This window comes from Amphiprion ocellaris, chromosome 23 (assembly GCF_022539595.1).
Source record: "Amphiprion ocellaris isolate individual 3 ecotype Okinawa chromosome 23, ASM2253959v1, whole genome shotgun sequence".
NCBI lineage: Eukaryota > Metazoa > Chordata > Actinopteri > Pomacentridae > Amphiprion > Amphiprion ocellaris.
In genome coordinates, this window is record NC_072788.1 from 13993031 (window position 1) to 14136606 (window position 143576).

The following is a 143576-nucleotide window of genomic DNA, read 5'->3' on the forward strand; positions in this document are numbered from 1 at the left end:
GTTGTCTCCCACCTGAACAGAGCGCTGGATGCGCAATGGGTCCACTGATTTGGGGGGAAGAAGTAATTAGAGGATACCTTTAAATCCTATAAACAAATCTCCCATGGTAACATTATAATGCTTATATGATGACGTTAACTTATTATTACAAGAGTTAATTGCGGGTTATAATAATATATTTCATTTTAAAGTAAATTTTTGTCATCTTTTATGGTTTATAATGATGCGCTCTTCCTTTTTGGAGTCTTTTAACTTCATAGGTGCGTAAAGTTTGGGCACAGTAGTCCTTTAAATATTATTTAAAGATTATTTCAAGGGAAACGCCCTCTTTTATAATTCCCATAATGTCAAAAGTGGTCTCTGAGATGTTTTTTTTCTAGTGGCATTATGTGCTTTGGATTGGTGTGAGTGCGTGAGTGTCAGAGTCCTGGAGGCGGGAGGGGGGCACCCACAGTGTCTCTGCTGTGACTGTGTATCACTTCAGATGCTCAGACAGAATTAAAAAATGCGCTCCTCCGCCTTGTCACCAGTGTTGTGCGCATTTTCTTGACAAGCCCCGCGTTGCCACAGCATGGTGCTCGGACTCAGACGCACAGCACCGTCTTCATCCACGACCACCGAACTCTCCCGGACGCATTATTAGAGCAGCAGAGCGCGTACAGCACCTGTTCCCACCTTCACACAGAAGAGGTAAGTTCTTTTTTCGGTGTTTTTTGCATTGCGTAAAACAAAGGCAAGGTCGACCGGTTGCCATGCTTTAAAAAAAAAAAAAAAAAAAAAAAGATCCAGTGAAGTGTGAAAATAAATGCTGCGGGAGTTCCTGGAGAGTTGGCACATGCAGGATGGCTGCAGGCTACAAGATCTGTAATAATATTTTCTCCTCCCTTTGAAGGTCTTTCTTCTCTCAAGTTCAAAGCGCGTTGGCGTTTGTTGTTTAACGTAGTTTCCGGTCAGCAGGGGACGTCTTGGTAAACAATGCAGCTCTGATTCATGCCTGAACGTCCCCTTGACATTCAAGCTGTGCCAATTAATCAATTAGTGGCCAGGACGGTGGTAAAGCTGGAAGAAAGAGGTGTGAGAGTCAGTGCAGCCTCCAAACTCCAAGCAGTGATTTCATTTCATTAACTGGGAAGTTTTCAGTCTGTAGAGGAAGAACAAAAAAGATGCATATTCAAATTCTTTTACACTCATGAGACTAAGTGTAGGTGTGTTTTTAAAAAGCTGATTACTGCCAGCTGCAGGTTAGTATTCAGGTTGTCAGAGGAGCATTTGTTCTCAGTGTGTGGACTGACAGCTGGATTTCTGTCGACTTTATTCATCAGAGAACTGTGTTGCAGCAGCCAAAAGAAAAACTTTAAAATTGCAATTATTTGCATGGACAAGCAGAAGTTGGGCTTAGTTTCCCCGCTGCACCCAGGAGGAATAGTTCAAATCCGCTCCACAGGTGAACCGGTGATCATTTCATCCACTTGCTTTTGGCTGAGCTGTGCCTTTATGAGCCAGGATTGTGTTCAATTAGCCACTCAGACTTTGGTTTTTGGAGTATCTTGATCTCTTGTCTCCCCTCTGAGGGCAAAGTGAATGTAATCTCACACCATTGGACTGTTACATAACTTTAAAACTGAAGTGCCATCCTGGCTGCGTAGGAGTGGATGTGATGTTCCCACTTCCTTGCTGTTGTTTTGCTCGTTAATTCTGAGAGGCACATTACTGTAAGTGGCGTTTTGTGACTTTACATGGCTGTTGATTTTTTTTTTTTTTTTTTTTTTTTTTAAATTTATTTTTCATGCAGATGAGGCTCGGAGCAGGACTGATTGCTTTACAAGTCCATCCTGTGATTATGCAGCCTACCTACATGGAGTCTGTGATTGTTGAGCGAGGACTGACATGTTCATTTTTTGAAGGTGGCATGACCAAATGTGTGTATATATTAATGTGTGTGTGTGTGTAGGGGGCCTGCATTCTGCCCTGTGGTGTGTAGGAGGAGTGCGATCGCAGAGTGCCCAGGCATGACGCTCAGAGGGCTTGGACAGAGTTCAGTCCTTTGCTGAGCAGTCTGTCCTCTGTGCTGGAAGTGCTGTGCAGACAGACACATTACAGTAACCTGACTCATGTATATGGCAGGCTTCCCCCAGCTCTGCTACGGAATTGTGTCATCATCATACAGCAAAACACAGAAACCAAAAAATCTGTTTTGTTCCCAAAGCAAATGTCCACCATTTTGCAGAATCTGGCAGATATAATGATGGCCGGAGTACAAGAGAAACTCATTACTGGGAGTGTTTCGGACTTTTCACTTAGAGGCTATTTTGGGCAGCGAGTCAAATTGTTGTTGGAGAAATAAACAGTTTTTAAAAATCAACCAGCACCAGCAACAGTTTCCACAAGCACAGTTAAGTAATATTATGTTAGCTGTACCTGCTTTATCCTGCAGAAAGGAATGCAACAGGTTCTAAAGAAATTATGTTCAGCCAACAAACTACATTGAGTTAATGTAATTAATCTTTCCTTTACAATCAAAATATACAAAATAGCATTTTAAATAAGCAATTATCTAATAATTGGTAGCATAAATACAAGTTTTTGAGTTTTTAGTACCTGAAATCTTGAACTCCAGATGGAGAAAAATGGAGCTATCAAGCCAGTTTTCTTAACTTACTACAACTTGAATTTAATTTTAAATTAACTTGTGCAGAAAATGCATCAGAACAATGTTTGCAATTGCAATAATGACATTATTTTCATCTTGCATTTAGTTAAGTCTGTATATTCCAGCTGACTTTGGGCGAAAGGTGGGCTTGCTGGTCCATTACAGGGTGAACCCACGCATACATACCACCGTGCACGCTCTCACACCTACCACACATGTCTTTGGACAGTGGGTGGAAGATTCAAGATGCAAAACCTTTATTTATCACAAACACAATTATACAAGGTATAATGTGCAGTGAAATACATTGAGGATGGATTAATATGAATAAAGAAGATAGATAGATAGATAGATAGATAGATAGATAGATAGATAGATAGATAGATAGATAGATAGATAGATAGATAGATAGATAGTAGAAATAACCAAAAAATATATAAATTGAATTGTCAAATAGTGCAATGCATATATATATATATATATATATATATATATATATATATATATATATAAAAATATATAAATTTAATTGTCAAATAGTGCAATGCATATACACACACACACACACACACACACACACACACACACACAAGCCAAAGAGTAAACAGTATAGATTGGACAGGATTTGCAAGTTGATTGTCTATTGAGTCTATTATTTCAGGTTCAGCAGGTGGACAGCCTGTGGGAAGAAGCTCCTCCTCATCCTCTCTGTGTTTACCTTCATGCAGCAGTATCGCCGCCCTGATGGCAGCAGAGAGAACAGTCTGTGGCTGGGGTGGCTGGGTTCACTCGTCATCTTCCTGGCCTTTAACCTGCATCGTTTGTTGTAAATGTCCTGCAGGTTGGGGAGGGTGGTTCTGATGGTGCCTTCAGCTGAGTGGACCACCCTCCTCAGGGCCAAGAAGTCCTGCTGGGTGCTGCTGCCCATCCAGGTGGTGATACTTCCAGCCAAAACACTCTCAGCGATGCAGGTGTAGAAGTTCCTGAGCACCTTGAGAGGGAGCTTCAAGTCTCTCAGGCGTCTGAGGTGTTGGAGACGCTGTGGAGCTTTCTTCACCAGGGTGTTGATGTGACAGGACCACATCAGGTCCTGCATGATGTTAACACCCAGGTACTTAAAGCTCTCCACTCTCTCCACCTCTGTCCAGCTGATCCTGAGTGGGTAGTATGCCCTCTGCTGCTTCTTGCTGTAATCCACAATCAGTTCCTTGGTCTTGCTGATGTTCAGGAGGAGGCTGCTGTCTCTGCACCAGTCCTCCACAACTCCTACAGAAACATGGTGGACATGCAAAGGAAAGCCCCAGTCAACTAAGTAGCACCTAAACCTAAACCAGAACCTTCTTATTATTTGGTAACAGTGCAAACCACTGCAACACTGTGCTGTCTGAGCACTTAGTCAGCTTATTCAAATTTCATTTAAGATGTGACCACAGGGTAGTACTTTACTTTTTACAGGTATTTACAAAAAAATAAATCCTGAGTAGTGCAGCATGTGACCTGGCTGAAGAAGGTTGTGTAATTTATTAGCACAAAAAATGGGAAATAGGGGACATTGTTCAGTTGGTATATACTCTAGAAGAGAGGACTTGGAGATGCTAATGTGCACACAAAACTTATAAATCTAGAATGTGTTTGTAAATTGCAGAGGACACACTAAGAATTGTAAATCCAAGTTTTTTAAACAGCACATTTATTTGTTAAAAGGTGGGAGAATTTAAATTTTTAAGTAATTTAACTTCTAATAAACCCAAATAATAAGTAAGAAGTTGCACAATTGAAACACTTTCCCCATTTTTAGTACAAAATTTCATGGCCTTTTCTGTGAAATTGTAAAATTTCACATATTGTTGTGGTTCAGATTGTATTCCGTGCTGTTAAAAGGTGGACTCTGATTCTGGAGGGAGATTGTAGTATACACGCTGGTATAATAGCGTTGTGTAGATCAGTCCGAGCAACTTTGTTCTCTATTTATAGAGCCAGAGCTTTGTTTGAACGCCAGAGTTTTTGTCAGTGTGCACACAGAATGGGCAGCTACCACACCGTGAGGAGATATTAACTCCATCTGACAAAAACTGTAATGAATCACAATCACATACTCCACTTTTAATAACCCCATTTTTATCTATTTCTCACTTTTATCCCCATTGCTCATTTAGAATCTGGTAAGTCACACATGTAGAAGAGAGAGAAGTGGTCTCATTGGACCACAATGTATAAATACATGTTGTGCACTAGATAAGAAAACATGAAGGCGTGTCATATAAAATGAAGGGTTCCTGTAAAATATAACATTACAGACATTTCATTTCTGCACTGATGTGAAGCCTTGAAACAGAATTTATTTTTTTTTATTATCTGAAAATTGCTTCCAGGTGCACAGACTCTGCAGTTAAAGAGGTCACGGCACAACAGAAAATAATACAGAGCACTGATGCATAAATAACTGTTTCTGCAGGTATCAGGCAAACACCTCCATCATACTCCACACCTCCATACAACACACCTCCACCTCTCTAAGCAGGTAAATATAAAACTCTGAAAATAAACCTCAACTTCAATATAGATAAGAGATTATATCACTATTAGATGGAAACATTTTGCTGCCTCACCTCCTCATTAACCCTCGTGTCATCCTGCGGGTCAAAATTGACCCGTTTTAAAGTTTGAAAATGTGGGAATAAAAATCTATTTTCACAGTGAAACTTCTGATGTCCACATTTTCAACATTTTTGGGAAATCTTTGAACATTTTTTGGTGGAAAAAAATGTTAAAAATGTTTCTTAAGAACATTCACAAAAAATCAACCAAAATCCAGAGAAATTCGCTGGATTTTGGTTGATTTTGAAATATTAGAAGTTTTACTGATATATATGTAATCACTTTAGATATTTTTAGGATTTTTTTGGAAGGTTTTTACTCATTTTTTTGGAAAATATTTACAAGAATTTTCTTGCCAAATTTGGGGGAATTTTTTCAAAATAAAACTTTTTAGGGAAACTTTCAAGGAATTATTGGAATTTTCTTCCTGAAGGTTTTGCAAATTTTCAGAAATTTGGGGAATTTTTTTGCAGAATTTTTGAATTTTTTTCAGACAAGTAAACCATGTTTTTTGCTGCCCGTAAATAAGGACACCAGGAGGGTTGAGCCCATTGTCCCCACAATAAGACGCTCCACACCACTGATGAAGTGATGTCCATTTAGTTAACAGCATCTTTAAAATGTGCGCAGGATGTTCTTAAGTGTTCTTACTGATTCCACCTGTTTTGAGTGCAGTGATTAAATCAGGAAGTGTGTCTTTATAGTCAGAACTTAGGTGTGTTTTTTCAAAAACCCGAGTGGCATTTTGGTGGATAAATGCTTCAGTGTCATTGTGGCTTCAAGCTGAGACATTAAGAGTGTAGCTACAGTGATTCAACCAAACCACAGGAAATCCAGCATAATAGTTTGGTTTCAGCTTTAAAGAGGAAGCCCTCACTCCTCAACAGAATAGCACCATAAATGGGAACTATTATGGTTATTTCCAGCGCTATATTTTTATTCTGGGACTCCGCTGGAGTAGCTTATTATTTATTTATCTTTTACTGGCCCCTTTATGCAGTCAGTCCCTCAGCTCATCTTCTGTCTCAAACAAGCCATTTTAGCTCCTGGGCAGCACCCAGTGCTTGTGAGCTGTGCTGCAGATAGAAAAACACACAGGAAATCTTGTATTTAAAGCAGCCTGATGCCTGAGATTTTGGTGCACAGGGATGAATTTTACATATTTATCTTTTTTTTTTTCGGGAACTTTTGTGAGGTTCAATATAAACATGCATGACAGAAAGTCAGAAAAAGCATCATATGTTCTCTTTTAATGAGTCAAAAATTACACATCTGATTAAAAGTTATGCTTTAGTTTGACCAGGACTGTGATTAGAGGAAGAAAAGTTTCAAGAAACATTGAAAAGAGGTTGCTTGGTGGAGCATAGCTTAAAAAGGAAGGCATCTAACTTGACACGTTCCCTCTCCTGTTGCTTCAGAGAGCACAGTATTAATGTAGGCTTTTGTCCTCTTGTGGTCACTCTAACACAATCTGAAAATGGAGGATGAAAGTCATTCCTCATTGTCATTGTCAAGCCAGCGCTTCGAAGATTCAAGCCAAGCTGTAGAAACCATTGAAAAGCTGAACGCAGGAGCACACAGCAGCACAAAATGTCATGTAAAATACGATATGGGAAATATGTTTTGTCTTAATTTATGAGATGTGTGATGATCACCTAGTTGGGCTTTTTTTTTTTTTTTTTTTTTTTGGAAGAATCATACTTTTTTTTTTTTTTTTTTTTTTTTTTTTTTTTTTTTTAAGTGTCCTGATCTGATTGACTGGAAAATCCTAGACCTTTGAATTTTCTGAACAAGGTCTTGAAAAGCTGCTTAACTTGAATTTACCACAACATCAGAGATCAGTGTTGCTCCTTATTTTCTAAAACATCCACTTAAAACATCCCCAACAAAGACAAGTTTTACCAAATATTATTCATCCTTGCTTATCAAAAAACCTCTGACATTACCTAACAGTCCTGTACAAAAATAACACTTTGCGTGAAGTGCTCCTTATGCGTCATTAGTCACACCGTGAATCACAGCCATCCAGAGGTCCAAGCGGATCGGGAAAGGCAGCCTGTGCGATGTTAAAAAGCCTTTTTAAGTGCATGGATCCTATTGTTTGTTGGGATTTTAGATTACAGAATGCAGCTCTAACTGGACAGAAGTGTTTACACTGATCTGGCACTTTTTATCTACAAAAAATGCGAACAGTGCAAAGCAATTAAGGCTCATATTCAGTCTTGTTTGTATTGGAAATGGTGTGAAACAAATCTGACAGTGGGATGAGATTACTGCAGTTGTTTTGTGTGTTTTAGTGACAAGTGACAAGTGACAGCATCTTGGAAAAAGTTGTTTGTCAGTTTTTGGTGGTTAGATTGGAACTAGATTGTTATTCTGGCAAGTTTTCGCCGCTTATTATGCAAAAATTTTGATTTTAAAACTCAGTGACCCTTTCAGATGGACAAATTTGGCACTGCAGCTCAAGTACAGCTTTTCCAAGCTCCGAAACATGGTGAGAAAAAAAAGGACTCAGTGAATAAGATTCATAAGTCTCTGGTTAATTCTAATCATCTCTCAATGTCAGTCAAAACTTTATTCAGTCATCGATCAAAACACAGTCACTACACACTCCACAGGAGTTTTAACTTATGCTGCCTCATCAGACCTTTTCTCAGGACCAGTCTGCTCCACTCTCCTTTTAGGCGGCAGATACACGGGTAGTTTTTAAAACGGCTTTTTTACTCCCACATAAAAAACACAATTGAAGCAGTGTGAAAAGCACACAAACCCAACAGATGTACCCCTAAACCTATCGGCATGCTGTCCAACCAGAAGTCTGAAAGGAGCTATTACTGGTTCTGACAGGCTACCAACAATGTCGCTTTGTGGAAAATAGTGGGAGATTAACTGCAAATGTATGTATGAACTTAGGGAAAAGTCCTGCTAGGAAGGACAAAACTGAGTTATCCATGTCTGTGTGAGAGTTTTGCTACAGCTCTGGTTTCAGTGAGCTAAAACAAGACAAAAATTCTAAAATGCACCAACAAAGTCTACATTTTAACAAATGTTTGTGTTTGTATGACTCATACTACGGGAGTTTCTGGCCTATTTACCCTTGTTTCCTCCTCCTGACAATAGAGGAGAATTCTTGTCTGGGCTCCTTGTCTGAACTGATATCTGGCCTGGATTATCTGATTTGCAGATCCGATGTTTTGAAAAATTAGGATGGATATAGGTTCCATGCACGGACGCTGTTGCCAATGCTACCTAGCTCACCTGGTGAGAGTGTGTGCCGTGCACCACAGTATCCCCAGCACACGCCTCTGGCTGCACGCTACTCCCCCCTCAACCATCCCCACCATAAATACATTAAAGCACAAAAAATAATCTTTACATTGTTCGAATCTCACCTCCAGTTCTTGCAGAAGAATAGACAACCTGTGCTGACACATCTTCCCAACCATCCAGATTGCTTTAGCCATCTGCCTTTGTTTATTTTCTCACTGCGAAGTATTATTAGCATTAGAGCCAGTTGTTGCACCACAGTCTCCATTTTGTCTGCACCTGCTTCCTCATGAGATCACGTGGGGTGGTGCACTCTGGCACAATAATAATAATATAATTATGGCCTGTAGACCATAATGCACCATTATTTTCAAATTTGTGTGCAAGTTTTTGATTCAAGAGAAGAATATCTGTGAAGTTTCTCCTAATGTGTGCGATTCAACCCAGATTCAGTTTTCAATTTCTGTCTGGATTTTAAAGCTTGTGTGTGAACCTCAGTTTTGTTGCATGTGTTCAGGTGGGACATATTACACCGTCATCATTCTTAGCAGTTCACAGAGGTTGATGTACTAATGTGATTTACAGAATCCACCCAGCATCCGTCTGAAAGAGGCCTCATGAACCAGAGGAATTTCAAACACCTGCTTAAGTTTTGAAAAAGCAGCAGTTACCATTTTTGTGTTCTTAACATAAAACACATTCACAACGTGTCCAATTTAAATATTAAGGTACTTAAGGTAACGGCAATCCTGACAAGAAATAAAATATATTTAGTAAGCTCACATTGCTTTAAAAGATTAATTAAAAAACTGAATATTATGACTTTCTTATAAGTAGGACTGTTGTATTTTAGTTCTAGTTTACCCCTGGTGGAGTGTATTTTCATCATAAGGAAAGTTGAGTGTATTTTATAGTCAACATAAACTGACTTTTGACCATTTGGTGGTACCAAAGCTACATTGTAATATAATACTGACAAGTAAGTTGCTGAAGTTAACATGTAAAATGTGTAGTCCATACCCTCTGGCCTCATTTTTCAAAATGCAAGCAAGTCTGAGCCACTTATAAAAGTCCATGAGACTGTAGACAAATGTTCTCAGCTGATGTCCTCACTTCTTTTCAGGTGTTATAAGTTTGCCTTTGTGGCTAATGTTGTAAGAGGGGGTGACTTAACCCACACTGTGATCTTTTTCTAACCTTTGCCGAGTATTTTTGTGCCTAGACTCAACCAAACAGCGATGAGATTTATGTCACTAAATAAAATGTCCGATAACTTCCCCTCTAAATCCCTTCATCAAACGTCCTCATGAGGCTCTTTTAGACTAGAAATACCACAAACTGGATACATTGTGGGTATTTTTGCCAGCAGAATATGATGGTCTGGAAATAAAACCTATTCTATTTACACATCCAGCAGATACAGAGCAACACGAGGATCCATTAGGTGTCACTTTTTGCTCTGATTTGGGTCACTACCAACTGCTGTGGGACATATTTGATTCTTTAGCTGCAAAATGAAGTAAATGTAAATTTAAAAAGTGAAAAGCATGTGAAATGATTCTAAAAGTACTCCACTGGTTTTAATATCAGTCTGCTTTGGTTCATATTCAAATACACTAGAACATATAGATTTATAGATTGAATTTTACCGGTGTTTATGTTTAAATCATACCACTATAATGATTTTTTATGAGAGTTTATGTACATTTACCAAAGAGGGATGTATATCAAATCTGAAATTGATAAAAGCGTCATTTTTATGGTGATGATTTCAATCCTGTTTGCTTATTTTGGTATCAAACCGCTTGTTACTAAAGTCAGAGCATCTCTTATTTAAACATTCACTTGAGAAATTTAAATATTACAGGTAATATCCTACAATATTATGTAAAATAAAAGCTATCAGACTAGGTTTACAGTTTTAGGTTTACGGCTTCACAGAGTCAAAGCACTTTTTCCTCAAAGTGTCGGTTTGGTTCAGACAAAAAAAAAAAAGAGAGAAAAAGACACTGTGGAGCTTTCATGTAAATGATTATGTGACATCATAATTAATAGTCAGTAGCTTTTCTATTTTTTAGACTTTTATACACACACAACAACCCCCTCTGGTGTGACATGACTATTTGTGATAAATCTCCTTCTGATTCATTGCACCAGTTAACCGATACGCTTCTAAAATTATGGATGTTCGCAGTTATGCTAACAGTCCTTCTTCTCTCCTACAGCCCGAGTGTTTCTTCTGACTCATGCTAATGCTTTGTACAACTTCGTCACACACACACGTCCATACTAAAACACACACAGCTCTCACTTCCTTGTCTCTGAACCGGAGTGCTATCGCCACGGCGCTTTTTCAGCTGGCATCCAAACGGACACCTGTCATCAGTCAGCAGGCCCCCGTGCCCACTGTTGCCCCCTGTGGATACTTATAGCCCACTGCAATTATGTTGTTCCATTAGTCATCCTACGCATGCAGTGATGGGCTGCTGGCTATACTTAGCCACCATCATGGTCACTGCTTTTACAGACTGATGCTTGTGGCTGGCGTCAAACACGATGAATAGAGATGAACATTAAGTAGCCTACACAGTTGTTGTTTTGACTTGTGCTTTTAAAAAAGTTTGTGAGCAAGCGACCTCTGCTTGTCACTTTAGAGAACTTTCCCTCATGAGGTTGAAGGTGCCCGATGGTAAAAGTAACTTTTACTGTGTTTTGACTGTCGTAAAAACTTGGAGGTGTAAAATAAATGCCCTCAGTTTATGATGACACTCGCCACTGCTATTCATCTAGCTTCCCCGTCAGAGAAGCCTCCCAGTATTGCAAGATAGTCAGAATTTCATGTAGTTTCTGCATAGAAACTGAGGAACTAATAATCATCAGCTTAAACATTTGCAGAATCACGTCGTCTGGCTACCTGTTGGTTTCAGCTGAGCCATTCCGAAAGACTGGAGTCCGCCAGGTTTCTTTACTTTCTAGAGCTGCCTCTATTAAAACGTCTCAGCCACAAGCGAAGCACACCAGTTGATTTACTGTTTGCTGCAAGAGTGAACACAAGAGTCTTCATGCACTGTCAGCATCTGAGGAGCTGAGAATTCAGTGGATTACTTTATCTTTTGTTGGCAATGGCACCACAACAATAGGAAAATCCTTGGTGTCAGCACATGCACAGCAAATGTGGCTAACGTTACTTATAGCTTTGTATAATAGCACTAACACAGCCCACTAGGAATGCATGTTAACCAGCAGTCACTTCAGAGTCACGTTCAAATTAGTGCTTTGCACTGCCAAAATACTTATTTTTTTACTCCAACTTTGTCTAACAAACTCACCAAACCTATAATCTAAAGAAAATGTCTGTGCTGTGCTATATTTACATTTGAAATCACTCAGAGAGAAAGTTGACAGTAACAGTTTGTGCTGGTCTCACACACTCATTACTCCGCCAAGGAATGCAGTAGAGTTATGTGTTATGTCGGCGTACGTTTGTCCATCTGTTTGTCTGTCTGTCTGTTTGTCTGTCTGTTCACAACATTACTCAAAAACGGACTAATGGATTTGGATGAAACTTTCAGGGAAGGTCAGAAACAACACAAAGACTAAGTGATTAGATTTTGGCAGTGATGCGGCTTATAGTCTGGATTCACGGTTTTGTTGAAGATTTCTGTATCATTGTGAGATAGCGGCACAGCGTCACTGTAGCCATGACAACAAGTGAACACTACATCAGGTGCCTGCTGATGATCACATGATTGCGATCCTACTACAGATCGACCTCTGTGGACTTAAACGTTGGAAATGATACAAGGAATTGGAAAACAATGGAAACATTTGATTAAATTGTGGGGGAGTCCCATTAATTCCCGCCACCTGCTACATATTTAGGTCATGCGATTTGGTATCTGTACATAACATACACATGCATAGCATACACCTGTGCTCAACGCAAGGTCATTTTGTTTATGGGTACATCTATATTAAATGGCCACATTCTATAGTGCTGTGATTTCTGACCATCAATAACTAATAAACAAATGCTGCATTTCTAAAAATAAATTGCTGAATTTCAAACAATGCCATGTGAGGGAACGAACAGCCTTGGAGGAGTACTGTACTGTCTGAGTGCTTTTCTAGTTGAGATCTGTGTCAAGTGACGTGCATTCAATAGTTTTGCTCTGTGCTGTCAATCACAGATACAAAGAGAGTCTTTTTCCTGATATGGGACCTTTAGAGCTGGTGTATGTAGTGCACAGACATAAACATGTGGACACTCCCTGGTCCCTGCTGTTAACTGCAGCGATGTATCACTGCAGCCATCATATTTATACAGGGAAACTGCACCTCCTAACACACTACAACCAGCTCCTGCTGTTTGGTTTGTTACAAATGCCAGATATGTATCAGTGACACATGTCACATTTAATATATACTTAGCCTATGTAATTATTTATACTCACATATTTAGACTCATGTCTGTATCCTATCTTGGGTTTGTTGAATAATATGTAAAGTTCCTCTTTTACCATGCTGTACATGCTTAATCTGTGCGAAAAATTGAATGTTTTGTTCTCGGCTCACTCAAGAAACACAAGAAATCTACAAATATGTTATTATACCTGGTTAGATGCATTAAAGTACCTCTCTAGTTGCTGATTTGTTCTCTAAAAAGTCATCTCTGTTTTTCAAGGTTACAAATTTCGAATTATTTTTCCATAACAGTAACTTCTTCCTCCACTGTTACCCCTTTAAAATGCACAGGTCTAGCCCTGGTCTCTCTCCATATGCATTTCTTCAGAAGACGTCTTTAAAAGTCCCTCAGTCAGTAAACTTGCTTATTTTTCTATGTTAGTGGCAGCTAATACAGGCGGCCGGACTTCTATGCTGGACACATTTTACTGTGGTTGGAGTTTTTGCACGCCTGCTACTTAAAAGTGCTGATCAGCTTTCTTTGCTTGGACCTCTTCTGGTTGGCATTGCATAAGCTCAGAAGTGCCTTTCAAGTTTTGTTAACTGAAAACAAGCACGACGCTTCTGCTCCAACTTTGCTCATAAATTCATAAGTCATTTCAGTAGCCTGTCAGTACTGACGGTTAAAGACTCTTGTGTTGACAGTGTGCATGGACGCTTTATTTTATCAGTCGGTTGCAAAAGTATAAGTAAAGTTTGGTGTCCACTTTCAGCCTGGTGTGGCTGTAAGAGCTCTCAGTGGGAGGTGATATGTATGTATATGAGTGTATTGTAGTCTTGAAATGTAATGGTTTTTGGAAAAAGGTTAAAAAAAATTCAGAGCTCACATGTTATGCAATATATTTTAAAAATCCTAAAATCTATAAAATATTACGTGAAATGAATTTCCAGTGGCTGTATATATGCGAGCTGCCTGCTTATCAGAATCTCCAGATGGAAATACCGTATGTAGGATGTGACAACGAACAAAGTGCACAACATCGCTGTCTGTTTTCAGTATCACTATCATTGCGTGTTTGCTGGCTGGAGGTTACGTTTGCGAAGACTCTGTGCCGGATGATGAGGCAGAGGCTGGAGATGGTGTGTGGCTGCATCAGCTCAGCGCCGAGAGGGTGGGAGAAGTTGCCGAGAATTCGGTTTCTTCCTCGTCCTTCCTCTGCTGCCGTCTCAGGAGCCTCTCTAACTGTCTCTGGACTGATTTGGTTTTGCTCTGTGTTGTTTCTTTTTTTTTCCTGTGGATAGCTGTCAAAATGTGAGGCACTGTAGATGATTTCTAATCTTCTTTGCACTACGATTTGACTTTGTGAGATGGCATCGTGATAAACATGGACCAAAGATCAGCAGTAAAGTAGAAATTTAGGAATACACTATGCACATTTTTATAATTCAGTGTCAAATCATGGGTAATTTGCTTTAGTTGGGTCATTTTCCAAAGAATTACATGCATTTTAACTAATCTACAAAGACTTGGAACATAAAGACAGGTTGAGATTACAGTTTACAAATGGCTAAACTAATATTTAGCTTTGAAAATAGGCTGGATACTCAACCTGAGCAGCCAAAAATAAACATGCAATTTGGTCATTTTTTTGGTGTCTTATATAATAGCAACAACACCAGTTAAAGAAAAAAATAATTCCTGTTTGTTTCTGCACTACCACAAAGTGTTGTAAAGTATTTGCTGAACAGCAGGCTAAATGTTTTCTTTGATTGATTACCTGCTGCGACCCAGACAGGTTTCATGTGTCTGCAAGTGGATTTTATTTCCTCCTTTCTGAAACAGATGGATGACATCGTGGGCCTGGAGGGTGGAAAGAAAATTAAATACTCGTGGTTCGCTTTGAAAAATGGAACTGCAGCTATGAAAAATGTGCACAATGTTAAACTGATCATCTAAAACGTGATAAAGCCAAACTCCAATGAAAAAATCAAGTTCCTGAAACGTCCACTTGAGGGAGACTCCAAAAGTAAGTCATTACCTACAGACCCCCATGTTAAAATGCCTGACTTTTACAGCAGAAATAAACATGATTACAGCATGGTGCAAAAATGGTTTTGGTCGCTATGGATCATTTCCCTGTGACAATTGTGTGGAGGGTGAATTTTTACATGATTGGCCTGTTTAAATTGTATTAAACCTCAAAGTTATGCAGAATTTAAAAGCATGATCACTTTGAATCACAGCCAGGACAGTTCATGGCCAAAGAGACATTTGCGTGGGTCGCCACAGGTCCACACAAACTTCCCCACTTTGCTCATATTTGTAGGAATTAAGGGTAGTCAGGCACTGCCAAAATGGTTAGCCTCAAAACCAATAGGTGGCGTCACAGAGGGTTCTCCTATCTTTATATGTGGTCTACATTTTATGCTATACTATACTCCACTTGTGCTGTGGGACTTTCCATATCATTATTCTGCCAAATCTGTTTCTGGTTATATATATAATAATACATATATATATATATATATATATATATATATATATATATATATATATATATATATATATATATATATATATATATATTATTTTTATTTTATTTATTTTTTTTTTCTCAGTGAAACTTCTGATGTCCACATTTTCAACATTTTTGAGAAATATCTGAACTTTTTTTGTGGAAAAAAGAAATATTAAAAATGTTTTTAAAGAACATTCACAAAAAAAATCAACCAAAATCCAGTGAAATTTGCTGGATTTTGATTGATTTTTTGGTCAATATTCTTAAAGAAGATATTACAAGTTTTACTGATATGTATGTAATCTCTTTAGATATTTTTAGGATTTTTTGGAGGATTTTTACTCATTTTTTAAAAAAGGTTTACAAGAATTTTCTTGCCAAATTTGGGGGATTTTTTAAAATAAACTTTTAAGGGAAACTTTCAAGGAATTATTGGAATTTTCTTCCTGAAGGTTTTGCAAATTTTCAGAAATTTGGGGAATTTTTTTTGCAGAATTTTTGGATTTTTTTCAGATAAGGAAGCAATATTAGTTTCCTACAGTCTGTGTGAAAGGGAGATCCAACATAGCGGAACACTCCACACCGATGCCGTTGTGCTACACTGTCATGCTTCTGATTCTGGATCGAAGTCATGTTACATGACGGCTTGAGCGGCATTACACTGACCTTTGCGTCAAAGGGAATAATTTAATCCAACAAAAACTTCTAAATATCTAATTTTGTTGATCAGAGATGAGCTTTTGGTTGCCTGTTGAAAATCTGATAATGTGTTCTCCACCACTGAGAGCATATTGAAAATTTGCTGTGTGCACTTAGTCAGTTATGTCTCTTCCACCCCCTTATAAAGTAAAAAAAAAACAAAAAAACTCCAGCTAATACCAAGAACAACTTTGCCAGATTGGCCAGAAGAACTTTTATTAAAGTTTAGTTCAGCATGATGGAAAAAAATTAAAACCACTCGTCTATATTTAAAACATTTAAGGCCCTGCATACACTTGGCAAGTAAGTAAGTGAAGCTGAGCTAGAACTGAACTTTATTCGTCATCCCACTCAGGATGGTTCCAGTTTATTCTGTGCTTCACTGGAAATCTTTTGTAAGCTACTTCCACTTGCAGACATCCCATATATTCATTAGCTTTACTCATCCTGTAGAGAGCTGAGAGGAGCTAAAGCCTGTTCTAGCTAACATCAGGTGAGAGGTGAGGTACAACCTGGACATTGTAGAGGAAACACAAAGAGACAGACACTCATGACGCTCTCTCTCTCTCTCTCTCACACACACACACACACACACACACACACAAACACACACACCTACTGCCAATTTAAAATTATGCATCTTTGGAATGTGGGAGGAGAAAAACCCAAAACATTGAGAACATGCAAATTCCACAGAGAATAGCCAGCAGTTTTGAACCCAGAACCTGTGAGCATTGCACTGGAAAAAATGCGTCTCTCAAAACAAGAAAAAAAAACTTGTTTCAAGGAACTTTTACCTTGAAATAAGTGAAAAAAATCTGCCAATAGAACAAGTGAAAAATGGCTTTCTTAAAATAAGATAGGATATTTAGAATATTGAGATCTTAAAATTAGCTGGGAAAACTTATTTTAAGCTATATTTTACCAGGATTGTCAGGCTTTGATGTCTTAAAATAAACCAGACATGCTAAAAAAAAAAAAAAAAAAAAAAAAAGCAGTTTTTCACTCAAAAATAGATTTTCGCTTTCATGTAACCTCCTAATTTGAGATGTATTAACCCTCCTGTTGTCTACATTTACGGGCACCAAAAATATTGTTTCCTTTTCTGAAAAAAATCCAAAAAATCAGCAAAAAATTCCCCAAAGTTCTGAAAATTTGCAAAACCTTCAGGAAGAAAATTCCAATAATTCCTTAAAAGTTTCCCTTACAAGTTTTATTTTAAAAAGTCCCCCAAATATGGCAAGAAAATTCTTGTAAATATTTTCAAAAAAAATGAGTAAAAATCTTCCAAAAAAATCCTAAAAATATCCAAAGTAATATCAGTAAAACTCCTAATATTTCCTTTAAGAACATTCACAGAAAAATCAACCAAAATCCAGCAGAATTCGCTGAATTTTGTTTGATTTTTTGTGAATGTTCTTAAGAAACATTTTTAACATTTCTTTTTTCCACCAAAAAAATGTTCAAAGATTTCCCAAAAATGTTGAAAATGTGGACATCAGAAGTTTCACTGTGAAAGTATTTTTTTCCCCACATTTTCAAACTTTAAAACGGGTTAATTTGACCAGCAGGACGACACAAGGGTTAAACTTATTTTGAGTTTTCTTGTAAAATACAACTCAAAACAAGATAATTTCAAGATTGTTTGACTTAACAAGATATTTTTGATGTGTTTGTCTTAAAACAAGTCCTTCCATCTTGCTGAAATGTCACTTGTTAAGTGAATTTATCTTAAATCAACTGGGACGAGACATTTTGACTAAAAACGAGACAAATAGACTTGGTAAGATTTTGAGTTTTTGCAGTGTGATGCAGAGCTTATGGAGTCTTCCAGCACGGTTGATCCCTTGGGGGCGCCACTGTGCTTCCCCTGCCGCCTGAGGGGACTCTGCTCCGGAGGCGGACAAAACTGCGTCCTGCAAATCTGGACACCATGATGTTGTCCATCTGCATGAGGATGAGCCTCTTGCTGAGCAGCTGATCACTGTCAGTGATCGTTTTCATCCTACACTGTTCTCCTGAAAATGTCAAACTCTGCCTCTTTGTTATCCTTTTTTTCCCCATTTACATCCTGTATAACTTGAACTGTATTTTTGTCTTGAGTCCCATCTGACCAAATTGTGCACATATTAGCTGATACTTGGTGTCTGATGAGTGACTATCTCAGCTCATCAGATGTACATAATCAATGATGTACCAATGCCACTGAAATCTAAACAAGACTGGATGCAGTTCAACATTTGTACCTACACCTGCTGTGTTTTCTCCGATCTGTTAAAAAATTCTTTTGTAAGTGTTTGAGTCACTCCATCAGTCCGTCATCACTCGCTCATCCAGCAAGTCAGCCAGTCAGTCCTTCTGTCCAGTGTTGCAGTCATGTTCATGTTTTCTTTCCAAATTTCTCATCTCGTCTCCAAAAGGTGTAAAGCAGTCAGGTCATCTCGAGCAGTCAGTCAACATTTGCACAATAAGATGTGGTGTTTTCTTTCCAGAATGCCCATTAACATCCAGCTGGTTTCTGGCTCTGTAACACTCTCTCCAGTTTTGACTGTGCAAACTCATTGTCTGCTCTACTGAGCCTGTCTTGCCGACACAATTTAGGGTTCCCTGAAACTCCTCTACAACTCCCCACAGACTCCCACCACTGAGCTCAGCACTCCTTTTCCTCCCACTCCTCCCCTCCCGCCCCCTTCAGACTAGTCTTGCCCTAACTCTCTCTTCATCTGCTTCTTGTTAAGTGTGTTCAGCAGCATCAGACTTTCTGGGTTCCTGCTGCTGCTGCCCTCAGGTGCAACAACACCTTGTTAGATATACAGTCAGTGTGCATCTCCTTCTGCTTATTACGTTCCAGTCTGCCGGCTTGAACTACACCGCTGCAGGCCTACTGAAGTTGAGATTTCCTTATCCATCTTTAATTTTTCAGTCCCGGCTTTTCTCTTCGCTTTTCATCATTTTTATCTTTTATCTCTCTCTTCTGTTTCTCCAGCTCTGTGTCTCTCTTTCTCTGAGGGAATTACATAAGTCTTACTGTGTGTGTGGGCAGCATTGCATTTTATGTAAGGCGGACCTGGAAATGGCTAGCGAAACACTTGGGTCTAGCTCTGTTTTTTGTCTCTCTCTCTCTGCTTGTCTTGCAGCCTTGTGTGGTTGTGTGTGTGTGGTTGGGTCATCGGACTGAGGATCTGCGTGGTGGTTGGCTCCAGATATACAATGAGGTGACTCTGCAAGCCCACTCAGAGTCACACACATACACTCGCAGCGTTCTTTTTTTTTTAAAAGCACACCTTGAAATGAGAAGTGTTGACTTGTAATTTAAAGATGACGATGCTTGTTGACTTGTGATGCACATGTGAAGTGTGTCTGTTTTGAAGGTAAATGGATCTCTGACGGACGAAACAGTCTTCTTCCGCTTTTATTTATTGGAAATTCACTGTTGCTAGGTTTCTGTTCAAGCACAACACGGATGCACTTTATAAAGATGGTAGCCAGTTTTTCTGAAACAATGGGATTTCAAAGTAAACAAAAGCAAGCTTTTCATTTCAAGCTGACAACCTTGGATTTAGATGATTTAAATTTATTGCAGCGGTTTGACGTACAGGAAAAGCAGAGGTGTGTTCATGACGTCCAAACACTGTCGTGGTTTATGGGGGCCCTTGACAGAAATGAGGATCAATGAAAACATCTCCACAAGTTTCAAAAGAATGCTTTCATTGAATAACAGCAAAAGTTTGCGGTTCAAAGACAATCAGAAACTGTTCCAGCCATAAGGAACTAGCAATCTGGTGGCATAATGCACATGAACAGGAACCTTTTAAAAAACAAATTCTTTGGGTTTTGGGAAGAGTATAGTTTCAAAGATTGTTGCAAGAAATGTTGCTTATTGTAAAAGAAATTAAATTACTTATTTGGAGCGTAAAAATAGGCCTTTTCAGAGCTGTAAATGTATATTTTACCCCCAAAAAGTACAATTTTTTCTGCATCTTCATATGCAACCTGTAAGTATAGATCATTGTGAGAATGAAACACTTTAAGAATTCTTATTCTAGGATTTTACCCATGCTATTTTAATAAGAATATTTTTAAGTATTCTCAATGTGTATTGAAAATAGTCATTCAGTGGAATATTTTGGTGTTTTAAACCTCCCTATGTTATGTGGACTATGTTCATTGATGGCAGAGTCAGAGCCAGTCCCTATTCAAGATGGCTTCTCTCTTTGTGTTAAACTATTTTAATGCTAAAATCTCACACCAAAATCTTATGCTGGTAATGTATCATTGCAAGTTTAATTTAAGCTTTTGTCCCACACCTTAAACATTTTCAGTTGCATGTGTGTATATCTGAGGCCTCCCTTAATGGAACCGAGTTAATGAGGTTACTTGCAGCTGTGCTTTTCACACTATGTCAAGGCAAAATGTAACTACAGCCAGCTAGCATAAGCTAATGCTGGAAACTAAATTTCTAATTTATTTCCAGGTGACTCACTTTAAGCTCAAGCTAGAGGTTTCTTGGTACTTTCAAATGGGCCTGTGTTTCCCATGTTCACAGGAAGAGTCCACATGAAAGTCCCACTATTCACAACTTCGTACGTGGAAACTTTGTTAAACCTCATGGTTCACGAGTTGTGACAGTTCTGTCAACCTTTTTAGAAACAGTGAGGGCCTTAAACTTAAATTTTTTGTGAATTCTACATTAATATATTATGGTTTTGGTTGTATAGAGTTTTCCTCATAATTTTATAATGCCTCAGGAAAATGTTGATATTCCCAACAGGCCTATGTATTTCCTGTTTTACGCTACCAGCTAATTAGCTTGCTAACTGGTTAGCCATGGTTGTCCGTGTAGAAAGCATAAAAATAGCTCCATTTTGTGTATATCGGAGTAGTTATTATAGTAATGTATTATAAATAAATACAAAATCATAATGATGAAGGCATTTTGCTTAATTTGTAAGAATAAAAAAGATTAAAGAAGTTTAGCTAATGTTATGTAGCATAATTTTGCTAGTGGTGGATTGCAAGTACATACTCACCTTTACTGATACTTTCTAATCCTGCTTCACTATGATTTGGATAAGAACAAACAAACATACTTTGCACTCATTGCATTTATTTTAAAGCTTTAGTTAATTAAGTTAATTTGCTGATTTATAGTCTTCCAATCAAATATAAATCAACTAATGAATTCTGCTATAAAATATGGATAAAGGGATCCAAGAGTCATATATGGGTAAGTAAAGTTAGCTCCAGCTGCATATTAAAGTGATGTACATATTCATGAATCAGAATACATATAATTCTGAAATGCACTATTTTCAATAGTGAGCACTTTTGCTTAGGTAACGGAATATTTTTATACTCTAATATTACTACTCACCTCAGTAAAGGATCTAAATACTTCCTGTAGATAGTAAAGTCAGTTTGGAGCACTAACGTTTGCAGTAAACAAGAAGACAAAAAAAAACAACCTTACAGTTTAATTCACTCCTTCGGTGTTTGCTCTTGCATTTTTGGATTTGGAAACCAAAAGAAAAGAAGATACCATCCTTCAGATTCTCTCCTCTTATGTGGAGAAAGTAAAACCTGCCAGGCATGCCTTGTGCTGCTGATAAAACACTCTTTGGGGGGCGAGGTTTCACGAACTATTGATTCTTCTTATTGAAAACTTCTTCCAGATTTTTTTGGCTCAAGTCTTGCAGCTGTCAGCACAAACCTGTGATTATTATATAATGCCGACCCCCTCATCTGATTGATATCTACTGTACTTGAACCTCTCCAGTGCTGTTTACTGTTAATGGTCCCTACAGAGTACAGATTGGCACACGGATAAAACAGTTTTCCCCAAGAGCAGGGGAGGGGTTATGTAACAGGTGACAGGAGGTGATGAAATTGTGAAAAATTGTAATGTGTTATTGAATGGAGACAATATTCATAATGCTTTTTCTAATACCACGGAGACTGGTTGCTGCGTTTGAGCTCTGCTTATAAGGGAGGAAGCAGAAAACACTGATTATTAATGGCATCATTTTATTGTTTTCTGAGAAAAAAAAGTGAAGTCACTGTAAAAAAAAAAACAAAAAAAAAAAAACTTCCTAGAAATAAAAACACCTCTGCACCACGGAAAACCTGTCACCCTTTGGCAAAATGTGTGTGCAACAGTGCATGCGTATTTGTGTGTGTGTGTGTGCATACTGTATAAATCCCTTTGTGTGTGTTCGCATGTTCGTGCAGCCACGCGCATCTTCAACTTGTGAGAGATGGGGTGTTTCACTGAGTGGGAATGCCTGGTAGGATGTGTAGGCCCAGGTTACCATGGCAACCATCTGCTGCTACGCTCGCAAGCGTTCGCCGGCAGCCCACACAGTGTGACATCCAGCAGCAAGCCAATCTGAGAGAGAGAGAGAGAGAGTATATCTGTGATTAAATGCTAACGTTAAGGAGCCATAAATAAGCAAAAATGCACAGCACTAACTGAATCATTGTCATTTTACGTATAATAAAGGTGCGTTTGTGCAGAAAGTGTGAGTTCAACAAATTCTTTTGAAATATGTTGTTGTAGTGATGACAGAAGGAGGAGAGGTGTACCGCATCCGAAGCACAGAACAACACTTTGGCAGATTATGGAATGAACAGAAGGATGTAAAGCCACTTTAGATATTTAGGAACTTTGAGCTGAAGTTGGGTGAAAAATAAGTTAAAGACAATTTTAGACAGCAAGTAAAAGTTGCTTCTATTTGGAATTTGGTTAAGAAGCTTCCTGCAAATCACAGTATTGTAGCTTTAAATCTGGCCAGAATCCATCATAACATCTCTCCACAGTCTTTAGGTGGCTTTCCACTGTGGGAACTCGGGACAGACATAAGTTGTTGTGAACATTTACAGGAACTTTCAGTCTTCCCGTTTCTGTTGCTGTGTAGGATCCAACAGCATCAACTGTGCACCAAAACAAACCAGGAGTAGCTGCTGGACATAACTCCAGTTTTATGAGCACCAAGGAAACAGAATAATGGAGCTTTTTAATGTTAACCTGCATGGTGAATTTTATGTTGCTGAGGGCAGAAAATTGGTGCTCATTGACTCAGGCAATGGGTCTGGTGGTAGAGGGGTTGCCCACTAATTGTAAGGTTGGCGATTTGATCCTAGGCCCCTCTATGTGCCGAAATGTCTTTGGACAAAACAGTTAACCCCAAGTTGCTCCCAGTGGGTGCACCTTGCATGGCAGCTCCTCCACTATTAATGTGTGTATGAATAGGTAAGTAGGAAACACATTCTAAAGTGCTTTGTAGAATTTAGCTCAGATAAAAAGGCGCTATATAAGTATGGATCTTTTGCCATCTTCTCCAAGTCTAACCAACCAGCAACAAGCCCCACTTAGCAGCTTTTTAGGACCATTCAGAAGTAACTACACCATAGTAGACACTTGTTTCTCCATAGAAATGCCCAGAAAGAAGTTCTACAGCTGTGGTTCTTAATATGCACAATGGTTTGCGCTTCCCTTAACCAACACACAAGTTCTCACAGTGTAAACAACCTACTATCTATTTGCCCAAAATCGGCTTTTGCCAGAATATCAACTACTTCAACAGAAATTTTCAAAGAAATATTTCACCTGAATGTAACACAAACCTGATTTGTGATTACACAGTTGATGTCATGCAACTTTAATGTCAATAAAACACAAGACAAGATAAGCTGGTCATGAGAACATTAATATTTTGATTTGCTAGCGCAAATATTGTAAAATGAAGGAGTTTTAATTTTTCTGTTTTCCTCTGCAGTCAGCCAAAATTAAATCATATCTCAGCGATGAATCCTAGTCGAACTGTGCAATAACTTTTAATTTATCATCATACCTTTCAATATGTTTTCTTTATCAAATGTTTTTTATTAGGGATTACATTCAACAAATAACACTTTAAATGAAATAAAAGAATATAAATAGCCCCTCCCAGCTGGAAACACACACAAACAAACAGATAGCAACAATAGCCAACAATGCTTTAAAGTATTTATTTTGACCAATCAAAGAGTAAGTAACAAAATCAGTCTGTTTATACCAGATTTTGTCAAGTGGTATATCTAACATAGGTTGTAGATCTGGTCTGTATCATGGAGCAGAAGAGTCTTTCTTTTGGATGAAATAAAGCTTCTGCTGAGAAATGAACTAAAATCTACCACATCTGCTCACATGAATCCTTTCCAGGGGAGTTCCAGAAGTTCTGTGGCGAATTAACAGTTGGTGTTGTCGATGTGGATATTTAAATGTCCTAGGAGGAGAATGGATGGAGATATGGCACAAAGCTTGGTCAGAAAATCAGACCAAAAACCATCAGGATGGATGTGGTTTGGGGAGCGGTAGATGTTCAATGTGCAGTGATGGATGAAATCATTTTCCAAAATGTATGAAGAAAAGTAAGACCAGAGCTTGAGGAAAGCTTGAGGACAACTATTTAGTCAGTGTGAAACGCTACACAGTAATTCCCAAAGTGTAAAATACTCAGAGCAGTGAATAAAATAAGAAACATGGTCACGTTTTTATGGAGATGGACATCTATGGAGATTAGAAGACATTTCCAGTGACAGCTAAGAAAACTCACTGTTTGAGATCACTTTTAATTAACAAAAACAATCTAAAATAACTGACAGGACCAGCCCATTTGATTTTTTGGTATGACTGCTTGTCTCTTACAGATGCAGGAGGTGGGCAGTTCCCAGCGAGGCTCCCAGCGATCCTTCAGCGTCCTGGATCGTCTGCTGCTCACACATCCTGTGTGGCTGCAGCTGTCGCTCAACCAAGAGTCAGCCCTCTACATCCTGCTCAGAGAGCCTGTTGGGGTGAGGGCCAATCAATCATATTAATCTTATCATCTCATCAGGTAAAACAAAGCAAGTCAGGTTTTGGCCTACTGTTGAGGATCACATTAACTATTCAATTATTGGAGCAAAAGCCCTTGCATGTATATTAGTTTAGATCAGGGGTGTCAAACTCATTTTAGATCAGAGGCCACTTTCAGTCCAATTTGAACTCAAGTGGCCCACACCATAATAACCTATAAATCTCTCCAAATTTTTCCTTTGTTTTAGTGCAAAAAGGCACGTTCTGAAAATGTTGTCATTTAAGGAATTCTCTTTTTACAAAACATTATGAACAACCTGAACTTTCTTAAGAAAAATAAGTTTGGTTTCAACAATATTAAACCTCAGTTTGTCATGTGCACATTACAACTTACAGATCACAGAATATCTACAAAGGGACAAAGCATTCAGTCACAGGTATCTGGAGCTGAACGATGTAGTATTTTACTTTATAATCAAAATGACAAAAGTCAAATAAAGACAAAAGAACAACAAAAACAAGACAAAATACTACAAAAATGAGACAAAATGAAGACAAACACGAAACAAAGCAAAAAATAGACAAAAAGTTACAAAGCAACAAAAAAATGGACAAATGACACAAGCGAGGCAAAAAACACAAAATGACAATAACGATTCACAAAACAACGGATAAAGCAAAACACAAAATTACTAAAATAAAACAAAGAACACAAATAAAACAAAAAGGAAAACGCCAAATACGAGAAACAAGACAACATAAAAAATCGGACAAAAAAAAGACCAAAACCAAGACAAAATATTACAAAAAATGAGATATAAAATGACAAAAGAACAATGAACAATCCAGTATTTTCCTTTATGATAAAAACAACTTGTCATGGTCTAGAAATTATTTTAAATGTACAGTTTTAAAAATTTACAATTTGCAGTTTATGTCTTCTCTGTAACTTTTACACTTAACAAAGTCGTTGGCCAGATTGCACCCTCTGGCGGGATGGTTTTGGCCCACAGACTGTATGTTTGACACCCCTGGTTTAGATCATTTCCAGTTAATATTTATTGTGTCCATGAGTATGCAAGGGGCTGCTAGTAGTTATCCTAGCTTAGTCCACATATTGGAAAGCAGCCGACCTGCATTTGTCCTTGATTCAAAAATACACCTACCAGCATCTCTAAAATTAATTAAGTGACAAATTGTACCTCGTTTGATGGTTAACACGCATATAAAAGATGAAGACCAACTTTTGATTTCATTGACATATTGCTAAGACCAGCATCTAGCATTTTAGATGCCTCCTTGTTTATCTTGCTTTCTTGGATATCCATGCTAGAAAGGGCCAGCCAGGAGTAAAGAGGGTCATTTGTTATGGCCAGTGACCTAAAGGGTACACCTAACCACGAAGGGACTCGAACCCTCAATCTTCTGATCCGAAGTCAGACGCCTTATCCATTAGGCCACGTGGTCCTACATGCCTAGTAAACCCTGCTGGCTGATGCTCTGTATACAACACATGTATGAGAGTTGTTTTATTTTTTTAATGCAACTTTATGAAATACATTTTTTTCCCAAAATGATTCCATTAGGTCACAATTATCACCTGTTAATCAGTTTTTTTCAAACAGCAACCCTCACACACTTAACTCCATATTAACTTTCTAAAAGGTTGATTTAGGAAGTTGACAGTTATCATTAAGCTATAGGCAGACTGTAAAGAAACTTCTATCTAGACGTTATTTTTTGCTATTCACACCATCTGTGCATTCTCCTGAAAAGACGTAAAATTAGAACTAAAACTGACAATAACATCACTGTACTATGTTTCTACCATGGTTGTTGGTGCTTACAGACTTTTCTAGTGCGCAAATGCAGCTCCAGCCAGAGGAAGGTGCTGTGTTTGAGGGTGACAGCAGACAGAAGTGCCTCCTCTGTTAAGGAGTGCTTCATCTGTGAGGAGGACTCCAGTGAGTATAAAAAACATGTTAGATTAGCATCCACCTGCAGCTACAACAATACACTCAACATTTCTCTGCTCAGCGTTTGTGGCATTGTGCAGTCCATACACTCAGTGGGTGAGGTGATGGGGGACACGGAGGATGGCTTCTCAAAATTACTTGCAGCTGCATTATTTCCTGTTAAATTTGAACAAGTGTCTCGCTGCCTCCATAGCTGTCACTCAAGCTCTCTCTCTCTCCTGTAACTAGCGTTTGCCTTGGAGAGCTCGGCACTCAGCTTCCCTGACTTGTGTCGGCTGGTGGCCTTCTACTGCATCAGCAGGTAATGTATTACATGTATTAACAGGTATGGAAAAACGCATGTGGGCACTCCTGTTCTTCACAATATTGTTTGGGGATTTTCATAGTGAGGGCTCTGTATTTCAAATCTTACCACCGCAAAACAGTGTGGGAAGAACTTTGTGGCAAGAGTTTGGGGATGGTGGAGCACTCACTTCGACTGCATTCAGCACCTTCTGGATGAAGCAGAACACATTAGCGCCAAACACCAGTAGCTTTGCAGCTGAGATCCAAAATCAGGAAGGAAGCGTCAAACCAGAGGAATGGGGGCTTAAAGCAACAGATGAATGGCTTGTGGTTGATATAATGTCCATATAATTTTGGCCATGCAGTGAATTAACCAGAATCCTCTGGTCATATACGGTGCCTGTCCAAAAAAAAAGTCGCCACCTGGATCTAACTAAACAAATAGGTACGAGTCTTCCATTGGATAATTACTGCAGTGATTAATATGTTTCAGCTGCAACAACTTATTTAATCATAGCTGATAGAACAAGGAGCTCCTCATTTCTGAAACAACCATGTCAGAAGACATATCCTGTGGTCATAGAAAAGATATTAATCTGTTTCAGAAGGATGAAATTATTGGCCTGCATCAAGCAAAGAAAACAACTATGGAGATTTCTGAAACTACTAAAATCAGGTTAAGAACCATCCAATGCATTGTTAAAACCTGGAAGGATACTGATGAACCAGCATCTTCGAGGAAGAAATGTGGTCGGTCATGTGGTCTGATGAGTCCAGATTTACCCTGTTCCAAAGTTATGGGGGCATCAGGGTTAGAAGAGAGGCGGATGAATTGATGCATTCATCATGGCTAGTGCCTACCAGCCTGTGGAGGGTTTGGGTTATGATCTGGGGTTGGTCAGGTTCAGCAACGTTATGTTCCCAAAGAATGAGGTCAGCTGACTATCTCAATATGCTGAATGATCAGGTCTTTCCATCAATGGAGGTTTTCTTCCCTGATGACATGGACATGTTCCAAGATGATGATGCCAGGATTCATGGGGCTCATATTGTGAATGAGTGAATCAGAGAGTACGAGACATCATTTTCACACATGGATTAACCTCCACAGAGTCCAGACTTCAGCCCCATTGAGAATCTTTAGGATGTGCTGGAAAAGACTTTGTGCAGCCTTCTGACTCTCCCATCATCAATATAAGAATCTTGGCAGAAAATTAATGCAACGCTGGACAGAAGTAGATGCGGTGACTTTGCAGAAGCTTATTGAAAGGACGCCATGGCGAATGTGTGCCATTCTCAAAACTAAAGGTGGTCCAGCGAAATATTAGAGTGGCAACTTTTTTTTTTTTTTTTGGATGGGCAGTGTATATGCCAATGCTTGACCTGTGTTTTGTCTTTTCCCTGCAGGGATGTGTTGCCTTTCCCTCTGCAGCTACCAGAAGCCATCGCTAAAGCTACAACACACAGGCAGCTGGAGGCCATCTCACACATGGGACAAGGTCAGTCATTGCTGGCCTCACCCATGTAAAGAAAACAGTATTTACATAGTACATTACAATAAAAACATATATGAAAAGCAATAAGAACCAGGACATATGACACAAACAAGATCAAAGGAAAAAAATTCAATGAATACAAGAGATGAAAGTGACTTTTAAGTAGAGATTCAAAAGAGGATATATAAGCTTGCCTGCAAAAGATCTTCAGGCAGGAAGTTCTGCAGTTGATGAGTCCAAACAGCAAAGGCCAGGTCACCTCTGATGACCAGGAGAGAATTAGAAACCCTCAGAAAAACCCAGTCAGAGGATTTTCAAGCATACAGATTGTGCATACAGGCAGGCAGACACTTCAAGGTTTTAAAAAGAAGCAATACAATCATAAAATCAATCCTAAGGCTTTGATTTTTTTGTTATTGTCATTTTATCAGCGGTAGTCTTGGGATGTACAGATACTATTGCAAAAAAAAAAAGAATGCCATTATCTTGCTTAGTCACCTGAGCATCAAAAGGAAAAAAACTGTTTCTGTCACTTAGCAGGTTGGTGTCAGCATGTAGCTCAGAGCATTGCTTTGCCTTACAGGAAGCTGTACTCTCTAATACTCTTGATGCTACTTTCACATTGCCCGCTAACCAAACACGAATGTTTTCCAATTTCAAAAACATCTTTCAAAACATTTAAAAAGTGTATACATTCATATGTTTGTACATGTACAGTGACTTATCTCCACTAAATGAGCTTTAAGGACTAAAAACAGATTTTCAAGATGAGATCTGTGACAGAAAAGCAAAGTTGTAAATGTGAGAGAGTAAGCTAATGAGTGACTGAAGTGGTGGCTGCCAGCTTGCATCTATTTTAACACAGTGACATGTACTGTTGTAGTGCAGTCGGAGAGAGCGAGGTGTGACTTCATGAAGGCTAAAAATGATAACCAGACTCTTTCTCATCATGGTTCTGCAAAACCAGTCTGCTCTAGTCAGCTTGAAGCAAAAAAAAACCTACAATATGTGTTGCTTCATTTAAATATTGCTCTTTTTTCGGAGTAGTTCTCAAGTAAGTGAATACCATTAACAGCAATAAATCACAGTTCTTTGTGTAGAATTTGAATGTAGTAAATGCACAATTCCTGCACTGCCTTTTGTAGGGAATTTAATTTGTGTTCTTGTGGTATGGATTTGAGTGAGTTGAAGCCCTTGTAATTTTTTAAGCCCTATGATGAAAAGTTTAAGCTCTGTCCTTCTGTCTGGATTTTTGACTAGACTTCTGGAGTCCACTGAGTGCTTCAGACATCCAAAATGGACCAGTGGAGCTAGTTGCATCAACCAGCAGCAGCCAGGCCCAGACCCAAAGTTCTCTGCTGACTCGAGGCAAACAAGGCAAACTGTGCTTCATCAACCCGCTTTTCCTGCAGCTAGAGGTCAGCAAGGTCAGTAGCTAAGGTAGTGTGGTTATGAGCTGTCTGAGACCACTGAAGGACTCTCCTGTTGGTGGTTTTTCTGTTCACCTTGCACTTTATTCATCTCTTTTTGAAAAATAAACAACTCATAGAGCAGTGCGGAATCCACTTTTTAATTTTTTTTTTCACAGCAGCCACAACTCACAAACCACAGTGCCTCCAATAAACGGCACCGCTTCAAGCGCAGCATGCGGCTCCGGCTCTCTGAGTCCTCCATGAACCTGTCCCTGGAAGGAGTTGGCTCCTACTCACCTCCCCCATCAGTGGAACATCCTGGTGGGTCCGAAAGACTGCAAACCAACCCTCAGAGGAGAGTTCACGCCGGGGCAGGCATCCTGAGGAGAACCCCTGCTGTGTCTCCTGGGTCAGCAGAGGAAGATGACCTAATGTCTGTCTATGTGCCGCAAGTAATACATGTTACGATCTTTATTTGCATTTCAAACCATGCCGAAACTCATGTGGATATCTGAGCACACTGTTTTGTCTGAGACGAACACCTTTTTGTTGTGGATCATTGCGCAATTCATAGTAATATTTTCACGCATGGCAAAAAAAAACTCATGTAAAATAATTACATCTCTCCTGTTCAAGACACCTGCCAAGGTGGAGGAGCCTCCAAAGACCCAGCAGGAGTCTGGTATCGAGGTGGCAGTTCTGGCCGTGGACCGTCGCCCGGCTCCGTCTTTGGCTGAGCTCGACAGCAGCAGCTCCTTCAGCAGTATGGACGAGGACAATGACTCAGATTCAGATCCAGAAAGCATGGCCCAAACCCAAATGCACACCTACAAGCGTCCGCCGCTCGTGCGTGGCCGTGGCCGTGGTGGGCTGCATCGTATGAGTGAAGCGTTCGTGTGTTTCTTTGCTCCGGACAAGCGGCTGACTCGACTGGTGGAGGAGCTGTCCAGAGACAGGCGCGCCATCTTCGGTGGCACGGTTCAGGACTTCCTCCTGGAGCAGAGAGAAGTGCTCAAATCCCTGACCTCGGCTTCATCATCCTCCTCTTCCTCACCACGTGTGACCTCTGTGCAGCTTCTGCAGAGCCTTCGCCTCTTTCTGTCCCAAGCAAAATGCTGCCTGCTGGACAGCGGAGAGCTGGAGCCTCCCATTGAAACCCTGGTACCACAGAATGAGAAAGGTAAACAAATGGGAACCTGGTAAAGGTGTCATTGCAAATTTATTGGACAAATCAGTATAAACCACATTATCACCAAAGCATAGTTTGATCTCTGTCTTTGTAGAAGGGTGGAGGCTAATCTGGTTTGGAAGCAGAAATAATTATAATTGAGTCGTCAGGTGTAATCATGAGATGCAACCGAATCAACATGTACATCCAATTTTCACTTTGTTACACAAATTACAGTAAATTATCTTTTCTTTGGCCTTTTTTGCGCAGGACTGTGGAGAGAGACAGGAAATGTGGGTAGAAAAGTGGGGAAATGACATGTAGTAAATGGCCATGGGCTGGATTCAAACCCATGACTGCTACTTTTGGGACTATAGCTCCTTTTGCCTTGGGGACTATAACCCCTGTTTATGGGTCGCCCGCTCAGCCAGCTGAGCTATCTGGGATCTGGGTGTCCTGTAAATGATCATGGATGAAGCCACTGGGATGTCACCCATTAGTTTTTGGACACTGTTTGTGAGGCCTCAAGTTAAGCATCTTAATTTGAAACCAGACATAATGAGTGAGTTATGGTGGAAGAAACGCTCAGATCTTGTACCAAAGAGGCTAAGTGCTCTGCTACAACTATAAGTCATGCATTTAGATTTATACCTATGCAAAACTACAAAAGTATTATCCCCAGAATGTACTCAGAATTCATTTGTTCATTATGTTTTTCATTATTAAACTAAATAAGCAAAATAACTAGTAACTAAAATTATGAAATAAATGTAGCGGAGCAATGTTTAGCTCTGAATTGTAATGAGTTAGAAATACAAAGTAGCATAAAATGGAAGTAGTCCAATAAGTAGAAGTAACTCAAATTGAGTAAAACTACTGAGTTACTGGGCATCACTGATAAACAGTCTGTGCTTCATGTAGAACTGCAGTTTTCTGGTTCCAGATTTCTTGATCTGCTGAAACAAAAAAGTCTTAAAAAATTTTACAGTTTAAAGCAGTACAAGGAAAAGCATGTTTTAATGCACTGGTCAATTTTGAAAAATTGTGACATTTTGCTTCCATAACATGTGTACTTTCAGACTTTTTGGGTGAAAAAAAACATCCAAAATGCATAATTTAAGTGTTTATTTAACTACACTTTGGCGATTTTTGCCTGTAGATTTAAGTTACAATAAATTTCTTTAAAGGCTGCATTTTAAAAATTGATATTTTCTCATTATGCTCCATTTCAGTAGGACCAAATGTCTCTCTTTGCCTTATTTATATGACATTTTATTCATAACAGCACAGCATGGATGTTTTTTTGTGGCTGCTTACAGTAATTTCTGAATAGTATAGTGACAACAAAAATCTTCTTTAAACTTTTAAGTCTAATATGTCAACAAAATGGCTTCATCCAGTCTTCACATTTCCGTTCTTTACATTTGCAGTAGAAAAAAAAAATCTTTTTTTCTCAGTACACAACTAAGGCAACTGCATCATCTATATCTATTGGTTATAAACTGCACACGATTCACCTGTATTGTCTGTACTTCATTTCCTTAGATCTCACCGACAAAGGGGCTTAAAGTAAGTTTGTCTCACTAAGTGGATTATTGGATTGAACTGAGCTGACTGTGCCGGAACACAGTCTGAGCTCAATATCTTCAACCTTGGGCATTTCTCATATACATGCAGGATTAGTTTATCACATCAGAAGGAGGAGACGGTGAGAGCAGCGAGGGACTGGAGGAGAGAGAGAGAGATGTGAAAAAAAAAAGTACTATTAGAAAACAGTGATTCAATAGACGCAGTGCCAGAGGACGCAGGTCTATGGAAACAGACAGCCTTTTCTGATAAATGGTGGGCTGCCCAGGCTCCAGTGAAAGGCACTGTCAACACAAAGTAGTTTGCGTGGGGGGTAGAGCCTCATTCACTGGAGCTCATATTGTCTCTGGTATTTAGAAAACAGCATTAGGAAAGCCCTGCCCGACGCGCCCGCACTCACATCCATCTCATTCAAAGTGTGATTATTGTAAAGACATCGCAGGGTGTTACTTTGGAAGGATTGTAGTCAGATCTTTTGACACAGTCCTGTGCGTAGGTTTTTCTTTTTTGGCCCTGCTTTGTGTGTGGCTGAGTGTGCGCTCGCAGGTGTGTTTGTGTGTAGACGTGCGATGACGGATGGTTGCCTGGCTGTGCAGAGGCTTCAGGGAAGAGTGGTCGGCCGTTGCCTTCTGTCCTCTCTTCCTTCCTTCCTGCGTTGCGATTCTGATTTATCTCGCATTGCGTCGGTGGGAGGCATTTGCATTTTTTTTTTCTCCCCCTCGTTTATCATAAAAAGATATCACAGTCCCACGCTCACTTGAAGAGCAGCACGATTCAGGGGAGGGTGGGAGGGAGAGATAGAAATAGGCAGGTTACTTTGAAAATGTAATCAGTTACAGATCTCTGAGTAACGCCGAGAAAAAGTCTGCTTTTTGAAGACGAACCAGCCAGACTGTAATCACATTACATGTAATCTGTTACTCTCCAGAGCTGGTGAGAAAGAGAGGGATCCTGGGACTGAGCAGAGAGGGAGGTAGAGAAACAGAGGTGGAGGGTATGAATGATTGATCACAAGGGGGAGTGATATAGTAAGGTAAATGAGGAGAGATGTTGGTGGATTATACAGCAGGGAAACATAAAGGATGGAGAGGAGGGAGAGCAGGATATTGATGATGAGTGGAAAGCAGAGTACACTGGAGAATTGTTACCCACTTAGTCAGGACTGCCCACTGACTGCAGGAGAATCACAGAGTGTGTTTCCACGTGTGAGAGCATGCATGCATGTGTACTGTACATGTACACGAGTTTGTGTATTACTGTTGCCAGGCCAAAAAAAGCTCTGTTTCTCTAGGATATTAGCTTCTGGGGCACAAAGAAAACAGAATTTATGACTGTGTGTGCAAGGGGGTTTATTGGAGGAGTTTGCCATTTGGAGAAATATGCATATTTGCTTTCTTTCCAAAAGTGACATGAAGAGGCTGATTCCACTCTTATGACTCTGTGCTGAGAACAGAATCCGATCAGACTTAGCCTTGCTTAGCATAAAGACTGGAAGCAGGGGTGAAACAGCGAGCATGACTTTGAGCATTTCTTAAGCTCACCCATGCAGCAATGCACTGTATGTAAAAATGAGGGAATCCTTCATGATGTCATCCACAGATTTCTATGACAGCTGTTTTGAGGCTTAGTGCGGTAGGATGGCTTTCTTGGTGGTGCTAATGCAAAAATGAGGATAAAGGTGAGGTGTGAATGAAGCTGAAGCGTGCCATGCAAACATCTCTAGGCCGTGGACTGTCCTGTCAGGACACCCACCTGTCACTCAAAGCAGTCACACCTTTAACAAGAAAAGCACTCAGAGAGTGCAGTACTCCGCCAAGGCTGTTCATTCCTCAATCTGGCCATTTAATATAGATCTACCCACAAACTAAATACATAAATCAAAAATCACCTTGCAGTGAGCACAGGTGTGTGTTATGCACGTGCACGTTATGTACGGATACTGAATTACATGACCGAAATATGTAGCAGGCGACGGGAATTGATGCAGGCAGCTGATGGAGTGTTCACTTGTTGTCATAGTTACAGTGACGCCGTGCCGCTATCTCACAATGATACAGACATCTTTAACAAATCCGTGGATCCAGACTATTAGCCGTATCACTGCCAAACTTTAATAAGGTGGTCTCTGTGTCATTTCTGACCTTCCCTGAAAATTTCAACCAAATCCGTTTTTAATCTACTTTTGAGTAATGTTTGGCACAAACAGATTCACAGAAGGACAAACACACCAATCATCACATAACACTGCCGCGTTCCTTTGCGGAGTAATTGTGCATAAATTTGAACCTTAATACATTTTTAACCCCCTGTACAGCCGTCATGAGGGGACAAATTAGCCGTTATAATAAAAAAAAACTTGGTACCAGGCTGTAAACATGTTTATTTCTGTTTCTGCTGTAAAGTTGGATATTTTCACATGGAGTCTATGAGGATTGACTTGCTTTTGGAGAGTGCCTCACATGACAATTTGAGGAACTGCAGTTTTTTGGCAGTTGTGCGATGGCTGAATTTTTTTCTTAGAAATTTGTTCCTGATTCTCCTTTTTTAGGCTATAATTTGTGTTTTAATGGATTGCACCATACTTCATTTAAAAAGCCCAGATTTTTTAAATTTTTTTTTAGTTTTCCAGTTTGTGAATGTAAAGGTCTGCAACCTTACAAAGCCAAAAGTAGTTGCTAAAATGAGGTATTCTGTTCACCAGGAAAGATTGGCCTCTTTATTTTAACTTGTCAAATGTACATGCGTAGTATGAATGATGATGTCTCATAAATTAGGGTTCTAATGGACCTTAGTCTTAATATGAATTTGGAGACAGTGGGAGTGAACATGTGGGTGAGCTCAATTTAAAATCTAAATCAATGAGTGTTATTGTTAGAGTTTTTATGTATCTTAATGTCTGCTGGCATGGGACAGTTTACAGCAAACAACATAATAAATAAATGAATAATTACGCCTACTAGGGCTATAAAGTGAGAAAACAAGGTCAAAAGGTAGTTTTACATTTTTTGTGATCTAAGCTGTGCCATTCCTATTTGGACTAATTAGTGTTATGGGTGACTAGTGAGTAGTTAAGACTTGTAATAATCCAAAATACATGTATTTATGTGCAATACTTGTACATAAAATATTGGTGCTATATTTATACAAGGTGTCCCAACAAAATTGACATCGTTTTAAAAGCTGTTATCTTGAAAACTGCTAAGCCTAGCTCAATGAAATTGAACGGTTTAGGTGTTGAACATCAGAAGTTTATTATGGGACAGTCGTTCGAAGAATCTGGGTTTCCAAACTTGTTCTCCTTACGGACTTCTTGGGGCTTCGAAAGAGTTTTTCACAAACTTGCTCAACCTTCTCTTCTGATGTTGATGATGGTCTACCAGACGCTTTAGCCCTGCATAAGCAGCCTTCCTCTTTAAATTTTTGGTACCAAGTCCAAATTTGTTTGCCAGTTGGTGAAGTTTTTCCAAATTTGGCATTGAAGGCACGCTGCACAGTCTTGGGTGATTGTGTGCGAGCATATTCCAAGACGCACAATGACTCCTCTTTGGGAGTGAACAGCATGGCTCAACCTGAAAACAGAACAAAAATAAAACATTAAATATAAAATCTTGATCTGTTTCTATACACTCTGTGAAAATTTGAAGTTATTTCAGCAAGAATTGCCAAAATTATTAGCCAGCAAAATGATGTCAATTTTTTTGGGACACCCTGTGTATTTTGTGTTACTCCAGTAAAAAGGAGTAAAATCATACTTGACTCACAAACAGTAATCGACATGCAGTCGTGAACTTCAGTGAGTGCTGCTCACTAGGGGAAAGAATTAAAACAGAATAAAAGCATAATTTTTTCTGTCTTCCAAAAGACAACATTCAGACGCAATTACTTAAGTGTTTCCTAAAGTGGAAGCATGTTTCCAGTTTCATTGTTGGCACACTATTAACATGACTGCAGCGATGAGTATACCTTTCTGGGCCTCTTGCCAGCGCCTCTAGATGCATAGACATGTTTTACTACCTGCAAATGACCAAAATACAAGATAAAAACACAGAATATCCCAGAATTAGTTCATCTTTTGTACATCAGTGCCAGAGTACATGTCAGTTTCCCCGAACACTGACGCCCTCCCTCTGTCGGCAGACCTGGCGTTGGAGCGGGCCATGTTCTCCTGTGTGCTCCGGCCTCTCAAGTCCCACCTTGAGAAAGCCCTGATCGCTTTGCACAGTCAGGACGGCTCCAGCCAACGTCTCACCCAGAACATGCTCCGTCTGAAAGGGGACGCCGCCATGGAGCGTCTTGGCGTGAGGACGGGCGTCCCGGACAGCAGACAGGTGGAGAGGGTGAAGCAGAAGCTGATCCTGATGCAGCGGACGCATTCCCCCATCGACAAGGTGCTGCTGCTGCTGCAAGTGTGCAAGTGTGTCCACAAGGCCATGGGGTCCTTACATGGTGAGATGCTGCACAGCTGAAATGAAGCCTTTAGAGCCGGATTAAACTGTCATTTTTATTTGTTTTATTTGGTTAGCAAGGCGACTGATAGATTTTCACAAATTGACTCTGAATTGACCCACCTTTACTGGAAATTTGCTGTAATATTCATAAAAATGATCTTTTTGCTGCTTGGAATCTTTCCTGTAAAAAGAATCAAGGTCAACAATCTTTGCAAAGACGAGTATTTTGTCACTTTCAAAAGCTCACAGTGCCATAAAACTGTGATGATAGTCTCTTCTTTAGCTGCCCGTTTCTTGTTTTCTTCGCAGGACATGAAGTGAGTTGGGACGACTTCTTGCCGTCGTTGTCTTACGTGATCGTGGAGTGTAACAGGCCTCACATCCTGATAGAGGTGGAGTACATGATGGAGCTGCTGGAGCCCTCCTGGCTCGGAGGAGAGGGTATGACTGAAATGCTACTTGTTGATCCGAGAGCTGCGCTGTGTGTTTATTTTGTCCAAATTTCCCAGAGATGTGTTAATATATTAAACCATTAACAGATTCTCTTGTCTATCTGTAGAAAAGCTGGGATTAGCAATCTAGCACAGTGCCGATAAATCTAGCATATTTGTAAAATATGCAACAACCATGCACAGAAATAGGTGTACCCCCTGTACACCAGCAGGTAAATGATGCACAGGTGTGGCCTCACCTGACCTGTCATGTGACTTGCACAGCTTCAGCACCATGCAGCTTTAATAAGCTTTTTAAACCCACAGTTCTGCTGGTTACAAATCACTGATGCAACACTTTATCAAACACTTGTCACAAATTAGACTTTTGCTTTTTATCTTTTTACGGTCCTTTTACAGTGACCTTTTTTTTGATTGTACTTTTATGTCCATGTGCGGACTGATAAATCGTGTTTTCATCCTCACTGCAGCATGAACATGTGCGATAGAAATATATCAAAGACTGCCTGAGATGCAATGACTAAGACGTGTCAGACATTCACATCATTTGACTGTAAAGAAACCAGAAACTATTTAAATTTAAGAAGCTGGACTCAAACAATTTTGACATTTTTTCTCAAAAAATGACTCAAATACTGAATTGGTGTAAAAAAGTTGTCATGACTTCCAGAGGAAACGCAGTCATCCTCCTTTGCCACCTCCATAAAGAACTACACAAGCAGTTTAAAACTGGCTGAACAACAAACAAAATGCACTCTGTCCAAAAAAATTGCACACTCTAATATTTCATTGGACTGCCTTTAGCTCTGAGGATGCACACATTCGCCGTGGCATCGTTTTGATAAGCTTCTGCAAAGTCACAGCATTTATTTCTGTCCAGAGATGCATTCATTTTCTAACAAGATCTTATATTAATAATGGGAGAGTCGGACCGCTAAGCAAATTCTTCTCCAGAACATCCCAAAGATTCTCAATGGGACTGAGGTTTGGACTCTATGGAGACCAATCTATGTGTGAAAATGATGTCTCATACTCCCTGATTCACTCATTCACAATGTGAGCCCCATGAATCCTGGCATCGTCATCTTGGAACATGTCTCTGCCATCAGGGAAGAACAACTCCACTGATGGAAAGACCTGGTCATTCAGTTTATTCAGGTAGTCAGCTGACCTCATTCTTTGGGAACAAAACGTTGGTGAACCTGACCAACCCCAGATCATAACCCAAACCCCCACAGGCTGGTAGGTACTAGCCATGATGAGTTCATCACTTCATCTGCCTCTCTTCTTACCCTGATGCATCCATCACTTTGAAACAGGGTAAATCTGGACTCATCAGACCACATGACCTTCTTCAGAGTCCAATCTTTATGCTACCTAGTAAATTGAAGCCTTTTTTTCTGATTAGCCTCACTGATCAGTGATTTTCTTAGAGCTACAGCTGTTTAGTGCCAATCCTTTGAGTTCCCTTCACATTGCACATGTGGAAATGCTCTTACTTTCACTATCAAACATAGTCATGAGTTCATTTAAGAGTTTGTTCCGACCACATTTGTTCCTGGAAGATGATGGTTCACCACTGTCCTTCAGGTTTTAATAATGCGTTGGATGGTTCTTTAGTAGTTTCAGAAATCTCCATAGTTGTTTTCTTTGCTTCATGCAGTCCAAAAATTTCACCTTTCTGAGACAGATTAACATCCTTTCCATGACCACAGGATATGTCTTCCAACATGATTGTTTAAGAAATGAGAAGCCCCTCATTGCATCAGCTCGGGTTAAATAAGTTGTTGCCAGCTGAAACGTATTCATCACTGCAGGAATTATCCAATAATCCTTCACTATTTCCTTAGTTAAATCTAAGTGGTGATTTTCTTTTGGACAGGCAGTGTATTTTTCGGGGAGCAAGGGAAATTTAACTTTAATTATCTATTCCACACCTGTAAAAACTATAAGTACCTTTTAAAATATTTCCACACAGCTACTACATGATTTCCTTTTCAATTGCTTACCTTTTGTCTTAAAAATTGCACTAATTGCAACTCCCGTTGGATTGTCTTATTAGTATGTTACCACTCCTGAAAAGTAGCAGCACTTGCCAGTTAGACTGATTAAATAGATCACTTCTGTTTTCTGTAATCTGTTTCAATTCATGCCTCTGACTTCTATCTGTAGCTGTTAAACAGGAGTAGTCCATTTAGTGCAATTTGAGAGTCAATGACAGATCTGATATAGGCTGAACAAAATCATGAGTGGTGCAAAATCTAGCGTCTTTTTAAGGATTTTTCCTAATAAAAGACCTTTCTGTCCTCCAGGTGGGTACTACCTGACCAGCGTGTATGCCAGCCTGTGTCTGATCCAGAGCCTGGACAAGGACCAGCCGATCTCAGGCTGCCTGACTCCGGAGGCCCAGGAGGCGCTGAAGGAGTGGAGCTGCAGACGGAGCCGAGAGGCCCAGAGACAAAAAGAGAATCAGCAGAGCCAAGTAGGCACCAGCTGCTTTGATTGTAGCAGTACACCACAGAAACACTGCTAGCATTATGTGTGGGTTTGCTATGGAGTAATTTAGTCTGTTGCATATCACAGAACTTGCCCTGTGTGAAAATGCTGATTGATGTGCGGACAGTTGCTTATTTATGCAGTGAGACAAGTCTATGTGAATGACGTATTTCATTTAAAGAAAGTAAATTAATGTTGGAGATGGCTGACGGTGGATAAAAGGCAGAAAAATCCTAAAACAAATAGTGTGGTGTCATATTTTTACTGGAAAATGGAGGTTTCTTATTCTCCTTTTATGTTCATATAGTGGATACAGAACTTGATACAACTGGCATTTTTTCATTGAAATATACTTAGAAACTCTTAAAATATATTTTGAGAAATTATTTATTAAGAATTGTGGAACCTTCTTCAACATCAGTTGCAGTTTTTAGTCACCTTGCGTATACGAGCTTTAGAAAGCTGGATTTTGACAATTTCTCCCTTTCCTAATGACAGATCCTCTTCATACTAAATGAGAAGCATGTGGAACTGCTTCAGGTCTCTGTACAGATGTTCTAAGGAATTTAAGGCTAGCTTTGACTGAGCTGCAACAGTCAGAAACGTGTCTTGAAGCCACTCCAGTGTTGTCTTGGCTGATTACTTTGAGCCATTGTCAGCTATGTTAGCTAGTCTGTGGTCACTCTGTAGCAGGTTCTCTTCAAAGATCTCTGTGGATTTGGCTGCATTTATCCTCTCTCCAGTTCCTACCAGTCTCCCTGTCACTGCAGCTGATGTACCCCATAGCATGATGCCACCACCACCATGCTTAATTGTAGGGATGGCATTAGCAGGTGACGAGCAGTGCCTGATATACATGGATTAAGTTTTTGTGTCATCAAGATAAGAGCATCTTTTCCATCATGTTTCCTTTGTATTGGTGGTACTTAAACTTGGGTGTGTGTCCAACTGGCGGGGAATAGATCCGCTGTAGGAAGGATGTGGATGACCATGAGTAAGATATGGAGTCAAATTAAGAGGAATGACTTTGATTGATGCAGGGAAACTAAACTGAAAAGAATATGGTGACACTGACATTTATTTCACTAAAATTCTACTTGACAGTCATAATGACTGATACTGGGCAGCTTGGGGTTTTTTTTGGCATTTAACCCTCGTGTCGTCCTGCGGGTCAAAATTGACCCGTTTTAAAGTTTGAAAATGTGGAAAAAAATATACATTTTCACAGTGAAACTTCTGATTTCCACATTTTCAACATTTTTGGGAAATCTTTGAACATTTTTTGGTGGAATAAAAGAAATGTTAAAAATGTTGCATAAGAAAATTCACATAAAAATCTACCAAAATCCAGCGAAATTTGCTGGATTTTGGTTGGTTGGTTGGTTGTTCTTAAGAGAATATTAAAAGTTTTCACTGAAGACTTGTACTCATTTTTTGAAAACATTTACAAGAATTTTCTTGCCAAATTTGGGGGATTTTTTTTAAAATAAACCTTTTAAGGAAGTATTGGAATTTTCTTCCTGAAGGTTTTGCAAATTTTCAGAAAGTTGGGGAATTTTTTTGCTGAAGTTTTAGATTTTTTTCAGACAAGGAAACCATAATTTTGGTGCCCGTAAATGAGGACAACAGGAGGATTAAAGGGGAGCATTCCAAAAAAAAAGTCAGCAGAGAAATTCTGAAGCTGTGTTGAAGTGAAGGTTTGGTTCCTGGTGTCCTCCCTCACCCAGGATTTGCACAGTTTGTCAGTTCTAGGAAGACGCTTGGTAGTTCAGATTTTTTTTTTCCATTTTACAATTATTTACTGTGCACTTTGGAACACTCAGAGATTCAAAATTATTTTACACCTCCTACAGAATGGGTCTGAGTGACTCCACTCTAAGATTAAATCAGACAAGGTCAAGTAGCGTTCCATGTACAGACTTGAAGTTGGTACATGCTGCTTTTTTGCTGCTTTTCTGTGGTATTCCGAAAAAGGGCAAGTTCCAAAAGACAGACTCACTGAAATTAAAATCCATCTATTAGCCATACCTACTACATCTTGACAGTGAGACGGACAGCAATGCATGCTACGTTCACACCTATGACCAATTCTGAGTCACCAGTTAGCCTACCATGTATGTTTTTCAACTGTAGGAAGAAAAAACCCACACAGGCCCAATAATAACGCGCCAACTTCACACAGAAAGGTTCCAGTCAACCAGCAGGATAGAATCCCAGAAGCTTCTTGCTATTTGTACACTAAAGATGATCATCGTTTGGTCAGCTTGGCTTAGTTTCTGCAATTATGACTGCAGGTCAATAAATAGAAGGCACCATTCAACAAATGTCGAAAATTCAAATTTCTTGCTTTCTGAAACATGTAGTATAAATCTGGATAAGTCAGACCACAAACCTGCAGTTTTAACTAGCAGCTACTGAGAAAACCTATCTGTAGTGTGGGGAATGTGTGATTCTACGTCTTTATGCAGCTTGCGAGGATTGTAAAAGTCTGCAGCTGACAACCTACCTGAAGTGATCTGTCTTGATATTGTGGGTTTAAGCTCCAACTTATATTTTACTTCAAGAAGTTTGGAAGCACTAAGCCGCTAAGAATCAGCTACAAGCTCTTTCCACAACTCAAGCTGTCACAAACCCCTGTTATGTCGTTCATATTGTGCAAAAGACAGATAAGCAAGGCGATAATCCGTCCAAAGAGGTCAGACGTTACAGTACATTAATCATACTGATGGCTGAGCAACATCACATTGTCCCACATCTGTGACACTGGCAGGTGGGGTAGAACGAGCGACAGTGACCCACACTGGATTTAAACTTGATCTCAGGTGTAACAGCCACAGTTGGTGCCGCTGCTGCTGCTGCCCAGGAAGCTGAGGATAGTACTTGAATGCTCTAGGGGTCAAGAAAGAGGTGAAGATTTTGAGGCAAACAGCGGTTCAGACACCTAAAGTGACAGAGCACACCTGGATTTCCCTTCTTTGCGTGCAAACACGTTTCAAATTCATTTGAGGGGATTAATTTTCAGACGTTTTTAGAGGTAATCCGCTGATCTGGGGCCGCCAGCTTATGACTGGGTCTGCACTAACGCACACACACAAACACACACACACACACACACACACACACACACACAGACCTTTTATCTACACTCTCCTATTATCACCCTCCTGGCCCCAGATTGGTACAACGGTCCACCAGATGCCATGGAAAAAAGGCATTGTCATCCACAACGTTTCTGTCTCGTCACGTGGTGCCTCTCCTGGCTTCAAATAGCCGATCTAACTCACCCGGCAGCCAGATTTTCCACTGACACAGGCGGGGATCAGTGAGCCAAGTGCTATGAAGAAGTGGGCGGTCAGATAACATGAAATTTATTGAGCTGCATCTACCCATCGAAGCAGGCAAACACAATATGCACACGGACAGTGAGGAGCTCAGTGACTCTGTAAGTTTTGATGATGGCAGACCTGTTGATTGTAATTGCTACTGTGTGTGTGTGTGTGTGTGTGTGTGTGTGTGTGCGTGTGTTTTTACTTTTTTATGTGGCCACTTGTGCATCTGTGTGTGCGTTTTGGGGGAGGTAGTTGTGTGTGCAGGTAGGACGGCTGGTGTGTGTGTGTGTGTGTGTGTTTGTGTTTGTGTGTGGCAGAGAAGAGGATTCGCTCTGGTTCCTCAAGGTTGGATGTTTGGTGAAAGGATTTTGTCCAGTATGTTTTACTGTGTGTGTGTTTTACAGAGAGCTGTGAGGGCGTCTGTAGGTGGTTGAATCTAACATTATATAATGGTTTAAGTGTTTGAAAAGTGGCAATTGTTGAGACCGACTCGTTAGATTTGCGTTTGATCGCTTTTTGCTCTTTTGGAAATGTCAGAAAGTTTCTGTTTGGATAGAAGTGAGAGTGAGAGACAACTTCAGCAGCAACACCAAAGTAGACTGAGCTTAATGGAGGATATTTTGATGAGTTTGGACGCAGACTTGCTCTAATGGATTAATGCTGGGAATTTGTCAATGAAGCTGTAACATGCAACAGAGAAAAGAGCAACACCATGAAGATGATTTTCATGTAAAACTCTTGGACTCGCCGCCTGTGTGTGGGAAGAAGAAGCTTTGTTTTAGAGGCAATTTCTTTTATGAACATCAATTTGGCTCATTTATTGTAGCGGATTATCAGCCTGTGTGCTCTTACAGTTCTCACTCCTCCTCTGGCTCCATCTCTCTCCTCCCCCTCTTTTGCCCTCACTCCATAAGCCTCTTGACCTCTGTTTTGCATGAATACAGTATATATTCACTCTTTTTTTCCTCTCTCTATCTCCTCCCATCCTACCTCCCTCCCTCCTTGCAGAGGTGCGTTCGGATACTGTTCCAGGACGGGGAGCGGAGTGCTGTGCGGACGTTGCAGTGGAGAGCCGGAGAGACGAGCCAGGCCCTGGCACAGCTGTGTGCCTCCACCTTCGGAGTGTCCGACCCGCAGCAATACACCCTGTACTGGCGCAGCGGCGGTGAGATGAGGGCCCTGCCGCCCCAGGCCCAGCCCCAGGACCTGGCCGGCCACAGCGAGGGAGGCCCCTCGCTCTCCTACCTGAGGACCGACCACGACTTCAGCAAGATGCGGCGGCTCACCAGAGGTGGCGCCGTGGACCTGAGCGAGTCGGTGTGTGAGGAGTGAGTGGGAGGCAGGCAGGGAGGAAGGAGGGAAGAGGAGGAGGAGGAGGAGGAGGAGGAGGAGGAGATGGATGGTCGCTCTCGCTTTCTCGCTCTTTCTCTCTCTTGTTCTGTCTCTTTCTCTCCGACGGTGTGTTGTGTCTCGTCGTGGGTCAGGACTTGTTGTGAAAAACTACAGCCCTTCTCCAGACTAGGAGCAGACCTTAATCGGTAAACTCTTCCCTAAATGGACCAACATGCAGAGCAGAGCAGCACCAACATAGGGACAGTTGCCAAAAGTTGTACTATGTACCACTCAGTGTGGCTGCCAGTGTAAAGGAGTGTACTATTTGTGACATGGAAAATGTGAAATAAATGGAATTTGTAATGTGAAACATGAACCCAGAGTTATACCATGAAGGGATTACATCATTAAAACGTGAGGAGGCTCAAATCCAAAGACAAATTCTGTGAGACTACTGTTGCCTGGAAACAAAATCACTTCCTGAACGCACACGAGAAGGCAAATTGTCCACCGTGCTGATGTAACCCTTTCACAGTATAGTTCTGGGTACAATCTAAAAGACACTTGGATGTTTTATTACTTCACTTGTATGTGTAAAAGTCTGCAGATCTTTGGATGGAACTATGCTGTTGAAGGAGGGGAATACATTTTGTCTAAAAGATGCGATGTGTTATAGCCAAGACCAAACCTCAATACCAAAGTGATATGAAAAACAGACGAAGAGAGGCCACTTTGACAGACAACAGGTGTTTACTTGGAAAGAAATCAGGTTTTTCAAGCTTGAGGAAAGCTTTAAATCAGCTGTTTATTTTTAGAATTACCCACACAGACAATTTTATTTTTGCTTTTTTGAGAAAAAAACACAGCATCTCCTCCTTGCTTTGCTATTTAATGGCTTTGGCAGGTGGAGTAATGGGCGAGTAGGAGGGAAGTGATAGAAAAGCATCAGCTCTCTGTTTTTAAAGCCGTGCGAGAAAGAAGAAAAGCACTTCACATCGACACGCCGAGACAACCTGCAACAGATTTACTTAATGACTTGCGAATGTATTAAAATCTTTTTTCCGTGTCAGAGTTTTAATCCTTTCAGAACTGCATTCATTCCACGTTTCGATTCACTGCTTTTGAGTTCTACTGTTTCTCTTGGCCGAACTGTAAGATAACATTGTGTTCTGAGCCGACTGAGAGGACAGTCTGACCAGTACACCAGGACCTCATGGTGACTGGTAGAATGTAAATGTACACGTCACCAGCTTCTGGTGCCTCCTGCTGCAAGTCATCACTATCAACTGACTGTTCAAACTCAGTGTCATTACCAATTATCATATTGTGTATTTAAAAACTAACTTTTAATCGTTCAATTTGTTGGGTAGATATCAAACCTAAGTATGGATTTCTGACATATCTGGAGTTTTCGATCGGCTGAGGAGGTTCATTTTGGGAACTATGACGTGTTTTGGACATTATTGCATGCTTTTTCATTTAACGTGAAGGTTCTGCGAATGTGGTGTGTGTGTGTGTGTGCGTGAAGCATGTGTTCATTGTGAGAGCTCACTATTTCTTTTCAGTGTAAAAAACACATTACTGTATTTTTGTCAGGTAACTCAGTATCGCAATAAAAAATGCAATATCTATGTTGTTACATCCAGTTTTGTACCCCGGGGGATTGTGAATGTCTTAAACAAATTCAGCCACTAGATGGCAGCAAATGCTAACGCCATCATTTCAGTCTCTTTTAGATTGTTTATTTTACAGGAGACTTTGGTTTCTTATCTTGGCAATTCAAAGGATTTGATATTGACAGTTTTCAGAATCGACACAGTAATGACAGCACAACATTTGCATGTATGTTAAATTTTATTTAAAAGCATGTATAAAAAGTGGCACTTATTTAAAAAATAATTTTTATGTATGACTGACAAATGCTGACAGGTATTCGTTGAAAACAAGAAATAACAGTATGTTTTAATAATATCTACTTTTACAGTAGGATGTGAGAAATAACATCTACCTTAATAAGCAATATTTCACATTTGCTGTTCAGTAGTTCCATTATACTTTTACACAAGAAAAATTCACGCTACTCTTTAAATTGGTACAATATGGAGCTAGATTCACTCCAAAAGTTAGAATTTCAGCCAGATATTATTTTCTTTTTCATCCTAAAGCCTTATCAGCATTGCAGAAGGCTGAATCAAGACTCAATTAAAACGTATTTTTTAAAAATGTTTCAAACTCGTGATTGAGTGTGTAATCTAAATCTTAGTTATTGATGTGTTCTCTGCAAAGCAGCAAAATACCGTAATTTCCGGACTATAAGCCGCTACTTTTTTCTCACGCTTTGAACCCTGCGGCTTATACAACGATGCGGCTAATGTATAGATTTTTACGTGCGAGCTTCATGCCATCAATAGATTTAGCCTCGTCACATCAGACCAATAAAATTACCGAACAGGTCACAGTGGACCAATAAAACTGTTCGAATTAAATCAAACACACGCACACTAAATTCTTCAAATCAGTCATTTTGCGCTTCGTGCACACACCCTCATCATGGAAAACACACAAAAGAAATGCATATGATGCAGCTGTTGCAGGCCGAGTCTGCTCTCCTTTACCCTTGGCAGGTTGCGGTGTGTGTGTATGTGTGAGTGTGACGTGAGGAGGAGCGCTGCAGGTGTGTGTGTTGCAGAGATGAGCGTGGAAGCGGAGGCATAGTGAGATGCACCATGATGATACAGCCAGTTATACAGGACAAGAGTGGGAAGCTAGTGCACGTGGACAGTTGCTGCTGGTTCAATAAAGTGCCTCATTCTCCCCCTGCAAAGTTTGTCCGGACTTATATCTGGCGGTTACCCTTAACGAGCCCCGCTAAGCTAAGCGGGCTAGCACGACCCGAGGCTGCCCGACCGCTAAGCTAAGCGGGCTAGCGCTACCCGAGGCTGCCCAACCGCTAAGCTAGGCGAGCTAGCGCTACCCGAGGCTGCCCAACTGCTAAGCTAAGCGGGCTAGCGCTACCCGAGGCTGCCCAACCGCTAAGCTAGGCGGGCTAGCGCTACCCGAGGCTGCCCAACCGCTAAGCTAAGCGGGCTAGCGCTACCCGAGGCTGCCCAACCGCTAAGCTAAGCGGGCTAGCGCTACCCGAGGCTGCCCAACCGCTAAGCTAAGCGGGCTAGCGCTACCCGAGGCTGCCCAACCGCGGTTCGGCGGCCGGCAGAATCGGGTCGGAAACACAGTTTTTAAGTTAAAGGCAACCGATCTGCCTGTCGAAGAAGGAAATAGAGCGTAAGCTTGATATCAATGAATCAATGGTGAGAGGTTGGAGTCGGCAGCGTGAACTGACTCAATGCGTTTTACTGCGATGTTACAGGCACTGTTCGGAAAAAGCATACTTTAATTAAAAGTTTAAAAAAAATCTTTCTGTGTAAATATCTCATGTTACAACGTGGACACCTGCGGCTTATAGTCAGGTGCGGCTTGTATATGTACAAAACTTTTTTTCTTTTTAAATTTAGTGGGTGAGGCTTATATTCCGGTGCGCTCAATAGTCCGGAAATTACGGTAATACAAAATAAACCACCTGCCAGTTGTTTTAAATGTAACAAACATCTGAATAGATTGACATTTTAAGGACTTTTGATTGCTTCCCGCATGAATTTGTTGGATTTTTTTTAAGAGGAATCATCATAAAATCACAAAAATCAAATCAACTATTTTTTGCCAAAAAAAGTGTTAAAACATCCTAAAATGTCCAGTTTAGAACAATAAAACTGCTAAAAGCTGAAAAAAATCAGATATTAGAGAATATGTAACAATCTGTTCAGTATTTTTATTTGAAAAACAAACATTTTAGCACTAACAGTTGAAAAAAGTGAGTTGAAAAAAAACAGATGACGTTTCTGTTTGTCAGGTATATTTACTTGATTTTATTGTATTTTATCTGACTCCACCTCCCAGTTTCTGCAGCACTCCCAGGCCTTTCTCCAGATATTCCTCTCTGCTCAGCCAGAAGGAGTCCTTGTCTTTCATGATGTTTGCCAGCACAGCGCCGCCCAGGAACACCATGTGTTTACGTCTGGGAGGATCCTCGATTCGGATCTTAAACTTCTGCAGAGGTGAAAAATAGAAAAGAGATGGGAGGTCATTGAAACACGCATTTCTACGTATATTCAATTAGCGGCCCGCGGGCCACATGCGGCCCGAAAGCAACCCTCGAGTGGCCCTAAAGCAACTGCCGAGTGATTGGGACTTGGGTCCGAGAAAAACAGAAAAACATCTTTCAGTAACACTGACAAGTTCATACAAAAATTCCAACATTATTGCAAACATTGAATGCAACACTTACCGTAACCTAGCAACTAACCCACAATGCATTGTGTTGGGGAGACGCGTTTGAAAAGTTAACATTAGCAGTTCTATACAGGCGAAAATAGCATCATGTCTTTTTCTATCCTGAAACGACAAATCGGCGAGGAAAACCGTCGGTTTAATCCTGCGTGGACTGACAAGTATTTATTTATTTACCACCAAGTCTGAACGTCAAACCAATGCGTTTACTCTGCAACGAGTGCTTTGCAGCGCTGAAAGATTATCATGTCCGAAGACACCACGTTGAAAAACATGCCGCGTTTCGGACAAACTTTCCCGAGGGATGTCATGAGACAGCGGCTATAATTCAGAGTTTGACTGCATCTTACAACCGGAGCTGTGCTACAATGAAGCGGACCTGCACAGCTCAGGAAAGGACCACGAAAAAGAGGCCGTTCACAGACTCAGAAACTGTGAAGGACTGCATGTTGGCTGTCGTGGATGAAGTTTTAACGGACGATAAAGTTAAGACGAGTGTGACATCTGCTGTCAAACAGGTCTGACACGTCAAACATTCTCACCACAGATGTCTTCGAGACATGGTAAGTGCAACAAAGCAGCGTGCTGTAGCAGACACTAAAGGTAGTTTTATGTATTTATGTGACTATTTTCTGGTCACTTATTAGAAGTTTAATATTTAAGAAAGACATTTTGTTTTGATAGTTATTTCACTTAGTTGCACTTTATTATGCACTTTGATGTCAGCTTTATTTTGTTTCAAAGGGATAGTAACTGTCACTGTGCCTACTGTTTATTTTTTTGATTATATGCACTGAAGATGTGACTGTCTCAGATGAGACCAAATATGGACAGGGACAAACTCTGTTTTTTGTTATTTCAAAAGAAGAAAAATGTCTCAAGTTCTGAAAAGTTACTGTTAAGCAAGTTACTTTTTAATGCACTTTGAGATGTGACCAAAACAAAAGATGGTGTTTCTAATCGGCACTTAGTTTTTATGTTCATATGCACCTTAACCTGTGCTTATATTTACCTATCAAAATGTGTTGAAGTTGTGTGTTTGAAATGTAAAATTTAAAGAGGCAGTATTTCAGCACAGGTTTAGTTTAAGTACTGCTCTTCTATTGTGTTTATGTCCTTTTGGATGTGGCAATACGTTAATAAACATCCAGTGTGTTTGTTATCTTATCTGTTTGTGTTTATTTTAAATGGTTAACTTTGCTCACTGTCTGCTAAAAACGTCCGGCCCAGCTCATGTTCTTAGTCTGAAAATCCGGCCCGAGTCAATTTTTATTTGAATAGCCCTGGTTTAAAGTCTCATGGTTGAAAGCTTCAGAACAAGGGAATGCGTGGAACCAGCTGTTTTCTTTATACAGGTGTTTGAACATCTGTGTATCTACACCAACTGAGCAAATAAAAGAGCATAATAGTGGACCTTAAGTTGAGACTGTCAAATTGAGTCGTTACAAAAGACCTGTTTAATCAATGTCATGTAACAATTGTTAAATTAATGGAAGGAGTATTATGTTTCATTAACAGATTACATGAATAGTGTATAATACATTACAGAACCTTTGTGTAACACCTAATTTACCACCCTGGTGCTGCTCTCATCTAAAATACAGACTCCTTGTTGCTCTTCCCCAGTAATTTAAGACTTATATAGATAATGCTAAAGTTCTTACTGATAGTTTCTGAGTGTCTCCGTCCAGCACCCTCTCCAGGTAGAGCTGCTTGATCTCTCTTTCCAGCCTGGATGGAAGGCCGGGGTACATGGTAGAGCCTCCTGACAGAACGATGTGCTTGTAGAAGTCAGCCCTGCACAGAAAAACAGACAGGAGGGATTATTTTAGGGTCTACTTTCTATTGGATAAGAGTTGTACAGTTTTATTCCAGGGAGCAGGCAGGAGGCTCAGACCTGAGGTCGATGTCTGCAGCCTGGATGGTGTTGAACAGCAGCTCAGCCACTCCTGCTCCCTCTATGTTGATGAGGTGAGGCTGGAAGAGAGCTTCAGGGGCCCCGAATCGCTCTCCACCGACGTTCACCTGCCGGCCGTCAGGGAGCTGCACCGGGGAAAAACAACCAATTCAATTTTAATCGGAGCATTTATACATTGTAATTACAGCAAAGTGTATGAACACCTGACCTGAGTAAAACCTGAGGGCAGTGCTCGACATAATGTCTCCATATAGATGTTAGAGGTTGTGAGATGATTAAATGAATAATATGCAGTATATTTATAACAGATTTTTCTTGATTTTATGCTTTTTAAGTGGAGTAAAATCAAAGTTGGATGTACCGTGTAAGACTCCACCAGGTAGGTGGTTTCTGTGGCCAGACGCTGCTCTTGTTCAATGTTGTATCCCACATAGCAGAGCTTCTCCTTCAGCATCCGGACAGTCTCAAAGTCAGCCGTGTGATTGAAGGCATAACCACGGAGCAGCAAGAGCTAACAGGAAGATTAAAAGTGACAAGAAATATATAGTTTTTTTAATGTAGATTTTTATCAGAAGATGTAGTTTCACAGTAAAATTGTACAGATATTTAATTATTTCCTGGCTCACTTTAATGAGGTATCTTGTGATGTCACGTCCTGCGATGTCCAGCCTTCGTGTGAGATGAGGCAAAGAGAAACCCTCATAAACTGGACAGATGTGGGTGACGCCATCTCCAGAGTCGACGACCACTCCCGTAAGCAAACCTGAACAAAAAACATCGATAAAACTTTTCAACTATTCATTAAGGGAAAAAAAATCTGTTGACTTAACATAAAAAAGTACATCGGTTGTACAAAATAAAGTTGTGTGTACTCAACATTATTTATCTTTGTTCAAGCTACCTAATTTAGATTTGTTAGACATTTTGCTTTTTGATTTTGACCTCCTTTTAATTTAACGTTAGTTGGATTACTTAGGTTTATTTAAGATTTTTCTTTAATATTTGGTATATTTGATTACTGGTAAAGTAATATGTAAAAAAAAATGCAGTACATGCAGCAGTATTTTGATCATTAATAAAATAACAAATTTAATCTTAAACTATATATAAAGCTTTATACAGCTTTGACAAAAAAATATAAGCAAATATTGTACATCCCTTGACATCATTTACATTTTACAACATTAATACTGTAAATTTATAAAGGCTGCAAGCAAAAGCAAGTTTCTTAAGCCAAATAACTGTAACCTGTTTGAAATGCATCTCTTTTAAGATGTAATACTTCGATACAGGGCCTTTAAAACACTCTCTCAGATTCACTCAATGGAGTGAATCTGTCCATGAATCCTTACAAAGCATTGTGTTTCAAGTGTAGGATTTAGTCCACTAAATATGAACATTCATGTAAAAGCAGCAGCTCGTTTTAACGCTGCCTCCCTACCTTGTGCGTACAGAGTGAGCACGGCCTGAATGGCCACGTAGATGCCGTGGAACTGGTACTTCTCAAACATGACCTCTGCGATCTTCTCACGGTTCTTGGTGGGATTCATTGGTGGCTCAGTCAGCAGGATCTGGAAGAAGACAAATGAATACATGCACTTGAGAAGTATTTCGTTTTATTCATATTCATTTGCTAATTCAAGTAATGTTTAAACCCGCTCAAGCCCTGTATAACCTGCAAAAGTTACAATTAGACAGTATATGTATACATATATATATATATATATATATATATATATATATATATATATATATATATATATATATATATATATATATATATATATATATGACCTTTCCTATATGATGCAATGTTTCATGTTTCCTAGTTTTTGTGTGTATTTCCCTCACTATAATTGCCTCTGGAGACCTGCTGGATCTATTTATAGGAAGCTGCTTGGTTTAATGCATGCAGCCCTGACCATTTGTTGAATAATTTCAATATATTCATCAGTGCTCTTTTCCCCTTCCAATCTGTAAATGTGTCTCTGGTTCATCTACATATAGCCTCTGCAACATTTTGGACATATTTTCCAATGCAAATGGAGCACTATTAGGCCCTTAGGGGTTTTTAAACATCCACATCTTTGTATTTTATCCATTTCATTTAAACATTTTGAGGGTGCATTTACAACTGTTACTACACAGCATGTTTTCTAGCTATCTGTATGTTATTATGCATGTAGATTGGTGTTTTGGGATTCATACCTTCCTATAGTGTGTGGAGAATGTGATTGACTGTGGAGTTACAGCCAAGAAGAAACTTCTTTGTGTGCTTTTTGTAATGTGCTTTTATTGTGACCTATTGTCCTTTTATTGTGACCTATTGTCCTATGTTTCTCTGTTGTGTTTCTTTTTTTTTATCTACCTAGGGACTGCAAATGTAAATTAGCATTGTTGCTATAATCCGGCATATTTACGTCTAATGCTGTCTAAATAGACGTTCTTTAATGTGCACTGTCTCTATCAAATAAATAGATAAATTAATAAAAATAAATTTGCTAAGGTGGCTTTTCTTTGTAATAAACCATTTATCTGATGAAGAACAAGCACCACACCATACAAAATTTATTTACTTATTTGTTTTTGCAAACTGTACGAGAGTCTGATATATATGTTCTAATAAACACGCATATGGAACTCCTTAATGTCATTAAGCTTCCTTTCTGAGGTTGTATCTGTGTGTTTCATGCAAACTTTGGTATCAAGTGAAAAGACAATTTTGATTTTCCAAAATAACTACTTCAGACACCATGTGGTCAAATCAGTATCCGTTTTCTACCTTGCATTCTGACGGGTTGATGTTGAGGCGGTCGGGGCCGAAGGTGTGGTCCCACAGGTGGAGCATCTCGTCCCAACAGCGCACCATGCCGTTCTCCATGGGGTAGGACACCTCCAGCATGGAGCGACACTCACTGGCCTCGTCCCCCACCATCAGGTCCTGGTGGAAGAGATCAGGAACTTTTCAGACTTGGTGGAGTCAGACTTTGTTCGAGCAATGACGTGAGATCTGCTTTGTATAAACAGGGATTAATACTAGGCATGTTTTTTTTCTTATGGTACAGGGGAGTGTACTGTATGGTTACCATGAAAACAATTTTTGGTTAAATAATTAACCATAAAAAACATCACAGGTCCAAATTTGATGCTTAGTGTGATGAAAATTCATGTATTCTTCTTCACACTATACACTGAGAGAGACTATCAAGACTCTGCTAAAGATTAAATCTGCCTCAAAATAATATTCATGGACCTCTCTTACCTAACATTATCTGTTATTCGTGGCATTATGTTTTCCTTTCCTGCTCCGTAATCTGCCCTTGTGGAACCTTACAGGGATTAGGAGGCTAAAAGCTCTAAATGATCGGGACAATCTCCGGTTACATGACTGTATAACTTAACTGCGTCTTAGGAAGCCAACAGGTGTGAAGCTCTAAGACACTTTAATACTTACGAGCTGCGGGGCGACAAGAGGAGGAAGGAGCAGGTGTTTAATTAACTGAGCAGGTCTTATAGTACTTGTCCAGACCTTGCAGATAATTCTGTCCTTTGCTTTGAATTGTTATGGGAGGCTGTATGAAAGTTGGTGGCTCTGTTTTAATCTTTTATCCTTTTTAACCCTCGTGTCGTCCTGCGGGTCAAAATCGACCCGTTTTAAAGTTTGAAAATGTGGAGAAAAAAAATATTTTCACAGTGAAACTTCTGATGTCCACATTTTCAACATTTTTGGGAAATCTTTCAACATTTTTTGATGGAAAAAAAGAAATGTTAAAAATGTTTCTTAAGAACATTCACCAAAAAAATCAACCAAAATCCAATGAATTTTGCTGGATTTTGGTTGATTTTTTGTGAAAGAAAATATTAGAAGTTTTACTTATACATATGTAATCATTTTAGATATTTTTAGGATTTTTTTTTTTGGAAGATTTCTACTCATTTTTTGAAAATATTTACAAGAATTTTCTTGCCAAATTTGGGGGATTTTTTTTTTTAAATAAAACTTTTAAGGGAAACTTTTAAGGAATTATTGGAATTTTCTTCCTGAAGGTTTTGCAAATTTTCAGAAATTTGGGGAATTTTTTTGCTGAATTTTTGAATTTTTTTCAGACAAGGAAACAATATTTTTTGGTGCCCATACATGAAGACAACAGGAGGGTTAAATTAATTTTATTGCTGTCTTGTTGCTGTTTTTGTCTCTGTTAATTTCTTCCAGACTGATTTCAGCTGCCGGATTCGGTGAAAGACCTTTTAATATTGTGTTATTCTCACTTTTATCTCGATGTTGCCCACTTTGGTGGTTGAGCGGATGATCGGTCGACCCACCATCGCCGGGAAGATGTGATCGGGGAAGTTGGATCCAGCAAAGCCACACTTGACAAACTGTGGGAAACAGAGATGTGAAAATGAAACACATTAAGATTTTTTTTTTATGTGTTTGTGTGAACACAGTTCTCGCTTTTGCACGAAACTGAAAGTTTGTTTATTTCTGATTAGCAAGGCTTGACATAAATTGTACTCCAGCCTTTTATACAGAGAAGTTCCAATCATAAATCAGTTCCATTCATTTTAATGTAAGCTTAATCTGGACCCTGGAAACTGACCTAGAGTGTATTACTATGATGCATTTACCAGATTGTGTCTTATTTATCAGACAGTGCAACTGCAGTTTCATCACACTTTTAACTGAATGGAGAATAATACTTTGATATGGTATTACGCAATATTTAAATGTCATGCAATTCACCACAGACTGTGCTTTTCTGCCTGTCATGACTACACCTCCTACTATACTGTCTCAACTTGCCTTCGTGGCCATAGACACATTCCTTAGCCTGGAGGGATGCAATACATTCCTAGCAGGGGCAAAAATCAGGCCAGTTGCTGACTGACTTTGCCTTTAACTGCATATCTTTCACAGAAATCCCTATTTCAATGCTACAGCACAATACCAGCCAGCCACTCCTGAGATTTTAGCACTTTCAAATCTCTCTTCCTGTTTCTCATCCAATGTGTGCTCAGTTCAAAGCATCACAACCATTTATGGCCGTGTGTGCAAACTAAAGGAACGAGTGACAAGTCCAGACAGATGTGGAATCAGCCTGCATAATGCACACAGTCTCACACCCTGGACTCCTTCAGATGTTTTTGCAGTGAAATGATCTGAATGTCAACATGTCATTTTCAGAGCATTTAAGCTCAAAATAAAAATATGTGTCAGAAACGTAGCACACCTGGTGAAGGTTTGCATCGAAATCTCATGAAACAATAAGCAGTTTATGTACACAGAAGATTGCATTTTGAATTGAGGCAAGTGGGAAAGAGAACAAAATACAGGAACCACAGTTGTTAACAGTTTTCTATAGATAACAGCATAAAGAAGCTACTGTCTGGAACAATATTGACATTGTGGACTATGTGACTTACCCCTGTGCCATTGTCACAAACCACCACTTTCCTCCCCTCGCTGTCCATGTTTAAACAACACTTTCAAACAGCTCAAAAGTATGTCCAGTCCGACTAACAGAGAACCAAATGATTACATGTGAATTTAGCAGTGACTACAACTGAAAGGTAAGCACAAATCTTTGTGTTACTCCTTCAAATGTGGGTGGGATTACTAAACGTGAGCACGCCTTTTTTCCTGTAGTCTGGGAGGAGTGAAAGCTGTTCTGCAATTTTTTATGAACCAACTCAGGTAGCGGTATTTTAAAGGAGGTATTTGCGAACAAATGTGAAATGTCCCCACAATGCACATTTTACAGCACAATCATCTTTAAATGTATCTATTCTGCCCTCTTCTGAGGAGACTATTCTCTGCTTTTGTTCATTACTTTCTGCGGGCAGGTAAAATTTCAATAATTGTAATTTTGGTTTTGTAATACTGGAAGTTATATGTTGTAGTATTAACCCTTTGTATATAAAAAGCTCCATTTTTAAGTTTAGGTAAAGTTTAATTAACCTAACACTCAGTCACCTGAATATAGGCAGAGTGAATATTTATTTTGAATTGCATTGGTTCATCCTAAATTAGTCATTTGAAAGCACAGAGCCTCACCAAGTTTTATAATAAGAGTGAGAAGGGTGAATACAGCACTTCTCCTGCAAGGTTTTACTGTTTTTTACATTTAAAAAAGGTAGTACAGGGGTTGATAATGTAGCCTATATAGCGGAAATAGATCAGATTCATTTCTAATTTTGTTTAAAATTATGGACAATCTTTTTCTTTCTATAATGCTCTATAATGTGTGTGATTTGTGGCCCTCACCTGGGCTGGTCAGAGCAGACAGCCAACCTCCCTGGGCCTGGTTCTGCTGAAAGTCTCTTCCTGCTTTAGGAGGATCGTTTCCACATCAAATATAACAATCAAATAAAATAAATTTGAAAGTTGAAACTCAAATAGAGTTGAAAGTTGTCAAGTACGTATGTAAATTGTTATGTAAACCTCTAGGGTAAAATCACACCTTAAATAACACTACAGGGACAATATTTAGTCTCGTTAGGGTACTTCATCATGTCATTCAGAATCTTTTTTAATGGGACACACTTGTGGTTGTGTTAGATATGCATTATAATAAAGTTGTTTTTTTTCACTTAACTATTTTACTTTGTTGCATGTTGACTATCTTATTTATGTTTTTAATTTATTTTCACTCTCTAGACATTTGTTTTATTGCGAAGCTCTTTTTGTGTTTGAAAAGTGCTATACAAGTTTTTATTATTCATAAGATTATTAGTTATAATTATGTTAATGTTTTTCATTAGATTTATCCAGTATTTAAATACAGTTCTCAGGCCAACCAATCACGGGGATGGAAAGCAGAGTATGATTTACGGATTAAAAGATTTTTGGAAATGGCGGCTAGTCTTTGCTACGTCTTCAACACAACTAGTTTTCAGTTCAAGCTGCATAGAAGACTAAAATATTGGTAAGTGGTTGTCGAACAGCCTGAGGCGTTTCTCAGAGTTTGTTATCTTTAGAAAAACTACATGCTAATTCATTAACTCGACGGCTATGCTTTCAAAGTGTTAGCTAAATGTGGAAACGAAACAGCTAGCTAGCTAGCTAACTAGCTAGTTAGATAGTTAGCCGTTGGTTTTTGCTAGTGACATTTAGACGCTAAATGCGTTTTCTGGAGAACAAAAACAGTCGAAATGGGAGAGAGTATTGAACTTAAGTCCATACCAACACCACCTGAATACCAGTGTAGCCCTTTGTCTGCTGAATGTGTTAGTTTGTTAATATGTTAGCTGTGTTCAACAAGCTCCTATTACATAGAAGGTGAACCAGGGGACATGTATGCTTTAGCTTTAGACGAGGCTAAAGCTAAATAGAACAAATATCCTGCCAGCACAGGTGTTACCAATTATGTAATTAAATGCTGCTTCGTAACTGGACCTACGCTATTGTTTATACGATTAGTAGTGCAACCTGTGTTTTTCCTGCTGTGAAAAAATGTCTCTAAGTCTTACTCATTTAGAACCAATGATATAAGTCAGAGGAGAGTGACAAAAAGATTAGGGAACCACTGATATAATATGTGGCTTTGGTCAAATTTTCTTTGATATTCTCATGATATGAACATGTGCAATAAACACATCATATAGACACAGATGCAATGAATTGGAAAAGGGCTGTTCAGTGTTAGTGGTCCATTTCAGCAATAGCTATTATCCTTGAATATTTGTTCATTTAATGGAAGTTCTATAGTCACTGCAATATTGAACAGTTTTAATACACATCAGTGATTTTCCTTATATCATGCCAGTCTAATAACATGTGGCATTTTCTGATGGTGAGCCACAGAAAGACTAGAATATAGTTTGCATGTGTCACCATAAGCTTGGTTTTTTTTTTTTTGTTTGTTTGTTTGTTTTACGGGCTGCAAAGTGGCGTAGTGGTTAGCACTTTCGCCTTGCAGCAAGAAGGTCCCTGGTTCGCGTCCCGGCTTTCCCGGGATCTTTCTGCATGGAGTTTGCATGTTCTCCCTGTGCATGCGTGGGTTCTCTCCGGGTACTCCGGCTTCCTCCCACAGTCCAAAAATATGCTGAGGTTAATTGATTACTCTAAATTGCCCGTAGGTGTGAATGTGAGAGTGATTGTTTGTCTATATATGTAGCCCTGCGACAGACTGGCGACCTGTCTAGGGTGTCCCCTGCCTTCGCCCGAGTCAGCTGGGATAGGCTCCAGCCCCCCCCCGCGACCCTAGTGAGGATTAAGCAGTGTATAGATAATGGATGGATGGATGGATGTTTGTTTTACAGCTCCTGAGATGCCAGAGTAAAACCATACAATATCCATCTCTATTTTCATCCACAAAATAAAGAAACTCCAGCTTAGAAATTTTACTGTCTGATAGTAGGAGGTAGGTCATCATTGTCTGTAATTACAGAACCTGGCAACTTTTTCAGTTACAGCTTACTGCTCAGTTTGAAGTGAGTGAATTCTACCAAAACTGTTCATGGCTATATCAAAGGTACTGGTAAAAAAAAAAAAAAAAAAGTGATGAAATTCAATTAGATGAGGCAACAAAGGTATACAGCCAGATATAAAATGTGGTGACTGCTCAATTTTACCTTAGGCCTAGGTTATAAATCAAAGTGCAGCATTTATACACAATTCTTTTGGTTTTGAGAAAGGGCAGAAATGTGATGGGAAGATAACTCTTCCTTTCTTGTAATGTTTGCTGATTTTGTCATGTAACTGTGGAAAGTGTTGGAGTATTTTGAAAAGCGCTATACAAATAAAATATATTATTAATTTGCACTGCTGCAAAATACAGGAAATTTGATACAATTAATCTTAATAACGCAAATTATGAATTTATTTTAATGATCATGAGATAAAAGTCATGTTGTGTGTTGGTAAGATATGAAACATTTACGAAGGAGCAAATATATGGAAAAATCACGTCTTCTCCCACGATTTAAAAGAAGACAATGTTAAAAGAAAGCAATTTATTTGTCTACTGAATATTTCCTCATACACTACACTGTGTTCATACTGTTTGAAACTTATAAATGCATGAAATCAGTACAAGTTTGGATAAAAATAGGTTCATTTATTTACATAAAGCATTTACAAAATACACATTTTCATTGAAATGCAGAAATGTGTCATGAGAAATGATGATTGTAAGAAAGACAGCAAACAGTAGGCCTTTGAGTGTCTTGTAGACACGAGAGGACATAATCATATCTGACTAGGTCTCACTGTTCTCAAATGTAAGAGGCACATTGAGTTAAGACCGATGACATGCTTTCTGATTCATCTGTTCTGTGTCAGCTCCTGCAGGAATTCATCATCTGAGCAGATCAGGAGCATTCACAACAGCTCAGCAGACTTCAGTAACCACAAGAGAAATGAACAGGTAAAACAGCTAATAACAAAATAGTTTGTATTTTAAGCAGCACGTGTGTATTGTTAATTTAATAGAGTTCACATACAGTCTAAGCTTATTACTTGTCATTGCAATGTAAAAGAGTGATGCCCTTAGTTTCATTTTAAGGCAGTGAAATGTGTTAATTTTGTTTGCCAATATGTTTACATGCACATTATACCCTGATTACATTGGTTAACAAGGTTGAGGTAATAATTCACATGGTTTGTTTACAAGATTGTGGTACTAGTAAACTAGTAAACCACCACTAACAGTCATACATTTATATTGTGTAAGAATAAAACATTGCAGTAAATTCTCAATACTGAAAACAACAACACTGGATAAAGCATGACTTTGCATTGACATGACAAAATCCTGTGTTTAATTTAAGATACTTTATCGGCTTGATTAGCCAATTATAGCAACTGAAGATCCCTTTCCAAAGTTGAATCAAATAATTACAATATTAATGTGCATGTCAACATACTGATATACAATAACAGCCTACTCAAGGCATTAATCATTGTGTGCTCACAGTAACCAGACAGATGTATGAAGCTTCCAGAAAAACTATTAAAAAATGACCTAAAAACTTAAAACATTAACATTCACATTATCTAAACACCATTGGCATTCTTTCTATAAAGACTTTTTTCCCTGAGAGTTGAAAATACAGTGTTTGATCTAGAAGTAGCTGTGGATGTTTACTCTTCTACAGCGCTGAGTCACGGTCAGCGCAAAACTAATACGTATAACAGTCAAGGTCATGTGCCATGGTGCTTCTTTAAGTGCATATCTTTCCTTTACATTGTCCAGTCACAGCCACAGCCACAGGTGGCCTCGTCCTCGCCCTCCTCCCACTGAGAACACCTCAGCCACGCTCACAGTTCAAGTGTCTTTAAAGTATGTCTGAATGTGATGACAGCCTGCAGGGAGCACAGTGTCTCCCCGTGAAAAGAGTCCTTAATCTCAAGACTCGAACTCGCTGTCGCTGCTGACAGAGATGTCTGGGGTGGACGCTCCTGTTCCTCTGCGCTCTGGTTCTGTGCTGCAGTCGCTGGCCTCCGGGCTGCCCAGGTGGCGAGGGGAGTTAGGCAGCAGGTGGGGGTGACGGTGGCGCTCCTGAAGTGAGCCGTCAGGTGAGCTTTCAGAGGGCAGGAGGGAGGAGTCCTGCTGCAGTCTGGGTGGAGGGAGAAATGAGAAAGATAAGAGTGAGATCCCAGATTGGAAAACTGCCCCTCAGACAGATACTATCGCTTAAGTTTTTCAAGTTTGAGAGGACAAAGAAAGAAAAGTTCCTTTAGTTTGATCATATTTGATATAACAAAGCATGACACATATTAGCATTCTCCATCATGACTGCCTCATTTTATTACTGTACTTTCAAACAGAAGACTAGTTGAGTTTTTTCTTTTTTTTAAAAGAAAATCCATGTTTGCATGAGAAGTCAGGATAGGTTTAAGTCTCTTTGAGCTCAGTGTTCATCCTCTATTCACTTCTTTAATCATCAACAGCATGAAACAATGGAATTACTTGACGTACCTGTTCTTTGCTGAAGCGGCGCGGTCTCTTTGGCGGCGGTTCTTGAACCAGTTACCGACTTGCGTGGGCGTGAGTCCCGTGGCCTGGGCCAAGTGGCGTTTCCTGGACGGGTTTGGGTAGGGATCCTGGAGATACCACTCTCTCAGCAAACTGCGAGTTCTTTCCTGGAGAAGAGTTAGAATCATATGGAAAATTAAGATTTAGGTGACTCTTAGTGCAAGTGTCTCATATGTCAACTGATGTCTTATCTTCCAGTTAAATGCTGATAATGCTAAGTATAATTGTATTAGACTGGATTTATAAATGGATGAACACAATCTACATTAGAAGCATACATAACAATGTATATCCACTAAATTGGATCATGTTAAGGGGCTTAATGGGCTGCTGGTCAGAGGCCTCGAGGTTTGCAACTCGATTATCTTATGAATAATACTTTACCCTGCCACAAGAGGGAGATCACACATACAAACATGCATCCAAGAGGTAAAGTGCATGCTCTCTTGCTGTCCAACATTGGGAATCATGTAAGCAGCTCTTTTTACTCTTTGGTTGGTGGCTGATTTCCCTCTTGTAATATCTGACAAATGAGTAAAGTGGTGTTGCTGATTTTTTAGGTGCAGAAGTACAATCAGATTGCCTTTAGAATATCTGCTTAAAATCTTATGATAACAAAATCTGTCTTTTTTTTTCTCCCTAATGATGCCCAATGTGCTCTGCACACATCAGGACATTGCATTATTAATTTGTGACAAACAGAATAGTTTAGTAAAACAGGGCACCATTTTTCTTTCTAACTGAAGAAGTCTTGCTGTAATTGATTGAATCATGCAGTACATTTGTCACACATTTGTGCAAGTTATGCTTTGAAAATTGTGCCCTTATACATAGAATACATTGGCTATACTAAATATAGAATGATAAATGAATTTATTGTTACAATTTCAATACTGACAAGAGCATGTTTGACAAAAATGCAATTTAAAAAAGCCATATTTTCATATATGAGACAAATATGGCAAATATAAGTTTTGGCACGTTTGAATCACATAATCAGTGTTAGACAATGTTTAACTGTATTTTAACACATAGATATTCTTCTCAGAGAACCATGCCCTGCTCTGACTCTTGTGATCTTGCAGCATGACTAAAGTCTTTAGTGGACCTTACGGCATACGGCAGAAGGATAACCATGGCTCTGATCATTATCATCTTAAGAGCTCAAAGAGCAGGCTGCTGGGAGCAACAATCGGGTTAAAAAGCACCGTCACTGATGGCCTATCCAATGTTAAAATGCAAGTAGAATGCATGTTATAATGTGATGTCACATTTCCATCACATTCAGTATTTTGCGCAAAGACTGGATAACACGTGTGTTGAGTCCCATCAGCCATGTGGGTCAAGTTATAACACTGAAAGTTATATTCTTACCAGGGTATTTACCTTAAAGCAGTGCGTCTTCTGCTCGCCGTCCCAGATGGTGCGGGGCAGCGGGAACTTCTTGCGGATCCGGTACTTCTCCACAGGGCCCAGCGGCCGCCCTCGAAGCCTCTCCGCCTCTCGGTAGTGCGCGTCCAGCCACAGGTCCTGGAGCTTTGCGTGCGACTCGCGCGTAAACCGGTGGCTCTGGAGAATCTGGTAAAGAGCCTCAAAGTTTCCTCCGTGGAAGGCGACCAGCGCTCTCGCTCGCATTACGGACTCGTGTCGGTTCAGCGCTTCTCCGGCGGAGCCAGGGACAGCGGCAGGCAGGGACCAGAGGAACCGGCCGAGGCGCTCGATATCCCCGGTCTCCTCCAGGTTCTCGCACACCCGGGCGACCTGGTCCGGTGTGAACATCGGCAGAGGGAACATCTTGCCTTGTTGCTTCACAGTAGCTCAGCGAAGAAGTCGGGAAGTGTTGAAAAGCCGCATGAAGTGGTGTATCCGTGCGTAAAGTTCTGCGCGTCCGCTGCCTTTTCAGAGATGCTTCAAGTTTATTGACACTTGCAGCTTCTGTGTGCCGCCTCTCTTATGTAACGGAGTCTTTCCTGGTAGCCGGTTTGGGCAAATGTTTCAGAGAAGCCGGAGTGCGAATGCGGTGGCGGCTCCAGGTTTAAAGAAGTAGCCTACAGACAAATGAAGAAAGAGGACAAGGAGTCGACCTGTATTTATAGCTAGATACAATTAGCATCTCTGTGGTTGTTTTGAGAAGGATTATACATCCCAACCATTAGCCTCTTAGTGGGGGGTAGTGTGTACAGAGGTGCCTGGCTGATCAGCTTGTTTGGCTTAGCCTGAGGATACATTGACTGCCAGGATGACTGCAGTGAGCAAACAAGTGAGGATAGGTTATTTAATAGGTCAGATCTGGTGGAGATGAAGCCCTGCTGGAGGAGCAGATGATGGGAGGGAGCAAATGTGGAAGAAAGGCTGTGCTGTGGACAATGGCTTGCAGTCTGGGCAGCAGACAAGACTCTAGAAAATGCAAGTAAAGTGTAAATAAGTTGAATTTTCTGGTGTCGTCCTCAACACTTATGACTGGTTGGAACATTAAAAGCAGAATAATTGATGGTTTCCCTGCCTTACTCATGGATGGCACAATTACATCTTGGTACCAGTGGTCATGAAAATCTGTATCTAATGTGCCACAGCCTTTGTATAAGAAGACATGTTGGGACAAAAAGCTGGAGGTCCCCCACCAGCTAATACCCATGTAATTAAAACAGACATGGTTGCACATAGGCTATCCTCTTTGACCTCTTGTCAGGCCAAGACATAATGAAAACACCCCTGGATATCGATGTGTGGCAGAGCAACTCCAGGACACGGAATTAATGAGCTGCTACTCGGTTCAATCCTTCTGATCTCAGTAGCTCATTAATCAGTCTAAAGACAATTTTCTTATTAATCAGGTTAAGGATCCGGCAAGCATCTGTCAGCTATAATGCAAACATGTTACACTTAATTAGCACAAAGTAACCTCGAGGAAAAAATATATGTGGCATTTTTACCAAGCATCAGTGGATTAGAATCTGAATAAAGAAGTTTCATGAAATTAACAATTTCATTTTAAGTCTAAATGTCTTCTGACAGCAGACATAGATTAGTCCCCAAAGTGATATGGCTTCGTAAAGGTTGCAGTCAGGTGAAGGATCATCTGGTTTAAAATCAGGTGAGGGGTCTTATAATCCTGTCTACAAATTTGTCTAGAATACAGATATGAGCCTGGCAGACAACAATGAACACATGGAGTCTTAACATGGAAATATGTTTTGATATGATTGATAGATTACATCCAGTTTTCAAGGTGTCAGATCTCCTTTTATATTCTTGCTTTGTAGAGATTTATATTAATCCCTAAATAATGAATAGCCTCCCAAACAAATAACTAAAAACAAATATCTCATGATATTAAATGAAAATAATCTGTTGATTGTGTATGAATCTGCTAAATTTTCATTCATATTCAGAAAATTGTTGCGTAAAGTAAAATATAATGTAGTGTGTAATATTAAGACAAACTGGTTGTACTTTTTGGATGCATGTGTAAAGTGATTTAAATAATAAAATGCGGGATTTTCCCATCCAGAATTGCTAAATAATATATTTTTCAGCTATACAGCAAAATTTGAAACAACATTTTAGTAATAGTTATTGTTGTGAAATATTTTTATTAAGACTGGTGGTATTTTAGAATTTTTACCATTAAATATTTGAAAAAGATTTTTTTTGTAATTTCATCTGATTGAAAATTTTTATTTTTTAATATTTATATATTTTCAAAATTAATAGTAATTGTAGTCTATCAAATGTCAGTTCAATTGAATCCAGTCTCATTTATATGTATTTATTTTGATAGCGCCAGTTTACAGTATATTTCAGAGCCCTTCTCATTGTAAGGTCAAGACCAAAAAATATTGTATTACCATAATATTACTTTAAAGTAGAGAAACACAACATAATCTCATATTTGAGGAACCTGTAACTAGAAAATATTTCATGGATAAATTACTTAATAATTTAATTATTCCGAGTTGACATAAGTTCATTTTCTGTCACATAACCAGTCTAATAATCCTGTCAGCAAAAGCCGTAGAGGAAGTTTTCCAAATCTGTTCGTGAAATCAGTCGAGTAGAGTTTAGGGTATAGAAAGCGTATAGAATTACTTTGTAAACAGTAGGCAATCATTTGATACGTGTTAGATCCTAAATCTAGATTAAAATACCAGGTGGGATTGGCGGTTTAAAGGAAAAGGGGGGCGGCTTTGTGTGTGTGTGTGTCAGTCACACTTTTGGGCACAGAAGGGGAGAAATGAGCTCCGTGAAGATCCTGCTCACACTTAATCTAACCCGTCCAAGTTGCAGACACTTCGCGCCACTCACCACCAACACACACATACACTTACCTTCATTACAAAAAATCCCCCTACACAATCTGTTTAACACTTTGAGAGCAGACTGAACCAAAATCTGCTTAAGCACCCCCAATCCGTTCCAACGGAATGAATTTTAAGATGGTGACTGGATGAACAGATGATGTGTGTGTTTGTAGAGGGGTGGGGTGGAAGTGTCAGAACCAAAACTAAGCCCTATATCACAGAAAGGCAACTATCAAAATGATTAACATCTTACAAGCTCTAAGTATGTAAAATTTGAAGAGCTGCTGTTGTTTTGTAGTTAATACAATCATCTTTAAGGTCCCTTTTCATTTTTATTACGAGTGAAAAATGTATTCATTAATGGCCATTTATTTCAATTTATTTAGGAAGTCTATTTGATCCATATATTCATGCTGAATATATGCATATAAATGTAAATAATGAATCATTTTTTTTCCATGTGCCGTTTAAACCATTCAAAGTGATGTTTATATGATGTTATTAAATGCTAGAGGTTTGTAAAATGAGGCAGAAACAGCTACTGCAGAAAAGGTTTTAGGTATTACTACTGAAGACAAATGATGATATACTTCTTCCCCTCCTACACACACATGCATGCACACTTTTGTGATCAAATGTTTAACCTCAAGACTATTTATTTTGTTCACATGTATCACACATTGGCTGCATTTATAACCTGTGATGACACTCAGCGCCATCCCAAAAATACATTTTCATCTGCATCTCTCCATGAAATAGAGACAAACACTCCATTAACCACAAAAACATAGAGTAGTTTTCAGTGTTTCTTATAGCTGCTGCTAAAAAATAACCCGTGATCAGCACTGCTACATGTTTTCCAAGGTTACCTTCACCTCACTCAATGCCAAATAATCCAAACACAGTTGACCTGGAAAACCAGAATTGCTTATAGATTTTAAAGTTTTTGTGTCTCTTTTGCTGTGCCAAAAGGTGGTGGATTACCTAAAGGACATTGGACCCGGACATGAAGGGCAAAATGAACTGCTGCCTTTTCCCCAGATGCTGACTGACCAAAACAGCTAATTTGTTCTGATGGACCTTTTCAGTGCATAAGGTCAGTGGCTGACAGTGTATACCTGTGGAAAACTGAGCCCATTTGATGATAACGTAGTAAAGAGTAAAAGTTGTGATGTCTCACCTCAACATGTGATGCAAAGTTAGTACACTGGCAGTTAATTGAAATACTGTATATTCATAAAACATCAATGTATCATTAACTACATGTTGTTACCGATATATGAAGGCTGCTAACAAGAACAGAAGTGGGTGCCATGTTTTTCATGTTGACCATTAAAGACCACCTGATGAAGAAAACATAAACATGCTAAATAAAGCCATTTTCAGATATGGGATAGGTAACATCACTGGATTCATTAATCTGTCAAATTGATCAGACATAGGTCACTTTTATGCCAGTATTTCCCATGGCTACTTTGGAGAGCTAGGGTATGTGTGTGATATTTGTCACATGTGTGAGACTTGACAGTAAATCAAGTGACCTGATGAAGACTAGTGCATCAGTAAACAAAAGACAAAATCTAAATCCATAGTGTAACTAATGTAACAAAGGATTAAAATGCCGCTTATAAACTATAACTGTGTGTGACAGCACACTTGATTCTGATGACTCCCCATGTGAAGAAAAGTACACAAAGTGACTCTCTGTTAGATCCTGACAAGCGCTGTCTCCATGTTGGGCATAATGTGTAATTATAAGTGATTACAGTTTTTCTCAGTCGCTTTGGTACATTTCTCGAATCGTCCTCGACATTTGCAAAACAGTAAGTGCATTTCTCAGAACAATTTGTACAAATAGCAAAGCATCATGGATTACCTGCAAAAGCCAGACTCTTGCTCAAAATCCTTATTTCATCTCTCAAAAGTAAATATCTGTGTCAATGACCATGTCAGTGGCATCAGAATGACAAGTCCTTGTGTCACTGTGTGGATCAGACAGTCAAATTGCTTTGTCATGTTGTCATTATAAAAGTGTTCTCTGGAGGGATGTTCTGATGTAAACTATGGCTAAAGTTTTGATGATAATTATTGTAAATTGTACGTTCCACCTTAGTTTATGTAGGAGATTGATTGCAAGAAACTGGACAAGATTCACATTTATGCTTTTACTGTTTGTGTTGTATTTTGTTGACAGACCACGTCATTGTGATACAGAAAGGAAAACAGCACTGCATAGCACAAAGAAAAAAAAACAAAAAAAACAAAAGTAGAAATGTGAACATAGGACAATCTCCTTAGAGAAAACTGTACAGTGCAGTGTTCCTACACCTCCTGATGTTCCTGTCTGTTGGGCCACAAATTCTCATCCACATCACGAATATCTTCTCTTGTGTCTTTGAGTGATTTCAGACAACCCTAACCCTTCACACATTTCCCTTCGTCAGAGAAATTCAAGATTCACTTGGGAGCAATTTACCAATTCAGGACAGATTTTTTGAAAAAGTCTAATGGAAATGTAAAGAAATATCCCTGACATATTATGACAATTTGTTCAACCATTTTGCATGTAAAAACTTATGTGATGAACTAATGCCTAAATGTTGTGGTGGTGAGACTTTTCAACAGAGACCCATTATAATACATTTTGATCAACATGACATAAGCAACTGATAATGTAGGAAACAGCAGAGAATTGTACAGAATCATTTGCTTGGATGTACCAAAGCATTTGCAACTCGTTAAAAGAAATGAGAAACTGCCTGTTTGATGTGCACCAGTGACACAGTGATGTGAAGATTGATCAAGTAGTTTTGAGAATTTCAATTCTGATCTGAGAAATCTAGCAAAGTGACTGAGAAAAACAGTGATGAAGTCACCCTGCAGCTCTCTTGCTTTGGACACCCTCATATAGGTCCTGCTGCTGTTTGACACTGCAGGTATGTAATAAACGCAAATGACGCCTCCTGCAAACGTCTGGAAGTACATTGCTTGTGCGTGCCTGTCCGTTAATGCAATGACTTGCAGTTCAGAGTTGTGCTGTACTGAAAGTGGAAATGTTACTGGGTTCAAATTAGTAGGATTGGCATCACAGCTTTTATAGAAAAGTGACCAGGATGCTCTTTCAGACATCCTGCCGACATGTTCAAATGGAGTCATAGTAATGGAGAGAAATTTGTGTCTGGGAGGGGCTTATGACATATTCATGTGCTGTTTTCCACCTGAATGAGGTAACAAGAATCAACTGTTGCACATAATGGATCGCAAGAAAGTAATAATTGCTAAGAATACATTGAATGAGTATAAAAAAGAAACAATAGATTAAACAGATAAAAGGGTTGTTGGTTTGTTATGATATATCTGGTCTTCAATACACACTTCTGTGGATCCAGTTATTGACTTAGTACACAGTTTGTGAACATTAACCATATGACTCACTTACCTGTGTAGGTTATACTCAACCTTTTCTGCAGAAACTCTGTTGTAGGTGTGAAGTTAATTATAAATGAGACATTAAGAAACAAAAATGGCCAGACGTGTTGTTTTAGGACCCATGTGGTGACACAGGATTGGTTGGACCTATATATGGTGGAACCCCACTTGGCATAATTAATCAGTGGCTTAAGCAGGAGTCTCCTGATTTACAAAAATGACCTGTTGATTTTGCCAACAGGCAAAGCAGGGGGCCTGCATCTGTGTGTGTGTGGAATGGGGGCTATTACCATGTTGTATAAATCCACACCAAGCACAATTAACAAGCAATTGGGAGGAGAAGTAATTAGTGTTATCTGCTTATCACCGTCAACCTTTATTCTAAGGAAAAGGGGTTAAAAACACACAATGACACACAGACGCACACACTCACATGCACATGCACACACTCACACATATACACACACACACACGCTCACACATACACACACACACACACGCTCACGCATACACACACACACACACACACACACACACACACACACACACACACACACACACACACACACTAATTCCCTCCAGGCAAATGTGTAAGAGCTAATTACAAGCTCATTTACAACTCAATAGCAGTATCCTCTCAGACAAGTCTATCCCCCTGCGTCCTCCCCTCCCTTCGTCCCCAAAATACTGTATATTAGCTTTACCTCTCAGCCCATGCCAGGAGCACTCGGCAAACAAACGACAAAAATTGCTTCCTCGTCTATCGCTGTGGGGTGTGAAGAGGAGAGAGGAAGATCTCTTGATTCAGTCGACAACGGTTATATACCATAAATGTGGATGACAAACACTAAGGGGGGGTTTCATTTAAACTTTCAAACCTAAGTAGAAGTTTAAATTAGATCTCTATCTGCTTTGCAGAATACATTTTAATTAATATAAAGTATACATATTAATTAAGGAAGTAGATATAAATCATATCGGTATCATTAGAAACTTTGTGACCCTATGGGAGCCCAAATAATGATAAAAAAAAACAAACGTGTGTTTTCGTTTGCACTGTTTTTTCCCACTGTGACATCACCCTTTTCACAATTACTATGCTCATAAAGAAGCAAAGAATATCAGCAAATCTTTGCAACTGAAAAGCCAAATAATTAAAAGTTTGATGAATCGATTGACAAAATAGCTGATTGCAGCTGATTAATTTTTAGTTCAATAATAAATTGATTCTTCAACTATTAGTGTCCTAATTTCTAATTTGCATGCAGGCACGCCGTGTTTGGACTAAAACCAGTCATGATAATGACCTAACTGTTAGCTTGATCAAAATAACTGACTTATTTAGAACCTTAATCAAATTAGTGTCATATATATAATTTATGGCAGATGTTCAGTCTTAAAACAAGTGCACATAATTTTGCACATTTGCTGTGAGAGTACTGATTTCTTCTTTAAAGGTTAAGAAGTATCAGGTACCAAGAGGGCAGTTACTTTACACTTCAAGCTGTCTGGAGATTATTTGTGTAATGAGATGTTCTTTCCAGGTATCGCTAACCAGTTTATTGGGTTGTTGTCCCCTCCAGTACAATGAACCACCTCCAGACAGTATCATGTTCACTGTTTGAGGGATCAGCTTACCACAACCTCATGGTTAGCTGGCAAACTCTAATTTAACCCTTTAAAAAATAGCCCAACAAATCACCGCTTGCACTGAATTGTTTGTGTTCTTGTTTGCCATTTGTGTTTGTGGCGCTTCGAAATTTAGAGAAATACTGGAGGGTACAGGTGCTGTAACAGGCTGAGCAAAAATAGAACAGTTTTTACGCTGAAAAAGCCTGGAGACCCTGACGAGGGAAATTATAGATGTGTATACCCTGTTTTGTTTAGATTTTTTTTTTTTTAACACTTTGGTCTAAATGGCTTTTTACTTTACAGCTTCTCATGCTGTGCTGTTTCTATGTGGAAAAAAAAACCTAAATTAAAGCCAAGATCAAGCTTGTGAACTGTTGTACATTGTAATAAATAAAAACTAATAAAGGTTAATGAAGTCAAATGAATTTTTAGGGGTTCAGTATCCATCAATTAATTAAAAAAAAAAGAATCAGACCACCGAATAACTAATTGTAGTGTTTATGTTGATGGATGGTGCTGTAGATTTACTGGAATCTTTCTTATTCTTACTATGAGCATTATATTTACATGTTTAAGCTTTGACTTGAGCAAAATGTTGTGTTTATTTAGTTAAAATGCACAACCAGATCAGCATGTAGCGGTTGCCTTCCACTACAAGCAACATGTGACTTAAAAAATGCCAAATAATTTTATCAAAAGGTCTGTCTTGCTTTGTGACAGAAACCTCATCTTCCTCTGCGCCTCTACATCATCATATGTAACAGGTGTTACTGTAGTTGTTTAGGAATCCCGAGGGATTTAAGGTGGGACTTATTCTTCCCTAATACTATAATGCTCATTAATTCCTGCTTTGGTGGTTTACCTCCCCTGATCCTGATCAGCCCAGCCCAACCCGTCCTCGCTCTGACGCTATCAGGGCCTCAACAGAAAGTCCGCTCAGCTGTCAGGCGGGAAGAAGCCTTGGGAGGACAGTTTGTCTTAAAGCGGGGTATTGTGAGGAAAGGCGGGAACGGGACTGTGAGAAATGGGTACATGTCCGCATGGGCGTGTCACAGATGCAATTCTTGTGAACTGCCATGTGCAGGATTGGGTGACCTTAGTCTTGAATGACAAAAGAACTCTTGTAATCTCCCTCTGCTAAATTTTGTGTTCAGACTACTTCCAACATTATGACACAGTTCCTACTGGTTTGCTATTATGTGGCTGAAGCTACACTTCTATGTTACTGTAAATGTGGTCAATAGAATATAGTAAAGACATCAATTCCAAAATATAACTGCAGTTGTACCATCTCAGGTAAAGTGTAAGTATGGACCATTTGTTAAATGATTTTCATTATGAATAATATGTGTGTGTTTGTATATGAGGAAATTAGGCGAGTTTGACATTGATATCCACAAAATAAAGGACCATAAAACTTGTCAGCAATGATTTAAATTCACTGCATTTTTGTGTTATCCATGACTGAATGTAATTACATATCCACAACAATGAGAAACACTACAGCACTACACACTACAATAAGACTGTGATTATTTGATCCAGATGACACACTGATCTCTACATGCTGCACTGAACACTTCCGAATGAATGTACCATTGCACTCAGGGGCATTTAAGTAATACTGTTTTATAACTATGAGAAACAGCATTTTAAAAAGCTGGCTGGTCATGATGCCGTTGGTGATCTTTTAGTTAGTTGGGGGTAGTTTGATAAAACACTTAATCCTATAGTAATCACTTTGTGTAGCATTTTCTATGGGCTCATGTCTGAAAATGGTGATGGTCATATAGAGGAAGGTCCCTGGTTTATTTTTTATTGTTTAGCTGTCAACATGTGTCACCCCTGAGCTGCTCTGACGCATTTGAGGATCACCTTTGACATGAACCAAAACATGAACACATTGTGGTCAGGCGGTCAGACATTAGATACTTGACTGCACATTGATTGTGCTTTTGAAAACGGCTGTGAATACAGTGCCTCTGTCATTATTATCTTTTGTTTATCTCACGTAGTTAAATTCTTGTCAAACTTCTTCAGCTCATCCTCACCCTTGGCTTAATTTGCTGAATGCAGTGTTGATGCAGATAATCACAAACTGAAATGATACAATCTATGTTTTCTCAGTGTTTTATTGTTCTGGAGGTGTCTGTTCACATTGTTTTCCACTGGTCCAATAATGGTGTTTTGTAGATGTGGGCAAAGCATTGGTGAATATTTTAAAGCTATTTGAGCACTTACAACAGTATTGCATGAAATTTGAAGTTGGCAAATGTTGATTAGATATTTGCAAAAATGGGGTTCTTTGTGCTTGTCAGTGTGGCTAATTATTGATGTCTTATTTCAGGACTGTAGACGTAGCTGCATCTACAGATGGAGCTCCAAGACTGAACAATCTCTGATCTCAATTTCAGGTAATACTCCACCTCTAGACAACATAATTTAATCTAGTTACTTCTTGACTGAAGCTATATTTTCTGTAATGTCGATGAGAATAGTGCAAGGCAAAGCAGAAACTTGGGAAGAAACAAAGAAATATTGGAGGATAGAGCCGGGAAATGGCATGCATTACACCACTTTCATATACCCTAACCACTCAGCTGTTGACTGAATAGCATTTGCATCACATACTGTCCACTTTAACCTTTGTTCTTAATATTTAATAAATTATTTTATTTGCTGTCATCATGGCACCTGCTCAGCAGGATTTTTGCTGCACCTGCAAAACACATTATACAAACTCCGACACAATGACTGTAAGAAAGCTCGCAAAAATAGTGAAAACAAATAGTCACCCTCACTTGTGGCTTATATTGATTTTGATTAAAGTCACGTTGTGTGATCCTTTGATACAAGGGCTGACAGCGCAACTAAAGTTTAATCTGTCATATAAATCCTACTTAATCCTCCTGTCTCACAACTGCTATATTACGTATAGTAACTGCTGTAACTGCCCTGCTAGGTTTGTTGATGTCAACAGTATTGCTAAAATAACTTTAATTTGTAGTGTTGCATTTCATACAGATTTTTCAAGTGTACGGAGGGAATAGAAAAGCTATGCAATATTTTCTATTGCAGGAGTGAGGCATAATAATATCACTCACATCCTTCAGGTAATCTTAGAGACACTGTTGACATACATCCATTTTGTGTTGTGCAAACACTGGGGTAATTATATCATAGCTTCCATCATCTGTTACTGAACTGTTGTGATAAATGATCCTTGTATCGCGCATCGATCGGAGAAGAATTAACAATGGCAGCCGTTGTGTGTGTATGTGTGTGTGTGTGTGTGTGTGCGCACGTGTGTTTATGTATTTATGGCTATTCGAGACCATATGATTGTGTGAGTAATGCCTGTACTATTTAAACATACACGGTTTAAATGACATACAGACATGCAGATGTAAGCATGATGACTTCTGTGTGTATTTGTCTTATTTATTATATTTGTTTCTGTTTTTTGCTTATATTGGTATGTCAATTACATGCTTTCCTGCTGGGTTCATGTGGCAGCAGGGATGAGAGGCTTAGAGGCGTTAGCGTGGTGAGAAGGATTACCTATATCTGTTAGGACTCCTTTTCTTTCCCCCGGGCAGTGTCACGTCTCATTACTTCTGTCCTCCAGCCTGGATAGTCTGGCTTTAGCGGGATACATTTAAAATGTGGGCAGCCTGGGTGTCCAAGAATACCAGGTTAAGAGGCAGAGTGATATGTGTGCCCTTTGCCTGAGAGGCTTTTTTCAGTAAGCAGACAGGTAAACTTCTCCCAAAGCTGGCGTTGATGGCAGCTAAGCCTTCACCTGTTTAAGTGAACCGAAGCCTGTATCTCAGAGAGAGACATGCTTAGAATGTGGTTACAATCAGTTGTTGTGATTGCCTTATAGACAAAGATTGTTGGTGTTTCTAGCTGAGAGAACTGTATGTAAATAACATGCAACATCACATGAATGAGAAAGATAAAGGGAGAGGTTATAAAGGAAGAAAGCTATAAAAATGACAGTCAGCCGGTATGGGGTTTTGAGAGCAGGATGGCCAATGGATGAGATACCATGCAGATAAAATGAAACAGTTCAATAATAGAATATTTTAATTATAATTACAAATGAGATGCTTTCTTTGCTTAAGTAGATGTGCATTCTGTCTTCAGTGTCCTTTTCTATAAATAAAAAAGTATTGAAATGTCCAGGAACTTGAAAAACAACACAATATGAAAAATGAAAAATATATAGAGTTTTCACGCACTTTATAGCATTTATAATCAGCTAGCAGTACCTTCTACTACTGATCAGGTAAACATATTGATGTCTGATGTTGCGACTTTACACCGTGGAAAATGAGCCATTGTCTATTGTTGCTAGTTAGATCACAGTAGTTTTTGCAGACCAACCCAACATAGCCTGTTAGTCATTCCGCTGCTAATCAATGGATGCCTGATTAATTAGATAACCAATGAATCAGTCTATCACTACATGAAAGCATAATGATAATATTAGAGCTGGAACAATTAGTCATCTTTGACTAGTCATGTTATAAGTAAAGCTGCACAAAATTGTCTGGTTACAGCTTGTGAGAACTGGCTGCTTTTTCTGTTTTCGGGCTGGAAATGTTGGGGGGTTTTTTTTCGAGTTTTTGAACTTTTGGTTGAAGAAAACAAGACTATTTAAAGGCTTTTTAACCACTTTATGACATGTTTAGAATAGACTTTATGTTTAGATTTTAATCGTTTCCCCATATATATATATATATATATATATATATATATATATATATATATATATATATATTAATGTAATCAAATCAAATCAAAACAAAGCTATTTGCCACTGCAAGGGCATTAACATTTTATCTGGTTTGTTTTGGAAAAACAAGTTCCTCTCAGAGTCCAGAGCCTAAGAATGCGATCCTAAGAATGTTCCTCAGCCCAACATCTTCCACAGTTTTAATTTACACCGTTTGTATATTCAGAGCCAGTGAGCAACCGACTTCCTAATAATAACAGTAAAAACAAAACTGCGTTAAAGCGTGATAAAATAATTGTCGGTGTTAATTAATTAATGCCCATTAATTAACATTAAAATTATTCATCATGGAAACCCACCATATTCTTTGTTTACAGCTTCTTGCATGTTGCTGTTTGTGTGGTTTTTAAAAAAAAAAAAAAAAAATCAATTTCTGATCATTATAAAGATTGACTTTGCAGTATCTTCAGGTTATGGGCAGTTGGTCAACTTGATTTGGGGCTTTAATCACACTTTCTTGTTTGATTCATGTATTGATGGATGTGCTTCACCTTATCAGGAAAGTTTAGGATGCATCAGGAGAATTATTGCTTTTGAACTTATTTAAAATCTGCCTTATACCTATTAACTTCTACTTTTATTTTTGGGTTACAGAAATGCTACAACTCTCATACAGCGCTAGAAGCTGTAATGTATGTGATGTTTTCTGATAAGAATTAACAATTTCTTTTCAACCATTTCTTTAAACCAGTTGACTTAATCTCTTGTAAATCCTTCCAGTCAAGTGGCTCATTTGAAATTACTGATGTTAAGCTGAGTGACATAAACATCTTCTATAGTCTTTTTCTCCTCAAACTGCTGTTAAACATGCTACAGTGAACAAACTACTCCATTTGTGCCCACATTTCATTGGTATGGGTCATCGACTCTGTCTGTTCTCACTCATTCACTGACCCATACTCAAGAGGCTGTATGTATACAAGGCATGTTTGTTGACCCTTTGCTCTCCGTTGCCCTCTCTGTTACCCTCCTCACACTTGGAAAAACCCCTCCACCCCCCACCACATGCTCATCTTGCCCTCCAGCTGGTTCTCTCCACTATCCAGAAGCTGTGAAGCTCTCCTGTCCTTAGTAGGATGGCTAATCTAGAAGGCGGGAGGCCTCCCTCCTGCTAGCGTACACAAGAGAGGGCAACCCTAATTGCTTATGTCATAAAGCTCTCTGACCCAGATAAGCCTTCACTCGCCAAAGCTGTTGAGATAAACCCCACTTTACCTCACCAAACCTGCCTCTCCTGATCCACCACCCCCTCCAAACATTTCTGCACCTTCTGCCACATTATTAACACCCTGCGCAGGGGGAGACGAAAATGATGAAACTTGATTTCTTTGTATTAAGAAAAAAAATATCTTTTGCCAACCACCACCTAGTAAACAGCTCTTTCTTGTAGCTTTAAGGAGAGAAAAGGATAACAACAACCCTTTGTTAAATGCATGAATGATCAACTACTGGTAAGGACTTGCTGTTCAGTGTGAGTAATAACAGATTGTTGTAGAGGAAGATGTCACAACACAAGACTTGATAAAGTAGATGATGATTAGGTGTGCCCAATGAAAGCTGATCTGAAGCCAACTCTTGGAGTTGCGTGCTACTAGCTCTCGTGTGCCTGGCTCATTATTGAGCCCGGTAATGCAGGCTTAGCCACAAAATGCCACAACGACTCGGATAGTTGTCAAGTGCCGAATGTCACACGTGCTCCACTTTAACAACAGATGGCCGGCTCACTGATCAACACTTGGGCAAAGTTGAAGCCACACAAACATTAAATTGATGTTTCATTTTCCATGTTAACTTTCTAAAAAACGAGTTTCTCATACAGAAATACTTTATATATAATGAAAAACATTGCTCCTCAGAAATCTTATTTAGTTTCTCTTGGGGTGTAGAGGTTTGGCTGTCATTACAAAAGAAATTTTGTCAATATCAGAAGCCTCGCTGACATTTCCGTAAAATCCACTTTAATACAGAGCTTGATTACTAGGTAGGAACTTTTAATTGGATGCCGTCCCAGCTCACTTTGTAATCGCCTATCACATGCTACTGGTGTAGAGATGCCTTAAAACTCCCACTTTAAGCCATGTTACACCACAGGTTAATGTCAGCTGTGTCAAGTGCTTCACGAACCACAGTACAACACAACAGACATACACACTACAACCAGTCTATAAATTTACTGTAACTTCAGACACTGTTTAGAAAGACGGTGCTGTAGTTCCTGCCTTGTCCTGCCCTCAGCTTCTGTATCTCCTATTTAAGTGATACTTCTAGAAACTCTGTTGACAATACTTGTCATTACAAATCCCTCTGGTGTAGTTAATTGGTTGGATTTAAAGGTGCACAATAAGCTTCCTGTTGACTGTGTTCTGTTGTTCTGTGGACTGTTGTTCAGTAGCTGTAACAACTAGTTGCATCTTACATAATGAAAACGAGAATTAATCACAGATACGGGTCAAATAAAAGTCGTCCACAAGGTTTATTAGAAATTTCATCCAGACAAATCAGGCATTATATTTTGTGAACACAGAGGAAAAAAATAAATACGAAAAAACAATGCATTTTCAAGTGATGAAAAGACATGAGAAATAAAGCACTGCACTATATTGTTAAAACTGATCCCACTCCAAAAAAATCAAGTGAGTGTTTGATAGTGGTTCAAAAACCAAAATGTTTCATTTCTAACACATTTGTGCTACAGTTTTCTTGCTCGGGTCATTAAAAAAATGTTAAAACATTTTCACAATAAATATATCATGAACACTACAAGTAAGGAAGGAAAAAATATTTAAATCTCTCCAAAATCAACTAATACATGGCAATTTTACATTTAAAAGTAGCCAAACAACATCTTTTGTTTATGCATACTTTGTTGTATGTATGCATGTCCACTAAAAAGACAGGAGTAAGAGCGGTAGTCAAGGTTTAATACTGTATGTATGTCCCATAGAATTACAGAATAAAATCTAAGACCAAACTTAGCTATTTGTTTACTAGTGGTGTCAAGAGAAGCATTTCCACAGCAATCCATTTCATAACACGTTGCTTTTTGTTCGAGGTTTACGGTTTGATTATGCAGTATATTTATCTCTCTACACACTAACCGTGCTACATTTCCGCTTGTAGCTGCCTGTCCCATCATATACTCTACTTCAAGAGGTGACTGATAGTGTCAGATCCTTAGTGTTATAATACAGTAGTTTTACACAGTGTAGGCAAAAAGATAGTGTCGTACATCGTCTCTTTACAGTGCTTTGTTGATTTCATGAGGAAAATATTTTCAGTCTGGCAATTTGCAGCGGCAACAAGCACTCACAGGGTACTGAAAACTAATGAAATGTGCCGACCGCTGTGGCGCAGAGTAAATTCACATCCATCCGGCCATCAACAAACACTGGGATGGTGTATCCTGTTGTCTGCTGCTCTCACTGCAGGCTTAAATATATGTGCTGCCACTGTGCATCAACACTCGAGTGACCGCTGCCATCTGGTGGTCAGAACATGTTACCGACTTACTGAAATTTAGAAGGACTGAAGTTTGGGGCCCATACTTTATTCCCCATTAGGCTGAAAAATTATCGATGTGTAAAAAGCTTGGTCTGTAGCCTAAAAATCTGACTCAGCTACCATTTTATCGCCATTTATCATCATCATCATTACTATTATTTGTCTTGTTCAATAGCTGACAAAAATGTCTGTAACGACACCCGGCATTTTTGGACACACTACCAGAATGTAAAGTCAGACAGTTTTTCCCCCATCACATTCACATATATCTGTAAACCAGTTATCCTGTTCTATTTGTTCTAAAGAAAAAAATCCACAACCAAAGGAGATAAACTTAGACCTTTTCCTTTCATGATCCCCTTCATTTGCATTAGGTTATTAGCTCTCATAATTTCCTACAGTCAACCAGATTATTTCATTTTAAACCATATGTACATAAAGAATTAACATTGCTCTCCTGTTCATAGGAGACCACATAGCGACCTGTTGTATAAAACGAGAAGCACATCTTTCCTGCTCATGTCTCTCTACAAACACATATGTGATGCACCTTAGCTTTCTGAATCACGAACAAGTCCCCACTGTTTATGTCACTCTGCAGGCTGAATAAATAATTAGCTAGTCAGCTGCTCTACACTAAATAGCTTAAAAATGTACTTGGGTCCGTTGAGATGCTGGTGCGGTTCTTACTTTTCATTCTCACACTGTTGGCTCATGACTTATAAGCTAAAATGCAAATTTGTTTAATGTTTCCCTGCAGTGGTTAGCCTGCCATCTGCTGTCAAACACCAACATCCCCTTGTGGTTGAACAAAAGGAACACTTCTTTGCTATTTCCCCATATACTTTTTCCCCTCTTTCCTGTTAATAATACAAATCTGTTAACTAATTTGATATCATGTGTGACTGCAAATGCAATTTCAGTTGTGATTTAAGGAACAAGGCAACTTTTTTTCATTAGCTGTCATGAAATATAAAACACTGACTTTCACTTTTCTTTGATATCTCAAGACTCTCTTGCAATCACATTTTTGTGTCTTTTTCAGCACCTGGCCTAGTTTAAAGTTATTTTAAGATAGGCCTGAATGCCGCATTTGCTTTAATATTAACTTAAATCAAATATCATCTAGATTCTGAATGTGCATTTGAATCAAAACACAGTACACTCATCATTTCCCAGCCACTTTTCCACTCTTGAATGATCATTTCTCCCTTTTAGTCCCAACTAGCATGATGTGCTCAGAAAAGCCCAGAGAATATTTCCTCGCTGCTCATTTTCACGGGGAATTGAAATGCGCCCAAGAGTTGGATTAGCTTAAACTCCTACTGTGCCATATCACAAGGAATCTCAGAAAAACTAGGACATTTATGTGCTGACTTTGAAAGTTGGGCAAGGAGAGCTTGACTGGAAGCCAAATTGGGTTACAGTGAAAAAATGTTCATCATTTCAGCTCAAGACTGACTTCACTGAAGACTGATACCAACAGGATAAAGAGCCCTCAGTCCCATCCTCAGCATCGTCTGTTAGAGGATGGGTATTTGGTTTTTAGGCCCTCTTTGAAGCTGCGAAACAGAACCCGGTTGCGTTTGTTCTCCTCATCTTTCCTAGCGTGGAACTCCCCCTGGATCTTGAAGCCTCGGTGTACCAAGAAGGCCGTACTCAGCACAGGGAACCTGTATCCGGCCACATGCAGCTCACAGGCCTGGAGGGAGACAGAATAATGGGAAGATAAGGCAGGCATGAAAGTGGGAAGTGATGAGAATGAACGGAGAGGCGGTGAGAGAAGAGGAATGACAGAAGAGACAACTTGTGCAGAGGGCAGATGAGGTGAGAATAAAGGTGGCAGAGGGGAAAAGAGGAAGAAGAGATGAAATGTTGTAGGAAGTAGGGCATGAGAAAGGAGCTGTAAAGAACAGGAAGACGCATCAGGAAGAGGCCATGTGGCGCGATGAAACTGACCTCAGTGTGGAGATATTGTCAGAGGGAAATGGTGAAGTGGAAGCAGTGAACAGGAGAAAAGACATTACAGCTGAAGACACTTAATGCAGAGTGAATTATCTGCTCAGTTGATCAGCAGACGGAAGAAAATATGTTGGTCAATTAAAGGTGCATTTTACTGATTTAGTATTATACTAGTGTAAAGTCTGGGATCCTGATGATTAATCCTGATTGTTCATCACCAGTAATGCTTGAGCTCCAAAAAGACTGGAACCCATAAAACAATTCAGTAGTTATTTCACTTTTTTAAAAAATCCTGTAAAAAACTGAAAATCTGGCAGCAAAGGTGCCAGAAAAAGTACAGAAAAAAATGGTGGAATGCTATCATGTATTAAAATAGTATAAAATGTGTGTTTTTAAAATATAAATAATGACAAATACCTGGAAAATTATGATGTTTTAGCTGATTTAAATAGTGGTAAAACAGTGTGGTTGTCTGGGCACACATTGGGAAAGAACAATCTGTTTTTTTTAGTTTTTTTTTCTTACAGTGAACATGTACTTTAATACTTTTAGATATTATCTGCGAATAAGGAAACAAGAAAAATCTAAAGTGACAGTTTAAAAATATTTAGTTATTTCGTCAATCCTGAATTTTAAAAATTTGATTTAAATACAGTTACGTGTAATTGTACAGTCAAACATTGCAACATCATAAATAAGTATTTATAAAAACAGATTTTTGATCTGAAATTATTTTAATGGTTAACATGTAAATGATTACCTTTTCAGTGATTTTACTAGTTATTATTCAAAAAAATCAGTGAAATAACTGAAAAATTCTTAGCGATCATATGCAGAATTTCTCTTTCAAATAATGTCAAATATCTGTCATATCTTTCAACGCTCACTAGATTTCTCTCAAAATATATAAAGCATCGAGCAAATTTATGATAACACTGATGATATAATCAGGACATGATGCAACAGTATTTATAGGATGAGGATTCTTTGTGATTGGGGCAGAACAATTAATCGCTAACCACAAAATGTTTGTCATATTACTCAGATCGGTGGATAATACAGAAGATAAAAAAATCTCAATTCCAGTTAGAGCTGCACTTCAGACTTCTGTCGGTCTGCATCAGCAAATAGATCCAACAATGTACTGCATTAGGACAGTGCTGCCATATGCCAAGTACCATGTTCTCCTAAAAACTTGAAAAAGTACTGAACTGACTCAACTCAGAGTCAAAGGAGGGGATTTAAAGGATGCGATCGGTGATACTTTACAGTTCTCTTGTCAACTTTTTTTAATAGTTGGTATTGTAGGATTCAATGGCAATGTCTTTCCATTTCAAATGACCACCAAAAAGTTTGATGCCTTCCACCAAACAAGCTGAACTAATGGCAGCATTGCTTTACAACTTTAAAACTACATACATGATCCTTTGATTCTCATTTGATGGTGTACCATGTTGTGATGGAGATTTGGGATTTAGTGAGTTTGCATTTTAGGCTTCAGCTGGCATAAACTTAGTGCTAACATTGTTTTCATGTTCTTCCTTTGTACGTCTTCGTCCTCCTATACGTGTGGTGATCAGGTGTGGGTTAGAAAATACTAAAATTTGACAAGATTTTCTAAGTCTTGGCCTAATTTCAAAGTTTCTTAATTTCTAAGGAAGAGGATTTAAAGTGTTTTTTGTCAAACTAATGTCACAAATAACCTTTTGCAATCAAATGTTCAAATTGTACCAACCTGGCTGATACGATTGAAGCCGTATTGCTTGAAGTTCTCATCATAGAGTGGCACGGTGTGGGGTCCGATGTAGAAAGGCTCCCAGGGGTCCACCCAGGTGAGGGTGTAGGCGACTTCCAGGTTGGCCGGCCCTCTAACGTGGCTGTTGACCCACTGTGAGTAGTTGGTAGGGGCCTGACAGCGAGGACACAGCTCCTCATAAAACGGCCGGACTTCTCCTACCTGGTAGAGCTGAACCAACTCTGTCTTGGTAGCAGGCATCTTCCTGGCGTGGCGAATCTCAAAAGCTGGCAGGACAAACACCTCATCACTTGCTGGCTCACGCTTCAGGATCATGGTCTGGAACTGCTGGTGCAGGTCAGCGCTTGGCATCATGTCGATGTCAATGACCAGGATGTAGGAGGACTCGGTGCCACCTCGGGCGATATTACGGAGAAGGTTGTTGGGGTAGGAGATGTTTCCACTGATGGCATAGTTCTTGTATTTATCCCTGTGGGTCTCCAGTCTGGAGAACACAGAGGCACAGTCCTCAAGCCCTGCAAAGTGCTCTCTGTCCTGTTCAGGGAAACTGGCTGTCTCTCCTGAGAGACACACCAAGTGGAAGTCCACCAGGGCTTGGATCTGAGGGCAAAAGAAGCTGAGCGCATAGACCAAAGCTGTGGCAAACTTAACATCTTGCCCATGTGCGAATATGGCCACAGAGAGAGGGTTTTGCCACCTTTCCAGGAGAGATTCCAGGTGATGCAGGTTGTTTATAGTCGTGTGTGTAGCCAAAGCCAGGATGTTGGAGCTGGGGTCGGAGCCCGGCTTCTGATTTGTAGTGAAATCACTTTTGATCAAGTTCTTGTACACCCGGTACTGACCACTGTTGTCGAAGATCCCACCAGTAGACAGAGAGTACCTCAGGCGCTCCTTCCGTGAGTTCTTCTCTGGGTGCGCATTTTTCTTGGCCCCGGAGCCTCCAAAGAGCTCGGAGTATCGGTACCGCTGCTGCTTACCGTGGAACTTGGACAGGAAGGACAGGTATATGAGCTGCAGGAGCGCCACTATCAGCAGAGCACTCAGCACCACTTTGAAGGCGGAACATTTCTTGGAGAGATGCATTCCAGAGAAGCTGCAAGCTGGCTGATCACTGTACACAAAGCAGGTCCGATCACCGGAGCTGGCTGCCGCTTCCTTGAGGGCTGCTATTTCTGTCCAGGACTCCCAGCTAACGTTGCCTACATTGCTACTACGATGCTAACCCTACAGCCCACCTGGCTGGAGATGTGACGAACACTTGATGGCATGTTTTGCTGATTTGTTGCTACGCTAACCCAGATTTTCATATGACTCACAACAGCCCGAAAAAACGACGAAACGGATCCAGCTTCTGTGATCTCCATCAAAACACAACACAGTTCTTACCAGTCGGCGCTGCTGCTACGACAGCGGCGCATGTAGATGTGTAATAACCGTAATGTCGGGAGGAAAGGCGCCGCTGAATCTTGTCCCTGTTAGCTGCTGTTAGCTGAACTGGTGCTAATGATCATGATCAGAATGAGAGGTTCTTGTTATGACTGCGACATATGTACGTAAGAAAAAAAGTACTATACAGAAAAACTCTAAATAAATGACCATGTGAGGTTTCTGTTTTATATAAAAACCCGTCCGCATTTCTATGGGAGTCATCTAGACGAGGTGGCCGAGTGGTTAAGGCGATGGACTGCTAATCCATTGTGCTCTGCACGCGTGGGTTCGAATCCCATCCTCGTCGGAATATATTTTTTCATTTTCTTAATCATGTAACATACGTTTACCTCATTTGTGTCTTTTGCGAAAATAATGTGGCCATTCACATGTTGGATGTTGTTTGATAGTCTAATTAGGAGAAAGCAGTGAAAAGATATAACTCATGATGCAAATGGCTTCAAACTGAAAGTTGAAAATCTCATTTCTATTGTTATATTAGTATAGGAAGTAAAAGGTTTTAATTTAGCCCCTTCTGCATGAAAAGTCTCTCAGCTGTTTAACTGGTGATAAATTCTTGACCACTGAGTTCATCCACCCCTTGTCAGGCATGGCTGCAAAGGAGCATGTAACCAGGGACCTGAATGTTCACAATCCCACTATTTGTCTCCTAAGAAATTATCCCCCAAATTTTGATTCTGCATCCACAACCAATGACCACATTGTCAGTCTGCTGGTTATTTCCAACATAGTGCGTAGTGCATTTCATAACATACATGTTGTTGTAGACATGCATGAAATTTGTTGGAACAACAAATACGTAATCATTTATGCTAAAAATAATGTATTGAATTCAACAATGTATTAGATGTTGCATTTTTATTTTCTTTTAGAATAAATTATATAAAATGTCTACAAGGCAGAGGCTATACTTGTATTAAAATGTCTATCAGACCTCATCGTCCAATCAACTACCAATGTGGACAGACATATCTGAGGGAGAGAGATTGAGTTCAATCAACCCCAATTTGATATGATAGGATCTACTTTATTCATCCCGGAGGAAATCATATATATACAATACCTGCATTACTGTTTACAGTTGATTGCATTAAATATGAGATTTTTCACACACATGCACAGAATAGTCCATAAATGGGGTTCCTGAAAAAGTTAGCTTTTTGAACCGTGGATAAATCTTTAAGACTCTCTCTAGTTACTAATATATTTCTATCTTGTTAACATGTTTTTATAATGCTAGAAGACACATAATGAGTTAATTATGACAAAGCAATCCGATGTTGAAACTGCAGCGTACTTCAAAATTCAGAATTACTGGATTTCATATGTAACATGGAACCAATCATGTCAACTTGCAGAATTGGGCATTTAGTTTCATTCTTTTTCCGGATCATTTTTTTAATTCAAGCATGTATGAGTAATGTCCTGTACAGTTATAACTTGCCATTGTGTAATGTCATAATGTGGAAGCAGAGTTGTAAGTGAGCTGGAGTGCCTGGAGAAAGCGGCAGGGACTTCATAGATCTGCACTTAACAAAATAAGCAACAGTACAGTTACATGTAGGCCGTTTAAATGCATATAATATTTTTTTCATGAAAAAAAATATAAAAATCTTATTTTATTATAGAGTAAATTTTAGTAGAGGTCTTTTGGGCTGTGTGCCAAAAACATTAATAAGAATTGAAGACTCCACACAACAAAGCACAATTGTGACATTTTTAATTCATGACCATTAACAAAAACATTTTTGTCCTTACAAAACATAAACCGCTTGAACAGTGCATCGGGTCCTAGGAGGCATTTCCCCAGTTAACTCCTACCTCTGATGTGTTCCACAGATCAAAAGGAATAGTTTCATTGTGTTTTCAGTGACGGGGCTTTATTATTAAGGTGTTGCGGCAACACTCACATCACCGTGTTCAGTAACCACGAATTCGGAGAGCAAATATAAACCAGCAACCTCTTTCTGCATGACTTGTGTGAAGCTAATTTTGTTAGTGGTGAATGAACTGTCAGAGGGGGAAGCTGAATAAAACTGACAGATGTGTTGTTATCTATAGAGATGTGTTTACAGTATAATCACGTGTTTGTGTTTAAGACATGTTTTATCAAAATGCCTTCCAGGACCTTTTCTGCCACAGCAAGGACAACTTTTTGATCAACTACAACCTACATTAGGGCCCTGTGAAACAATTCCCCCTTGTTTTTAAGTTGTTAGTCCAAAATCTAAAGTTTGGAAAATGCTAAAGTGTGTTTTCTTTAAAATGATCAAATTCTTATTTTCTAACTATGTCTACTTGCGTGTCTTGATGTTTCAGATTATTTTTATAGTTTGACTTTTCTACCCACCACCTTGGCAGTTGTATCTTACAAGGGAAACTGTCTTCTGTAATCTGTGACAGCAAAATATTTACCTGCTCATAAGCAGATTCAAACAAGTATACAAGAGTTTGAAGGTAATGGTTGAATGCCACAGTATTTCAGCAATTTAAAAAAAGACAAACAACCTCAATTTTGATACACACTTGCATTCACACTGAGCATACATAAGCAAGTTCTATGTTTGCTGATTGAGTTGTCTGAAAGTTTACCAGATGCTTAGCAAAAAACTCACTAACATCCAAATCCAAAGTTATCATGCGCAGATTTTTCACCTAGATTTTGTGACTCCAACTATGTTTTCAGTACTGCAGAAATCAAAGGGCCCTACTGTCACCGTCCATCCTTACAAACTATGACACTAAAACACCGGCTCCGCTTTTGGATCCGCCTCCTTCGCTGTCCCTGGAGGACGCTGCTGACTGGCCCTGCGCCTCTGATTCACCTTCTCCTACCAGCCGGATGTTGTAGCGTTCCCTGTACTCTGTTAATTCCCGTCCTTTCGTCTGCATCTGTGTGTTGATGGACTCGATTATTTTGGAGATCTGTGAAGATAGAAAAACGAAAGATTATTACAAAAGAAATTAGATCAAGTTGTAAACTTCAATTTTCTATTTTACATTAATACACATCTCATGCAGGTGCTCATTCTTACTAAACCAAAGGACTTTATGTTGATTACTTTATGTGTCAAGGTTTGCATGTATGCTTTTTTTAAAAATAATACCAGTTTAACTGTTTTTCTTTTGCCATCCATCACCTGTTCTTTGTTGGTTTCCAGTGCTGGTAGAACTTCTTTTACCGTCCTCTCCACCAACACGCCCCCTACAAGACGAAAGCATTTCCTCGAAGGATCCACTTCCCTCAGGGTGTCAATTACTAGGCTGAATGGAAAATAGCAATGTCAGAAACTAAAACATATTCAATTCAAATATATCTTAAAGATCCAGTATTGAATATCCAAAGGAAAAAAGGTAGTGTACACAGAACTTCAGGACAAATTTGACTAATCTCAATTTTTCCAATTTATTTCAGAAATGTTAAAAAAAACATGCAGTTTGTCTGAGTGGCCTTCATTAGAGCATTCACTCACCTTATCAGTTATAAATTTGACATTATAAACTTTTAGAATCTCAATTTATGGCAGATGAATGCACACACAGAAAAATCAGATGTCAAGTGTAGTGGCTCAGTCAGCAGGAGATTTGTTTATTTTAAATAGGAAACTTCTTTGTTATTCAAATGAGAAATGTGCAGAGAAGATCAAAAAGGCTTTAGAAGTGAGAATATCGGCCCCCAACCTGTGCTCGTTGATGTCCATCTCCAACTCCGCAGCTTTAGAAGCCATACTGCGCTGTTCCTGTCGCATCCTCTGAAATGTTGCCACCACCTGTGACACAAAAACACTCATTTAGCAACAGTACAGAAACACATACTTACAGCATATTAGTATTAGTTTTACTCTGTTATGTATTTGTAGGTAACATGATAGTGACATTGATAAAACGATAGCAATATGCAGCAGCAATAAACACTTCATCAACAGCATTAGATACAAGCTGCTATGAAAACATAATAAAATGCAAAGTTCAGTTGCATGAATGAACTATACAGCACTATAACAGTTTATCATATGTATACTTGCTTTGTTTATTTAATGTGTGTCAAGTTGAGTTTATTCCTTCATCCTTATTTCTCTTTTTTATGTGCGTAAATGTATTTATTTGTGTGAGGTTTTAATTGTTGTATAAACATTAAAACTATTACTTGCAATAAATAGGCGTTGAAATTCAAAGTAAGGTGGCTAAATTCAAAATAAACCTTTCTTCAGTCATAAAAATATTTAAAATAATAGTTATCGATAGACTGATATAAACATTTTATTGTGATACATTTCCCTGCCATACCGACCAACACTACCAACATTTAGCTGCAGCCTACCATATAACCACTTTCAGTAGAAAAAGGTTAATTGGTAAATCTATAAAATAACTAATCATGTTGGAAATTACAGTAGTGTTTGGTTTTAACCTCTTTTTAGTATATTATGATTAGAACAGATCTGTATTGTATTCAAGTAACATTCTGATTGCAGGACTTTTGTCACAGATTATTGCATAGTGAATCTACTACTTTAAATTATGGGGGAAAAATCTAAATAGTTAAGGACTTTTTAGTGTCTCCACGTTTGTAAAGTGGGGTTGGGTGGTCCTCAGTGTTAAAAATAGCTTCTCTTACTGTCAAGCAGCTAATTTAAGTGGGCAGATCCATAAACCAAACTACACCATCCCTTTACAGGCGTGTGTACATTTAAATGCGACTGAACATCATTCAGCTGTTACCCAGAACCTCAGAACTGTAACCTAGTCTTCATAACAGCTCATTAAATGTAAGGTTTCTCTTTGGCTGATTCTGCTGTTCCGTTTTGTGGTGAGAAAGCAGAATGATGGCCGAGTGATGGCGATGGGGAAGCTAACGTTAGCTTTGGCAAGCTGGGAGTCAGACTGGCGCCTTTAGCTTCACCTGACCCGGTTGAACAACAACAACAAGGAGTTTACAGACCAAAGCAGGCCGAGGTGGAGGTGCAGGTACCTGTTCAGCTGACGGGCCGGACTGTTTTCCACCGGCGCTGTTGCTGGATTTGCTACCCGTGCTGCTACTGTTGGCTGCCATCTTGGAAGGGTGTTGCTGAGAAGGACCCCAGACAGACGTGTAAAGCTGGTGCGTGTGATTGCCTGTGTGCAAATGCAATTCAGTGCAGAATTTATTTGTGGCTACTCTTTTTTTTTATATTATAAAGATAAACATTGTAAATACATATTGTACTAGTGTGTTGGCGCTATTTTTAGTAATGCTGATTTATATGTTGCTTTCTATGATCTTGCCAAAATTGTATATCCATTAATGAGCAACTTGCATTTTTACAAACACGACCTGTTACCAATTTTTTAAAAAGTCATGCAACAGTACATCCAAAGCATCATATCAACCCTAAAACCTTTAAGGCTCTTGATATATCCAATCCTCTAAGTTGCTAAAATATTTAAGTACAGTTCATGTTTGAAAACTGCGCCTTGCCAATAACGCAAATATAAATACTGTCCAGTAGGTGGAGGTGGTGTACTACTTCCTGGTTTGTAGCCACTAATTATCAGCACAGAAGAAGAATAAAGCCTGTGTTTCCTGTTGTGAAGGACTGAGCAGAACACTGAACCAATCGTTAATATGATACTAACATGGATTAAAGAGAGAAGGTAACTTTGTCTGGGACCAATGTTCACCATCAGGTGCATTGTGGGATCAGCTGCAAAAAATCTGGCTCTTCTCCCAGCTTTCAGACAAAAGATCAAGCTGCAAAACAGGTATGTTTATCATTGTAACAAGAGAATGTGTTTTACAGGTTATAGCTAGCTGTACCTTTGAGTTTATTCTAAAAATCAGCAAGTGTATTGTGTTATTTAAATGAATTTGTACAGTTAATATGATGTCTACTAAAAAGTGCCTTTTTATGTAATTATCAACACTTGGTACAGTGACATTAAATATAATACTGACAGATTTGTGGTGATTTTATGTCAGACATTACATTTGAATTACATGATTTAAATGTCTAAATCTCAGAAAGATCTCCAAGAGTGCAAAGTTGTACACTTTAATCCAATACGTTTACAGCAGAGCAACTAGTGCAGTTAATAATCAACTATGGTTGACCTGATATGTTTCTTTGTCCTGCAGCTTCTGCGCACTGAAATTAATAACAATTTCTCTCTTCTCTCAGGATGTCCAGCTCTTCTCACCCGCTGGCTGCAGTCTGTCAGCTGACAGCTACTCCGGACAAAGAGGCCAACTTCTCTGTCTGTAAGCAGCTGGTGGAGGAAGCCAAGGAGCGAGGGGCCGCCATGGTCTTCCTGCCTGAGGCCTTTGACTACATTGGATCCAGCAGAGAGGAGACACTGTCACTGTCAGAGAGCCTGACAGGAGACACAATGTCAAGATACACTCAGCTGGCCAGGTAGACAAGTTTCTGTCTCAGTTCTAAGGAATATTTTTGAAATGTTGTAAAAGGTAGTATAATGTCCAACACCAATAGTGAAACATATGGAAAGATGAACATTTTGACAGCAACTTTTGTTTATAGAAGGCGCATTTTATATGGTGGCTGCATTACTGTATTTATGTGTGTCTTTTTGAGAGATGTAGTGTTTATTTGAGCAGAGGTTGATCTCAACCAACTGTGCTTTGCCAGATTAGCTTAAAAAATTTGTTCAGTCTTGCAAGCTATTTTGCAGTAGGTTGTTGGCAGAAAGCAGGATAAACTACTATTAGACAATTCTAAATTATTTCATTAAAACTTAGTGGTGTCATAGCAAAATTGTAAATGAGATTTCAAAAAAGGATTAATTGTATCTTGCTTAGAATTTCTGTATGCATTTTAACCCCTGTTTGTATCAGAAAGTTGGACGTGTGGCTGTCTCTGGGAGGATTTCATGAACGAGGACATGACTGGGAGACTGACCGACGAATCTTCAATAGTCACATCATAATTAATGATAAAGGTAGTGTCCACTGAATTGAAACGGTCCAAATTCATTCTCAAATTTATTAAAGGCTTTTCAAGGCTGAATCAATTTTTTTCTTTTGGTACACACATTACTCAGTATTCACAGTGACACACTGTCTTTATACCTCCAGGTGACATCGTTTCAGTGTACAGGAAGTCCCACTTGTTTGATGTGGAACTGCCTGAAAAAGGGGTATCGCTCAAAGAAAGTGCCTTCACCATCCCTGGACCCTCCCTCATGCCCCCAGTCCAAACTCCAATCGGCAAGGTGTCATTTCATAAGATATTATAAAAAGTTATCTGTTAAATGCAGTGTATTCAAGGAGTCAAAACCAGAGGATTACAATTACAATGTTCATCAGTATGCAGCTGTATTTGTCTATGGAGAGGACTTTTCTAGCCATGTTTCTGATCTTCTGTGGGTATTGATAAAGTAGCTTCACAGTAAGGATTTTTGACATCCTCTGTGTTTCTACTGACCCTTTTATTGTTAATAGAACTGCACTGCGACTGACTCACATATACAATATGCTCTGGAAAAGTATTGTTATTTTTAGCATTTTAGATTTCTATTTTTCTGAGCGCTTAATTTATTTTATTTTATTTCTGAAAGCCTGTGTATTTATTTTATTGCAGCTTATTTGTTGCAGTGCTGGAGATGCTGTGCGTCTCGTTGTTTTTAGAACAATGACAATAAAGAACCTTTGATGTTTTCTGATGTTTTTTATTACAGGTCGGCTTGGGCATCTGCTACGATCTAAGATTCCCTGAGTTATCACTCGCTCTGCAAAGGCATGGAGCCGAGATCCTGACATACCCGTCAGCTTTCACTGTAGCAACAGGAGCTGCTCACTGGGAGGTGCGATGAGTCAGTGTGGACAACAATATTACATTACCATAAGCTGTAAACTTGAATTTCTATAGTAATGCACTTAAAATGCATTTATTCTCAGGTGTTGCTCCGCGCACGGGCAATCGAGACCCAGTGCTTTGTCCTGGCAGCGGCGCAGGTCGGCCAGCACCATGAGAAGCGCTCGTCATACGGCCACGCCCTGGCAGTGGACCCATGGGGGGAAGTGCTGAGTGACTGTGGAGGGGAGAGGCCTGGCATGGTGCTGGTGGAGGTCGACCTGGAGAAAATTAGCAGAACCAGGAGGAACATGCCGGTCCAACAGCACCGCAGAGACACTGCTTTCTACCACAGTTTGGCTCAAACCTGAGCATGATGAAGTTAAAGCTTTGCATCACAAAAAAACACATTAGCTGGGAGGAATACAGCGTGACACAAACTAAACAAGATGTTGTCTTTAATTACTGTCTTGCAGAGGAGACAAGCTGAATGAGGTAGTGAATTAATGAAGATGGATTTACAAACAGAATTTGTCAAAGGAGAAATCACCTTTAGCTTGTCAGATCAGAAACACCGATCTTTAGGGCAAAATGCCAGAAAATAATCTTCAAAATAACAGAGACTCCAGGCTAAGATAATAAAAATATTAGTTTACTGTGAAGAAAGAAGCATGCCTTCTTGTCAAATTAATAATCAATAAATATTGGAAATGTTCCAACATGAAGCAGTTGTTCTGCTCCAGAAGAGATTCAAGTAGAACTGCAGGTCACTGCTTGTGATGGTGGCTGAGGGAAAAAAACCTCAGCTGTAGCCTATTTTTTAAATTTTGAGTCATACTGTCATCACTGCAGGAGATAATTTAATTTCCACAGCCTTTTATCGGCTCATTAGTCAAGGAAATGAGCTCAGATTTCCAGCTCAAGTCGTCCCAAAAGAGCCTGTAAATGATCTTACTCACACCGATCAATAGATGGTACTATTGGACAGTTAGAACGGAGGAAACTGGAGGAAATGACAAAGACTTGAAGTAAAACATTTTGTTCTAGGTGTATTACTAATTATAAATCAATACGTCATATTGAAGGGTTGTGAACCAATGTACCTGTAAGATTTTCCATTAATTAAATTACATACTACTGTGCAGAAAGACTATAAGATAAACACAAAAATCTAATAATGCATCTTTTGGCTCATCTTCTTGTTCACTTTTTTTCCTCTGATTTCATGTGGGTTTCATGTGTTGTGTTGCCCTACCTTTCTCTATCTTTCTCTATAAAATACACCAAATGTATTCTGTTAAAGTCAGGCAACAGACTTGGCCAGGTTGTAGTTTTCACTTTTTTGTGCTGAAGGGCAAGCAAAGGTTTTCCTTTCTGAATGCCGTCCATAGAAGTTCATGTTACACAACTTCCTCTGTACTGTCTGAGCCGTTACAGAAACCCCGATTTCCACTGATAACTTCTGTGTCATGTCTGAAGCACTTGCCCTTCCGTTTTTCAGAGCTAGATTGTACATGAAGTGCAGTTTGTGGCGCCATTTCAGGAGGACCACGGTAGCGCTGATTATCGGTACTATGGCTCAGTCTGTACCTCCTGATCACTGCTGCAGCTGTGTTTCCACTGATTTATTTATTTTAGTTGATCGCCAATCCTCCTGTATCCCTTTCTCTCTGTTCTCACATCCTCTGGTAATTCTTTTCCATGTGGAGCCATAATACGGATAAGCAGACAGACATAACTGATAAGTCCAGAACTGAGAAAGTTCCAGTGTTCACAACTCATTTTAAGACCATGCTTATGCAGTTAGTTTAATTGGAAATCCCAGGTTTTTTTTATCTTATCTCTTCATAGTAAAGCGATGTTGCACAGTGCTAGACTCAGTTCTGTTGTACACTTTATTCCAAGTATTGCTATTTCCACAAACTGTTGCAGCAATGTTAGAAGTGCTGTTATTTAAGGATTTTAAGCAAAGTGACCAAACCAAATACAAATTATTTAATCAAAAATTGGTTTCAGTCATGTTTCATTTTCTTTAGTCATCAGTTTCCAGTTTATGCTTTACATGTAAAATTTATTATTGACCCCTTGAATAATTATGACTACTATTCTCTTTTTTAGTTTTATTTTTTTTTTGTCTTAATTGCACTTTTTTGTGGAGAAATAGAGACGCTGCTGCTTAGTGGTGAAAGAAGCCAGCTGAGGTGGTTTCCGATTAGTATGCTTCCCGGGCGCTTTCCTTTGGAGGTTTTTTTAGGTAAACTACCAGTCAAAAGTTTGGACACACCTTCTCATTCAATGCTTTTATTTTTATTTATTTGTATTATTTTCTACATTGTAGATTAGTACTGAAGATAAACACCTTTTTTTTTGTTTACGACATAGTTCCATATGTATTCTTTTATAGTTTTGATGTCTTCAGTATTTATCTGCAATGTACAAAATAATTAAAAACCATTGAATGAGAAGGTGTGTCCAAACTTTTGACAGGTAGTGTACATCCAAATGGGAGGAGAGCCTGAGGTAGACCCAGAAGTGGCTGGAAGGATTACATACCTCACCTGGCCTGGGAATACCTTGGAATCCCCAGGGACTTGAACTGGGAAACATTGCTGGGAAGAGGGATGTCTGGAATGCTACTTAGGCCGTTGCCTCTACAACCTGACCTGACAACCTAATAAAATAGATTAGTGGATAAAGTCATACATGAGTTGGCACCTGGTTCATTTTCAGCACTTCTCTGCTCTGTGTCTACCTCTGGGCCTCTTAGATCCCCAGAACTGCTGTTCACTGTGCCACGATCGAGATTAATGAGTAAGGCAGATCGCGTATTGCAAATAGCCTTCCTCTTACAAGAAAATGGTCCACTGAGATTTTAAAGAAACACGTCAAGATGTACATATTTTCAGTTCAGTTCAATTCAGTATCTATATTATCGTTGCAACCTGTGCAATGAAATTAAGTGCAGTCTTAAAAGAAAACAGTGCAAGTTTAAATAGAACAAAAAAATAAATAAAAATGGTCATAAATATCACACAATATAAAATGTATACTAAAAAAAACACACATTTCTGACACACCCAACTAGGCATTTTAGTGGCTTTTGGTTGTTTTTAGTGGTTGGTCTCAACCTAACTCTGTGGTTGAGAAGTTGTCACCACTTCGACAGAACAAAAAGTTTTTTTTGTGCACAGCTGACTAAATTTAGCCTTTTTCAAACAGATTTTTAACTTGGTCTCTACAAAAGAAGACTATTTGCATGCTGTGTTTATATTTGGCTTGCAACTTACAAGTTATCCTAGACGCATGTTTTTGTCGTGCATGTCTTTTAACAGCACATCTGGTTAACTTAGATTGTTTTCAAACGTGCTATATACAGGCTTGACTTGATTTTATGAAGCTGCATTATGTAAAAGCTGCAACTGGTGTTTTGCAGGATTAATAGTCAGTGAATTTTGTATGCATCCTAATTGATTTTTTTTAACCAGCTGTTCCAGCACAACACAGTACAGCGAGTACAATGATACTTCTGGTAATTTCTAGGTAGTGACTCCATTGTCTTTCCTCCTCCAGCAGTCTGACTGCAGTGAGAGGATGAATAATTGATCAGCTGTTTCTCTTTCCAGGCTGTTTTACTATGTGGGAGGGAGCTGCTGCTGCTGGTAGGATGGTACAGGAAGTGAACGTCACTGACACAGGAATAGGACTGAAAAAAGAAAACACCATCATGATGAGGAGAATGTCAAATCCCACCGTGTAGGAAACCGAATCGTAGCTTCAACTCGGGAAAACGATGAATTGTTGTGTCCGAGCTGGAATCGAGGCATCAGGAAGGTACGTGGCTCCGTTTGTGTGTCGCGGCTGCTGATGTGAAGCTTAGCTGAGTGTGTTTGAATGGAGATTTCACCATCCGAGGCCATCCATCCATCCATCCTTACATCCATCCTTCCTTTCTCCTGTCGCTACCAAATGTTGTGAACTCAGGTTGATTCTTCTCGCCGCCGAACAGGTGCTAGCTAGTTTGCTAGCTTAGCCGTGGAGGCTAACCTGCTCGGTGTTTGTGTGAATAGAGTGGAAAATTCACGATTAGCTTGTGTCTTGAGTGGATTTTGTGGATCATTTCGTGGACTTAGGCCCTCGGCTGCAGCTGGGGGAAAGTGCAGCTGCACAGTCCAGACTGCTAAACGTTACAGTCCCTGTTGCTGTGGCTTTTTTTCCGGACATTTTTAGCATGTAATGCAGATATAACGTGAATGCACCGCTCACTGCTCAGCGTGTGGCTGCTAGAAAGGACTCACTGCTGGCTGTGTCACGGTTGGTTTTCAGCATTAGCACTGAGAAAACATCATTCTTGTGCTTGCAGTACTTTGTTAGAAAACCACTTGGTTAGATTAGATGCTTTTTTCTCGTTTTACACCCATATTACACCTGTAGGAGCATTAAACTTACTGTAGAAGACACTGACTGGCAAGCCACAGAGTTCAAAAAGTTTGGCTGCAGGATGCACTCACTCTTATATCAGTCTTTCTTGTGCAAAATGACACTGCATTTAAATCAGTCAGGCAGATTTTTCTTATTGAGTCATGAAGTCTGGCTACAAAGGACTGAAAGTGGTTCAACATGATCAGGAAGTTCCACTGACATTTATTGTAGAGCTGATATGATCAACTGAGTAATGGGTTCATTGATGAACAGCAACTTATTTCATGATTGATTAATTAGTTTTGTCCGTTTTCAAGCATAAGCACCAAAAATTCACAGATTACAGCTTTTCGAAAGTGAATATTTGCTGCTTTTTGTGTAAATTTGGGCACTTTTCACTACTTTTAATCAGTTACCAGTCAGTAAAGAAAATAAGTGTTCACTGCAGTCCTATTTTTTTCTAATACTAACAATTCAGCTAGATACAGATAATTAGCTACCTGTTTTTTTTTTACAGTAAATTATCAGTGTCGGTTGTCTCTGTCATCATGTGTCCACTGACATTAACTACGTAAACTATAATGTGATTTCTTCGGCGTGAAATCAACTTAAAAGACAGTTTCATCATGTCTTGTCCCAAAATATTCAATTTGCAATGATATTTTATAACGACATTACAATCGCTACATGATTAAATGAGTATTATTTAATTGCCAAGAATTTCTTTGCACCCTATTTAATTTTGTGACAACACAGAATAGTGGAGTAATGCTTCTAGTAATTTATAGATTTTAACTCAGTTGAAGAATCTCTTGATTGAACACTTGGCTGTTTTCTGTATAAAATGTCCATAAACTGTTAACATTACCAGTAGTCTTGAGTGTTAAACATAAAGTCAAGTTAATTATTTCCTGCTCTTCTCCTGTCCTTCTGTGTTCAGGTATGCTGTTTTACGTTTGCGATTTATGATTAGCAAACAGTTTGTCAAAGCAGAATCTCTGTCTGTTTTACTTTTTCTACCTGGCGGCTCCAGACAGGTCAGATCAAAGGCACTGCAACTCCTTATTTGATTTGCTTTCCCTGTTTCTTCCTTTTCATGTCACATATAATGCAGTCTGTAAGATCGGCAACAGTTTCTTGCTTAGTTGTAGTTTGTCGGTATGTAGAAGGTCAGATTACACAAGCCAGCGAAGATAACAACTGTTGAAAGTTGCTAAATCATTGTCTTGGCTTTCACTTCCTTGTACGTCTCAGCAACAAAAACGACAACTGGTTTGAAGTGAATCTTGCTTCTACTGACTGATCAATAGTATAAAATGACAGAAAATTGAGATACTTAAGAAATTATTATACTATCACAATGGATATTCCAGATTTCACAAATTCACTGCCTGCCAAGTGAAGTAATATTCTCAGACTGGCATGGGCTGAGCGAAACTGACAGCCGATACACCCTCGTAGGTAGTATTCACACACCAAAGGATTACATAACTGGTTGTAATTCTTCTACTTTACCTGTATGTCAGATAGAACATGCATGATAAATTTTTTTAGAATGAATTTGTAACTAGAAATATCATGTGTTGCTTCAGTTAGGCCAGGACAGAAATGCCTCTTGAAACAGCAGCATTTATTGACTGGTAATAGAATTTGAATGACCGGCGATTTAAATGATTTGCACGGCAGGTCACGTTCCCTCACAGATTCTAAGATTCATGCAAGCATAAAGCACATATATGCATACTAAATCTAAACATGTAATATATTTTTGAAATTAATTCAGGAATTGCATAATGATTGTTATATGTGGGGAGACTTCCTTGTTGCATTCATGAAATTGGCATATTTTCCTCCATAAACTATATGTGCAAGTATTGTTTCCTCGCTGTTTGACTTCATAACTTCAGTTAGTGTCAGTAAAACAGTCGGTGCTTCTGGCTCCATGTTGTTGAAGTGCTGCTAACTGTGATGAATGAAAGCTCCATGCTGTGTGAGATCTGCTGTACATGGGATGTTTTGCTACATAGCGATCCATATATCGACTGGCTGCTGTCTTTTGAAGGATATGCGTGACAAGGTATCAGCCCCATCTATGGAGGAGGTGTGAGCCTGTCGGTTAGAGGGAGGGCAAAACGCTGAGTCATGTCTCGGCAACAGTCGCCTGGGCAACACCTCCATAGTGACCAGCCGGAGGAAGATAAAGACCCTCGCTGCTCAGTTAGTTGTATAACATCAGCAGAACCTGCAACATTTTGTTCGCTCGCTGCTGATTATGCTGCCGTTATCGGGCGTCACACACGCTCATCCCCCACCTTAGTTATCCACATTCTCCAACGGCGAGAGGAAATCTGACTCGTTGGGTCGTAGCTCCTCAATTATCAACACAATCCAGTCTCTCTGGCATAATTACTGTTTTGATTTCTGTTGCAGAGAACGAGGGGAAACATGAACAAGTACTCTGCAGACTGTCGTAATTACAGCTATCAAGTTTCACCAGCAGAGAGGAATAGAAGAAAAATTGACAACTTAATTAAAGCAGTCCACAGCAGCACAGTTGGTCTGATATTAGATCCTTCTGAGTAAAAAGATAAATGCACATCTTTAGCATGCTTTTTAGTTTATGTCTCTAATTTGTAAGCATCCCTAATGTGTTAAAGTATGTGTTTCTTTTAAATCTCAGAATTACCACAAAAGCTTAGTTTGAATCCAAGCAAAATAGCTGAAGAAAGGGAAGAAAGTTCAGTAAAATGTGACCATTCTTCATTTAACTAGAGGTCAAAAAGCACCTAGAAGATCTCTGCCTCAGGGTTGGCTCTGCAAACAAGCTGAATTGAATTTCCTGGCCATGCTGATTTGATATAGCTCAAAGGGAAGTCCTGTCTAGTGAATGAGTGTGATTGTTGGCTCAGGGAAATCTCTCTTTCCTCTTTGCCTCATATTGTAGAGTGTGGATTACTGCTGCACAGTTTCACTGTTGGGGTTTGCAGAAGGCTTTGGGTTGGGACAGCTCAGGTTGGGGTGCATTATCGCTGCCATAACAAGTGTCAGCGTTTATTTGGTAGAGATGAGTGATTTTCGCTACAACACATCATGTCAACACTGTTTGAAGCCATTTTTGAAATGTAATGGTCAGTAATTTGGCCTTCATAATCTCAAGTTTGAAGTAGTTTAGAACCAGCGATGCAATTACTAACACTCTGTTTGCACACATGTTGAAACACTAACGTGAGAGGTCCTTATAAGAATGTTGGTATATGTTCGTGTAAAACAGTGAAATTGGTTCATGTAATGGTTGTGTTACTTGTTAAACTCTCATTAGAGATGATTGGTAGTTGCTTCAAAAATCCAGCAAGTAAATCTAAAAGTTGATTTGTCTCTTTAAAATGAAAAAAGAAGCTTATTAAATGTAGAATCCTGTTATAGCTGTTTGTGGCATTTTTCAATTCTATTTGTGCAATTTTTTGTCTATAATTGGAGTCATGAGAGGATAATTCAGTTCAATTTTATTTATATAGCGCCAATTACAGGTCAGATTGTCTCAAGACGCTTTACAGAACCCATATGCCCTGTTTGCTATTAACTAAACCTCGAAAACATGTTTGTATCACTAACCATGACTCTAAGGCCTCCACAAGCTGAGAGTGGTTCAAATTTACACATATCCTGATGGACAAATGATTATGGTGTGTACCACATAATTGCAACAATCTTGATTTGATTTCCTCTTCTTTCCTCTTGTTTCTAATTTGCATCTATGGGGTTGTACCCAATAAAAATAAAAATGCCAATAAATCATTTGTAAAAAGGAGAGGAAGGGAAAAGGGTTCGTTTCTATGAAAATGTGCTCTGACATGCAAGAGGAAGAAAAAAATAGTTGTGCTGACTTTGATTTTTCTTGTGAACTAAAGAGTTTTCTAGCCCAGCTCAACTAAATACACCAAAAAAACTGGAGGAAAATTGATGGTTGCAGTCAAGATTTTTGCATCTCTTTGACTGTAACTAACAAGATACAAGGAGTGAAATGTACAAAAGTGTGAAAAAACAGTGCTGGGAAAATTAATTACCTTCTTTTGCTGCAAGAAATCAACTGCACAATCAGAGCTGATTAAGCATGTTGTACTTCCTGCCGTACCCCCATCACACCTACTGTTTCTTCATGTATGTGGCTGAAAATGTTTGACAGTTTTAGCCCAGTGACATCAGTTTTCTGCATTCGTTTGTTTTGCATGTTAAAATCAATCCTTGTATGGGAAACATAAAGAAGTTTTGTTCAGTGGATAAAAAGATGATTTGCTTGGGGAAGCACGCTTCACACTTTTGGAGAAATCTGCTTGCTAAATCAATTAAGCTGACTCCTACTTTTTCTCTTCTTCACTTTGTGTCATTGTTGCCTTTTCTGAATGTCACTTTAAAGGTCCCCGGCACTTTGCAGCAAAGAAAAATCAAGATAAAATAAAACATAAAAAGCGTGGGGCGACCCGATAGCCAATTTGTTAGTGTCCATGTGACACGGGTGCAAATGCCTTCGGCACTGAGCCTCTGGGTTGATTCATTGATGGACCAGACCTTTACTGCATGTCATTCCACTGCTCTATTTCCCCACATTTCCTTTAATTCTCTGCCAAAAAAATAATCTTTAAAGACAGTGTAGAGAATCAAACTACTTCAGGACAGACATGGAGGGTGCTGAGATATTGGACAAATGTGGAGTCGCCTGTCATCCTCTGAGGGGTTAATGAAAATCAGTGAGGCCACAGCAACACGTTAAAAGTCTCCCTACTGAACTCCCTGTCTCTCCTCTTCATTATTACTTTGTGACTCATCGTGTCTTGCGGCTGATGCTCCCATAAATATCTCCAGGTTATCTTTAATTTTCAGACGTCTTTGGGCTGTCATTGTGTGCTGCCTGGTGAGGATCGTTTTAGGTCACGTCTGTTATGCCACTGGTCACGTTTGTTGCTTCAGATTGTGCTGTAGTTTCCAGGTTGCTCCACAGGGGGGCGTGGTTTGAGAGCTGGAGATGTGGTATGTGTTGATGCTGCAGGAATATTATCGTAATCATCCTCTCATTGTAGAGCGGATGTCCATGTGTCATTTTAATCCCTCACTCTATAAATACTTCTCTGTACTTTGCAGAAATGAAATGATTTTGATTTGTTACGTACTCCGTACCAAATATCTTGATTTAAAATTGTGAGTATTGTCTAAAGGGAAGAAACAAATACAGAAACAGAAATGGAAATAAAGGTTGGAAAGGTTCATTCTCATTTATATGCAGTGTTACCAAAAGGAAGTCAACTAAACTGCAGTTGCTCAGTCGTAGACACATCTACCCTGTTAAACCAGTGGCTTTATTTTAACCCTCCAGACTCACTGTATATATAAAATGCTGCACCTCTGTGGATATAACACAACTATAGCCAGAAATGTCTTTTATGCTGTGTGACAAAGTTATAATCCCATAAAGCATGAAAAAAAGAAAAATGAAAGTTAAATGTCTTTCATTATTTAGTGTACAAAAATGGCAAAAACGTTCTACGACTATCACACCTTGGGAGTCCTGCATGGCAGCCATGAGTGGAGCAACAGAAAGGGAAAGAGTCTATATTGTACAATGATAGGGTGCTCTTTTTATGAACTGGGGATGGATCGCGCTTGGGGTTTGTTCATGCAGCGGAACTTTATGTGCTTTCATGGTGGTTTGCATCCAAGAATTTAAGTTAAACTATCAAACATTCTGTCACACATTTTTGTTATTCTAATTGATGTGTCTATCCAGTGTCTGTCGCTGGTGTTTTATCGCCCAGGCCGTCATTTTACTTGACTGTAATATACTAAATTAAGAGAAATTGAGTTGATGGAGTTTCTGGGTTTGGGAAAAAAGAAAAAACTGCACATATGGAGAAAGATGGAGGAAAGGGTAAATTCTGTGACATATATAAGAACACACTCTCTGAAGTCTTTGGGGGCACTTCTTGCGTGTCTTTGCCGTTTCCATTTCCCTGTGGATTTACAGGCTACTTTGACTTTACAGAAATGTAAAAGATGGATGAAATAAATGAATGTAACCACAGCATTAGCTGTAGCTTGTATTTGTCCATTTTCTTGTTTGTGCTGAAGTGTAAGCTGAGCTGAGATCTTTCTCCTGGTTGTGTCAGTTGTCTGTTTAACTGACAACAAAATTGAGTTTGTTGGACTATATATATATGTGTGCGTCTGACCTGTTGTGTGCTCTCCTGTCTTTGCTGTTTACCTATGAGTCAGTATGCACATTAACAACCCTCCCTGCTCATCTGTGTAGCTGATAGACCACTTCACCTTGTAGACTCTGTAATCTAGCCTCCTCACAACACAGTATGTATATCTCCACCACTCCCCTTCCTCCCTCCCTCCTTATCATCCAGGGTACCGGCGCATTGCTAAATGGAGTCGGAGCAGCTGTACCACAGAGGCTACTGCAGGAACAGCTACAACAGCATCGCCAGCGCGAGCAGCGACGAGGAGCTGCTGGATGGAGCCGGCGTCATCATGGACTTCCACACCACCGAGGACGACAACCTGCTGGATGGGGATGCTGCCTCCCCAGGTAGGGAGTTTGGGAAACCTCCAAATTCTTCACCCCCACCAGTTTGATTTGTCAAAGTCTGGACGTCTTGAGCTTCCCCCCTTCATGTCCCAGGCTTGATGACCCTCAAACTCCAACCTTTCCTTGAACTCTCAGTGAGCTTCCCATCGTGCCCCAACCTTTCTGTTGCAGCCCTCGTCAGATCCAGAATGGAGTTTATCTTCTGGTTCACTGTTGGCCAAACAAAGCAGAGAAATGCTGCGGTTGTGAGTCAGCTCGCTGCTGAAGCCGAGAAGTGTGTGTGCGCTCATGTGTGCCGCTGTCGTGTGCCTCCTCATGTAGATCCACAACCATCAACTGCTCTATATGTTGTCTTGTTACTCTGTGGAGAAACTTTCTGCCTGACCATCCATCCAGCATCACATTCAGGCTCCCGTTTTGATCCACAGAACCTCACAAATGGTTATTTTCATGTTAACTAATGTTTAAAAATAAAGGAATTATTTACTGTCACTTCCTTGTAATCAGCTCATAAGAATATCTAAGTATGCAACCACATCTCAAGTAATTAATTCACTCAGTAGCACTAAGAAGTTCATTTAGGGAATAAAAAATGGCAACAAAAGCTAAAAATTGGCAATTTTTTTTCGATTGAAAAGCTTTTTTTTATTATTATGAATTGAGATACATTATCAAATTGATTTTAAAAAAATATTCCCTATTTTTGGTAATATATCTGTATTTTATTCATTATCAATTTGGAATTTGATCTTTGTATTGTCTAAACATCAATTAATTATTAATTGCTTTGTAACCATTTGTAAGATTCTCTAAGGATCCCAGTATTTTTTTTATTATTTAAGTTTTTCTTCTACAATCGTTTTTTTTTTTTTTTGTCTTGCACATCTTACTTGTCTTATAGTAATTAATGTTTAATAGTTTTGCCTGCTTCTCCCCTCCTTTATTTTGCTATCCTGTTCATGTCAATGATCTTGACCTGACCACCTCTTTAATGTTCTGTCTTCCTGTTTCCTGCGGTCTGTTTTGTGGCGTCATTAACACTTTTGTGCGTGCTTTGGCCTTGGTCTTTGTTTCTCCTCTATTTTGTGTTTTGAATTGTGTGGATTTTCCTGTCAAGTAGCTGTGAAACATAGGTGTTAGTAAAAATACAGACACGTGGCAGAGCCTGGTTTTTGTGCAATGATAAATTGCGGGATAAAAATAGAACAGCTTAGGTAGAGTATTGTGTACAAATGAGACACTACAAGTTTATTATAAGAGTACGTTGGACTGACAGTTTTTTTTGTTGGATTAGATGATAAACTACAGTCAATACCTCATTCATAGTTTTACTGCTGTGCTCCTGTTTGTGAGGCTGCCAGGTCACGTAACTGTAGTCACACTTATCATTTCAGCGCAGAATGAAGTCACCTGTTTCTCATTCGTTCAGTGGCTCAGTAGCGTGCTAACTGATATTTCTGTCCCATCAACATCCGATCCGTTGCATCCTGTTTGTTCTTCCTAGTCTGAGTAAATATGCCAATTCCTCTCTTGTTTCCCCCCTTTTTTAGCGTTGACTCACAGCTGATCAAACAGAAAATGCACATGCTGAGGATTGTGTCAAAGGTGTCGGCTGAGCTCAGCTCTTCAAATAAGAACGACTTGTATTTAATTAGAATACCTCTACACTGAAAATTTGCTGCTGTCTGAGTGAAGAAAGAGAACTAAAGGAGGCAAATAAGTGTGTTTATGCAAGGGATAAATACACTAAATTCAGTTTAAACTCTGTTTATAAGTGTCCTAGCAAAAAGGTTGTTTTCTTCCCGTTTAAATTGGATAATTAGGATCAACTGCTTTTATTTGATTAAGTTCTTGGATTGCAGATAGATTTGAATAAGGACACAGTACACAATAATAACATAAATACACATTTGTTTGACAGACTGTGGTGAAACTGAAATGAACCCGTTGCTTCTAGAGAACATAGACCTTTTCCTGCGACTTTGTTATACCTCTTCCTTTTATGTATTACATGTAAAGTCTGATTGTAGCTCTTTTAACATGTTGAATAGCAGAACCTGTATATGTAGTACTTTTCCCTCTGATGCCGAGCCATTTTATGGATTTAAATCTTTCTGTGGCATTTATGCCTTTTCTAAAGGGCCGCTACTAACTGCAACAACATAGATGAGCACTACAAGTTTAAAATAAAATAAAAAGGGCAGTTTGCTCAGACTGAGTTCCCCCTACAGTGTATACTGTAGTAAATCATAATGGTGATACAACAACTTTTAAGTCTAGACTCAGCCTATTCATTATTAAAGAGCAGACTGTGGTCATGTTGTTCAGTAGGATGCACACATAAATGACTTGTGCTGAAACTGTACAGGCGACCGTGCACAGTGCAGCTGACAGAAGTGTGATTGTATAGAACAAGATCACTGTCCAGCTAGCTCAGCTGTCAATGCTCATTACACATGAGCAAAAACAAGTCTGAGTGAATGAATAAATGGAGTGACAGGACCTTATCGTTTATAGCAGTAGAAGGCAAAGACCTGCGTAAAAGTGTGTCCACTGCTTTTTAAGCTATACATAAGTCACTTTTAAGATCAATGCTAATGTTGTTAGCATATTAGTGTTGGTATTCGGCAGCTTTCAGCTTTATTATTAAGCATTATTAGCTCGATAGACTAAGTAGTTTCTGGGCATTTTTTTGCCCGTCACATTTTTACTAACTGTGGGCTCATTGTTGTGCAATATAAAGTCTTGCACCTCTATGTACACAGCACAACCAACGTATTTGATGCCATTTAACAAAGCTATAATGGCATAAATTATTATCAAAGGTTTATTTATTTAAAAACAATTTTAAAATCCTGGAATTATTATGTGCACTAGGAAGTACTGGAACCAATTGTGACTGTACATAACATAGATATTTTACTGTTTACATTTTTAATTTGTTTCCATACTTTTCTCCTTTTTGTGTAAACACAACCTGCAGTTCAGTCAAAAAGTCCTTAGATCTTTGTATTGTGCCTCTCGCAGCTCAGTCAGTCACGGCTACATGGTTGTACTGAGAACCGCAGAGGCTTTTTATGTTTTACTGACCTGGTTAGGAAATGTAGAAAAGACTAATTTTGATGAAATGTAACACATTTTCAGACAAAAAGCCACGTCACAGATGAATAGTTTAAAGATTGTTGGAAAGTAGAAAATACGACTCTATATATTTTTACAGTTTCTGGCTCTGATAAAGATAATATACCTTTCAATCCTGCCTGTGGAATTTGGTGTTCAAATAGTAAATATCAACAGGAAGGATTTAGAATGGTAATATACGTATTTTTTACTGGATGCTAATATGCAATGTTGATCCTCCCACATGTTAGCATACTGATGTTAAATTGTAAACATGTTGTTTTGTACAATATAGCATATTAGCTTCTGTACTTTAACTCAGCCAAAACTGGATGACAGTGATATTTGGGAGTTTAAAAAAATTAGTGACAATGTATCAGTCAATAGTATTGCTATTTTATTAAACAAACAGTCAAGCAGCCTTAATACACTGCTCTTGTGTTTTTAAAGAACAACATTCATATTCTGCGTAGAATGTTTTACAATATTTGGCGTTTTGGTTTTGACGTTTATCGTTACTAGTTGATTGGCGTATACACAGGTGACAGCATATCTGCAGAAGGTTGACACTGACCTGGATCACAAAGGGCATTAAAATTCATATTTTTTTGTGCTGTTTGTTTTGTCTTTGCTGCATCACTTTGTCTGCAGAGCTAGTCGAGGTTGTGTTTGTGTACAGTATGTGCATTTATGTAAGAAGGATTGTCTTACATTTCAGTGTCTCCAGTCTCCTCTTGGTGATTAGCCTCTTATTCTTTCACTCTGAAACTGGACCTTTGAGCAGTTAACTACAAAGGCTGAGAGCACAGAGTAACCCTAAACTTTCACCACTGATACTGTCACTGCTGCTACAAGTAGAGAGTGAATTGGAGGAAAGTATTCTAAAAAAAAAATTGAGAAAAAGAAATCTGCAATAATGAGCTCTGCCTTCCTTTTTGATGTTTTGGATCAAATTGCATTTGTGCTACTGCATTAGCCTGGGCTCCAGCTACCTGTCCCGTCAGTCTGGATTTGTGTGTGACAGAATTGCAACAAGATTCCCATGAACCAGTTTGGCTGCCAGCCGGTGTGAGCGAGTGTTTCAGGAAATCTCTGGATGAATGTGTTTCCTTGAAGTTGGTGTGCTGCCTGTCTGTGCCGCTCTGTGCCTCTCTGTGCTATTTATACGTAGCAATAAGGGGTGGGTTCACAGAAAACCTTGTAAAGCCCTCCTCTGGGTTAAGACTGCAATGTGACCAAGGGGCTGGCTCATTCTCTTGGAGTCTCATGGAGTGAAACTTTTTGTTGGATTAGCAGAAGTACAGGAGATACAGACGAGGCTGTTGTTGAGGAACCCTGGTCGTTGAACTGAAACAGATTTTGTGAAATCTTGAGAGATTTTTTCTGCTCCCAACTTCCTGTTGTGGTTTTGCCTGGTTTGACGTGCTCACCGGGACTTCTTGAGGAGGGAGGTAACCAGCTATGGCTGGTATCACCTGTGGAGCTAGTTAGCAACAGGAGCCCTGCCAAACGGTAAGCGTCCATGGAGGTGTGACGTTTACAAGGATTTTTATACAGCATGAATGAATAACAAAACTATTGCAGGTGAAATCTCTGAAATCCGAATAAGCCTGGGATCTGCAAGGGGTGAGGAAGGACCTGACCTGACTTACCTATTGTGTTTCATATCATAACACGCAATTATATCAAGTTTACAAAACACCGTTGATACAGTGACTGTGATCCCTGTTGGGTTTTGCTTGTGAAACCAGCTGCAGTCGATATGGTGCCACTGAGACTGAGGATTTTGAAGCATAAAACAAGGATTGTGTAAGACAGAAAGCGGGCGTCTGTGATTTTTGGGTGATCGCACAGTTGTTGTGAGACGTCTACATACTAAATAAGTATTTCTATGTTAGATTGTCTCTGTGATTCTGACTTTGACTTGCATTCTCTTGCTTCTGCTTCTCTTTCATTCCCCCCCAAAATATTTCATTTTCTCTTTTTATGCTGAAGACAAGACAGCAGTCTGTTTGAAAAGTTAAGCAAAATGAAAAGGCATACTGGCAAATAACTAGCCTGGTTACTTGTCAGTTCATGTTTCTGCTGTCATGAAGCTTCTTTTGTTTACGATTTCAAGTGAATTTGGCTGAATGTTGCGGAAGAAAAGATTGTACTTTTTGGGTTGTGTGCACAGATTTGACTTCTTAATATATCAAGTTAAGGTTTCTTGCAAAACTATCAATCCACACTTGTGGTTTTAGCATCAGTTTTAAAATATGTGTGCCTGTTTGCATTTAGACACACTTGGAATCTTTTTTACTGTGCATGAGATAACATCACTGTGGAACTTCAGCAGTAAGTCAGTCCAGAAAAACATTAGCCAGTGACCTGTTGTGACTGAATACATGTAATTTTAGGTTTGCATGAACAAACTAGAGCCACTGACCGTGTTTCCACATAATTACCAAGCAAATTTGAAGTGATCACATGAATTGCTTAAAATTTTTTCTAAATAATTGAGATTTAGGCAGGCTACCATTAGCTGTGTTGTCAGAACGTGTCAGTAAAGACTACTTTACACAAGTGAGCCAGCGGCTCAGAAAAAATGGGGGAAAAAAAGCTGATTACAAAAAAATAGTTTTTCAAACAAATCAAAAACTACGTCAAGATAGCATAAAAACTTTTTTTTGCAAAATTTCGTACAATTTCTCAAATGTTCCATTAAACTTTTCTAATGCAATACATAAAAATGAGCATTAAAACAGTATATTTGAATTTGCCACATTAATCTTAAAACTGATCTGGTGCACCCTATTTGCACCCTGCAATTTTCTTTTTGGATTGATTAAACTGCTATTACTTTGCTGATTATATATATATATATATATATATATATATATATATATATATATATATATATATATATATATATATATATATATATATATATATATATATATATATAAGGACAATTTAACGTGCTTGTTTTATTGTTTTATCTAATCAGCCGTCTAAAACCAAAAGATACAAAAGATATTTAGCTAGCTGTTATATAGAACAAAGAAGTTAGGAAACATTCACATTTAAGAATTGTCATATCTGGCAATTTTGGACTTTTTTGCCTGGAAAAATTAATTGATCACCAGTAATTGATAAAATTAGTTGCCAAATCATGATAACATTTGTTGATTAGCACACCTGTCAACAAGTGTCTCAGTCTGTCTCCTTGAACACTAAACAATTAAAACATTCTTCCATTCTCCTTATTTGACTCCCCTGCAGTGCTTATCATGGGAACATTCCATTTTAGAGCTCACCCCCGGCAAGCATACGTATATACACCCCTGTGACCCGGCCCTATGGTCTGTCCCGTACAGGCAGGGCTCACTGATCTCCCCTAGCAACCGAGGCAGGCAGGGCTGACCGGCCTGGTGTGATCGTCTTTCCTTCTGTGAGTGTGTGTGTGTGTGATGACATCATCAGCTCTAACAGTCAGCTGCTGCAGTGGAGAGCGAGCAAAGAACAACAGGGAGGGGAGGGAGAAAGAGAGAGGACTGTGCACTCACATACACACACACTTTTCCGCTCAAACACACACACACTCCCTCCCTCACACAGCTCCACTTGTCTTCCTCTGGTAAACATGGCAGCGGCACCAGCGAATGAAGCACGCAGCGAGCAGAGCGTAGTAAAGCCTAGCGCAGCTTAGCTTAGCCTCGTCTAAACTGTCAACATGGAGGAGGAGGACGCAGCAGCCGACCCCTATTTGCCCTACGATGGGGGAGGGGACACCATCCCCCTGCAGGAGATCCCTAGAAGAGGTACGCCACGTCCCCTCTTCTCTTTCTCCCCCTAGTCCATCTGATTGCCTGCTTTCCTCACGCTGCTGTGATGGCAGAGGCCAACCTGCTTCTTCTTGTACAGTGAGTGCATGTAACCATATGGCAGGCAGACACAGGGCAGGTTAAGCCAACGCTGCCTCCTCCGATGTTGGCGAGGCATGGAAACCGGAGAGCCAGTGTGGATTAGAAGCTGCCATCGCCAACGACAGCAGCTATCTGGCTAGGTCGTTTCACTGTTCACCTGTCCGTTGATGATTAACCGGCGGTGTGTGCATGTCAAGCAGAGATAATGAGATAAAGAAGGGGTTGATTTAGTGTGAAGGCTTCAACTGGGGCCTGTAAGCAGCAGTGACTAAAGCGATCATCATGGGCATCCATTTTAATTTCCCCACAGAAAGACACATACAAGCTCCTGGTTCCACACATATATACACTGTCTTTTGGGTTTTTTTGAAGCATTTCACAGTGTTCCTGCAGTGTGAGGACACCTGTTGGGGAGATTCAGGATGTCATCTAACATCACATGTAACAGGCTCCTCAGGGTCAGATTGCTGACAGATTACTGCTTGCTATTTTATGACAAACATAAGCTCTTGTACTGTATCCATGTTTGTCGTTCCTGTGTCGCCTTTAGGGAGTTTTTCTCTCAGTTGTGTGAGCGTGCCTCTTGGTTTCTCCCGTCCTTGTTAGATTTTTACGGTGAGTGAGCACAGACAAAAGTCCCCTAGTGAGTTTAGGACATATCCACTGCTGCCTACATTCACTTTATACAAAAGGTTCAGTCTGGAGATGTCTTTACTTTGAACATTTTCTTACCTCCTTCCTTGCAGATGAACAGTTTCATAGTCTTCAGTCCTTTGGGTAGATTCACCCATGTATTATTTGTCATCGTCATAACACTGAGATTAATTTTTTGGCCAAATTTCCCACTTTAATAACTGGTCAAAATGCACATGGTGTGTGTGTACTGCTAAAAATGTAGTGAACCAGCTCCAGCATAAAGTTGTGTGCTTTTTAGACCACAGCCTTTTTGCACTTTGATCTGTTTATCCGTCAGCCTTTTGTGTGACTGCAGGGATTCACCAGTCTGGTCAGCATTCTGGCCTCGGTCAACAGCAGGGCCCTTAAGACTGTTATGATGCTGTCGGGTTCAGTTTATGATGCTGATCACATGATGGCTGAGCAGACTAACCCCGTTCTAACCCAGCTGACCCAGAGTATCCTACCCAGCTGCCCTCTATGGCCTTGTCCACACGTATGTGGGCATTTAACAAATCAGTTTCTTTTGTTTCGGTCTTTCATCGACACACAAACAGTGTTTTAAATCTTTCAAATGGACTTCAAAAAAAAAAAATAATTTTTTTGTTACATGTAACTGTGTGGACATGAACACACAAACAATGAAGTCAGAGCTTGATTCACACACGTCCAATGGCAGATTTTTACTAGCTTCTTTATGTTATATCGGTTATACGCTTATGACTTAACTTGGCATTGTTTCAACACTGCTCATTATCACTTGCTTTACAGCATTGGCGGTTTAAAGCTCATAGAAGTAATGAAATGACAGTAATCTGTGGTATTTGATGTATCATCGATGTAGAGTGGCCCAGCATGCTTGTTAGAGCATTTGTAGTCGTTTTTGCGTTCTCAAAATAATGGTTGTGTGTACAGAATTCACATCTCCCTGACAATATGTACACAGCAGTAGTAGCAGAGCCCTAATATATGGAAATGTAGGAGTGGTGGTTAGATTGTTGTTGCAAGAGAAACTTTGGGAACCCTTTGGAATCACCAGGATTTTTTAATTGTTTACCCATAAAATGAGGTCTGATCTGAATTACGATTACAGACTAGACAAAAACAATATGTATGAAGTATTTACACACAGTCGCACCTTTCATATATTTATTGAACACTTTCCTCACTACTTATTTAGCAGCAGCAGCCCTTACTTGAGCTCATCATCCTTCAGTGATGGTAAGGCATCCAGCCACTGAGGAGCCACAAATCACGATGCTCCCTGCACCACATTTCATTGTTTGGGATAATTTTTTACATTTTGTCTATTTTCCCCTCGAGCATGATGTTGTGCTTCTTTGCTCAAAAGTTCAACTTTTGTCATGTCTGTCCACATAGCATTATTCTAGCGGTTCGGTGGAATACAAGTTGGTCTTTTCCAGTTTTAGATGTGCTGCTGTGTTTTCTTTGCGGTTTCCTTTGTGTTGTCCTTCTATTAACATCAGTTTCATTCAGTATTTTTATTATAGTGACACAAATAAAAAAAGATATTACCAAGTTGTAGAGAGTCCGGCACGTTTTTACTGTTATCCTACTACTTGATCTTTGCAGGACACCCACAGTCCTGTATCTCATCTGTTTGTTTTTTTTAAACTCTTTGTCTTCTTGTGGATTGATGAACACTCAGGCTGTCAGAAATGCTTTTGTAGCCTTTTTCAGCTTCATGCGCCATAAGATCAGACCACATTTTTGAGTATTTATTGCAGATATCATGGTAATTTCAAATGGTTGTCAAACATTTTCTTGCAACTGCATGTACACACACAAGAGACAGTTAGCTGATGGTCATTTCTGACTTTATTGATCATAGTTATGCCAAATGTCTGCATCAGACAGTTAATTTAGAGATGGGTTTTTACTGACAGCCAGCCAGCCAGTGTGAGCACTGACGTGGCTTTTTGCCCTGATGCAGCTGAACAGAATCGCAGTGTCACTGTACTGATGCACAGGGGAGTGAAACCGAAGCCTTATTTTTACGTCTGGGAGTGTGTCTTTTGTCTGTGTTCCTGCTGAACGAACAAGGCATGATGCTGGTGACGGGTGTGGTTTCTGTTTTCTGTGGTGTCACCATCGCGGAGCTCCAGACTCTTTATTTAACTGAGGGGTGCCTCATAACACAGCATCATCAGGAGAGGCTTGTGTGCTTTATATCATCAGTACTGTTTTATTTTCTTCATTCTGCAATGTAGAGACGTAGTCTCATCCTCGTCATCTATAGTCTGCAAAGACTGACATTTATGGATTGATGTGCACTTTAGGCTTGAAGGTGCATCTTTATTGAAACTGCAAAATACTACATTTAATGTCTGTCACCACATTATATTGTTTGCATTATGGTCTGTTTGTGGTCAGTATTTCTGTTTTGGCTGCCTGCATAGTGGTATCAATCTTTCCTGCTTAATATTCTGCTTTTTAGTCAGGTTTCATCCACTTTTCTAATGAGTTAGACCATGAATCATCACATTTTTTTCCCATGAGGGACTGTACTCCCACTGATGCTTGGATATTTTTTGTCTTCAGTTAATGGGTAACACAGATAATTGTCTGAAAAAGTGTCAGATTGAGCTTTGTTTAGGCCAACTGCAGTATAATTTAATTACAGAATGATTCACAATTGTCAGTAGTATCATTATTTGGTGTTGTGGTGAGTTAGAAAGTCGTGTTAAATCTGTAACAGGTTATTTAGTCACTTGAGAGTAAAACATATGATGCATTTTCATAGACAGCAAATATGCTCTAATTGCTGCTGTAGTAGTAGATGTTTTACGCCCTGCCCTGGACACTTGACCTTGCTGGTCATAAAACATGGTGAACAGGTAGGCACACAGCTGCTATTATCTATAAACACATATCCAAGCAGTCTGCAAATGAAATTATGCTGCACTCCCATTCTTTGGAATTTGAACTTCAGAGCCGACAAAGTTTGATTTCTCAAGGATATGAGCGTTGTATACTTCCTAATGTCAGCTAAAAAGCAAATATTGTTGTATGTCAGCAGTGATTGCTATAGCAATTGGATGTTTTTCTAAAACCAACCTCAGAGCATTAAAATAAGTAACCTAAATTTTTTTCTCAATAAACTACAAACCAGAGCACACACAGATATATTGTAGAGACATTGCACGTCGCGAGAGGATTGTAGGTCTTTAGTATTTTGAGTCACTCGCTCTGTTATGCTTACTGTCCAAATATAAAACTTGATGACTCGAAATTACTGTGAAATCCAAATAGAGAATGATATTATCCACATCCTGTACTGCTGATGACTCCTCTACAGTTATAGTAGGAATCGCATTCACTTTCTTCTTACAGATGTATCTGCTGATCAGGTGAAAGCCACACTTGACCATTTTGTCTGTTTCTTTCTGAAATTCCCACCAAAGGGTTTTGACTCATTTCTTTCCCACATCCCATCAAACATCAAAGCGAGTGTTATAAGCTAATGAGCAGCTCTTTCAAAGGCCCTATCAGGGCCTACATTCAAGTTTTTGGGAAACAGGCTTTATCCTGGACTTACGTCTTCGTTGCTGGAATGGATTTTTGCTAGTGAGCAAAAGCTTTACTCTAAATTGAGATATACTGTATTCGATTTCATGCAGTGCAGCTTCTGATTTGCTGCGTAACTGACTTATTGCATGGCAGTCATGTGGGGATGGTGTGGCAGTTTTAGAGTAGTAATCCATGGGAAAGTGTTCAGATGTGTTGATGCCATTTTATGACCTGTGTAATGGCCCTGGTCAGAACCAACTAAGGGTTTAATGTTTAAGGCAGGTCATAGAGGTTTAACAGCTATGAACAAACCTTTGTTTGAAAGGCGTATCCCTCCCCCAGTTGCAGTTGTCGAAAGGAGATTAAAGACATAGAGGAAATATGCATTGTGGACTGGAATGTGTATGTTTGATGTTTGGAAAGCTGCAAGATTTTCTAGTTCAGCGTTAACCCTGCTGTGTCCTCCAACTGGTATTACTGTTGCCCACATTTCCGCATTCACACTTTCAACTTTTCATGTTTGAGTTCCGCAAAATGAAACCATGTTGAAATCATTTTCTGCATATTGTTCCAGATTGACATGCAGCTTGGCACCAACATGTAGTTGGTTTCTACGCCGAACCTTCTGAATCCCAAGCAGTTTCTGGGCAACTTTAGATGCTGTCATATTTTTATTTACTGTGTGTTTACTTCACCTCTTTGGAAACAACACAACTATGGCTACAAGCAGAGACAAATCAAACATATCTTCTCTAATGTCCTAAGAAAATGAATTAAGAATATTGGAGAAAAAAAACATGATATCAACATGTATAACATTTAGCCAAATGCCCATAGATGTTACCATTACTGGAGAAAACACGGTGGCTCTACATACTATAGATATTTAATGACTTACTTTTTAAATTTGTTTCTATATGTTTCTTTTCTCTATAAACACAGTTAACCTGAAAAGCCCCAGAATTTCATCAAGCAACTGTTTATTGCAGCTGAGTTATTCATGGCTTTACTGTTGTCGTTACAAGTGCAGAATTTTTTTACTTAATCTGATTTCTGCAAATGGTTTATTTTTGGGATTTTTTTTAAATGACTGATGAAATGTTCAAATTTTAAGCTTGAATCTGGTTATTTTCCACTAGAAGTTTGAATGTCTTTCAAACTCAGCGGCGTGTTTTGAGGTTTACAGGGTTAAAAAAACGGCTGTCTTTTGTAAACTTCTCTTTTATTTAAAATTTTAATTCATCTGACATAAGCGTGTAATTATCAGTTGTTAAGGACCTATCAACCCTTTGGTAATATACTTCGCTGCCAACAGTGTCTTATCACAGGATGCTGTAAAATTTAGCAGCAACATGCCTGACTAATGTGACCACACCACACTAAACAAATGAATGATCATGGCAGGGGAAGTGGAGATGAACTGGAACAAACTATCCATAACACTAACAACATTAGATTGATAAGTTTATCTTCCAGAGTGTTTTTTGTTAATAGAATTCAAAATTTAAAAAAAATGTTTTGGACAACAAACAAGAAATGATTGTAAAAATCTGCATTAAATCATTTTGTTTCTTCTTGTGTCAACAGTCTAACGCGTAACACACAGGAATTACACCCATGTTGAAAGGAATTAATTTGATATTGTCAAATCTACATAGACAGGAGAAACAGGCTGGACTTGTTGCACTAGATGTCTATCTTTAGATTAATTGTACATACTTTTCTTTGTGTTCTTCTGAAGCTCCTAAAGTTGTTTGTCATTTCTTGTCACAGACAATGCTGCCTTTGTTTTACTGAGGAATATTTGTGTCTTCAGAAGTAGGAGGCTTGGACTCAGCCTTACTGACAGTTTCAAATGCCATTTATTAAGCAGGCTTTTTGCCAAATTAAATATGCTCCTCTGAACTGTGAGGTTAACAGAATGAACCTTGTTGTGTAGTAAATATTGTCCCTGACTTTCTGAATTACGAGGACAACATGGAACGTATCATTGCTGTTACTTCACAGCAAAGGAAATTCCTCATCGTTCCACTTTAGCAGCCAAAGCGAAATGACAGCCATGTAAATCTTGTGATGTTTTCCAGATAAGATGCAAAGAGAATCGGGTCCTCGGCTGCTTCTCCTGCTCCGTTACTGCGTTTGTGTGTAGATGTGAGTCAGTATGTTCTGCTGTCTGCTTCTTATATTGAATCTGTGCATGCAGCCAGAACAGACAAGACGTAAGCAGTGACATTCAGCATCACATGTCAGTGTTGAGTGCAAAGTCACTGGACTGAATTATAGTTTTGTAACAAGAAAGGGCAGCGGACAATGTTTGCTTTATTTAGTTTCTGTTGCCTTTTATTAATCTGCACTAATATGTGCTGTGACTAATTCTAGTCATGTTAAATTCATTCTTGACTGACTGCACGTGGTTATTTGGTCTGTAAGCAGTCACATTGTTCTGCAGCCTTTAGGCCGAAACAGCAGACCAGCGCTAATGAGAGTGGCAGAATCCAAGTAGTTAAAGTTTTTATTCTTAAAATGAGGGGATTTTAGGACTCCAAAAAAACCCCACAAATTTATAAATCTAATTAAAATGTCATTTACTTGAAATTTTAGATATGACAAGCTTGGTTTTGAACAAAAAGGACTCTTTGTCGAAGTTACTGATTCACTCTTTTAAAGCTTGGATGTTTGAAATGTAAAATATAAAAGGCTTTCGGTAGACACAGAAGTTCTTTTATATGTTACAGTTTGAAACACGGCATCCATCCAAGTATAGTCATCTGCATCTTAGACCACCAGAAAGAATTTGAAAAGTGAACAAGAGCTGCTCTGTTGAGGTTCCCATGAGCATCCTACGTCACTCCAAATTGTCCAGTAACGTTATTTTTACTCTGCCAAGGAACACGGTGGAGTTATGTGACGATTGGCGCACGTTTGTCCATCTGTTTGTCTGTCTGTGCGCAACATTGCTCAAAAACGGACTACCAGATTTGGATGAAATTTTCAGGAAAGGTCAGAAATGACAAAAGGACCAAGTGATTAGATTTTGGCAGTGATGCGGCTTATAGTCTGGATCCACAGATTTGTTCAAGATTTCTGTATCACTGAGAGATAGCAACACGGCGTCACTGTAACTATGACAACAAGTGAACAGTACGTCAGCTGCCTGCTGACGATCACATGATTGTGATCCTACTACAAATCGTTCATTGAGGACTTATTGAGAGTTATCTGTTGGAAATCATACAAAGAAGAATTTATTATTTACTCATATTTAGGTCATGTGATTTAGTATCCATACATAACGTACACATGCAAAACACACAGCAGTGCTCAGTGTAAGGTATTTTTTTATTAAAGATTTTATCTGTCGGAAATGACACAAAGACTGAGCAGCCTTGGTGGAATACTGTGCTCTCTGACTTGCTTTTCTTGTTTTTGGTATAAAATAGTGAGAAAAGATTTCCTTTATTCATCCAAATCTTTCAGCTGTGGGAGTAAACTTCCACTCTGTTATTGTTCCAGATTAAGTGATGGACTGCAGTGTAGCCGTGTTTGCGACAGTCTCATTAAATCTCAGTGGCGGCTGTGCTGTGATTTCTGCAGTGTTTCTGATGGGCTGGATAATCGAGGAGGTGTAGCTCTAATGTGCAGTCCACTGCAGGCAGCACTGTGATGGATCTCTTGTCTTTTCAGGATTGTTGAAAAGAATTAGATGCAGCAAACGTACTGCGTCAGAAGGTATTCTTCCTTGTTGTAAAAGTGATTTGATTTTATTGTCAGAGTATTTGTCTGAAGTCTGTCTTGTGTCCCAAGCTCCACATTGTTCCACATCCATAACAAAGACATATTACATTAACATTAAACCAAGAACACCCCAAATACTAGAGACTCATATAATGAATTACATGTTATGAATGACTTATCAGCAGTGTGACACTGAGGCCTACTTTGAACCTTTACTCTGATTTACTAGTTTGACAGACTGAGGAACAAATAAGCTCTTTAATCTCATTCATTCCAGCCTGTGGAATGTAAATGTCCTCTTAAATGGAAAAAGCTGACATTCTACAAATTCTGAGCAAGTTTTATTCCACCATGATAGCAATATTTGATGGTGTTTATTTTGTGCTGAGATTCACATTCACAGTTTCTTTATGGGAAATGTGTCTGGTTTTGTACAAAGTTTCAAGTGTGAGTGAAAATTGACGTGTTTTTTTTTTTATGTCTTGCATGCAGTGACGTATGTTATTGTGTAGTAACAGACTCTTCATCTTCTTGAATCGAAGATTTTTGTAAACTATAATGCGCTACACAATATATAAAAACCAACAATATATGCTGACCTGTTAGATTGTTTTTATACATTTAAAAAGTAAAATATTAAATTAGCTGATGTTATCCACCAGTTCTGGCCTACCGCAGAAGTACTGGAATAAGCATATATGTTGCCTGATGTGCAGTGATTTATTTATTTTTATTTTTTACAGAATATAATGCAGTTAAAAATACTTGGGATAATTTAGAAATGGTGTCATCACATAATTTGTACAGCAGAGTAGCTCCATTCTCAGTGTTTTTAATATTGTGTTTTAATATTATTGCACATGTAGCAGAGTACAACTGAGCAGACGTGGCTGGAAAACCAAGTAGTGTCTTCATGTTAAGTCGCTAAATAGCTTGTGAAAAAACGATATTGATGTGGGATTTTTTTTTCCTCTCGAAAAACTCATGTCTGCTCCTGAAATACAGTATCAGTCTTTCTTTATTGTGTAAGAAACATGTTGAATTTCTGTAGTCTTGTACTGTAGGACTATTAATTACTCCACCAAGTAACACGGCGGAGTTATATGACGATCGACGTGCGTTTGTCTGTCTGTGCGCAACATTACGGAAAAATGGAATAACTATTTTGATGAAATTTTCAGGGACGGTAAGAAATGACACAAGGACCAAGTGATTAGATTTTGACAGTGATGCAGCTTATAGTCTAGATCCACAGATTTGTCAAGGGTTTCTGTATGATTGCGAGATAGCAGCATGGCGTCACTGTAACTATGACAATAAGTGAACGCTGTGTCAACTCCGTGCTGACGATCACATGATTGTGATCCTACTACAAGTCCACCGCTGCAGACTGATCGGGACTTATCCATCAGAAATGATACGACAGAGCAGCCTTGGCTGTACTGTGCTCTCTGAGTGCTTTTCTTGTTTTTGAATGTTGTAATCAATTTCTCTCTTGTCGTTTCTCTTCAGGGTCTAACTACGCCATGTCTAACGGAGGCGGGGTCGCCAGTAGCACCACCCACCTGTTGGACTTCCTAGAGGAGCCCATCCCTGGTGTTGGGACCTACGACGACTTCCACACCATCGACTGGGTCCGTGAGAAGTGCAAGGATCGCGAGAGACACCGGAAGGTGAGGACACAGAGGGCGGCCAGCTTTAAAATAGGCTAGCACTGTAGTGCAATATGTATTCAAACCAACTGTAAAAGAATAAGTTATTTACACTCCAACAGCTTCTGTGAAGTGACAGAAGTAAAGAAAACGGACAACAAGTTCAAACCCAGATAACTTTCATGCCTTTACACATGTCGCCGATTGCTGCATAAATGACAAACAGCGTTGGATACAGCCCCCTCCCAGAGTTTGCTGTCAGACACGGTTTTAGATGCTGCTAGGGGACCCAAAAAGTAGTTTATTTGAAGTGTTCTGAGGCATGAAGTAAGCAAAATGTGGACTGATTTATTTATTTATTTTAACTAATCCGCAGTACTTAACAGTTATCCTTGTGATTTGGCTTTTTCCCAGCTCACAATGCTTTGATATTGGCTAGCGTCAGCGAAAAACTCCTCGGCTGCACGGGAAGTCTTGTATTACACATTTCCTGCTGCAGCAACAGTTTGTTTGGATCACACAAAAGAAGAACTGGGTAGATCAGATCAGCACTTTTTGGCTTGATGGCTTAACAAAGCCAGAACATATATACAAAACAAAACTTCACAAGCAGAAACTCCATGAAAAAGAATATCAAATATCAAAGCCACTCTTAGCTTTGGTTTTTCACTGACATTTTTTTCTAATTGTTTTTCATTTTTAAGCCGAGTACTTGTTTCCCCCAATACATTCCCAGTGAACACCGCCTAGAGTTTTTTTTTTTTTCCTCAGCTTTCATGTCCTTTTCACAGCCTTCATGTTCTTGGAGACCAAAGTCAAGAACAGACTTGCAGGAATCTAAGTGTGCAGCTCCAATATGAATGGACACAAAACCTGTCGCCTACATTCCTCTGTTTCACCATCTCTCTGTCAGCATTTTAATCCAAATATTGACATAGTTCTACAGCGTACTTTCCAGATTGTTTTATTGCAGAATTCCTGGAAATTTAGAATTTGAATTTTATTTGATAACTTAGTTTTTATAACCTGGTCTTACCTACCATGTGGTTTATGGGGCAATCAACTGTTTTATTGAAGCAACAGTGTAAACAATGCCACTAGAGTAGGTTACTGAATTCTTATCAGTCAGTAGTTATAAACTTTTGGCCTGCGTGCAGTATGATTTCCTGTAATAAAGCGTTTCTTAAATACCCAGCAACTTGGTTATATTTCTAGTTATTCATGCATATAACCCAGCTTTTTTGCTACTTGTTTGTGTTTTCTGTGTACATGCAGATCAACAGTAAGAAAAAGGAGTCAGCATGGGAGTTCACCAAGAGCCTGTACGATGCCTGGTCTGGCTGGCTGGTGGTGACGCTCACCGGCTTGGCGTCAGGTAACACACATGCACACGTGTTGGACTGAACACAGACACACACAGCTGTTATCTGCTCTGCTGGTGACTCTCACATGCTTTGCCTCAGGCGGCTCACGCTCAGTCTTTCTCTTGTTCTGTCTGTCTTTTGCGCTTGTTTGCCCACTACTCACGAGCACACTGTCTCTTTTGCAGAACCTCATCAGACAGTTCAGGCCTTAAAGGACAAAATGCCACCAAATGTGTGGGGATAGTTAATGTTTATATGACTGCTAAAAGAGAAAATGAAGAAGGCTTTGTACGAGATTGTAAACACCAGCGTGACAAAAAAATGTTTTTATTAGGCTACAAGGGGAGAGAAATTGGCATCATACATAAGTTGGGTTCATTGTATTTCACTGAAAAGATGGTCTGGGGTATTAATTTACATTAATCAGTCTAAATGAGCCTGTAATGCTCATAAGTCATAAAAACTCGTAATCTGCAACATGCCAGCCATCCACTGACTTTTCATTTATTGCGATATTTTTTTGAAGAGTGTCTGCTATCTGATACAGAGTTTTGGTATCAGGTAACACTCCTGTAGTGATTTGCTTACAAAACGTTCCATTTTGTATTTGTGTAGGCCAATACTTGTGGAGCATGTTTTTCAGTGTCACCATTCTTTAGCTGTCAGAATTAGCACTAAAGTTTAAGAGGATGTGGATGGAAATGGGGCCAAAAGCCTCCATATTGCAGCTTAAACACATGTATCTCAGGTTTCCTTTTGCAGTTTTGTTTTTTTTTTTTTTTGTTACAGAGGCTTATTTAAAGACTGGTAGTATAATTAGCAAGCAAACTGCCAACAAACACCTTTCTCTTTTCTCTCCTTCCCTCCCTGCCTTCACCTCTTGCCCCTCTTTTCCTTCCTGGTTCCCTCCTCCTCCTGTCAGGTGCTTTGGCTGGCCTGATTGACATAGCTGCTGACTGGATGAACGACCTGAAGGAGGGGGTGTGTCTGAGCGCCATGTGGTTCAACCACGAGCAGTGCTGCTGGACCTCCAATGAGACCACCTTCGCTGAGAGGGACAAGTGTCCTCAGTGGAAGAGCTGGGCTGAGCTAATACTGGGGCAGGCCGAGGTAGACTAACTAACACAGGCACAGGATTATCTTTTCCCAAAATTTGCAATTTGTGTACCTCATTACTTTGGCTTCATGGGAATAATTTTGGTCACATGGGGCTGTGGATCGTTTTAGTACTAAAAAATGTAGGCACAACCCCTAAGCAGTCTCTGTTTCCAACAGTGTACTGAGTCCTGTTTCCCCAACTCTATTGATTCTAACAATCAAAAAGCAATCTATTTGTTATAAGTTTACCGACCTCAGAAGTCCCTTGAGTGTTGGTTGATCCTCTGAAACAGTGACTATCAAAGTGTTTCTTATTAAGTGAATGCAGCTACAGTGACAAAGCTAGAAGGGAGCAGCTTGTTCTGGAGGGAAAAAGACAAGTTTGCAAAGTATATTAGAATCCCCAGCACATACACATACCCACCTACAGAAGGGTGCTTTCAGGCGGTCACACAAACTATTGATGTGATTTCTGGTGTCACTGACGTTTAAGATTTTGACTCTAAAACTTTTCTTTCTCTCTTTTTCCTCTCCTCTCTGCAGGGTCCCGGCTCATACATTATGAACTACTTCATGTATATTTACTGGGCGCTGTCCTTTGCCTTCCTGGCTGTCTGTCTGGTCAAGGTGTTTGCTCCATACGCCTGTGGCTCAGGGATCCCTGAGGTGAGGAAAATGTTGTTTTTGTGAATCCCTTTTTTCAGAAGTACTGCTGTAACTTTCTTGCAGCTGCGGTCACAGTGTGTTCTGAAACCTCTCTTTGAGGATACATTGATATTGTTGTAGGAAACTTTTGAACTATTGACTTGAAAATTGTCTTTTGAGCAGCAGCATTTCAAACAGTGTCATGTTTTAGACAGATCTTCCCTTTTCTTTGTTTCATTTACATATCCTAGCATTACTTTCCATATTTATTTTGTTGTCAAAGTAATAAGTTGTTAAGAGGGAATTTGTTTTTGTGTCTGTGTCTCTCTGAGTGTGTCGGATTTCTGCCAGCTGTTTATTTTCTGTTTCCTCACCTCTGATTGATTTGCTGTGGATGTCGCAAACTCAAGGGCAGCACATGAAATAAAATGTGTATAAATCTCTGTAAGCTTCCTATAACTCTCAGTGAAAGTGATCTGATTGGTTATGTGCACTAACTGAGAACCGCACAGTGTGTCTTTGCGATTGTGGCTCTGCTTTAAATGTCTTGAAGTGCCTTGAAATTGTTAATTCAGTGGGCAGTGGAGAGATGTGAAAGGCTTAACTGCGCTGTGAAAAAGCTATTTTGAGGTAAGCGCACTGAGCATTAAAAAAAATGTCAGTTTAGTTGCCATGGGAACACAAAAGCTAGAAGGGTAGGTACAGCCTGTATAAGTTGGTGACTTGGGTCATGTTTGTGGCAACATAATAAGATCAAGAGAGAGAGATGCAGCTACAGCAGAAGCTCAGTGAATTTGTTTCAAGTTACTAAAAAGGGAACTTGAAAGTATTTTAACAGAAGATAATTAGCGAGAATCACTGGCTTTGGTTGTTTTAGCCTAGTTTAGGGGAAATGTTGAGAAAAGGGAACAGTTCTGCATCATGGTGTCATTGCAGGCATCTGACTGGCTGAGGATCTGTGTTGTATTGTCTTGTGTCTTATTTTCTCTCTCACCTCATTTCATTTTCTGTCAGCTCCCTCTATGAGCTTTTTGATCCAAGCATACAATGAACACATTAAAAATTTTTGCATTTGTAAAGAACAGAAACTATGCAAACACATGACTTATCTACAATATTGCTCTAAGATTTAGGTTGACTTTATTGACAGACAGTTTATTCACTACTTTGAGTCATTTAATGAGCAAGGAGCAGTATTTTTGTGAGGTTGTGGTGCCATTATTGTTTTATAATGTGTTTTTAATTACTTTGTGTTTTTAAATGTTATTCAAAACAAGCTATTTGAAGATTTACCTGAGGATCTTAACCTTTTGATGCACAAAATGGGTCAAAAGTGACCCAAATCCATTGTAAAATGGATATCTTCTGATGCACACTGCACATCAAAGGGTTAATTAACATGATGAGCATTTGTCATGTTATTTGGGCATTTTATTGACTAAATTATTAATGCATTCATTTATTTTCAAAAACAATTGGTAGTCACAGCCTTCAAGGAATGTATGATGGCATGTGGAAACCACAGACTACTGTTCTGTGTAGGATTAAACCTTCAGTTTCAGTCTGATGCATGCAGCGTCACACTATGTTGCTGCTTGAAAAACCACACTGTACATTATGCTTTACTAAACCTACTGTTTCCAACTGATTTAATGCAGAATGCAATAGAACATTAGAAACAATGGAGACATTTCTGTCCTGGTTATCCTCAGTAGAAATCCAACCCATCCTTGTAGCTCAGTTTGAGTTAAACCTTCCTGTCTCCCCCAGATCAAGACCATCCTGAGTGGGTTTATCATCCGGGGCTACCTGGGCAAGTGGACCCTGATGATCAAGACCATCACTCTGGTTCTGGCTGTGGCGTCTGGCCTCAGCCTGGGGAAAGAGGGGCCCCTGGTCCACGTGGCCTGCTGCTGTGGGAACATCTTCTCCTACCTCTTCCCCAAGTACAGCAAGAACGAGGCCAAGAAACGAGAGGTGAGAGGCAAGAAACATAAACCACAGCAACAGATAATGCTTTTTCTTTTAATCTCCTTTTATTTATGTAATTATCATGTATGACTGTGTTTTAGAGTCAGCTCAGTTGTTTGTGACTGTGTGTTGGAACTCATCACATCAGCTGAAGTGTGTTTCTTGCTGCTCTATCAGGTTCTTTCTGCTGCGTCGGCCGCTGGGGTGTCTGTTGCTTTTGGAGCGCCGATTGGAGGAGTTCTCTTCAGCTTGGAGGAGGTACATGTGCACATCATCAAACTACTCCGCAGCATGATTTTATTGCTCACTAATCACAACGTAATGCTTAATGAAAATGGCAGGATAATCAATTAAGCATTCCAGCCGTGGCTAATCCTGTAACCTCTCCTCTCCCTCCTCCAGGTGAGCTACTACTTCCCTCTCAAGACTCTATGGCGCTCCTTCTTCGCTGCCCTGGTGGCCGCCTTCGTCCTGCGCTCCATTAACCCTTTCGGTAACAGCCGCCTGGTGTTGTTCTACGTGGAGTACCACACGCCGTGGTACCTGTTTGAGCTCATTCCTTTCATCCTCCTGGGAGTGTTCGGGGGCCTGTGGGGCGCCTTCTTCATCCGAGCCAACATCGCCTGGTGTCGGCGGCGCAAGTCGACGCGCTTCGGCAAGTACCATGATTTCACGATGCAGGATATGAAATTAAATATTTCAGCCAGTCCGGGTGCTGAAGTTAATTTGTCTGTATGGACGATTACTGTTTGTGGTTTGTGCTAGCAGAGAACAGTTTAAAAGTCGCAGATGTGGGAATAAAAACTACCTCTTCTCACAGCCTAGTAAGGTGTATTCTTAAACAGTTCATTCAAGCTACAATTATAGAAGTGCTTCAAATATTTGTTAAAAATATACAGATAGATTGCATTAGCCTGTTAAGTTGGCACAGATCATCAAAATTGAGTGATCCAAACACTGAGAAATGTAATATTTACCCTGTTATGGTAATACCACGTTCATATTACAGTATCTGAAACAAAACGACATCTTTTTCTCCTCATTTTAGTAATTAGTCTACATTACATTCATGTTTAGAAGTCATCTAACTGACTGTCTGCTACTTTACATATTGCATCCCTACTTAAAGACTTTCTGTTAGACCTGTTGGCTCTTGTTTTCAGTGACACACTTCAGATTTTTTGTAATTTTCTGAATATGTAACATTGAAAATTGAGATACCAAGTTGAGGCACAACTTGCTAAAAGCCTTTCTCTCTTTTCTCAGGTAAGTACCCGGTGCTGGAGGTGATCTTGGTGGCTGCCATCACAGCAGTGGTTGCTTTCCCAAACCCCTACACCCGCCAGAACACCAGCGAGCTGATAAAGGAGCTCTTCACCGACTGCGGCCCACTGGAGTCCTCCCAGCTCTGTCAGTACCGCAGCCAGATGAACGGCAGTAAAGCCTTCACCGACAACCCCAACCGGCCGGCGGGGCCTGGCGTCTACTCCGCCATGTGGCAGCTCTGCCTGGCGCTCATCTTTAAAATCATCATGACTATATTCACATTTGGACTCAAGGTAATGCAAAGAGGATATTAACTAATGGGGCAGATGTTTTACCCAGCATGTACTTATCAACGCTCAAATCTGTGGCTGTTTCTCATCCTCAGGTGCCATCGGGCTTGTTCATCCCCAGCATGGCTATCGGGGCAATCGCAGGGCGAATCGTTGGCATCGCCGTGGAGCAGCTCGCCTATTATCACCACGACTGGTTCCTGTTCAAAGAGTGGTGCGAGGTGGGAGCCGACTGCATCACTCCGGGACTCTATGCCATGGTGGGGGCCGCCGCTTGTCTGGGTGAGTCAACAAATTATATAGTGAATAAAAGTGATTATTAGTTGGTCAGCATCACCAGTTTCGAAGCTTTGTTATTTTTCCAGTTATCGGTGCCGAGGCAAGGTAACAGGAGGATATATGCTATATGATATTTTGCTCTCTGCACTGCTGCTCCTTCAAGATCTGATTGTATTAGAACATTTTGGTCTATTACTCTGACAGCAATATTTATTTTAAAGGATTTTTGCTTTACTTCTGTCTTATGTTTTGTTTCGTAGCATAATTCCCTTCACATAATTAGCTCAAACCATTTTCTCAATTAACTGTCTTTTGCTGTACTATGATAATGTATAAATTTCAAGATGTTATCGTAAGGTGCAATTTTTTTTGTTGCAAAAAGCAGATAAGAAATTTAAATGATTAAATAAAGCTAAATAACAAAAAAATATCATGTTAGCACCTGATTAAAAGAATATGGACAAGTTCTATACACTGTACAGCCGTTGTTATGTTAAAGACATTTTTGTAGAATGGACAGTAGTTTTCCAGCAACAAGTGACACATGAGCGAAAATAAGAAATAAAATTGTTTAGAGCCAAATGCCTTCCTAAATAGATCAGTTTTCCCTCTGACTTGAGGATGAATACACTTGTTTTTTCCATAAAGTTGCCTTTGTGTTGTTGCAGTTAATGACACACACTGTAATCTTTGTTTTTGTAGTGTTGCCGCCTCTTTGTTTTATGTCTGTTCACTAAAAGAGAGAAATTGTGTCTAGCTGGAGTCCTTGTTTCTTCATCTAGATGTCTGTTAATGTTTGGTATTTTCTTGTTATCCTCCCTCTGTAGGTGGTGTGACTCGTATGACCGTCTCCTTAGTCGTTATTGTGTTCGAGCTGACCGGTGGGTTGGAGTACATCGTCCCCCTCATGGCTGCTGTCATGACCAGCAAATGGGTGGGTGACGCATTCGGCCGAGAGGGAATCTACGAGGCCCACATCCGCCTGAACGGATACCCCTTCCTGGACGCCAAGGAGGAATTCACACATACCACACTGGCCAGAGAGGTGATGAGGCCTCGACGCAGCGACCCACCGTTGGCGGTGCTGACGCAGGACGACCTGACAGTGGAGGAGCTGCAGAGCGTCATCAATGAAACCAGTTATAATGGTTTCCCTGTCATAGTTTCCAAGGAGTCCCAGAGGCTGGTGGGCTTTGCCCTGCGCAGGGACATCACCATTGCTATTGGTAAGACTGCAGAGTCTAAGGATGGTTCTGCTTAGCAAATGACCAAAATCATCAAAGTGGAGCAGAAGTTACTATGTTATAATCTAAATGAATGAAAAGGTACATTGTTTTAAATCTCTGTTTTTGTGTTTCGGTCAATAGAAAATGCTCGCCGTAAGCAGGAGGGCATCATGTTAAACTCCAGGGTGTACTTCACCCAGCATGCACCCACCCTGCCTGCCGACAGCCCCCGACCCCTCAAGCTACGCTCCATCCTTGACATGAGCCCCTTCACCGTCACTGACCACACCCCCATGGAGATCGTGGTGGACATTTTCAGAAAGCTGGGGCTGCGCCAGTGCCTGGTCACTCACAACGGGTAAGTAGGAACTGAAAGACAGTTTGTCTTAGGAGGAAGGTTGCAGTAAAAGGACATGGGGTGAATTCTTCTCACATGCTTGTTTCTGGTGTTGCTGTGATTGCTTAACCCGTCTGAGGTTGACCAGCATCGCACAAACACATGTACACACTGTCTGGTGTTGCATGGGCTCGAGGATCCTAGGATTTACCCTGTATAATCTGCATGGCCTGGCCTAATCGCTGTGCTGCACTTCCTTTATCCTTCCACTTAGCAATAACAGACAGTCTCTTCAGCAGAAGAGCTACTGATACAAACTAACCACAACTACAGAACAGGTGTCATGTTGGGAGAAGATGATCAACACAATCAGTTCATGTGGAGTCTGAATCTAAGAGAAGGTTTAAGGTTTTACCTCTGTGAAGAAGCTGTTTTTCAGACGATGAAGGGGAGATTTTTAACAGTGTCAGAGCTGTCCTTTACAATTAATTGAACCAAATTACCAGTTTCGCTATATATTTTGGTACACTCAGGAGTTCGTCTAATTTTGGTTTTGTAGAGAGCCACCTGCTGGTGTGATGTTGAAATTACAAGAGAGATTGTGCATTAAAGGCAATAAAGACCTCATTTTACAGATCAGTTCTCTCAGTTTGCTGTGACGACTGCTAGAGAGGAACTGAGCAGCAGTGTTTGTTTTTTTTGTTTGTTTGTTTGCATCTTTGTGGTTAAATTTTATTTATGTCTTAAATAATAAAGCTGTGGATATACAACATTTTTCTTGCTGTCAACAAATCTTATAAAAGAAAAACTTCTCTCCTCGTTGTTTGAAAACAGGCTACATATGTATATGTTTATTTTTCAAGAGGGCCAAATAGTTCCCTACAATCTAATTTTAATCAAATGTGACTGTAAACAAGAGTAAATAATGCATTTGTTTAGAGTTTTCAGCAACAAATCATTTTAGTTGTCAGCTATTATTATAGCAACAGGATCTTTTATCTGGAACCAGCTAATGATAACGTCAGTATGCATGTCTGTTAATATTAAGGAACTTTGTATTTTTTACTGGTTTAATAATTGTAAGACTCTAATAGAACTCTGCAGTATGAAACACCGAGTTTGTTTGATACATGTCGATGTATTTTTTTGTTGATTTGGTCTTTTCATTAGATTTGTTGACAGATAGAAAAATATAGTATATTACCAGACACAATAGTTTATTGTATCTCCATCATAACATATGTGAAATTCATTTATAACATCAAACTGTATTGCATTTGATTGTTTTTTGTCTTCAGTTGTTAAATTTTGAGTTGTAGTTCTAAGTTGAGTTACCTGTTAATATTTTACGTTACGCCGTTATGTATGTTTTGTACAGAGCCCCCAAAAGGTCACAATGAGAGGCTATTTTTGCGTTTCCTCGCAATATGCTTTACATTTTTTCTGATCCATCTGAACAGTTGGTGTGTTGGTCCAGTTCAGTTATAATATACTGTCAGTTAAGGGAAACACTCCCAGATATTATGACATGTGGTGCATTTATTACTTGTTAGTCATCTTAAAAGGTGAAACTGCGACTAGATATATGGTTATTGTTTGACTTGAGCTGCCGCTATGATTCAGTCTGTGGTGCTGTTATTATTTGGACCTTTGGTGCTTCTATGACAAATGTGTTACTGAAACACTGCAGTAGTTGAGGAGTACAGCAGCTTTCATACAAACCTCAGCCAGCAAAAGCATCACTGCACACATAAACACAACTGCTGACGAGTATTCTGCGTTACAACCATTAAAAATGAATATGTCACAGAAGTAATTGTAACAACCAAAGCATGACCATGAGTTTTCTTCCTGAAGGCAAAGGAGCAGACAGCTGAAGGTGACTCTCTCTATAGTCAGGGCTACTGGTGGACTACTAGAATACATGATCCAGTATCAAAATACAGCTCAGCTCTTATCCATGTGTCGGAGGAAATGCAAACCTTATTACGAGGTAACACAAAGGTAGCGCTCAAATATTCATGCTGTGACCTTTCGAGGCCTCTGTACTTTTGTGCTGCTGCTGTCTGTTCTCTCTCTGTCTCTCCTCTGTTTATTTGTTGTTGTTGTTGTTGTTTTGGGCAGCCTACCGAGTAACGGGTGTGTGTTTCAGGATTGTGTTGGGCATCATCACAAAGAAGAATATATTAGAGCATCTGGAGGAGCTCAAGCAGCACACGGAGCCCCTGGTGACTAGCCCCGCCCCCTTTACACACGTGACCTCTCCCCCACTTTCACACCTTTCTCTTAGGCTCCGCCTCCTCGGAGGAATGCATGAAATGTGGTGTGAAAAACTTGACAGTTCCCGGCTAAACATTACGCCCTCCCTTCTCCTCTTTCTTACCTCACGCTCTCTTGTTTGTGGGCTGGTTTGTTGTGGATTCCCCTCTAAAGGAGAGTGTAGACCTTCTCTGACCTCCATCTTCATCGCTGGTAGCAGTTTTGGAGTCGCCATGTAGAAAAGATTTTTGGTGTTTTGTCGGTCCTGTAAAGTTGGACCTTAATGGGAACTGTCACCCACATCACTCTAGAGCCCCTTTCAGACATGTGCCTCCTGACTTAATAATAATAACTGTATTTATGTAGCACATTTTAAAAATAGAGTTTACAAAGTGCCTTACAGACGGGGCAAAAAAGAAAACGATAGAAAGAAAATTGAAGAACAGAAGACTGGTCAGTCCAAACATGGTACAAGATACTCACGATAAATTAGTACAACAGCAGATAAAATAATAAAATGTCACATCCAAGTGAAGGAAAGAACAAAAGGAATAAAAGAAAAGCTAAAAAATAATAGTAAATAAGTAAAATAGATACATTAAAATGTAAATAAAGCGTAAAAGAATATAAAACGAACAATTAAATGAATAAAGTTAAAAGCCAGTTAGGCGATAAAAATAATAATGATCATATAATAGAAAATAAAAATAGAATAGTCAACCGTTAATACAAGCTTAATTAAACCATCTTAGATAGGACCTTGTAAACATAAAGGCTACAGCAGCAGAAAAATAAACTCTTTAAATTACTGCCTTCTTGTCCATAGTAGGAGCACAGAATTAAGGTTTTATTCTGCATTTCTTATAGACAAAACTTCAACTACGGTTTATGGTCAAAAACAAGCTGAGATGCAAATGATAAAATCAGTACCACTTTAGCGCAAATATATGTAAACTCAGCCTGCTGATAGTGCTCCAGAAAAAGTGAGAAAGTGGACAATAGGTTGGGATGTTTTTTATTTTCCAGAAATTTTCTAGGTCAATGTTAAAGTAAAATCAGTTTAATGAACCATTAAATGTTTTTATGGAGCCGTATGTAGAAGACTTTAAATGTAAAAACCACATAGGAGGTCAATGATGAGCATAAATATGGTTAAAGCACAAATGTTTACATATGACATGCATGTGAACAGGAATTAAATAAGAGTAACAGTAATGAATATTAATAACATTTTGTTATTCTTTAGTTTTATAGGCTCTAAACAGTCTGCTGGATACTTTATTTCATCTGATAAGAGATAACACTGATGATAGAATCTATTGAGAAATCTGGACTGATAAAAATTGATTAGAGTCTGAGGTGAATGTCCCTTCTGCTCATTAATTAAGCTTTGCAGATTAATTAAATCCATTATTGATGTGGCTACTCAGAGTGAAGATTTTCCTTCCTTAATGTGATTGTTGTTGCTATGGTTGTTGTGACTGCTGTTCTCAGTGTCACAATATTCTACGAGCACCTCAGCAGGTTGTGTTTGAACAGAGGCATTGAAGAGGTTTACTATCCCCTCAGATAAGTTGTATTATTAACTTTTCAGGTAATGTTTCTTGTATTTATATTTTTTATTCACAATTCTGAGACTTTGTCTGCAAGAAGCTTTGCCTAAGCGATTTAATTGGTAATTGTGTGGACATGACTTGTAGTTACGCGTGAGTTTGCAGCCAAAAACAGCAACAAATTGCTGACCTAACATCAGTTAATGAATCTATTAAACTTTATTTGTATAGAATATTTTGTGCACATTAATGCCAAAAAGTAAAAGGAGTGAAAAGAGAATAATTTATCCTTCAAAATCATGAAAAATAGACAGTGAAACCTAATAAAATAGATGAAAGGCTATGAAAAATAAAATCAATGAGAGAGAATAGAACATTTTAAAATAATGCAATTGACTTTAATGAAAATAATAACGTAAATGATTCAATAAGTTAAGTAATGGACATGAGATATATTTATGTGAGTAACTCAAAGTTCTAAACTGTGATCTGTTCTTAGATGCTCACAAAATTAGTGATTATTTTTTAGACTTTTGCAAATTTTTACTCAGACAGCTCAAGATTTTGTAATCACAGATCTTGTTACAATTTCAAAAATGTTAGTTTTCATGTAGATCTTTTAATTTCATCTTATTAAAAGTTGGTCTAATGCAAATTCAACATTGTTTCAAAACCTTTTTTTTTTTTTGATAATCTGCATCAAAAACATTGATTCAACAGTCAGATGATGAATCTGGTGATGCTGCAGCCTCCATGTCTGAAAAGGGCTCCGTAGATTCCCAGAGAGCAGCTTTGCATCTCATCCCATTAGACTGCATATGTACCTCCTGTAGCTCTGCTTAGTGCTGATCAGCTGCTTCATGCTAGCACCTGAACAAGATGTTCATCACGCTACTTTTTCTGACACTTCAAATCATCCTAGCTACACAGCTTTAATGTATTTCCAGCAGGATTCTGATTATATTCTATATAATCAATCAGAGGTAGACCATCCTCAGCATGTCTGCAGTCATGTAACCATGAAGCCTGTTGTGTGTCTCCCATCCTCCTCTCACAACAGTTCAGTTCATTTCAACTTCAATTTTCTGCCTTCATTAACGACTGCTTTTTCCTCTTTTTGTTTTTTTTCTGACCCCCTCCCTCTCGACTCCGTTTCGCCCTGGGTCTCCACAGATTGACGACATCTGATCCGTCGCCTTTACAACACTTTGGCGAGTAGTTAGCCGCCTTGGGAAAGCGGACCACCATTGTTTTAATACTTTTAGCGGGTGGTATTTGTTATTAGAAGGGAGGGAGACGATCTACAATTCATTCCCACATTCCCCTCATTCTGTAGTGGTAGTACGCGTGGTGAAGTGTCGTTGTTGTGTTGACTGGTGCTAGTAGTGCTGTAGTTCAGCTAGTTAGCGTGTGGTGGTAACATGAGACCTTGATGAAGTAATTACTAATTCTGTGCTTTAACCTGCCAATGTTTCCTCTAAGCCAGCACGTGTCCTGCCTTCTTCATGGGAGAACAAACAGAAAAAAGAAGGAAAAAAACTGCCTTCCATGGAGTCAAACACCACAAGAAACACAAAGATTTCACACAGATTTATATTTCACGGAAACCTTTAGGTTGTTTGAATCATAGGAATGTTTGTTGTAGTGAGAGTAACACATTTAACGTCACGCTTTATCACTTAGTAAAGACTATTTATTGCATTAATGCATACACAGATGACTAAAATAATCAGTAAGTAACTTCAAACAATGTGCAGAAGTAATGAACAACCAGCATCAGTAGTCCATAAATATGCAAGTAACATGCAAAAAAAATGGTTTTATTTGATTTAAAACCTCAGGATAGGATGACTTAACAATGCAAAAAAGGTTTTAACAAATAATACAACAATAAGAATAGCAATTCAAAAACTGAAACACTATTTATAAACAGTGACAGGTACAGTCAATAAGGGCAGCAATTAAACCTGGGGTTGTCTCACTTTCATGAAGAGATCAACAGAGAGTTTTGTTAAAGCAGATATAAGGTATGTGGGGCAGAGTAATAAAAAGCACATCTTTCTAACTCTGCATGTTTTTTTAATACCTGCAAGGTCTGTAAGTTAGTACAATAAATGTTAAAATAAATAAAGAGAAAGAAAATTTCAAATTTCAAGGAAATATTTACAACAATGACATGCCTTGAAATAGTTTAATACCTTTGATTTAAATAAAATGAGCAAACAAATTACATGTAAATTATGTTTAGCTTGTATGTCATCTTTATTTGTGTACGTAAGTGGCCAAGCATGGACCGTGTGGCATCTTTAAAAGATGACTGAAAAGTTGTGACTAGTTGAGAGCAACAGTGTTTGATTTTCCTATTATTAGAAAGCTCATGAACACACAGGCATCTGATGAGAGAAAGGGGGGAAAAAGAAAAGGTCAGATATCACTGATCTAACGCATGATTGAAAGACTATCAGCTGACATATTCTCAGTCTGTTATTTATACCTGCTGTCTGATGCCCTGAAAAATGCTTTAGCCCCCCAAAAAAGTCTAAAAATTGAGAGCAACAGTGTTTGATTTTATTATTATGATTAGACATTCCATAAACGCTCCAGTATCTAATTAGAAAAATGGCAAAATCTAGGAAACCAAAGTCAGAAATCACTGATCTAACACATGACTGATATATACTGTCAACATTTATACCCGCTGTCTGATGGTCATTTAGATAAATGCCAGAAATTGTGAACTGAGTTGATGTTGGCCTCAGTGGAGTCAAAATGAAGATAATTATTTCTATGAAATGTCAGTGAGTTGTTGTGAGAAGTGAGTGTTTCTGTTCTTCACGTCTTACCTTAAATGATTGATAAGCAGGGTTAACTTTACAGCATAAATTGAGCCCTCGCATCGTAAATGTAATTCTACAAAGCCTTAACATTAGCTCTATGTTCACTAATTTCACTTTGTGGTTTCCAGTTTACTCCATTATCTGGATTAAAACCCTGAACGAGGACCGGACACTGCTGGTTTTACAGGGAACATTGCGTTCACCCTCCTCACCTGATGCACTCTGATCTGTACCTGGTGTCCCAAGTGTCTGCTCAGGAAAGGAACAGTCCTTACAGCAGATCTCTGCAGCTCTTGGGGGACCCCGGGTCTGATCTATGTGACGTCTCACTAGTGTTTCATGCCTCCTGTGGCTCTAGCTCTAATCCCTCCACAGGTCATCTCAACTCCTCTCACTCAGACCTGGGTTCAAATGTGTGTTTCAGCTCATTACAAGTCTGTTTAATTTGCCTTCTAGGGATCAAAAGCAGCTGAAATTTGAATCAGCAATACATGAAACACTACATGTACATCAAACAAAGAGGTTTTTGGACCCAGCTCTGCACTATTTGAGCTCTGTAGCAGATGGACCGCTTCTTCTCACTGCTGTCGCCTGTTTTGGCTGCTTCTCTTCACCTGATGTCAGACTACAGTCATGACTGAATTCAAGAGCTCTTTGTGGTCATTTTTAATGTTTAAATGGCTCCGAGATCAAAGTCACTAATAATCTCAGCTGGGGCTCTTGAATCAGCAGGAATTATCTTGACTGACAGAATAACTAGCAACGTGTCACTAAGTAAAGGTGCTTTGTAGTAAACTGAGAAGAGGAGAGAGGCAGCTTTGTCACAGGAGTGAGATTCCTACTGAAATATTGACATTAGTGGCATATGACAGCAACAGTTCCACTTTTTTACAAATTGAATTTCATTTTTTGTAGTTGTAGTCATCATTCCTGCTTAGAATAAAAACAAAAATACTAAGATAATGCTGAGGTCTGCAGCACCACTAAAAAGAAATCAGATGTGGCATGAGTTTAAATGAAGAATCATTACCTCAAAATCTAGTTTTTGTTCTAAAAACTCTTTTTAATGTTGTTCTTCACTGTCCAGCTGCAGAAAGACAATCTGATCTGCTGATTAAAAAGGTGCTTTAACGCCTTAGGATTTTCCTCTCGGGCTTCGTCCACACTAGAAACATAAATGATTATTTTTACAAGCACTTTATCACTGTTCCAGAAGTATTCATGTACACAGGAAGCAGGATGTCAGTTTGCTTAGAGGTTGAATATACTACAGATGAATAGCAGCAACGGCTAAAATAACACCAGAGATTTCCTTAACAGAAATAACAAGGTCATAGACGTCTGTAATTCCTTATCTATGTTGAATTATGAATTATGTCTTTGTTTTCATCTGGAAAAGGTCATATGATAAGAGTGTGACAGTCAGGGAAAGAACATGATGTCAGTTCAATCAGAAAAAATGCATCATTGTTTCTAAAATCTCCGTTTGTGCCCGTCCAGACTAAAACACAACCCTGGAGTTTTAAAACAAAAAGAGGTAAACTTGAAGTTGTGAGTTTTAAAATTACCCTGAACGAAAAGCCTGCAGACACTACTCAGGGCTCAAAAGGCACATTTACTTAATTTTTTTTGGACAGAATTTATATTTAAAGTTGATATTTTTCTCCTGAGAAAGATTAGAAAATTTGAGTAAACAGTTGTTTGGTGTAAACATGCAAAAACGGCATCATTTGTCATAAAGTGCATAGGATCAATGAAAGAAACAATCATCATTGAAAGCATTGTAACTAAATTAACATTTATCTTCATCTAGAGATGTTCCTGTGTCTCCAGATCTCAGCCATTACATTAGAGAGAGTGTATTAATAAGCAATAGAAGAAAAGTAAGAGTTGTAATTAACTGGAATTATACTTTAAAGTGTTTGCCTTGTATAACGAAGTGCTATTAATGTTCATCCTTGAAGACACTCCTCTGGTGAACTGCACAATGAAACCAGAGGACAAAACAGAGCTGCACCAAGCAATGCTTTTCATGGTTGATTAATCAGTCAGTTTTCTAGATTAATTACTTTTTTGTTTGAGCTATAGAAAGAAAGAAAGAAAGAAAGAAAGAGAGGTTTCCTCAAAGCCCCAGATGACCTTATCAATTGTCATGTTTTGACGACAAACTATTTATTTGACTCTCATTGTAAAGAAACCAAAAAAATGCAAATTTAAGAAGCTGGTCTTAGAGAATATTGACTTTTGTATTGTTTAAAAAGCACTCAGATGGATTAATTGATAATAAAAAGAATTAACAATTCCGACAAAAGCAGGAGATTAAAATTGAAAAAGTGGCAAACAGGAAAAAAAGACTCCATCTGACTCCTGTCACAGAGGCGTCTCCTCTTCCTGCTTCTCAGAGGATCTAACTTTTCTCCTCCTCCTGTTCACCGCCTCCTGTCTCCCTGTAGGATCCAGCTCCTCCTTTTCTCACCAGCTTTTAGGACCAAAAGCATAAAAACCAGTCGAGGGGGTAATATCTGAAATGACACCCTGCTCTGAAGCGGGTATCTGGGTGCTGTTTCTGACCTGCTTTCACCTCCTTTTCTCCAGTTACTCACCTCCTCTCCTCCTGCTGACTTTTGCTTCCTCAGGGACTCGTGTTTTTGTTGGCCGCGTCCAGATACCGATTTTTAATCATTCCAATGAATCAACATTGAATCAAATTAAACCGCGCGTCCGATTGAAGGTTTCCCTCGCCAACAAAAACACGATGCTTTTCTCCTTCACTCCAGCTGTGAACCACCACCACCTCCTTCTCCTGTTGTTCTAAATCTCTTCTCCTGTCCTTGCCCTCCTCTCCTTTGTCTCCACCTGCAGGCGGCTTCTTGGTATTATCACAAAAAAAGACATCCTTCGTCACATGGCTCAAATGGCAAACCAGGATCCAGAGTCCATCATGTTCAACTGATCCGCTCTTTCCAGGACGGCTGGGGGGGAGGAGGGGGAGACGACAGCGAGGACGAAGAGGAGCAAGTGTGTCTCCTGAACGGCTCCAATCTCTGACATTCGGCCCCCATGGTTTTGTTTTGTTTTTTTCATTTTAGTTTTCAGCTTTGTAGTCCCTGAAACGACTGACTGTGGCCTCCAGAGACTTACTGGCCACGTGAGGGAAAAGACGATGATAAAAAAGACTTTGTTATTATCAGTCTGGCTGCTGAGGACACAACGAGGTCACGGGTTGAAGGCACACACAAGAGGAAATGCACTTTTAAAACACACACGTGCAAAATCAAACAAAAACACACACTTTTTTGCACTTGCAGACACCTCAAACATGCATGCCGTCTCTCCACACACACAGACACACACCCACAGACTCCCTAAATCTGTAAAGTTACACCCATTTGCACTCTTCACGTGCCTCACCCTTGTCCTGTCTCCGCCGAGGTGGTGGTGGGTGTGGCCTGGCTGGGGTGAAAGGTCGGAATGAACCGCTGATGAGGGACGCGATGAGGGACCTTGAAACCTCCAGGATCCGGCTGAATAAAAGAAAGAAAGAAAACTCACTTCCCCTCCCCTCGCACACACCTGACCTGTCCGTCCTCCAGGAAAAATGCATTGTTTACCTGTGAATTAAGTGTGTGAGGATATTTGCGTGTGTGTGTGTGTGTGTGTGTGTGTGTGTGTGTGTGTGTGTGTGTGTGTGTGTGTGTGTGTGTGTGTGTGTGTGTGTGTGTGTGTGTGTGTGTGTGTGTGTGTGTGTGTGTGTGTGCGCCACTACATTCCAGCCGGGTTACCATGGGAACTGAGAGGACGTGCACCTGCTCCTCGCGCTCGAAAAACACGGCGGTCTCTCGTTATGCGTCATGGCACACGGCTGCTCCCCTGCGTTAGGTCTAACAGAGATGGCTTTAATGTGTGTGTGTGTGTGTGTGTGTGTGTGTGTGTAGAGGAGAGAGAGAGTAAGAGAGGCTGGTCGAGAGACACAGACGGTAATGTATTTCAAGAACAAAAATGTTCGCTTTCAGAAGGAAATGAGTGGAACTGGAAGACCTTTGTGTGCGAGTGTGTTTTCATTTCTGAGCCAGCTTGTGAGGGCGTGTGTGTGTGAGAAAACAGGTCGAGTGTGTACGTAAAGAGAAAAAAAAGGAAAAAGTGTCCAGGTTGCTGCGAAAGAAATGAATTTAAACGTCCTTTTTCTTCTCAAACCATTCCTTTAGACTCTCATCAGCTTGAAGTAAAACAAAACTGGAAATCTGTTTAAAGTAAAAGCTTGAAGTTGTGGTGAAGGTGGAAGATGATGCTACATGGTGACCTCTTTTATTTTTCCTTCCTCAGTAATCCACGTCTTCAGGAAGTAACATACTAAGAGCTACAGGTACCTCAGATATCCTCCCTCAGTTTATCAAAGTGAGCTTCATCTCTCTGAGCCCCCACAGGTATTGTTGGACACTGCAACCTGTTTTACACAACAAAGCCTCACTTTGACACCTGTGCACACTAAAAAGGGATATTTGATCCGTTTGGCACTCTGTCCTCCACACTTTGATTGAATTCTATTTCCTGCCAATTTTTAATAATTGCTTTAACCTGCACTGTGTGTTAGATAGTTGAGAGTTAGACCTTTTAAAATGTAGTTAACACCTGACAACATGCTTTAAAATGGCAAAATACAAGATAAATTTAGAACTAACTTCATTTCCAATAAAATATCCCCAATTTTAGCAAAATAATGCCCCCTATAAACAGTCCAAACATTCAAATCACAGTATATATGGCAGGAAAATTGTAAATCCTCACATTTTAAAGCTAAAAACCAGCAAATGTACAGCATCAGTCCATCATAAATGGCTTTAATTATTAAAGTCTTAACTTTCAGCACAACAGAAATGAGTTTGAGTTTAATCAAACCTGCTGATCCTTTAGTTCCAAGCAGGTAAAACTAATTTAAAGCAGCCACCTCTTCTCCTTGAATGCTAGCAGATTTAATATGATACTTTTATACAAAACAAGACTGAATTGGAAAAGCAATACTGTAAATGATAATACAAAGTTTAAACATCTACATGTCAAACTTTAGCTTGTGAAAAAGTCACCAAGTCTACTTTCAAGGTCAAGAATGAGTAACATTTGCATTTAACGGCCGTTTTTTAACTTCTCTGTGACCCTTGAAGCTAAAACTGTATCTGTAAATCTAAACATCTGGCTGCATCTGCCCTCTGCTTTTGCTTCCAGCAGGTTTTGTTCGTGCTCGTCTGATCTCGCCACACCTGCCAAGTGCCTGGCAAAAGGTTTTTAGGCTTTTCACACTCATCTTTTCTGCTAACATTTCCCTTTTGTAATCATCAAATATCTGATGTGTCAAGTGGAGGTGATGAAGGGAAATGAAGCGATGGTGATGTTGAACAGTAGCACCTTACCTGTAGAGTGTGTGTGTGTGTGTGTGTGTGTGCGTGTGCGTGTGCGTGTGAGGAAGGTGGGTGTACGTCTTTGCGTTGCAGTGACTGTCCCGCTGTGGTTCGACAGGGAGCAGAGCATTGTCTTTGTTAACCAGTGGTGTTGCCTAACATTGTATTTCATATTGATCTCAATGTTTTTTCCTTTTTTTTTTTTTTTTTAATTTATGGGTAGTGTCGATAGAGTTGTGCATTATTATTATGAAGAATTTTATGTATGATTACATGGATTGTTTGATTGTACATTTAAAACAAAATGTGTAAAGATTAAATTTTGTTTTAAATTAAAAGGAAAAAAGATTCAAGTTGCACAAATGGCTCTCGGTACATATTTTGGATTCAACCCTCAGAAACTCTGTACTAACCAAGTCTCTCAGCAGGTTTTAATAAGACTAAAGACGACAGCACCTGGTGTTTGTCTGGAGATGAAGTTACTTATTTTGAAGGTGACTTGAAGCGATAACGGAGAAGAAGCCCCAAATATTCCTCCAAGCTGAATGTGGTCAAGAGATCCGGAACAAGCAATAGTAAGTGAAGCTCAGGTGGAGAATTTCTATCATATAAAATAACTCCATTATTGTTTAATCCTTTTGAGTAAGACTCATTTTCTGTTTAAGGCCGTGAGCTAAACCTCTCAGAAGTGTCGTCACATGTAACAGGCAGCAGGAAGTTTGACTCAAAAATGCACAGAGTCTTTGCTTGCATCAGGAAATTTTTGATCGGAAGAAAAACACAACTGAGAGCCACAGTTCTGGATCCTCGGTGCTATTAACACAGTTTAAAGAATCTATAAAATAAAAAGCAAAGTGAAAATTACATTGTTTATCTTTAAAGAACTCGTCTACAGATCAGAAAGCAGTTCTGTGGTTCTGCAGGGAACTCGACACAAGGTCTTAACCCTGTCAGACCCAAATATAGAAAAAAATTAGCAATAAAATAAAAGAATTACACACACACACATATAGAAAAGAATTGGCAAAAAACAAAACAACTAAATAGTAATATATATACAAATATGGAAAAAAAAGATCTAAACCCTGTAAGTTAACCCTGTCAGACCCAAATATAGAAAAAAAGAGCAATAAAATAAATATAATAATTTATAAATCCAAATATAGAGGAAAATGAGCAAAAAGAAGACATAAAACAAGTATAGAGAAAAATTTGCAAAAATCGTGTGTGTGTATATATGTATATATATATATATATATATATATATATATATATATATTTTTTTTTTTTTTTTTTTTTTTTTTTTTAAATGAAACCAATGTATTTCTGCAGCAGTGGGTTTTACAGAGTTAAACAGGCTTTCAAGTAATTAATTTTCCTTCAAAATGCCTCAGAAAATGTTATAACTTCTTAAAAATGGATTCTAATCTGCCGTAACTAAGGGTAATTTCTATCATGCGTGACAAAGATAGGTAAATATTAGAGCGAAAAATAGCATATGTGCTTGAATAATAAATGCAACGAATAATTATCCATGACCAAAGTCAGACAACAGTTTTCCTTTGATGTAAGATTACTAACTGTTTCTGCTCAAGAAAGAAGTATTCTCAGTTGGTTGATTTTAGTTTCAGTATCTGGACCAATTAAATGAACTCTCTCGGGATTTATTGTTAAACACTGCTCATTTATTACCAAAAACTTACAGCTTTTATTCATCCTTCTGGTTTTCCTTTTCCACTTTAGATTTAAAAGTGTTTAAAAATGCATTAAAGTTTTCAATTTAACTTGGTGAACCCACAAAAACCCTGTTTGAAGTCTTCGAAGACAGAAAAACATTTGTTACAGAATTACTGAAACGATCTTTCAATAGAGACTCAATAATAAATGCTTCCCATTGAAATCTAAATGTATTTTGAATGTGTTCTTGACTAATCTATTAGTCTGCTTTGTAAAATACATTTGGGCATCTTATTTTATAAGAAAGTACTTCACATTAGAGAGTATAGTTTCCATTTTATTGGATATTTGATTGTTTGCTCCACAAATATGAGACATTCGCTTCGCTTCACTGTGTTGTTTGATGTCTCAGTTAAATCACCTTGTTCTAAAAGCTCAACAGTGCAGGCAGGAACTGGAGCTTGAAGTTTAGACTTATGATTTTGTTCCATCCCAGAAGGGTGACTGGATTCGAACCAGTTTCTCAAACACAGAGCAGCTTTTGTAAATAGCCTCCAGCCTGAAAGTAGCTCAGAGACGTGACATGGGCTGAAAGAGTCAGAGGTCCGTGTCTCTTCGTGTTCTGTTACACATCTATCATTCATGGCTCTGTCAGTCGTCTGCACTGTTCACTTGCGGGTTGTTAAAAGCTGGAGGCCTGTATTATGAAGCAGCATACCCAGGACATCTCTTTATGTGGATTTTTAAAACCTAACCACCGCCAAACAAGCTGGTTATCGACTCATTAAGTCCACTCAGGATTTCCAAATCTGAGTGTTCACATAAAAAGCGAGCTGTTGACACTTGATGTCCAAACCCAAACATAGACACATCTAAAGCTGAATCAGTATTAAGAGTTTAAAAATATAATACAAGCTAAAGTAGCACTGCTGCTTCTCATTA

At 39.3% G+C, this 143576-nt stretch overlaps 7 protein-coding genes and 2 non-coding genes across 17 annotated transcripts; 4 read left to right on the top strand and 5 right to left on the bottom strand.

The window, feature by feature from the left end:
* The first annotated feature begins 434 nt into the window (after positions 1 to 434).
* rin1b (Ras and Rab interactor 1b) lies at positions 435 to 46580 on the top strand. Of its 2 annotated transcripts, none has more exons than XM_035954034.2 (12): positions 435 to 690; positions 24826 to 24969; positions 26820 to 26934; positions 27175 to 27247; positions 28639 to 28730; positions 29988 to 30154; positions 30319 to 30591; positions 30776 to 31319; positions 37032 to 37340; positions 37652 to 37783; positions 40107 to 40276; positions 44628 to 46580. In XM_035954034.2, the coding sequence occupies exons 2-12, from the start codon at positions 24826 to 24828 to the stop codon at positions 44949 to 44951; spliced, it is 2343 nt and encodes a 780-aa protein (XP_035809927.1). In that variant the 5' UTR covers positions 435 to 690; the 3' UTR covers positions 44952 to 46580. The 2 variants fall into 2 exon arrangements, with proteins under 2 accessions (XP_035809927.1, XP_023138580.1); XM_023282812.3 differs by having other exon boundaries at positions 436 to 690; positions 30316 to 30591.
* trnar-ucg (transfer RNA arginine (anticodon UCG)) lies at positions 26365 to 26437 on the bottom strand. The gene has a single exon. It is a non-coding gene; the product is annotated as a tRNA-Arg (tRNA).
* Positions 46581 to 46786: 206 nt separating the features above from the next.
* Positions 46787 to 56797, bottom strand: zgc:101810 (uncharacterized protein LOC493612 homolog). Its single transcript, XM_055007792.1, has 9 exons — positions 56638 to 56797; positions 55483 to 55593; positions 53996 to 54154; positions 52655 to 52784; positions 51840 to 51976; positions 51575 to 51724; positions 51193 to 51338; positions 50960 to 51092; positions 46787 to 49055 (listed from the first exon to the last, which is right to left on the bottom strand). The coding sequence occupies exons 1-9, from the start codon at positions 56683 to 56685 to the stop codon at positions 48885 to 48887; spliced, it is 1185 nt and encodes a 394-aa protein (XP_054863767.1). The 5' UTR covers positions 56686 to 56797; the 3' UTR covers positions 46787 to 48884.
* A 3454-nt stretch (positions 56798 to 60251) lies between these two features.
* On the bottom strand, positions 60252 to 64256 carry six7 (SIX homeobox 7). Of its 2 annotated transcripts, none has more exons than XM_055007432.1 (3): positions 63567 to 64256; positions 62136 to 62299; positions 60252 to 61773 (listed from the first exon to the last, which is right to left on the bottom strand). In XM_055007432.1, the coding sequence occupies exons 1-3, from the start codon at positions 63984 to 63986 to the stop codon at positions 61563 to 61565; spliced, it is 795 nt and encodes a 264-aa protein (XP_054863407.1). In that variant the 5' UTR covers positions 63987 to 64256; the 3' UTR covers positions 60252 to 61562. The 2 variants fall into 2 exon arrangements, with proteins under 2 accessions (XP_054863407.1, XP_023138531.1); XM_023282763.3 differs by having other exon boundaries at positions 63579 to 64254.
* A 14553-nt stretch (positions 64257 to 78809) lies between these two features.
* Positions 78810 to 84981, bottom strand: b4gat1 (beta-1,4-glucuronyltransferase 1). The gene is made up of 2 exons (XM_023282774.3): positions 83554 to 84981; positions 78810 to 81558 (listed from the first exon to the last, which is right to left on the bottom strand). The coding sequence occupies exons 1-2, from the start codon at positions 84655 to 84657 to the stop codon at positions 81367 to 81369; spliced, it is 1296 nt and encodes a 431-aa protein (XP_023138542.1). The 5' UTR covers positions 84658 to 84981; the 3' UTR covers positions 78810 to 81366.
* A 246-nt stretch (positions 84982 to 85227) lies between these two features.
* Positions 85228 to 85309, top strand: trnas-gcu (transfer RNA serine (anticodon GCU)). Its single transcript has one exon. It is a non-coding gene; the product is annotated as a tRNA-Ser (tRNA).
* Positions 85310 to 86726: 1417 nt separating this feature from the next.
* On the bottom strand, positions 86727 to 90151 carry pfdn2 (prefoldin subunit 2). The gene is made up of 4 exons (XM_023282773.2): positions 89996 to 90151; positions 88705 to 88793; positions 88164 to 88287; positions 86727 to 87948 (listed from the first exon to the last, which is right to left on the bottom strand). The coding sequence occupies exons 1-4, from the start codon at positions 90074 to 90076 to the stop codon at positions 87757 to 87759; spliced, it is 486 nt and encodes a 161-aa protein (XP_023138541.2). The 5' UTR covers positions 90077 to 90151; the 3' UTR covers positions 86727 to 87756.
* Positions 90152 to 90567: 416 nt separating this feature from the next.
* Positions 90568 to 93995, top strand: nit1 (nitrilase 1). Its single transcript, XM_023282778.3, has 6 exons — positions 90568 to 90765; positions 91182 to 91415; positions 91856 to 91959; positions 92096 to 92232; positions 92698 to 92823; positions 92918 to 93995. The coding sequence occupies exons 1-6, from the start codon at positions 90677 to 90679 to the stop codon at positions 93182 to 93184; spliced, it is 957 nt and encodes a 318-aa protein (XP_023138546.1). The 5' UTR covers positions 90568 to 90676; the 3' UTR covers positions 93185 to 93995.
* Positions 93996 to 96462: 2467 nt separating this feature from the next.
* clcn3 (chloride channel 3) lies at positions 96463 to 141320 on the top strand. Of its 7 annotated transcripts, XM_035954009.2 has the most exons (16): positions 96464 to 96644; positions 103637 to 103818; positions 120300 to 120460; positions 121715 to 121814; positions 122726 to 122913; positions 123445 to 123567; positions 125317 to 125523; positions 125695 to 125775; positions 125920 to 126172; positions 126784 to 127076; positions 127169 to 127355; positions 128180 to 128578; positions 128720 to 128936; positions 131068 to 131143; positions 133901 to 133938; positions 138427 to 138549. In XM_035954009.2, the coding sequence occupies exons 2-15, from the start codon at positions 103656 to 103658 to the stop codon at positions 133913 to 133915; spliced, it is 2463 nt and encodes an 820-aa protein (XP_035809902.1). In that variant the 5' UTR covers positions 96464 to 96644; positions 103637 to 103655; the 3' UTR covers positions 133916 to 133938; positions 138427 to 138549. The 7 variants fall into 7 exon arrangements, with proteins under 7 accessions (XP_023138517.1, XP_035809902.1, XP_023138521.1 ...); XM_023282749.3 differs by lacking the exon at positions 133901 to 133938 and having other exon boundaries at positions 96463 to 96644; positions 138427 to 141320; XM_023282753.3 differs by lacking the exons at positions 103637 to 103818; positions 133901 to 133938 and having other exon boundaries at positions 96465 to 96644; positions 138427 to 141320.
* Positions 141321 to 143576: the final 2256 nt, after the last annotated feature.

Excerpts from the sequence above, each read along its gene's own strand:
- rin1b (XM_023282812.3), top strand. The coding sequence starts at position 24,826 with ATGCAGGAGGTGGGCAGTTCCCAGCGAGGCTCCCAGCGATCCTTCAGC. Across the intron at positions 24,970-26,819 it reads TGCTCAGAGAGCCTGTTGGG|ACTTTTCTAGTGCGCAAATG; the intron begins GTGAGGGCCAAT and ends TGGTGCTTACAG. Across the intron at positions 31,320-37,031 it reads GGTACCACAGAATGAGAAAG|ACCTGGCGTTGGAGCGGGCC; the intron begins GTAAACAAATGG and ends CTCTGTCGGCAG.
- zgc:101810 (XM_055007792.1), bottom strand. The coding sequence starts at position 56,685 with ATGGACAGCGAGGGGAGGAAAGTGGTGGTTTGTGACAATGGCACAGGG. Across the intron at positions 54,155-55,482 it reads TGGGCAACATCGAGATAAAA|GACCTGATGGTGGGGGACGA; the intron begins GTGAGAATAACA and ends CTCTTCCACCAG. Across the intron at positions 51,977-52,654 it reads GCTCACTCTGTACGCACAAG|GTTTGCTTACGGGAGTGGTC; the intron begins GTAGGGAGGCAG and ends TTTTTTGTTCAG.
- six7 (XM_055007432.1), bottom strand. The coding sequence starts at position 63,986 with ATGTTCCCTCTGCCGATGTTCACACCGGACCAGGTCGCCCGGGTGTGC. Across the intron at positions 62,300-63,566 it reads GCTTTAAGGTAAATACCCTG|GAAAGAACTCGCAGTTTGCT; the intron begins GTAAGAATATAA and ends ACTCTTCTCCAG. Across the intron at positions 61,774-62,135 it reads GCCGCTTCAGCAAAGAACAG|ACTGCAGCAGGACTCCTCCC; the intron begins GTACGTCAAGTA and ends CCCTCCACCCAG.
- b4gat1 (XM_023282774.3), bottom strand. The coding sequence starts at position 84,657 with ATGCATCTCTCCAAGAAATGTTCCGCCTTCAAAGTGGTGCTGAGTGCT. Across the intron at positions 81,559-83,553 it reads GCTTCAATCGTATCAGCCAG|GCCTGTGAGCTGCATGTGGC; the intron begins GTTGGTACAATT and ends GTCTCCCTCCAG.
- pfdn2 (XM_023282773.2), bottom strand. The coding sequence starts at position 90,076 with ATGGCAGCCAACAGTAGCAGCACGGGTAGCAAATCCAGCAACAGCGCC. Across the intron at positions 88,288-88,704 it reads ATGGACATCAACGAGCACAG|CCTAGTAATTGACACCCTGA; the intron begins GTTGGGGGCCGA and ends TTTTCCATTCAG. Across the intron at positions 87,949-88,163 it reads TGGAAACCAACAAAGAACAG|ATCTCCAAAATAATCGAGTC; the intron begins GTGATGGATGGC and ends CTATCTTCACAG.
- nit1 (XM_023282778.3), top strand. The coding sequence starts at position 90,677 with ATGTTCACCATCAGGTGCATTGTGGGATCAGCTGCAAAAAATCTGGCT. Across the intron at positions 91,416-91,855 it reads AGATACACTCAGCTGGCCAG|AAAGTTGGACGTGTGGCTGT; the intron begins GTAGACAAGTTT and ends TGTTTGTATCAG. Across the intron at positions 92,824-92,917 it reads CAGGAGCTGCTCACTGGGAG|GTGTTGCTCCGCGCACGGGC; the intron begins GTGCGATGAGTC and ends ATTTATTCTCAG.
- clcn3 (XM_023282749.3), top strand. The coding sequence starts at position 103,656 with ATGGAGTCGGAGCAGCTGTACCACAGAGGCTACTGCAGGAACAGCTAC. Across the intron at positions 123,568-125,316 it reads GTGGCTCAGGGATCCCTGAG|ATCAAGACCATCCTGAGTGG; the intron begins GTGAGGAAAATG and ends TGTCTCCCCCAG. Across the intron at positions 128,937-131,067 it reads TGCCTGGTCACTCACAACGG|GATTGTGTTGGGCATCATCA; the intron begins GTAAGTAGGAAC and ends TGTGTGTTTCAG.